Source organism: Tetrao urogallus (assembly GCF_951394365.1).
Source record: "Tetrao urogallus genome assembly, chromosome: 6".
Lineage (NCBI taxonomy): Eukaryota > Metazoa > Chordata > Aves > Galliformes > Phasianidae > Tetrao > Tetrao urogallus.
Window position 1 is genome coordinate 16,117,679 of NC_136819.1, and position 144,179 is coordinate 16,261,857.

General features: G+C 46.0%; 3 protein-coding genes across 3 annotated transcripts in view; 1 reads left to right on the forward strand and 2 right to left on the reverse strand.

Annotated features, from left to right (window-relative positions):
- RASSF7 (Ras association domain family member 7) overlaps positions 1 to 3,482 on the reverse strand; it is a gene marked incomplete at both ends in the record, with an annotated part of 4,634 nt that extends 1,152 nt beyond the window's left edge. The window contains 2 exons of the mRNA XM_079536684.1: positions 1,328 to 2,232; positions 3,380 to 3,482. Of these exons, the coding sequence (XP_079392810.1) occupies positions 1,328 to 2,232; positions 3,380 to 3,482 (1,008 nt within the window). The remainder of the gene's footprint in view (positions 1 to 1,327; positions 2,233 to 3,379) is intronic.
- Positions 3,483 to 40,488: 37,006 nt separating this feature from the next.
- Positions 40,489 to 93,104, reverse strand: LRRC56 (leucine rich repeat containing 56; the record flags this gene model as incomplete). The annotated part of the gene is made up of 13 exons (XM_079537414.1): positions 40,489 to 40,705; positions 41,309 to 41,672; positions 43,816 to 44,009; positions 44,366 to 44,499; positions 44,954 to 45,018; positions 46,612 to 46,803; positions 48,427 to 48,604; positions 52,095 to 52,292; positions 52,434 to 52,530; positions 65,865 to 65,925; positions 72,757 to 72,844; positions 81,776 to 81,940; positions 93,060 to 93,104. The coding sequence occupies 13 exons, from the start codon at positions 93,102 to 93,104 to the stop codon at positions 40,489 to 40,491; spliced, it is 1,998 nt and encodes a 665-aa protein (XP_079393540.1).
- Positions 93,105 to 138,382: 45,278 nt separating this feature from the next.
- Positions 138,383 to 144,179, forward strand: part of HRAS (HRas proto-oncogene, GTPase) — a gene marked incomplete at its 5' end in the record, with an annotated part of 9,883 nt that continues 4,086 nt past the window's right edge. Inside the window, 2 exons of the mRNA XM_079537085.1 lie at positions 138,383 to 138,493; positions 143,110 to 143,288. Of these exons, the coding sequence (XP_079393211.1) occupies positions 138,383 to 138,493; positions 143,110 to 143,288 (290 nt within the window). The remainder of the gene's footprint in view (positions 138,494 to 143,109; positions 143,289 to 144,179) is intronic.

The window sequence follows — 144,179 nt, forward strand, 5'->3', positions numbered from 1 at the left end:
AAAACACAGCAGGGACAGGGTAAGCCACACTCTCCCCATGCTGCTCTGCTCCTTTTCCTGAGGCCTCAGTCTCACTCCCCAGTTCTGAGAATGACATGGGGAACCCCATACGGATAAGGCCATCAGGGGCCACGCTACTGCCCATGGGGACTTTAGCCAGCCAGGCCAACAACAGCCACACACTGCTGAACAACCTGCTGCAAACAGCCCCCCCAGAAAACTCTGGAGCCTGCCATGGCATAAGACAGACTCTTTAGCAGGGTCTCTTGCAACAGAACAAACATTTAGGTTGGATATAAGGAAACATTTCTTTACATTAATGCACTAGCACAGACTGCACAGAGATGTAGGTGGGGATACTCCATCCTTGGAGATATTCAAGCTCAGGCCGGATGGGGCTCTGAGCACCTGATCTGTGCTGAGTGTAGGTGTCCCTGTTCACTGCAGGCAAGTTGCACTAGATGATCTCCCCTCCAGCTCAAATGATTCTGTGATTCTATCATTCTACATATTGAGGGATGCACCCCTCGGCTGCACCCTCCATGGGGATGCTTGGGCAACAAGGACAAGGTAAGCATTTTGAAGACAGGCCCACATCTCTGCAAGAGGGTGTGAGCAGTGACATAGTGGTGGCAGGAGATGGCAGGCACCAGCCATCCCAAAATGAGTCGTGTGAAACGTGGCACTGAAGAAAGACCACAGGAGAAGCTTTTTGTTTCGCTCTGCTGAAAGGGATGGGAAGAGAGCACCTGAACCCCAGAGGGGCTGGAGATGGGTGAGACACAGATCTCAGCCCAACACTGCTGCCACTGCCACTCCAATCTGGGGACTCAGCCCAGAGCATCACCAAAACCCTCATGCCTCAACATCCTGCTCCTTTTTTCCAGGCACAGACATAGAAACACCATCTCTGGTGAGGAGACCAACCACCAACCTCTGCCGTTTGCCTGACCACACCAATCTCATAGTACTGCTCGAGGACTGCTTCCTCTTAGCCCTATCTCATACACAGCACTGTGCTCCTTATTGCAAGACAACAGGAGCCACAGAGCAACCCAAAGCTTGCACAGTAAGCGGATGGGTACAAGCACCTTGGGAGCAGCCTAGGGGACACTGGTCACTGCTGCAGAGCCAACCCCATGCTGGTCAGGCAGGATGCAGCTCTCCTGCCAGTTCCCTTTTGAGTCTTGATGCCATTAAGCAAGTACCAAGATGGATGCAGAGCTGGATGACGGACTCACGCCTGTTTTCTCTTAGCTATACACCCCCTCCACCTCCCTCTGGAGGTGCGTCACCCCATAGAGCAGGATATCCCAACTGTACCTACCTGCAGGCTCCTTTCAGCTTCTTCCAGGGCCTTCTCTACGCTGGCCAGGTTGCTCTCCAGCTGTGTGCCCTGCTTGACCTTGGCCTCCAGATCCCTTTTCATTTTGGCAGCCATGTCTTCCAAGTCCGTGGGGCTCGGCACGGGGATGTCCTTGCCCCTCTTGGCCCTCTCGGCCATCTCCCACTGGATCTCTTTCTGCAGGGCCTCAGTGCGGGCGCTCAGCTCATAGATCCTCTGCGTGTACTCCTCCAGGCTGGCCCGCAGGCTCCTCACCCGCTCCTGCCTCTCCCGCTCGCACTCCTTCTCCAGCCGCAGCTCGCTCTGCCAAAACTCCTCCTCGCCCAGCTCCGTATCATTCCTCCGCACCAGGTGCTCTAAGTAGAGGATCTCATCCTCCTGGCTGGAGGCCCGGCCATGCTCCCAGAGCCGCAGATCTGTCTCCAGTGTATCCCCATGGGCCTCCAAGGAGTGCAGTTGCTCCTGTTGACGCAGCACTGTCTTAAACAGCTCCTCCTTGGAGGGCTGGCTGGCCCCACCATCCTTCAAGTCCATCCCCTCCCAGGCATGCTGCCTCCAGCGGCTCTTTGCGTATGGGTCGACAGAGCCCATGGGGCCCAAGTTGAAGGTCATTGATTTCCTCGGCTCCCGGGGCCGAGGTACGTCCGTGCTCAGGGCCCGGGGTTTGATGGGCAGACTGGCCCGGATGAACGTCCTCTCAGGAGCCTGGGGAGCACCCTCTGAGGATGGCCTCTCGGCCACGCTGGGGCCCGTCCGCCTCAGGATGAACTGCACATCATTGGCATACTGCCCACACTTGGCCAGAGACTCCAAGGGGCACTCGAGCGGGAGGAGCTGCCTCTCCTTTTCCCGGAGCTTCTGTACCAAGACATAGCGGCCTGTCTGACCTGCAGGTGGAACACAAGCACATCATTCGGGGAAAGCCACAGCCCAGGGAGACATCCCCATTGCCCCAGGGCTGGGCCCTGTCACCAGGAACCTCTTTTCCCAGGAAGCACACAGAAATGTCTCCACTTGCAAAGGCTGGACACCAAACTGAGGAAAAATACTGGGGGGCAGAGGGACTACATGACCTTAGTGGTCTTTTCCAATCTTAATGATTCCAAACAGCCCTGCCTGTTAGAGAGGGATTTGGAACTCGATGACCCTTGAGGTCCCTTCCAACCCAAGCTATTCTATGATTCTACAGGGTCAGGGAAGTGAGGCGCACCCTGAAACACTCTCACTTTCCTCCCTTTCCCCTTCCAAACCTTGAAAAGGGTCAGTGTTCCTTACTGAAAGGTTTGGTCTACCCATCAAGGATCATCTGCCCTCCTAGTTGCAGGTAGGAGAGCATCCTGCAGGAGGTGGAAGTTGGTAGAAACCTTGCCTTCAATCTCAGTGTGTTTCCACATGGAACGATGAGGACCGTATGCCCCCAGTGACACCCAAAAGCAAGAGCAGCTCTTGGCAGAGGGGACAGCACAACATCCCTCCAGTAACGTGGAGCCCTGCACTGCCCCCCTCCAGAGGATGCGCATCTGTTTGCAAAGCTCAGCCTCTACAGTGGCACTTCTGCACAGGAAATAGCTGAGGATATCAACCAGTCTTGCTTTGTTGCTGCTGGAAGAAAACATGCCCTCAAGAATGGAGGTGGAAGAAAAAGCACTATGCTGGTTTTTTTTTTTGGTTTTTTTTTTTTTTTTTTTTTTTTAATGAAGGTGGGCAAGAGGAAGGGCTTTGATTTGTAGGGTTAAATCAGGAGGAGAGCATCTCCACTCAAAGCCTGCAAGCTAACAGTATCGGAGCACTTTGAAATTGAGCCACTAGAAGGCAGGATTGACCACAATGAGAGTGCGGCAAGCACCAGCATCCAGACACCCTGGCCACACTGCCTGCATCTATCCAAAGTAAAGCTATTTATTTTGGCTATCTCCCTGGCAAGCCTCTGATGCGGCCGGGGGAGACACAAATCCATGGCAGTGACAAACAGAGCTCAAGGAGTCTAACGTGATCCTGGAAGCTGAGCTGTCTCTGGATTAGCCTGCTGCTCACCTATGGCCCGCGCCAGGGCGATGACCACCTCCTGGCAGGTGGTTTGCTCCGAGACCCCGCAGACGACCCTCTGGATCCCATCTACCCAGACCTTCAGCTCCATCCCCGAGGCTGCCGGGCTTCAGGCACCCTGGGGCATCGCAGGACAGGGTCCCTGCAGGAGAGAAGATACAAGGGCTCAGGCTCCTGTACATGTGGGATTTTGTTATTGTTAACAATACCGATGTTCACCTGCCAAAAGCAAAACAACCCACCAACCTACCTTACCCAAATCCCCATACACAGTTTAGGTCTGGGCCGTAGGATTGAGTCTTCCCTGGGTGAAAAACAGTGGGGTTTGCCCCTGTGCCTAGCGCAGCCTTCTAATGAATTTGTTGGACTCCCACTGCCATTTCTCCAACAATTTGGCAATGTGGCACTCGGGAGTTTCCAAACAATATCTAAAAGACAGAGGAACCTCCCACCGCCCTCCCACCCACGCTCTCCAGCGGCGCAAAGGGAAGTTGAGAGAAGGTGCAGACAGAGCGCATTGTAATCTATCTAACTCCATCTCCAGGTATCTGAGGGGGATTAAGAAATGAAAAAAAATGCCTCCTGGTATGCAAAACTCTTCGCAGAGCCAGGTTGGGATGAGGAAGCACATGAGAAATGCTATTTTACTGAAAATGAGCCTTCAGTAATGCCATTAGGATGTCATTACACTGACGATCACAAACTAAAAGCAGCAAGAGTGCGTTTAGCATTGCTAAATGGGGAGGTAGCTTGGCCACCTCTTTTGACACAGCACCCACCTGGTGCTGACACCTGTTATCATGGGCACAGGCAGCTCCTGCATTTTCCAGCAGCTGAAGAACTGCAGCTCCTAAGGGATGACCTGTCGGACGTGGTAGTTATGGATTACTGGGTGGCCTAGACGACCTTAGAGGTCTTTTCCAACTTCAACGATTCTATGACTAAATAGAATCCACACAAAGAAACTCAAAGAACTCAAAGTTTACCCTCGTTTTAAACACTCTTGAAATGACCTTTTCCCCTCTATGGTGTTTTTTGTAAATCCTTGAAGCACCAAGCCTGAGGACATCATGCAGAGGAAGGTGTACGTGTAATTTCCATGTGCTCTGTCCAAAAGGTCCCAAGCTGCTTTCCAAACCTAACCCAGCTCATCAGTCCCTCTCCTTCCATTCCCAGGGTTAAAACAGGTTTTGGGTTTGTTTTTTTGTTTTGGATACTGGAGAAATCTAAGCAAGAGCTGAAAGGCTCCCACCTTCAGCAACAAGAGATTGTAGATGTAACACAACACGTCCAGGAGAAGCCTGGAGAAAGATGGTTTCACAATGCTGTTCTCAATGACAGATCTGAAGGTGCCAGAACAGAACAACTTATCGAAGAACAAGCCCAGAAGCCAAATCCATGCCCCAGGGAGCACTTAGCTGATCCAACACAAACCTCTCCACCAACCACGGCAGAGTAATCAATCCCTAATTTTCAGATTTTACTCACGGTGTATTGGGACTTGCTGCAAAACCAGCTGGCCCCGTTCGCATTGCCAGTAGCCACAGAATAGCCATGAGAGCAGAGCAGTCGCCTGGGCATGGACACCTCCCTGCTGAGCTCACCTATGTTTGACTTGGCGGTGCCAACGGTGAAACCGGCAGTGACAAAGGACCTTGGGTCCCGCACACAGTGGATCTACAGAGCACCGTGTTTGCCAGGTGGAGCCCAGCCTGGTTTCAGGCAGGGTTTTGTCCTGCTGCGTGCTCTGGGCTGGCTGCGAGCAGCCAGCTAATCCAGCACCCACCCCCGCCACTGAACAAAGTTCGGCCACGCTGCTGAGCTTGGGCACCACCCTAAAACCCACCGCAAGGTCACCACTGTGCTGAGGAACAGCACACCAACACCAATGTGGGGTGGTGGTACGTCCTGGAAAGCCAAGCGCTAACCACAAGAGCTGAACTGCTCATGGAGCCAGGTTACTCCCTAGCAAGGTTCATCCCACGGCAGAGCCCCAGCACCGGCCAGGAGTGGCTAGTTTGAAAATAAATAAGCGAAACCAGCCAGCTGAGGATTGTATCATGTGAAAGGAAGCGGACTCACCTTTCCTCACCCAAAATACCAGCAGTTGGTGAGGCGAGGGGTGATGAACGGTGCTGGGTCCAGTTGTGGGACACCCGGGGGTGCTGCGAGGGTAGAGGCACCTGTTTGGGTGTAAACCGAGCTCTGGCCCCGCCTCGACCGAGTGCCTCCAGCAATCATTTACCAGCATTTGGCCCACAGCACCGAAAAGCAGGGAGCGGCGTGACGCGGCCTTCTGACTCTTGTGGAGGAGTTTCGGCTTTAACCTGACCGAGGTGGTGGGAAAGCGACCCTTTGGATTTCCCACAGTGATAATTCAGAGAGCAGGTTATAGCTAGGAAGAATGCAAAACTCATCCTTGGATTCAGGACAGCAATTCCTCAGCTCTCCCTTGACCACACTCACCCTTTGTTAGCCCTGCATCCTTCCCTGCTTCTCCAAGCCCTGTTAACGAGCTTCCCAACGACCTGCAGCCTGGACCAGCCCCTCAACCTCTGCCCCTCCTGAATGCTGTCTCCAGACTTGGAAAGAACCCAGAGGCAGAAGGGTTTGTTTTCATAGAGGTAGGACTCACCTGACATTATCCGCTCTTCCATGGCAGCATTATTCTGGCTGCTATAAAAGCTTCCACGGCCCAGCAGCTTCCCACCCTCTAAATTTGAAGGTGAGCAACAGCTTTTCTGATAGTCCCTTTGACCACAAACCAAAGAGTGGGGAAGTGCCCCAAAACAGTGCGGAGAAAAGAGCGGGCGGCTGTGGTGCCAGCACAGGGATGCATTACAGCGCTCCCAAAAGCTGCTCTCATTTTTATTTATCTCTACCCCCACCCCCTCTATGGATTTCTAAATAACTTTTATTGGAAGCAGATTAACAAAGTGACTAATTTTCTGCTCCCTTCCCATGTGCTTGGTCCTAAATTGATGGTATGGATGATTCATACAATTTCTTCAACAAATTTCCTAACTGGGAGTTGGAATTTCAAATGCTGACATGAAAAAAATTAAATAAATTAACACTCCCAGATCTTACAGCTTTATTTTTTGCTGCATCTCAGTCTAAGTTGGAAAAAACCAAGCCCAGAAAATGTTCAGTCTAGATTTGAACAAAGCTTCACCCTCACATGGATTGAAGGTGCTTTTAAAGCTTGGGCACTGAAGCCAACTTCAGATTATCAGAGAATCATTAAGGTTGGAAAAGACCTCCAAGATCACCAAGTCCAACACCCAGCCCACCCCCACCATGACCACTGACCACATCCCTCAGTGCCACATCTCCACAGCTCCCAAACACCTCCAGGGATGGTGACTCAGCTACCTCCCTGGGCAGCCTGTGCCACTGCACCACCTCTCTTTCGGATATTTTTTCTAATATCCAAGCTGAACCTCCCCTGGCACAACTAAAGGCCATTCCCTCTTGTCCAATTGGATTACCTTAATTAAAAGAGAAAGCAATTGGTCCTCCTGCTAATCAAGGTATTTTGTGATGTGAGCTGAACACATCTAAGCAGCAGATGGAATGGGCAGATTTCACAAGCACTGCCCCTGTTCTACCAGGTTCTTGGGGACAGCCTCACAGTGGTGAGAAGGGAAGGGCCAGGTGAAGATCCAGCACAGAGCATCTGAGGGCACGCTATCCTGTGCCATCAAGATCTGGACCCCACATAGGCAGTGCTAAACAGAGCACAGAAAACATCATCTTCGAACACAGCAGCAAGCGTGTTTACTAGCAGAACTTCTGTTTGGGGGTCAGGTTTTCTATTTGCTTTACTGACTGGAGAGCTGAAACACCAGCAGTAAGGAGAAGCCCTGCTAGCAAGTTGTGCCAGGGCAAGTGCGCAGCCAGGCTTTGAAATCTGTGTTTACACCACAGGAGTGCCTCTGGATCCAAATTCAAACATGCACAAGTAGTTTTCAGCCTGTAATTAGGGCTGCTGTGCTTGATAAACATAGATGAAATCCTCTTGGGCTTCTCTTTCCTTGTTAACCCCAACAGCGGCCCCGTGCCCAGCTCCTGCCACAAGACTGACAGGGTTTCGCCTGGTTGGTAGTTTTACCCGCTGAGCATCGCAGGATACATGGATGGTGGGATGATCCTGGTGAGAGGCTGTGCCTCAAAGCAACCCCCCAAAAAGGGTCTGCAGACAGGCAGGGATATCCTCAGCACCCTGGGGTGAACAGGGAACTGGGACTGGCCAGGGGAAAGGGAGAAAACAAGGAAATGCCAGAAATGCTGCCATCCTGCAACACTGCTGGGAGCTTCCAGGGGACTGGAAGCACAACGAGGATGTTTCAGAGACCCAGGTGCTGTGCAGGGGCAGTACACCCTGCTGGGATCAGGTGGTTCTGGGGTGACCATGGCTGGAGACAAAGCCCAGCCCCAGGAGACTGAGATGGAAGGAAACGTGCGGTGCTGAGAAAGGCAGGCACGTAGGAAGCAACCCACACGTGTGATCCCACACCACGGGAAACTATTCAAGCAGCAGGAGAAGAAGGAAAAAAAAAAACACCACACAAGTAAACAGCAAGTGGCGACAGGAGCAGCCACGTGCTGCCATCCTGCATGTCTGAGTGCTGGCAGTGACTCACCAACCGTGATCAGCTGCTGCGGTGACACATCCAGGAGCTATGTAACACTTCCCAGGTCCCTCCCTGCCAGAGGTACCAGCCCAACTCCTGAACACTGAAGGGAGGAGATTGTCCTTGCCCATGTACAAATCAGCTGCAAGCTGCTGGGACAGAAATGCCTGCTTGAGCACTGCCACCACTTGCTAAAACCCTCCTGAAGAACTGAAGCCTCCTGTTATAAAGGTGCAGAAAGGACCAACACCAGGGAAAGCACAGTGGCAGGAGAAGGTCTATAGAGGACCAAAGCCTTGTGATGGTGCCCATATTGCAGACCAATCCCAAAGGCCAGGGAAGGATTTGGTCTGGGCTCCCCTTCAGGCCACTGACAGCTTTCTCCTGCCTTGGGTCCTTCTTTTTGAGGAGCATCATCAACTCTTCATACAGTGTTGCAGGAATGGCGCAGCTCTTCTGGGCCTTCCTTGCCACATCTATCACAGGCCAAGTGATAGAGTCACGGTGGTGGACATGGCTCAGTGCTAACTGCAGTTGTCTAGCCAGCAGGTCCCATGGAGGCGGGACAACATCAGCCAGGGCCCTGAACAAGATGTCTGGCCTGGGCTAACCCGAGGAATAGGGCAGCTCTTTGAGCAAAGGCAACCTGCACAAAGATAGAAGTGAGCAGCACTGGAGAAGGACAAATAGAAGGAAAAGGCACTGCAACAGACTGTGGTAACACTCCCACTGCCACAGAGCATGAAGCAAAGCCCTGCCCTAGTTCTGTGACTCCATGAGCTGCTGGCAGAGGTCACAGGAGCTCAAGCAGGGACAAACAGGTCCTACCAGAGCATTGGCTGTGTCACTGATTATGGCAGCCCAAAGGCAGCTTCCATCCTGTCCGTCCTTCGTCATTCTGCAGCCGCAGTGTCCCCTGGGTACCAAAGCTGCAAGCAGCGATTACACAAAGGACCCACATTGCTCCAGGAAAAACCCCAGATGCAGCCCAGCTCTGTCATGCTCCCATAGCAGGTAGCTTTTGCTGTGTGAAAAACAGAACCAGCACTCAGCTTCTGTACAAGTTACAGTCACGTTGCCAGAACTTTTTGCATGCAAAGGAGCTTGAAAAGCCATAACTGGGAAGACTCAATCATTTGGCACTTGTGGCATTCAAGAAGCAAAACATCACTTGAGACCAAAGCCACAGACCCAGCACCTCACAAATACCCTGGAACCCCAAACCAGTCCTGTGCCAGCACTAGGCTCTTAGAGAAGGCACACTTATGGAAAGCCACAAGCAACATCCTGCCTGCCCCATGCAAGCAACCTTCCATTAGGAACAAAACAGAGGCTCTGGGATGCTCTGCTCCACTTTCCCCCTGCAAATTACAGGAAGCTGCAAGACCACGCCAGCAAACCTGGGGCATACCAGCATACCAGGGGCTGCTCATGATGGGGAAATGTCCCCAAGGTCACATACTTGGGTAGTGATTCGAGTGAGGGAGGCTCAAGCCCTGGCAGGCTGGTGATAAGCCCAAAACTGTAGTAGGAGCCTCACTCCATCCCAGCTCCACCTTTGTGGCCTTCAAGCTTTGAAACCCACTCAAATGCTTTGCAAACTGCATCTAAGAGCAAGACCAGAATCTGAGCAGCCACCTCTTATGGAGTTGACCAAGGCAGGAAGTGACAGGGGCACCTGGGCTGGGTCCCCAGTGTCCCATTCTAGAGCTGCAGAGGAATTAATGGCTAACCACATCCTGCCCTGATGCCAGCAGAGCAGTGTTGCAATGTCAATAATCATGGGCAATGATAAGACTGCAGGCATGTCACGTACCTCCCCAGAGCCCCACTGATGAGCAAAGCACAGACCATGGGGCACCAACTGAAAAGTCATAAATTAAAACCTAAAAAGACAAACAAACAAACAAAAACAACACAATTGCTGCAAACCATGAAAGCTGGCCAGATGGATGTGCAACGGATGACTGTGTGCACGCACACAGCCTAGAAGAAGGACTGTCCTTAATGCACCGTATTTCTCCCAAGCAGCACTAATGGTAGCTATTCAGGGGGGAAGAGAACAAGGCTGGCTATTAAAGTCAGCCATAAAGATTAAGGTTTCTGAGGGAAACACGAGCAGCACCTGCTATTGCTGTAATCATTATGATCAACCTCAGACACACAAGTGAAGAGTAATTACATGAAAGCAGACAAGAGTGAATCCGTGGCAGTTTTTTCCCAAGGGAGTGAAGAAAAATTAGCAGCAGCATCTAGATTAGAGGAGAGAGGAAAGGCTCTTACACATAAGTCAGATCTTGTACTTCCACACTCATCTTTAGTTGTGCGATGAGCCTGCCAAAATGTTCAGCCCTTCATAGGAGAGGCTGGGAAAGCACTCAGATGTCCACCTCCCAGCGCAGGATGGGTCTGGAAACTTTTGGATCGAGGCTGGCCCAGATCAGCCTGGATGACTGGACTTCAACACCTTTCCGGGCTGAACTCCCCCCAAAGCTTTGACTTTTAATATAAAAATCCGGTGCTTGCTTTCCAGCTGTCACGAGCAAAGCTCATGCTGCAGATGCTGCCCATTCAACTGGGCACCTCCCACCAATACTGCCCACTAAACCATGTCCCTAAGCATCACCTTTTCTTAAATACCTCCAGGGACGGTGTTTCCACAACTCCTGGGCAGCCTGTCCCAGTGCCCACCACTTTGAGAAGAAATTCTTTCCAATATCCAACCTGAACCTCCCTTCTTCCTTAGGAGCAGGACTACGTGGAGCACTCAGCACAGCTGGTACGTGCCAGCCCTGAGGGCTATCAGACAACACAACTGCAGCATGCACCTGCCAGGAACTTCAGCATCTCCATCTCCCACAGCAGGTGAGATGATGAGCACGATGTAACTCATGAATATTGCCCTGTTATTACATACAGACCATTCTTCAAGATAGAAAAGAGTTTCTGTTTATCATGACATGGGATGCAGGAGGAATGCTGCGAATCTGGAGATGCAGGTACCTGCTTCAGCCTTGGAAATACTCAGAAATACTTCAACTATCTGTTTGCCATGGGCTGACATGGGGAATGTGGGAATCAGTCCCTATAAAAACTTTTAAGGGGATGTTATTTCTGCTCCTCCTTAGACTACTTCTGCTGCTTTCTGGAAATAGCTGTATGATTTAAAAGGCCTTATTAGGCAGCAGAGCTCTGATGGGCGATAGACCACTTCTTCTACTATCTACTCCAAACATTTTGCCTTAATAACTCCACTAAAATGGATTACTTCTCTGTGTGGGTGGTACATCCATCCTGTGACCTGGTGTCCTATGTTGTTTGAAGTGACCGTGTGTGCAAAGTGAAGAGAGGAAGGAGATAACTGAGTGAGCACACTGACAGCATGTCTGGACAGCATTAGGGAGAGGCAGCCATGGCAGAGACATCCATCAAAAGCACTCGCTGTTTTGTCAGAGAAACCTGAGATTTTGGTGTAAATCCACCAAACTCCTGGATTTACAGCTTTGTTTTTTCTCTAAAAAATGTGGCTGTGGTCCTGCGCAGAGATGAGGAGGAGATGCAGCTCGACCAGCTGCAAGGACAGCACTCACAGACTGCCCTGCGGCTCTCTGCGTCTCACCTCACAGAAATGGAGAATTTCATTTCCATGGAGTTATAGGAAAGTTCAGGCTGGTCACATAGCCCAACAGGCACACAAAGCAGCCAGATGACCCCGAAATATTGCTCTCTTCTCTTCTCCCTCCCCAGCCTGCTTTCCAGGCTCCAAAAGGAGAGTTGCCAGCAGCGATCCTCTCATCACTCCAACTCCCTTTACAGGGGAAAAGGCAATTAAACTAACAAATGAAAAGCCATAGATAACCTTCCAGATTATTTTCCATTTCCAGAGTAACTCACAGTTTCCTGCCCTCTTTGGAGCACAGCCACACGCCAAGGACGCACTGCATGGCCCCAGGAGGCAGCGCTGAGGATGCTCTAATGAATATGCAGGTGCACGCTGCCATGGATGTTTATTTATAACTTTGTAGGATTAAAAAGGCCTTTAATGACCATTTGTAGAGAGCTGAAATTACTCCTTTCTTTCTCTCTCCGTCACAGACACTGAGTCAAACAAACAAAAGGCCCAGAAATAATCCAGGTTGAAACCTTTGATAAGACACTTGTGTATTTTAGAGGGCTGCTTTCACAGCAGATTAATCACCTCAACATGTGATTAATTAGACAAAGGTGCCATCAGTCCCAACCTGACCCACCTGGAGATAACAAGCTCTTCAGAGCACTAAAATAAAGGTGCATCTTCACAGGCAACTCCATCCCTTATCTGGCACAAAAACACAGGGCTATCCACAAAACTACATTTGCATTTTGGTTAACACCTCTGCAAAAATAAATGTTGGCAAGGGCCTGGGCATGGAGCAGGGAGCCATCCATCAGGACGTACAAATCAGTCTCTTTCAACAAGACAGCATTGTAAAGTCAAATGGAAGTAGTGAGGATTAAGCTTGCCGGGCCTATTTCAATGTCCTGAACAGTGAGCTGCAACAAAATCTTGGGTTTTCAGAAGTGTTTGGATGTTCAAGCTGCACGCAGTTCAGGCTCTACTCAGGTTGCTGCTGGAAGCTGAGCCTTTTGAACATTTTACCCTAACTTCTGTATGCTCTCAGATCATTAAAACCCTGAACACTGAGGACTGAACTGCATGTTCCAGGAGAAAACTTTGCTGCTGGGTGGAACTAAGCCCAGTCTTCTGCAGGTCTCATAGAATCACAGAACAGCCTAAGTTGGAAGGGACCCACAAGAATCATTGAGTCCAACCCCCAGACAGGGCCACCCAAAATCCCAACCCTATGTCTGAGAGCGATGTCCAAACATTCCCTGAACTCTGTCAGCTTGGATCCGTGCCTGCCACCCTCTGGGGAAGAACCTTTTCCTGACACTCGACCTGACCCCCCTCAATGCAGCTCCGTGCCATCCCCTAGTGGGGAAATGCACCAAGAGTTACAAGGTCACCTCCTTGTGCACCCCAGCCTTCTCCCCACAGACACATTGGGCTCTTCACAGAAAAGAGTGCTGCCACCTCCAAACATTGGCAGAACCTGGAAAAAAATATCAACAAGTGAAAACAGCAACCACAAATCCTCCAAAACCACCTTGTCTTTATTCCTATTTAGAAATACCTCTGGTGTTCATCCAACTCCTGCACATCACCAGAAGCCTTGGGCAAGCATCCAGAAGCAGCAATGAGCTCCCCAACACATGCTCTCACCTGCTGAAGAAGCAAATCCTGGCAGGAACCTTTTAAACCACCAACAACCCTATAAATGCTCTTCCAGGGCCTTCCTCCACCTATCATCCAGGTAGCTACACAATAGGGGAATCTGATCCTGAAGTGCTGTTACGAGTGCCAAGGCACCAAAGACACCTGACCTGCTCCAACTTGCAAACTGTTTCCAGAGCCCTTCCTGTCCTCAGTCCTCTCAAGCACAGAAGGTACCTTAGGGCCACGGGGAGGTTTGGAGAGGAGGCCCTTAACATCAAGAGCAATGGCAGGTTCTATGCTCCAGTGCAGGTTAAGAAGCAGCAGAGGAAACCATCTCAAATTCAGACAGCGTTTGCCTGCTCCAGCATTTCCAGCTCAGGGCTGACCCACCCATGTCTTCAGGTAAGAGGTTTTTTTTTTTTTTGAAGCAACAAGTTATTCTAGATGACTAGCCTGGGGCAGCTGGAAGCACCCCAGCCCTCAAGAAAGTGCTGACTCCAACCAACAACAAGCAAGATAATCAGCTGCTTTTAGAAGCTCATGAGCTTGGCAGCCGAAAAATGGAAGGACATGAAATTGTTAGCAGTCATCTACAATAATAGGGTTTTCTTTAAAACCTTGCATGTAGACACACTTATGACTTAATTTGACTGCACAGGTTTACAAGGGCATAAACAAGTCAGAACAGATAGAGGAACATCCCTTAAAAAGATGCTCTTAAAAAAAAAACCACACACGCAAAGAGCTAATACTGAAGGCATCCCTAACACCTTTAAACCTAGAACAACCCACCCTCAGGAGGGATTCCTTCTAGCTTACCTTGCATGCAGACGTGGCACTGATGGACATGGTTGGTGGGGATGGGCTAGTGGTTGGACTCAGTGATCTTGAAGGTCTTTTCCAACCTTAATGATTCTATGACTCTCTGATGAGTGGTGCCATGCATACAACCTAAACCTGGATGCAATCCCAAAGCATCGTTATCCCTACGTGCAGGGGGACAGTGGGATACTTGGGTCACCTCCCACATCAGAGAGGAGGAAAAGGACAGGATGACAATATTAAAACCTAGAGGTGAGCTAGTGGGGTCTCTGGCAGATGTTCTGGCAGCACTTCTCTGCAGCATAGTACAAGGGGGAAGGCAACCACAACACTAATCCCCACTTTATGGGTGGAAGGCACATTCTACCTGGATGTTCTACACTTTGGCACAGAAGCTCCTGCAAGCAGTAACCCTGGTATCTTCTGTAATTACACCACTACTTCTTTTGGTCAAGCTACCTCTCAAAGAGCAGCAAACGAAGCACCCTCAGATGATTCACTCCAGCCGCTTTCACTAGCCCCAGCCTGCTGCCAAAAGGCTTGGGCAAGGCTGGCAAGTTCCCCAGCACGTTCACTTGGGCCTGCAGGTATCCAAAGCAACCAAAGCATAGCTGTAACTTGCTTCTCTTCTCAAAGAGAAGAAATAATAATGAAAATGGGATTCGAACCCCCTGACAAGGAGACATGGGTTTCAGAGCACAGCCTGCTCCGTCCCAGCCCTTCATCCTCACTTTGTGGGGAAGGTGCTCCTCTGACTCACCCCTGAGCATCCCCCGGGATGCTTTTATCAGAAAGTTACAAAAAGGCTTTAAGCAGATTTATGCTAGCGGGAACTTCTCACCATTTTACCTATTTCAGAGGCACAGGGTAGCAGCAGGGAGATAAAGCAAAAGGGGTCAGGCACGATGCTGGGGCTCTCCCAGCAGATAACGGTGCCAGGGAGGTGGGGGGGATTCCTGGCATTCCAGTCAGCACCAGTGGGATGAGCTTCCCTGCACTGCAAGGAGCTGGCAGCCCTCTCCTCAGCACCACCAGATAAGCAGGGCGAGAATGCTTGGGGACGCTTTGCACTCAGCAACTCCTGATAAAAGGCACACAACCTCTCCCCATGCTAAAAAAGCAAAAAAAAAAAAAAAAAAAAGCAAAAAAAAAAAAAAAGCTGCATTTTTTGTCATACGACGAGCATGACCATGCAGGGCTACACTTAAAGAGGGAAAGCTGGAGGGTGCCTTTAACACCACTGCTCTGCATTTGCAGGCCAGCTGCCTTCTCAGAGCATCCCCTGGAGCCTGACCTGGCTCAGAGCGAGCAGCAGCCAAAGCTCCCTCCCTCCTCTCTGCACCCCTTCTAAGTCCCATCCATGAGAAATCCCCACAGATGATGCCATCGTGATACACCTGTTCTGCTCCAGCAGTGCCATCCCCAAGCTCCCTTTGGGGCTTTTAGCATTCAATGCAAAGCATGGTGACAGGGCAGAGTTGGTTTGCCTGCCCACAGCGTGCTTCAAGTGAAGTTACAAAACAACCTGCTGAGTGCCACTGGAGTTCACAGAAGGCATCAGAAGTATGCAGCAAGGAGCCCAGCGCTTATCTAGCCCCGCGCCTGAGGAATGCAACCCCTCTCCACGCCCTGGGGGATCTGGAGCCATCTCTGCCTTTCTTTCCCTTAGAGGAGAGTGGAGACTTGCACACTTGGTGCACGCACTGACACCCCAAACGTGCACAGCTGAGAGCTCGAAGCCACAGCGGCTGCTTTACCCGACGCTGTTCCTCTGCAGTGCCGCTCCTCGGAGCGGGTTTTTGGCGTGCTGTGCTGGTGGCACAGGGGCTGGGGACAGCAGAAACACCCCGACGCTCCCGTCCCCCAGCTCCCGCTGCTCAGCACACTCTGCCACAACGAGCACAGGTCCTCGGCTCCTTTCCAGATGCCGGTTTCCACGGCCCCAACAGCAGACCGCGGCCTCCCCGCCTCTCTGAGCTGCGAGGCTGACCTCGCCGAGCGCTTATTTCACTCCACAGCCCCAAAATAATAGGATTAGAGCCTTCCCGAGCCAGCCCCTTCAAGCTGAAAAATCAACCAAAATAGCTGCAGTTGCTCTGGAAACTGCTCCCAACTTATTTCGGGGCAGACCGCGGCCAGCACCACCTGCACCGGCGGGCCGGGGAGGCAGCGCGGAAAAAGAGGTGAGGCAGGAGGGCCCCGCTCCCCACTTTACCCCTCCAGTATCGCAGACCCCACGGGGTTGCCGGCGGCCCCGGCGCAGCTGTAGCTGTAACTGCAGCAGAAGGGCCCCGCAGCCCTTCCCGGGGCTCGGCCGGCTGCGGACGCGGGCCGCGCCGCCGGCCGTGCCGCGGGGCAGCCAGCGGCTCCCCGTGAGCTCCCCGGCCGCAGCGGAACGGAGCGACCCCAGCGCGCACTCACCTGCCGCCGCTGCTCCTCCCGCGGCCCCGCTCCGCAGCGCAGAGCCGCCGCAGCCCCGCAGCCCCGCCGCGCCCCGGCCCCGCCTCTCGGGAGGCCCCGCCCTCGCCCCGCCCCTCGCCCAGGTGAGCCCCGCCCCTCCCCCCGCGCACCCTCTGCCTCCGGGTCTCCGACTGTGGCCCTGTCCATCCATCTATTTGTTTATGTGTTTTGAATCGCAATAACATCGCGTCAGGCTCCTGGCTGGAAGGGACCCCTGTGCATCCCCAGGCCAGCACCCTGCTAAAGCAGCTTCCCTACAGCAGGCTGCAAAGGAAAGCATCCAAGCGGGTCTTGAATATGCCCAGAGTAGGACACCCCACAACCTCTGAGGGCAGCCCGTTCCAGTGCTCTCACAGCCACCCTCACAGCGAAGAAGCTATTCCTCATGTCCAAATGGAATGCTTCGTCAAAGCAATGAAACCCTCTTGTGAGGATCGGGCTCTGCCACGGGGCTGCCACCGGCTGCTGGGACCTGAGGAGGGAGCCTGCAACAACTGGGATGAGAGCACTGCAGGACGCTGTTTTGGCTGCTCGGGAGCTTTAAGCACACGCTAAGGAGGAAGCATGCCGGGTGAGAGACGGGTTGGACGGGTTTGGGGAAAGAAAGGTGCCTGCTGACACCCTGGAGGCTTTGGAAGAGCGCAGGGCCCCGCTCAGCCTCTCACCTGCGTGCTCCTCGCCTCACCAAAAGCTGCGAGCGGCTGGGGGAGAAGGGGGGGAGATGGCCTCCTGCAGCATGCTGATGGACACCTTCGGGTGGCTCCCCACTCCTCACAGGGCCTGCGGGGCCATGCAAGCATTTGCTTTGTAGCATCACAGGACTGTTAAGGTTGGAAAAGACCGCTAAGGTCATCTAGTCCGACCGCTGGCCCACCCACACCATGCCCATTGAGCTGTGTCCCTCGGTGCCTTATTTCAACACCTCCAGGGACGAGGACTCCACCACCTCCTCAAGCAGCCTGTGCCAGTTTCTCACCTCCTATTTCAGAGAAGAAATTTTTCCAGATATCCAACTCGAACCTCCCCTGGTGCAACTTAAGGCCATTACCTCCCATCCTGCTGCTGTAATGCAATGAGTGCTACCCTACACTTGCTGGAATAATCCCCACCTCGTGTGGGGCTCACCAGGCTTAGGACATCCTTAACTGCTCAGCTCTCTGCACTGAAGCTGCTGGGACTAGTATGTGATGCAATACATAAGTATGCGGTTGTCACTCGGCAGCTTTAATTGTTTTCCTTTTTTTTTTTTTTAAATGAAGTTTTCTGTTGTTCTGACATATTCCTCATAATTATTATCTCCTACAATCAGATAATGCAGCTGGCACTTTGTAACACGGGCCATGCCCTGGAGAGCTCACGGTGCAGAAGGAACAAGGATTCATATAGGAAAACAGCAAAAGCTGTTCTTGGGAGATACATATCTTATTTATTAGCTTGGATACTCTTCCCAGATCCTTATCAGACACAAGCTGAGCAGAGGTTCCCTTGCCATGAGTTAGGACTGTTGCCTTTCCCTGCCTTGTAATGAAAAGATTCACAGTTTGAAATCTTTTTACCTTCACCACCTTGTAAAGAGATCGAAAATCTCTGGAAAGGTAAAGCTATGGCTGGAAAAAACAAACAGACATCTCATACTGCACTTCCAAGTTGAAATGACACTGCAATCCACCACAGATAAAGGTGCTCAGATCTTCCAGCTCCTTGTGGACCAGAGAGACCCTGGAACCCCTGACATTAAACCCATGCTGATCTATTCTTAAAGCTGAGACGCTGGTGGCACCAGGGCCATAGGCAGAGATGGACCCAGAAATAACAATATTGGGTTCATGTTCATCTCTTCTTCTCTGGGTTTTCTTCTCAGGTAGGAACCTCATAAAAAAAAAAAAAAAAAAAAAAAAGGAAAAAAAAAGAAAGAAGAGAGGAATCTTTCTGAGCAGACATGATTAGAGACCAGCAATGAGATTTCATTGTAAACCTGAGAAAATGGCTTCTCTGAGCTACTTAGCCCCATTGGAAGCCAAAATCTCATGGGTCTTTATGAAACCAGAAGCTATTGCTTTGCAAAACGCTGCTGAGACACGCAGCAGGTTATGTAGAAAAAATGCACCTTAGGGTTTTGGAAAGTTACATACTCATTGTACACTGAACAGCCACGCTGCCTTCAGAAGTGCAGAGCTATCTCAGCATCCTGAGCAGCTGAATTGTAATCAAGCAGTCCTTTGGTTTCTCTGACAGCTTTCCTGTTGCGGAAGAGGTGGTAACTTTACCCGAGTTTCCCCAAAGAAAGTGATGCTGTTGGGCTGATACGCTCAGGAGTGCAGCCACAAGTGTCCTTGTATGAAGGCTTCCTAAAGAACAGAATATGTTTGCACAAAATCAAACCCATAAATACAGATGGATCTGGCCCAGCCTGCAGAAGGGCACGTTTCCCCAGCAAAAGGCCTTCCTTCTCAGGTAAATACACCTCCCCTGAAATCCCAGCAGTTCCAGGGGAGCCCTACAAGGGAACAGCTTTCCCTGCAGGGTGTCAGTGCCACATGGCACACTGACTTGCTCTTTCAGCAGAGCCCCATTAGCTTGAAAGCTGTAACTTAAAGCCGAAGGGAGGACAGTGACCATGGATGTGGCCATAAATAAACCATGGCCTATAATTGTGTGACAGGCTATTCTAAAGGCAGGCAGGGCATGCCTGGGAAATACAGCTTGGGTACTTTGTGCTTTGGGGTCGCTCGTGTTTTGGGCCAGGCTGTGCCCTCCTACGGAAACCTTTGCAGATATCTGTGGCATTCTTACCATCCTGGAAGGCTCTGAGCTCAGGAAACCTGTCTGAAAACCCAGCGATGTCTCAGTGCAAAAGAAAGACAATTCATTTTCTGCTTCCTGCTTTAGGGAGTAAAGGGTGAATGAATAGCAGGATTTACAAGGCTGGGACTGAACACAAACCCCCTCAACCACTTCCCGTTTTCCCTCATGTTGCTCACCCTGTGAATTGCCCATTGGCCCTTTCAGACACGGAGCACTCATAGCATGGACTTCAGGAAAGTTTGGAGTGTGTGAAGTTTCTTCAGGTTTCTTTAGAAGGCTTTGAAACCGCTGTTATTTTTCTCCCAAGGATTTTATTATGTAATGGTGCTTTTTTTTTTTTTGCTGAGAGACAAGATGCTGCCTTGAGCGTAACAAAAGGGCCTGCCTGGAAGAATTTTTTTGCTCTGTTTCTAGGACAACAAGAGGAATGAAAAGTAAAGATACCACAGCATCACAGTGGAGCTGAAATGGGGTTTGGAGCTGCAGAGCTTTGCAGCACACCACAAACAATATCCCACTCTTCCCACCTCAGCCCTGCTTACTTGGCTCAGGACTGCCAGGGCAGCACCTGCCTCCCTCCAGAAGGCTGGCCTTTCTCCCTTAAGAACAAGCCTCCTGCAATGTGATACATCTCCCAGCCTGCTTCATTCAATGAAGTACTCATTCTGCTTTTGCAGCCATCCTGGAAATCTGCTGAGCTCTTGTCTTCTGCAACTGTAATAGGGATGGAGATGCTCAACAGCAGCCTGCAGGATTGCAGCACTCCAGACAGCAGCACTTATGGCTGTGGGGCTATACTGGTTTTCTGACGTATTTGGATTGTACCTTGTAGACATACAGCACTTTTCCAAAAGCAATAACAGCAGCTGCTGTGTCTGTGTGTGCCTATCTGCTTTCCACACCTGCAGCAGTGGGAGCAGTGAAGGGGATGATGTGCAAAGGATCTCACAAAAAGCGGTGCCCAGGAAACCCACAGCACAGGTGAATGGGAGCTGAGTGCAGAGGCAGTGCCGGGAAAAAGCAAGCGGTGGGATAACAGCCAGAGATGTCAGGGTCCCTCCTAGCACCACCCAGCAGAAACATGCTTTGTCTGCTGTCTAGCTCTTAGAAAATCTACTAGTAAAATCTGCATTCAAAGTGGAGGCAAATAGCTCAGAATGTGGATCGGTGCTCTCACAAAAGAAGCAGTAAATGTAGAAAGAAGTGAGGCTGGTAGGCTGCAGCTCCTGATTTACCATCCAGCTGAGGGGTACGGTCCCTGTGTACAGCTGAGGGTGAGCAGTGCCAGCATCTCCTACCCCTGTCCCCACGTATCACTGCATGAGTGAGCTGAGCCGCATGACACTGGGAACAGCAGAAGAGAAGGCCAAGAAAACGGTGAGTAGAAAGGAAGAGACAGAAAACAAGAGGGAGAAATAGAAAGGAGAAAGGGCAGTGGTGTCAGGAGGTAAGGCGGGGGAGAAAGGATGCACACAGCACATCCAATGGGCTTTTATTTCCCGTCCAGGTGCTGGATAGGATTCTCAATATCTGCCTTCGTGTAGGAAATAGCCCCATTAATTATGTCGTTGAGCATGGGAATGCAGCAGCTCTTTGCCTCCCCGCTTCTAGGGGAGCCTGCGACCCAAGCAGTTCGGGTTTCCCAAGCATTTAGCAGTGTGGTCATGCTAATTTAGTGAGGGGCTTTCAAAGCCTTGCCGGGAAACCTTCCCTCCTTCCCAGAGGCATTGAAAGTTTTGACCTTCTGACCCCCTTTTTACTAGGAGGTTCAAAAGCAGCAGTGCAGCTGTTAAAGTTTTTCTTCATGCCTCAGTGATTCTCTGCTGGGGACAGGGCCACTGTTTATCCAGCCTGACCTCCCTTCTCAGCGCCCGCGATGTCTCTTTCTTGCAGTGCTGCAGGCAGCACAGCCCTGGCTGCTTCCCTCTCTGGCCATTCATTCTCATTGGTGCACCGGTGCTCTATTACCCATTACAAATCCATCCCCTGCCGTGAGCTGGGTTTCCCAGCGCTGATCTGATTTGTCCATCAAGCTGCAGATTCATTTACATTTAATACACCGTGACTTGTCTATGAAACGCAACCCTCCTCCTGCTCTGATGCTGGGATCCCTTTGGCTTCCAAAAGTCAACAGTCTGCTCCTGGAAAAAAACTCCCGCTAGGCTGCTGTGGGGCCCCCCACACACAGCAGAGGTTTCACCCCAATTGTGTCTTGTTTCAGGATGGCAGCTCCTGTGTCACGTCCCCGAGGGCTAGTGGGCTCTGGCCTGGCTTGTTACTGCCCTATCTTGGGTATTGCTGTCACAGTGCTGGGCAGGGGACAGTTAAGTTAGGATAGGATGCAAAGTGATACATGAGGAGGCAGAACAGGAACAGTCTGTGAAACTTCTCCTGTTTGTGGGATTAACCACATCCACACTAGCAGATTAGGGTCATTAATTTAGCCATTAAAAAAGGGAGAGTCCCACTGTGAACAGTGACAGGTGCTTCACACAGGCAGGTGCTTGCCCAGTGATGGAGGCTGAGAGATAACTATGGTCACCGCGGTGCAGACAGCTCCAGCACAGGGTGAGCCATCCCCCTCCCTGCTCCTTTCCTGCTGCTGGAAAACCACTCACAGTTTGAATGTGTTCAAGGACGAGAGCCTGGCCCACTGTGCTCCGTGCCCCTGCTCGGTCATTATCTCCTTATGTGAACTCAGCTTCCCGAGCTGCAAAATGGGGGTAATGTTTACTTTGCTTGCAGGGGTGTGGAGGAATTATTAATTAATGTTTATGAAGTGCTTTCAGATCTCTGAATGAGAAGGGTGAGATAGGCAGCAAGGAATCATGAGGCAGCTGCAAGGAGCTGTGATGAATTATTGTGATTAAAAGGTAAATTATTATTATTACTGCATCATAAGCAGATAGAGCCATCAGTCCTGGACAACCTGATATCCAGCTCTGTTAACTTCTTTTTCCTCCTTCTTCCCAAGAGCAGTGCCTGCACAGCATTGCTGCAGCAACCACACAGCCTCTCTGTGATGCAGGACCTCGATCAGCGGAAGGCTGAGCACTGCCTTCAGAAGGGCTATAATAACCCCATAAATAAATCAGATGAGGATGAGCCATCTGGCCCAGCTTCTGGTGAGGAAGAGAAGCGTGCTGCAACCAGCCATCAGCTGCTGCAGAGGGGCAGCTCCAACCTGCATGGCTGCCCAGAGCTCTCCTCTGCAGCAGCTAGGGCAGGCAAGAGGCCATTCCTTTGCACTGAACTATTTCCAGGAGCAGACCCCTGTCCGGAGCAAACACACCGCAAACTGGCTCAGCCAGCTGCTTGAATGCCTGTTTCAGGTAAAGAAGCGTGAGTGCACAGAGGTGATCCTGACCTTTGTGAGTCTCACCTCACAGCTGCACTGGGATAAATACTTGTGTTTGCGCCCCTAGCAAATGTGAAACAAAAAGCGTTTGCTCAGAAAGGCTGAAATCACTGGCCAGACCTTGCACTGGAAATAGGTTAAGGTGCAGGGAGGCAGCTAGAGGCATGCAGGAACTCGAACCTATGCCTGCTTTCCCATGCTTTCTGCCCAGGTCAGACTTGGCCTGAAAGCAGTCTTTAGGTTGTTTAGCCATCTCTGCCTTCCCCAGCCCAGCTGCTTTGAAACCAAAGCAAATGTGACCTGATTTAGATCAGCTTGGGTAATGTGAACCCGGCCTTGCACCGGCAGGTTTTTCCTGTTCTGGCTTTCCTGCCTCTGTTTGCGCAGAGAGGGCACCCAAGCCTGCAGGAGCAGCTGGGGAGGAGCACGACTTCCACCCTTTGGGCCACCTTTTCCTGCTTTTTCCCAGCCCATTTGCTGCACCTCGGTGGCCACCTGTCAGTGTGCATTAACATAAATCCCTGTAAATAGCCACAGCCAGAGCCACATCTATGGGCCCCCCGTATCCTTGCAATGCTGGAAGTAGAAGCACAGAATCATTAAGGTTAGAAAAAACCTCTAAGATCATCAAGTCCAATCACTGACCCATCACCACCACGGTGTGCTGGTGCAAACAACTGCAGCATGCGTGCTGACTTCAGTTCAACAGGACAATCACCGGTGAGCTTGGACTCATCTTCTAATTCAGTCCTGGGCAGTGAGTATTTAACTCTCCCATCTGTGACGTGAGAAGGAGAGTGTTTCCATTCACCTCCTTTGGCCAGTGGCTTGTTTATACTGGAAGGGCTGTCTCTTGTGTAAGTACAATGAAGATAATAACTACCTTTAGCTACTTTAAGTCCTATAAGAGCCTCAGTGCAATTGCGGAATAAAATACGGAAATCCTAATACGTAAGGAGTTAGAAAGGAGCAGAGATATTTTTTTCCCCATTCACTGACAAAGATTTGTGGTTTTTCTTTTAATTTTAAAGATAAATGGCTATCACCCTCACAGGACTGATTTCATATTTGCTATTGATTTTACATGAAGATACTTGTCAGGATACTTTATTGGCTCTCCACGTCCACAGTACTCGAGTAGGCCAGGTAATGTGTCTCAGTCAACAGGAATTCACGTGGAAAGCCAGAGATATAATAGATTTTATCACCTACTATGCTGAGAATAAATGGTACCTGATGCCTACAGAGCATCCCTGTCTCCTTAACCCAAGGTTTTCTAGGAACTACATAAATCAAGCAAACAAAGTCACTTTTCCATTTTGTATGTTACCAGCGTTCCTGAAATAGAAATACCATCCAACAGATGCACATTCAGCATGTATCTTCCTCTCTATTGGAAAGTGAATAAATTGGCTTTCACTTCTCTAATACTGAGCTCTTGGCAGTGTTTGAGCACAGCCACCCCCGGCACACGGCTGTACGGCAGGCAGACCTAACAACAGGCAACCTAAGTGAAAAGGAGGCTTTCGGCTGCCCGTGCTCACCTCAGTTTTCCACCCTGATTCACCTTTAGGATGAGGGTTACCTAAAGAAGTGGCAAGTGCAGACGGGGCTTTGCAAGGCGTCCATAATCTCACGAGCCCCAAAACACATTCAGGGATGTGAACAGGACATGCCGTGACAGCATCTCCCCTTGACATTGGCACCTCCAAACAGCTCCCTGATGGCTCCTGCTCACCTCCCCTTAGCCCACAGGCAGGCAGACGCCTGGGAAATATGGCTGGCATTCAGAGAAAGCTGAAAATAACCCAAACTTCAGCCAGGATGAAGCTGGGAGTGTGCTGCCCTCAATGAGGGACTCTCAGCCAGCTCCACGGGTGATGAAATATGCCTGTACCTAGGGCTAATCCAGCCCTCTGCAGCCATTCCGGGTCTTTCCCTTGCATTCAAGGGGCTCTGGAGCCTCTCCAAAAAGATGAGGGAACAAATGTAGCCCTGGCAACCCCACCGAGAGCAGGGAGGAACAAAGAGGACCCCCAGGGCTGAATTTGTTTCCATTTTAATCCTTATCTATACCAATCCCCACCATGCATGGAAAGAGGCTTCTCAGTTGTATACATTTGAATTGCTACAGGAGTTTTAAGTGATAAAATGCTTGGCCTATGTATTCAGAAGCAATTAGTGATTCAAAGCGGCCCCAGACAACTTGAAGAGGCCTGGTTTTCAAGAGGCTGATGCTGTGTCCTGGCTGCAAAGGAAAATGAAGATTTTTTTTGGGGGGGAAAAAAAAGTATTGGGTGCTTGGAAATGTATTTCAAGTCTTGGTTGGAAAAATAAAATTTTCCATCTTGCCTGTGCCAAAACAGGTGCCTGGCCAAGCAAACCTACTCCAGGTGCTCTTCAGAGTGTGCTGTGCATGCAAGAACTTATTTTAGGACAAGGTCATAAGTGCATGCAAAACACAGGGAGCAGCAGGCAACAGAGAGACTGAGCAAAAGGCTGAAGGCACCTGACAGAGCTGCTCCCAGGAGAGCCCCATCGCCCCACAGGCACAGCTTTGTGGGCATCTTGCTTCTCCTGGCACATACGCGCACCGCCAGGTTTTACCTCCCACTGCTGTGAAGGCGCATCAGAAGTGTGACCCAGAAACACTGCAAAAGCAGAGCACCTGCTATTTACTTCTTAAAACTCGCACTACGCTTTGGGGCTGTGCTTCTTTTGAAGGGTATGGTTGGTTCTCTCCCTCCAGTTAAGGCTTTTAGAGGTCCATTCTAGCTGACAAGTGGGTGTGAGACCACCAGGTCAGCACATGCCAGAGCTTCTACCCCCAGAATCAGGAATCAGAGAGCATCAGTGCAGCCTGCCCTCTGTAGAGCCTTTCTACCCTCAGGCTGATCAATAGTTCCTCCCAACTTGGTTGGATGTTAGGAGAAAATCCTTTGCTCAGAGATTGGTGAGGCATTGGTACAGCTGCCCAGAGAGCAGTGGGTGCCCCATTCCTGGAGGTGCTCAAGGCCAGGCTGGATGGGGCCCTGGGCAGCCTGAGCTCTGCCCATGGAACTGGGTGGGCTGTAAGGTTCCTTCCAACCTAAATCATTCTATGATTCTGTTGCACAGGACCCTCAAGCTCATGGAGAAATCTCTTGGAGAAACTCACCGCACAAGAATCAGGAGGAGATGTGGCAGGTTCAGAGCTGGAGTGGGAGCTTGTGGATAGAAGGCACAGAAAGCTCTGCCAGTGATTGTCAAGAACAACTGGGTCAAAATGGAGGTGCATCTAAAGAGGAGCTACCTACTGCTCCCTTTGCAAATCTCTTCCATGTCCCGAGCCTTGTGCTGCATCACCGAGGCCTGAGGACAAAGCATGTGGCACCTCTGACCCACTGTGGGCACCCACTTCCTCCCAAGGGATATTTCCTGACTCTCCAGCTGACTTGCACAACAGGTTTTTCCTCTGCCCAGGTGTTGGTGTCAGCCATTCTCCAGCCAAGAGGATGCTATGCTGGGATAGGAGCAGTTGATGAGCCTTGTAATTAGGGGTGGGTACCACCCACCACCTCGTCCCCCATTTAGCACACAAGATTTATAGCCAAGTCTATTTAGATTGCCCATACAACTTATCATTTGCACGTACGGCTTTTTGTCTTCAAAGCACTTCAGCAGGTGTTTTGCAAGCTTCTCCCATGCCCTCACGTGACAAAGGTATTGTATCCCTGTACTGTAAAGAGAATGGAAAAAGGGTGAAGAGAAGCTAAATAGTTTTGGACACTTAGCCTTTCAGTCCTGTGTTCAGGCCTTCACCTGCACCTTGCTGCTTCCAAGTCTTGAAAACTTGGAATTTTCCAATTCCAAAGCACTGAGGAGCTTTGTCCTGTCATTTCGAGAACCTTGCTGCAGCTTGGCACTAGTTAACCAGCCCAAAAAATTGGCGTGCAAATACGTACACCATTTTATTTTTCATTAATGTAGAAAGTAGCACACATTCACCTTAACAGCATCATACAGAAGAGAGGAAGGGGTCCATCCATGACCTGGGAGCCATCTTGTGCCAACATAGGTGAGAACAGCTTAAAATGCTCATCCCATCTATAACCATTGTGGTGGAGCAGCTCTGGACGTGTCAATGGAGCCACATGAACCTGTGCCAGCACTTCTGTTTGTATTGATTTAAACTCAGGAGCATCTGTTGCATAAAATCCGTATAACTTTCCGGTTGGCACTCCCAGCTTCTGGGCCGCAAGTTCTCCCCATTGCCAGGACAACCTCGTACTAAAGATTGCTGTGCTATTTTTTGCTGCAGTTTTTCCCTCTCATGAAACAGGGAGAGGAGAGCTCATTAAAAAGGAGAGAAGGACACACTGCACATCTTTGTCTCTTAATAATGAAACCAAATGAAAAGGCCCTAGCAGATGGATAATGAGCCACTTAAGCAGGGCATTCCCAGCCCCGGCAAGGAGGACCAGGGCTGGGTGAGGCCTCCCAAGTCCACGTCCATTCAATGAGCAATGTCCCGCAGAGCCCAAACACGTGTAGAGATGGCTGGCACCTGGGAAATCTTGCTGAAGGGCCACCAGGGCTCCAATAAGTGACCACGCAAACTCCCTCAGATCCCACATTCATTTAAAAGAAAATGAATGCCTGCTTTTAATTACCTCGTTAATGATGACTGCTCTTGTACGAAGCAGGACTGGTGCTGCTGGTGCCCATGAAGAAAGTTGAAGCTTCTACTGAGTGTTTCTGTGGGTGAGCTCTGTCCGAACACCTCCCCTGGGCCCCACTAGTGTCCAGCAGAGCTTGGGTCGTGCTGTCTGGAGGGCACAATGTCAGCCTCTGCTTCCCCTTCCTTCCCTCAGGAACTCTTCTCAGTACACGTGTAGGTGCCCTGGAGCTGAATATATCTTCTTCATTTTGTAAGAGTTTGAAAAGAAGGAAAAGAAGACTATGAGGAGAAGGCACAGGCTGACAGACGCATAGCTCTTACCACAAGTGCATCTCTCCTCTAAGAAGGCAAGAGGAAAACAAACAGATCAAGCGTTATTTTTCTTAGGAAGGAGAAGGGGTAATTTCCTGGCCCTGATTCAGCACCGCCAGGTAGAGACAATGACTCCCCTGTCATCACCTCCCAGCCTTGCCTTTGTAACGCTGCTAATGGCAGCACACCTCTGGGGAAGGTGCAATTACCTGGGAGTTCACTGCCTCATTGCTAGCAATTACCCAGTTGTCCTGTGTCCAATTAACTCACCCTAATCACCACATCATCACCACAGACCTAAAACAGCTACTTTCTGCAGTCACCAGTAAATACCATCATTAAGCACCTGGGAGTGAATTTGCTATTAGCCCCAGAGTGATTACTTGCTGCAAACATGCAAACTGAGCTGGGCTGTTATAAAACATGATCCCAGTCAAATAAAATCCCACGCTGTTAGTGAGCAGCAGGCAGTGCTTATTCCATGTGACACCAGGAAGGCCAAGTTGTTTAAAGGTGAAGTCCTGTCTTGCTGAGGCAGACTTTTAGTCCATCTGCTGGTTCACTAGCACTGCTGGGAGATGTGGAGAGCTGCATTTATTCCTGCTTATAGCAGAGTCTTGCAGGCAAAGCCTGAAAAGCTGTAAGTGCTCTATGGAATTGTAAACTTCAGCAACACTGCACGATGCATGACTTTGGTGTTTGTTTCTTTTTTTAACTGACAACCTGTGCTAGACATTCCCATTTAAAGAGTGAAAAACGATCAATGTAACAGGCATGACCCTTCCCTCACTCTAACCTCCAGCCCATGGAAGGATCACCAGGTCAGAGGGCTGCTGTGATAATCCTACACCTCCAGGTCACCTTTTCAGCACCAGGTCAATACTAACCAGGGCTTTGTTTCCCATCATGAGGCTGCTTGATGTTTGTGACATTGATTTGGGGTCTCTGCATGAGAAATCCTTGTCACAAGGGTGTGACAATAATCAGTGTCATTATCAGTGGGTGTCCTGTTCCTGGAGACACCCAAGGTCAGGCTGGATGGGGCTCTGAGCACCCGATCTAGTGTAGTCGTCCCTGCTCATTCCAGGGGATGTGGACTAGATGATCTCTAAAGGTCCCTTCTGACTCAAATGAGACTGTGATCAAGGCATGGACCTCAGCTGGAGCAGTTGCCCTGAGCTCTTGCCATCAGCCCGATGGCTGCAAGCTTTGGTGCTGCTCGTGTGTCCTCCCCTGCAGAAGTCAGGGGAGGTTTTCCAGCTCCCAGGAGAAGAGCTGAAGCATAGGCTGAGTGCAGTGGAGGGAGGAACCATGGGATCAGCGATGTGTAGGGCAGTGCCTGACTCACCCCTCCATTATACCATCTCCAAGCACTCATTTCACTCCATTAATTAGCTGTGCCAGCATAGCTATTAATGAGATGTTGCTCAGATGTTCCAATGCTCCTCTGCTCTCCGTTGGCATCAGCTTTTACAAGAGCCCCAATGCTGCTGGTAGGACCATGACTGTGATCTCAGACACAGATTTCTCCATTGAGTGAATGGAGGGAAAGAAGGGACATGACATTCATGGAAAGCTGTGGGGTGTTTTCTGTCTCCAGAAAGAAAACATCCAGGCCTCCATAAGGAGCATCATCCCAGTTACAGGGCTGGGGGCAGTTATGAGGCAGAGCCACAGCCCCACAGGAGCATGGGGGGAAGCAGCTCTGCAGCCAGCATTGATCCCTTCTTGCTTTTTCAGGTCTACTCTGCCAGTTTTTGTCAGTGCTGATGTCTCATCCTCAGCCATGCAACACCCCACACATTGACAAGGCTGTGTCTGGATGATTGATTTCTCTTGGTTTCTTCTTTGGGAGCAGCCCCAAATCCCCAGCCAGCCATTACCAGAGGTTGGGAGTCAGAAATAGCCATTCCAAGAGGGCCTGGTCTCCCTCTAGGTCTGGAAGAAGGCCTAGCACGTATTGATTCAATTCCTCATTTAATGCATGTTTATGTGGAGCAATTCAGAGCTGCTTTATCCATTCAAACTTACGTAGTAACATGAGCCACAAAATGCAGGAACTCCTTCAATCCTTCTTAGAAGATCCATTATTCTGAGTCAGCTTCTAAGGAGCAGCAATGAAATCACCTTGGCCTGATGTGCCATGAGTCTGAGGGCAGAAATTGTTGGCATTGTGTTTAATGCCTCCAACAAACTCATGCCCATCCCTGTCCCCACATTACCCACTCCTGGCCAACAGAATCACAGAATCATTAAGGTTGGAAAATACCACTAAGATCAGCAAGCCTACTCCTCAACCCATCACATCCCTCAGTGCCACATCTACCCTATTCTTGGACACCTCCAGGGGAGGTGACTCCACCACCTTCCCAGGTAGTTTGTTTCAATGCATCACCCCTCCTTTGGAGAATAAATTTTTCCTAATATCCAACCTGAACCTCCCCTCGTGCAATTTAAGGCCATTACCTCTCACCCTAGGTCTCTGCCCTTTTTCCACATACTTTTCTTTTCCATAATATTTCTTCCTCAGACACCCAGGCCTAGGTTGAAAGGCCATGTGGTGAGGACCTTGATACCAGATCTCCTCTTGTGCTCACACCTCAGCATCCTGCTGAGAAGAGATCATGTTCCACCGCCTATGCCACCGCCAGGCTTGAATTTGGGTAGAAAACCTCCAGCTTTAGGATGCCTTCAGCTGTGACACCTCAAGTCAGTACATTCTGCTGGAAATGTTGGTCCAGATCTAGTCAAGTTTAAAGGAGGAAAGAAGAGGGAAATCAGGTGGCCCTACGTCTCCTGGAGGAGAGTAGAATTGGCTTTAGGCTTGCTGAAGGGTTGCCAGATGCCAGTGCAGTTATTTATAGTGGAGAATGCGAGATGCTACCTAGAGGGAGTGAAACAGAAGCATTTGGGTGCAATGGATTAGCAAGGCAGAGGGATGATGAAGGGTTAAAGGGTTTTATAGAAGCACAGAAGAGACTAAAGGGATTGGAAGACAAAAATCCAATTAGGAGATCTAACAGGAAGAAGCCCAGCCCTGAAACAATAAAGATAATGGGTTTAGCTGCCAAAGGAAAGATGAGAATGGACTGGGGAGAGCAGATTTGTGGCAGGGCCAAGAGGAAGGGAAAGTTGTTGCAAAATGATTGGTTTTTGAATTAAGAATTATTTGTCAAAGCAGAGTCACATTACAGCCTCACCTGCAGCAAAGTTCATCTCAGGACCCAAACTGTGCCATCAATCCTTGCTATTATGGCAGGCTGAATGTCCTCAAAGAAGTTTGAGCACTTTGGCAAGTATTATCTTGCCAATGCATTTTGCCCAGGATCAAAGCAAAGGAAAGGAGCTGTGGTGTAGATGTGCTCTGAGGCATCCCATGTCCCTAAAGGCCCCTCTCTGCAGCCTCAAAGCCAAATGTAACAGAACAACATAGAGAAGGAGCGAGGAGCTGTCAAAGGTCTGGAACAGATTCCTGGCAAGTGTGGGTTGCGCATGTCAGTATGGAAAAGACATGACTTATGACTCTGAAGTCACACATGGCCTAGAGAAGGCTGGTGGGGATTGGCCTGCTTCTATGACTCTTTTTCCAATGCAAGAAGTGAGGTCAGCTTCAAGAGGACAGAGGGCAGACCTGGGTTGCTCTTTGCTGAAGGATGCTGCTATTTGCAGACATTTAGAGAGGTTCAAGGAAAGCTCATGGGGCAATAGTCATCAGAGTTAATAGAGACACGTTGGGTTTAGGAAGAATTTGGGGCTGTGTTCTTGGCTTGTATGAGTGAGGAGTAGTGGGGAGCACTTGGGGCACACTCTGCCCAGGTGGACCTTCAACCTGGAAGAGATGAGAAATGAGAAGTATGAAGGAGGCAAGGTCCATGGATGAGAAATGTGTGGGAAATTATGGCTGCCAAGCAACGTGCCCTTGGAAGCACCTGCTGTTCTCTGAATGCTCTCCAGGACACTGGTTGGCCAGCCCTATGAGACTTCAGGAACTGCGACTGAAGGAACTGGGGCTGTTTAGTCTGGGGAAAAGGAAGCTGAGGGAAGACCTTATCATTCTCCTCTGATATCTGAAAGGTGCTTACAGCAAGAGTAGGATCGGTCTCTTCTCACTGGTGACAGGTGACAGAATGAAGGGACCTCAAGTTGCCCCAGGGTAAGTTTAGGTTGGATATCAGGAAACACTTCTTTACAGAAAGGGTTGTGAAGCACTGGAATAGGCTCCCCAGGGAGGTGGTTGAGTCACCATTCCTGGATGTGTTTAAAAACCGTTTGGATGTGGTGCTCAGGGACATGATTTAGCAGAGGGTTGTTAGTTAGGGTAGTTTGATTAGGTTGTGGGTTGGACTTGATGATCTTCAAGGTCTTTTCCAACCTGAGCAATTCTTTGATTCTATGCTCTAACCCAGTACTGGAGTTTCTCTGTATGCATCTAGGTCTCCATGTAGATCCCAGTCTATTCCCATTAGGTCCCCCAGGATCTGTCCTGACACCGAGTGATTTCTCCCTGCAGTACACATCCTCAACCACTCATCTACATCAAAGAAATCATGCTGTGATTTCAATGGAGGGATAGCAAGCCAGGTGTGGGCTTTTCAGGCCTTTTGGGACCTCAGACTCCAACAAGAGGTACAGGTGTCTGCTTAGAGCCACGGAGCAGTTAAACCCATGTGTAGTCTGCATTTTGTGCCTGTTGGGAACCATGCACTCTTGGCCAAGAGCAAGCCTAATGGAGAGATCTTTTCAGGCTCTCAAAACCAAAAGCCACCAATACCCCTGGCTTGCATCTGGCTAGCTGACGATCACTTTAGAGAGCACAGCCTCAGCACACAAACCCACACAGAAGGTGGGATACACCCATGACATCACTGCTGGGACAGCCTCTCCCCAGGAACTGCCTGTGGTTTAACAGCCAGCTTGGATGGTCCTGCGACAGCCATGATGCTCTGGGAGCCTCACTGAGATGCATCCTATGTCACAGCTGAGATCCAGGCTCTTCCAGCAAAGGAAAGGTCGTCACCTCAGCTCGAGCCTTGTTAACACTCAGCATTGCACTGATTTAAATCTGTCAGAGTAATTAAAATGGAACAACACCTCTGAAAAATGAAAGCAGTGCCCTTTGCATTGGCATAGCTTATTCTTCCATGAGGAAGAGAATAATGCATATGGGGAGCCTAAAGGATGTGTTTGTATCAAGAGCGCAGCCTGCAGAATAGAAGTATTTCCCTTTCAAAGCACCTGTCACAAGCCTGGCTGATGTTTGCACTAATGAAAGCGCTGTGTGCGCTCTTGAAAAATTAATCCAAAATAATTAAGAGGAAAAATTTAGATTAGATTAGTGGAACCACATGAAATCTTCTTGTACATACTCTCATTTGGAATAAATGCTCCTTTAATTCAGGTTAATTTATAATTCATAAAAAAGAATAATCCTTAATTAAATGGAAGGGAGCATTGTATTCCAAATGAGAACATCAGTGCAGCCCGTGGCTGCTTTTATTGCACTTGATGTGATGGCAGCAGAGCAGAGACATCTGAGAGCTGCACTGCCCACGTCCCTGGGTGACACATCTTCACTGCTCTCGAACACCTCCAGGCAGTGACACCATCACCTCTCTGGGCAGCCTGTGCCAGTGCATCATCACTCTTGAGGAGAAAAAAATTTTCATAATATCCAACCTGAAAAAGAGCTACCATTCAAAACAGCCTCGAGAAAGTGGAGAAATAATTTGCCAAACCACCCAGAACAGAATTGAGCAGAACTGAAGGTGAGGCGTGACGCTCTTGCTGGAAGAGCCGGTTGAATGCATAGAGGATGGTGAGCAGCTGTTGAGCAAAGAAGTCCTATAGAAAAGGTGCTTTTGATCTGTGTGTGATATGAGTCAATCATATCACGTTGGACCAAGTCACAGGAGTTACTTGCAGATGTAACCCCTGAGGTGATCCCTCTCCATATCCCCTTTGCTCACCTCCTCCCACTGACCCATAAAACTTCACCTCCTTGACCAGGGCGAGGAAGCAGCTGGGCTGGCTGCTGGTACCGTGATGTGGCCCCGGTCCCATTGCTTCCTTTTGTCCCTTAGCCTTGTTTCTCTCGTTGGCTGCATTAGGCTTTTCCTGGAGCTCCCAGACTGGATATGAGACTGCAAAATTCTTCCTTCCCTTCACGCCAAAGGCGTAGATGATTACAATTTCATTTCTGACTCCTACTTATCCCGCCTCTGAGGGAATCAGATTAATTGTGGCACACGATCAAAAAGATTGAAACTAGGAAACCAATAAGCAGCTCACTGCAGTCAGCCTGCTGCAAAGCTCAGCTGCAGATAAGCACTGCAATTTTGCTGCACATTATCCAGGGCTCAGCTCGGCAAGGGACCAGGAGCCAACCCATGTGCTTGCAATGCAGCAAGTGCTCTGGCTGCCCTGCCTCAGTGACACCTCTGCTGGGAGAGCTTCATGGAGAGTCAAAGCAAAGTGTGAGACCTGTGAAAGTGAGCAGAGCTGTGAGGAAGCACACCGTATGGTGAAGGGTTGTGGCTGAGCACTTGGATGCAGAAGGTGCAGGGTACCCTCACGTGCCACAGATGGCCTAACGTAAGACCTTGCACCTTCTCCCCCTCCAAGCACCAGCAATGGACTCCCAACCCCACTATGCCTTTTATGATGCTTCAGGGAGGGGCTGGTGCTCTCTGGATCCTGACCTTGCTACTGCAAAGCCTCCCAGGTTCAGCCCAGGTTAGCACAAGACACAACCACCAGCCCAGTTTGCAGCTGTGTTGCTCACCACCAAGTAGCAGCACACAAGCTTCCCAGCCCTGCTTTTCTCAGCTATAAAATAGCGGAACCCAGGGAGCTTTTCCAGTGCAACTCCTTTAGCACTGGTGCTGCTGCATGGATTCACCCTCAGAGTCAGCTCTGAGGGATGGGGAAAGCCCAGCTGTGACGGTGGCATATGCCACACATGCCTGAGGCAGCAAAAGGGCTGGAGGGTGCCATGCATGGCACCCATCTGCTGCTTCAGGTTTGGACAGCTCAGGAGTCGTGCCACCACCGGACACCTCCTTGTCCCCGGGGCAGCTCACAGGGCTCTAACTCAGAGATGCCCGTCCAGAGGCACTGCAGGGCCGCATCCTGCCTGCTCCGTCCCTCTCCATGGTAACAGATGGATGCTGCAGTCCCAGCCCCCTCGGCGCTGGCAGGGCGGGCGGGAGACAGATGGCAATGGAGAGGAATCAGGCCCAGATTCTCTGGAGTCAAAGAAATCGCAGGAATCCCTGATTGCCGGAGCCAAGATGCTGACCTGGCTCCGTGGGAGGGAGGGAAGGCGGAGGCGCGTGGCTCTGCCGAGCCTGGAATAGCAGAGCAGCTGTTGAGTTATCGCTTGTAATTATTACGGCATATGGGAGGTAAAGAATAGCTCCAAAGGGGAGAAAAACAAACAAGGAAAAGGCGGGATGCTGCAGGGCTGAGCTGGGGTCACGGGGCTCTTTTCTCCATCAGATCCAACGGGAACTGGGGTGGGAGGGGTGGCACAGTGCAGGTGAACATCGTGTTCATTTCAAATATTTAATTCAGAAGTTAAATTTAAAGCCTATGAAGTACCAGTTGCTGGAGGCTGGGTGAACATTTAGGGCAAGTTTTGATGGTTGCTCATCCTGCGCAACAGGTACGTATCAGCAGAGATAGTGAGATAAGGAGACGTTATTCATCCTGGCTCACTGTTTCCTGAGCACCTGCTGATGGCTGTAACTGGACACGACACAGGCCTAGGGGTTGGGGTTACGATGACAGGGTTAGGGTGACAGGGTTGTTGTTAGGGTCTGCTCTGCAGGGAGCCAACACAGCGAGCACAGAGCCAGCTCCTGCTCTCCCTGCCCAAAGCAGAATCTGCTCAAAGCAGGCAGTCAACACGAGGCTCCTGTAAGCCTTCTTCAGCCATCTGAGTGTGCTAATTGCTCACCCAGTGACTGTTTCCCTTCCCAGCTTCTGTCCTTAAGAGCAGCAGTGCAGCCAGCATGAAGTCTGCCACAGCCAGCAGCAAGGTACTGCTTGCAGCAGGATGCGGGGTGATGGGAGCAGGACCCAATGCTGCTTGTGCCCATCATGACAGTGGCAGCCCCGTGATTTCTTTTAATGCTAGTTAGATCGGGACATTCTGGGTCTCTTACCCCACATCAACCTGATCCTCACCCTGTGAATCACCCTGCAAATGAGGCACTGGAAATCCGAAAGACCATTCAAGCTCTGTGAACCAGAACATGAATAAATTCTATATGACAGGGAACAGCCCCAGTGCCCATTAAAAGCAACCAAGCAAATCCCACCGGCATCCTGGGATCTCTGCCGAGACATGTGCAGGGCTCAGAGAGCAAAGGAGCAGCTCTGCAGAATTACAGAATATCCCCAAGTAGGAAGGGACCCCACAAGGATCACTGAGTTCGACTCCTGGCTCCACGTAGGACCGCCCAAAATTCAAACCAGGTTTCTGAGAATGTTGGCCAAATGCTGCCTCAACAGGGCATCAACCACTGACACGTGAGAGAAGAGAGAGGCAGGCTGGCTGCAGAGCCAGCTGTGCTAAGAGAGAACTGCAGTGCCTTCAGGAAAGGTGGTTGTAGCATTCAGTGTGAATTAGCTGTAGCTGATCCCAAAGGACAGGTGCCTTCACAGTGTTCTATTCTCCTGTAATTATCTCATTGCAAAAATGTAATAATAGCAAGTGACAGAATGTATTAACCGATGGGATGGTGTTTTCTTAAGAGGTACTATAAGGTGATGCACTGGCACAGGCTGCCCAGGGAGGTGGGGAAGTCACTGTCCTGAGGGTGTTCAAGACCAGCGCAGATGTGACAGTGGGTGACACGGACTAGAGTGGTCACAGCCACAGGTTGATGGCTGGACTAGCTATCTTTCCAACCTTAATTCTATAAGGCCTTTTGTCACAGTTCCTCACTTCCCCACTCGCTCTAATTCCACCTCATTGAAGTTGCAAAAGAAGCCAAGAGTTGCGAGACCTTTGAACACCATCAGCACAAACGGAGGTGGTTTCCATGTAAATAGCTGAGACCTCCCAGAATGTTCCCTCGTTTCCTTATCTTCCTCTGCAAATCACACCAGTTGTCTTGGCTGCCAGCAGCTCCTTGTCCGAGAGCTATCTGCCCTGCTCACCTCCTCTCCCCTCAGGTCTGACACACTGGAAAGCCCTTATCGTCACCCGTGTGTTTATTCTGTTCAAACTGCAAACTGAAAAAAAGACAAGCTAACCATTCTTTGCAAAGTCTGCTTGATCTTAAGGTAAAGTTGTCACTTTTTCCATAGCAACAATGGCCTCTCCTTTGTTTTTCCATTCCACTAATCTAATCCAAAGATCTGTGTTTGGATTCCAGCTCCCCCTGAACCGTGCATAATCCAAAAAAATCAGTATTGTGCAACAGCAGTCGAATGGGGAAAATAACAGCGCTCTTTTTTTCTTCAAAACCACAAAGCTGTCACTAGATACAAGGAAAGAGATAGGGCGGTCTCTGGGCAACCTGTCCCAGGGTTTCACCATCCTGGTGCTGAGCCCATGGCAGATCTGGCAGAGCTTGCATGTGTGACCTACAGCAAAAACAATCTCTTCAGGACGTGCTGGGGTTGTGCATAGCACTGCTGGATGCCATACAGCATGAGCACTGAGGCAGGGTTGGGGTGTTCTCCATGGGGTCTTGTGCAGCACAAGTTTCCTATGAAAACAGCCCCAAAGAAATCAAGGTAGGTGGTGCATGAAGGCACAGACGATGGGGCACTGCATGAGCCAGCACATGGGACACAAAAGGGTGTGACGAAGGACAGGTTGAGCCCGCTGTCTGCTGATTGCCTCCCAAGTGATCCAAACCTGCTTGCATTTGGTTTCCCAGTCATTTCACTTTTAAAACTTAACTTGTGAGACTCTCTTCTTCCCTCTAGTGTCCATTTCAAGATATTCATTCCTCCTGCTCATCAAATTCAGCAAAAGCTGTGGGTTGCCCCAGCACCCAGAGGCATCCATAATTTTCCTCAGACAGAAGAACTGACACTCCGTTTTTTTCTTTACTTTTTTTTTACTTTTCTTTAGATTGAAAACAGATGAACATCAGAAACTGAAGACCAAACTATACCACTTCTCAGACAGACCAAACAGTTTGTTCAAGGGCCCCATTGAAAACCACTGTGGAGCAGAAAACTGTTCCTATTGCCTCTAGGGTGTGACTGAGGCTGTCACCACGAGGTTATCTTCCTTTTGGTGGCACCACGATGTCACTTCCCAACTAGTTGCAGTCCCACTGGCAACTCCCTCTTCTGGGACAGAGAAGTGCCATATCCACACCCTGAGCTCCAGGAAGTTCTTCTGGCCTCCAGCCCTGCTAAGGAAAGCTGAGTGCAAAGCCTCTGGTGGCACAGAAGGCCACCAGCCTTCCAAAATGCCCTCCTATTGCAGCAGCCATCCCTCCAAGGATGCCCAGTGCTCCAAATACTGCTGGGAATAGCAAGCACTAAAAGGAGACTCTCTTCCAGGCTGGCAAGGAGATGTACAAGATGGCATATTCCCTGCTCCTGTCTCCATGCCATGTGGGCTAATCTTGGAATCATGGCACAGATATGGAAGTGACACGAGGCTGGAGATCACCTGTTCCAACCCCCTGATGGGGAAAAATTGCTCGGCTTCCCAGGAGCACCTGCAGTGTGCGTGGCACCGAGGGGCACCAGGGCACTGTGGAGCTGTCTTGATGGCTTCCCCTATCTGCCAAGCTCGTTTGCCATCAGACAGCTCAGTAATTACAGACAACAGCCTCTGCAGCCTTGTACAGCAGCTGAGCAGCCTCTTCTTATCTTGTCTCCAATTAATCACATATGACAACTTGTGCATGGCAGCATCATCCTCTCAAAGTCCCCAGCCTGGGTACCACTTACAACTCAGAAAAAGAACCATTATTCCCTGCATTAACCAAACATCAGTCACTGCCAGGGAACAGACCAGGCTGCACTGTGAGCCACCTCAAATCCCATTACACAGCAGAGATACTGGCACTACCCAAGCATGAGGCACTCAAGCCATCACCCCAGAAGCATCCATGCCTTACCATGGGTGCACTGTGCACAGCACCGAGACCAGACACTCGGGCTCTGAACACAGTGCCTGTCCAAGAAACTACCCTAGAAATTATCCAGGGCTGACCTGTAGTCTGTGTTTAAATGAGATGTGTATGTAAGACTTTCTTCCCTAAATGTCTCCTGGGCTTCTTCCTCCTTGGCAGCCAAAGACAGTATCTCCTCTTCATCTGGCAATGGAGATGAACATGTTCCAAGCACAAAGCAGCACATTTCTACAAAGCCTTCAAATACAAGTAAGCACAGCAGCTATGAGCAACGTGTAAGAGCTGTGCTACGTATAAAGTTGTGGTGAGGACACTGGACAGACTGACATCCCTGTGACATCCCTGGAAGCAGTGACAGACAGCAGTGTGGCAGCCTAGCAGCTGGTGGAAACATCCCTACCCGTGGCAGGGGTTGGAACTGGATGGGCTGTAAGGTCCCTTCCAACCCAAGCCACTCTATGATCAATAGGTAGAGCAGACACCTTGTCCTGATCTATGATTTAGCAATGTAAGGATAAATCCCTTTTTTCTGATGACACCTCCAAGCCCTCCCCCCACTGCAGCGATACTCCTTGCCCCAAACATGCACAGAATCACAAAGGAGCCACTTTAATGACACAAGCATTGGTGTTGGGCAACATCTGCCTCATCCACAGCATTTCATGGATCACACACCAAGTGGTTTTTGATGCTTTTTGATGGATGATTTTCTCTAGTGCCCACCAAAACTAGGCAAACTAGCTACCAGCTGCAGGATATTTTCTAAGTGAAAGCAGTGCACCATAACAAGCTGAAGATTTTGGGCTTTCCCTGCCATTCCGTTCCTTTACTTTTAGCTGACTGGTAGAGAGAAGACATAAAACAATTAATTAACTCATCACATAATTACTGTTTCATCGAGTGATTTTAAAATATATATCTAACACGGTAACTGAAACTGTAAAAAATATGATGATGCTGTTTAAGACTGCAACATCAATAAAGTCATAAGGCACAGCCACTGGGATCAGCACCACAGCCTGCAGCCACTAAAACCAGCTCTTTTGAATCTCAACCAGCTATAAAGCAAATGCCCCATTATAAAACAAGAGAGAGATCATTTTCTTACTTCCCCTGCCTCATCTTTGCCTCTGCATTATTTAAAATGACTCAGTCATACGATACGCAAACATGCTCAGGTCAATGCTGCCTTGAACCCTTGGCTTTGTCCCTGAATGCTGAGTTCTGCAAAAGCCACACACAGCAGGGATGCTTGTAGGCCAGGCTGCTGAGCATGAGGTGGAATGCTGCACGTCTCCTACTTCCTCCAGCCCACCCTGGAACTGGCAGGCACTGAGCCCTGCTGGTTTACTGCCACTGCCTCACCCACAGAGTGGGGCACGAAGCAGGAGAGAGGAAATACATTAAGAGTTGTTCTGCTTTAGTGCATGAAGGCTGTGCAAAAAATAACCACGTTGGCTGTCATAAGAGGTTGATTAGCTCTTCTGTTGATCAGCAGGTGCTCTTTAAAGAAAGTACTTCTGGACCAGCTGTAGCCTTAATTGAGGCAAATCATGGCATTTGTTTGAACTGCTCTACTTGCACAGTTCTGCTTTTATCTCGCAGAGGCTGCTGAAAGATGGCACTGATCCTCCAAGTGTCAGGACTGCACCCAGTGCGTGAAGATGACACGGCGTCAATGGGTCTGATACACACGGGCTATGAACGGGGGACTCCTGCTTTGAGACGTTGATGAGACAGAGGGACTGGCCGGCAGCTTCTGCAGCACTGCCCCAGCAGTTGGAGGGCAAACAGCATTCAGCAGCCCAACTCTCCCCGAGGGGCTTGGGGGTGAGAGGACAACTGGCTGGGGATGGCTGGTCACTCTGCAGGGACTCCTGTCCAAGGTGGGGCTGAGGAAAAGAGAAAAACACCACAGTGGCATTATACTCTGGATCTGGATACCTGCAGTCAAAGAAGCAATTCAATGTCAACTTTACAGCAAGAAGATCTAGAAACAGCCATGTTTTGGTGCATGTGACACTTATCTGATGCCTACATTATTTTTCTAAGCGTTTTCTAACATGGGTTGATAAAAGTCTCAAGGTAAAAAAGCCACAGTGGAATGTCAAGAACTCACACTTTACTCAAGGAGTCTCAAATAAGTACCACTAAAACCCTCTGCAACAGAGGATCTATGTGTCCAGAGAGAGAAACGAAGCCATGAAGGGTCTGGAGCACAGGCCTTACGGAAGAGGAGGCTCAGGGGAGGCCTTATCACTCTCTACACTGATCTGAAAGGAGACTGTTGTGAGGTGGGGGTCAGCCTCTTCTCCTCAGTAACTGCCAGAGGATGAGAGGGAATGGTCTCAAGTTGCACCAGGGGAGATTCAGGTTGGATATCAGGAAAAATGTCTTAGAAAGAACGGTGAGGCATTACAAGAGGAAGGAGGTGGAGTCATCATCCCCACCTCCGGAGGTATAGAAGGAAAGCGTAGTGCCAGCCGTGCACATACCTGATGCCTGCTGATCCAACAGCTGCGGGTCCTGAGATAGGCCTCTGCCTGGCAGTGCTGCCATCAGGCTGGCAATGCCCTTGGGGGCTGAAGGGCAGAGACTTCTGTGCTGCCGGTGCGCTGTGCAAGCTCAGCAGAGCAAGGCCCTTGCCCAGCAGCTGAGCTGAAGTCTCTTGAGTTGCCCTTGCCTGGCATTGCTGGGGCTGCCTGCCTTCCTCTGGGCTGGTTAGCTTCAGGCACCTTGCCCTGTGCTTCCTCAGCTCCCGGGGTCTTGCTGCAAAACCCATCAGAGTTGCAGGTGAAGGACTTTTTGGAGGATACGGAATTAGACAGTGGTTTTGGCTTTCCTGAGCACGTAATGAATCTGAAACATGGGCAGAAGCACAGCAATTTATTGCTTCATTGTACTAAATGTGCTAAATGACTGACCATCTTGTCCAACAGTCAACCCATCACCACTACACCCACTACCAGAAGCTCCCCAACCTCCTGTCCCAAGGCAGGACCAAGCACACCTGTGCCATTCCTGGCCAGTGCTCACCCTGACCTGTTTTAAGCACCTGAGTTCCCCATCCATCTCTCTCAAGTTCAACGCACAAAGATCACAGATGAGTTTTTCTTAGCCCATGTAATCCTCAGGTGCAGCACACACAAGAAAATGCATATTGGTGACTTACAGATATAACAAGCATATGTACATGCTTCAAAACCATCCTATATATAGCAGGGATCCAGTTGCTTGTCTATTAAAAGACCCAACTGCACCTAACTGCCTGATGTGCAGAATCCGTGGCAGGAACACTATCTAAAGAACGTGCCACCCAAACCTAGGCACAGAAAATTCGTGTTTATATCTCCTAATGCATTTTACTGTGCAGATAACCATATAAATTTTCCTACCACAGCATGTGCTTTAAAAATGACTAAATCTGACGTTTGGTTTTTTTTTGTTTGTTTTAAAGATACGCTGAAAGAATGGCATGCCTGACTCCAGAGCCTGAAATATCACTGAAAGACTCCAAAGCATGCAGATTATATAGACGTGATGCTTCATGCACTTTTAAATAGGAGCAGTTTAGTTCCAGTCACTTGTCCTTTCCTGGTAAGGATTATTTCCAGCAACAAGCTCTGATGTGTCCAGAAAATCACATCAAGTAGGACAAACTTCTACAGTTAAGTGGCTCTCCAAATCTTCAAACAAAGTCTCAACTCACAGAAGTCAAGTTCATTTTTAAGTACTTTGTTGAATAAAGTCAGTCAGTTGTCAAACTTCTATCAGGTATTTGCTCTGCAAAACACGTATGTCTGTTAGGGACAGTGACCAAAGGCTCTTGTTTTGTTTGTTCTATATGAACCTTGGTCATGAGGGCCAGTTGTTTATGATCTGGGTCATCCATTCCACCCCTAGGTGACACCAGATTTCAAACCATTCAGTCAACCTTGTTGACTTGTCAACCTCATTGACAGATCTCAGCAACTACACTTATGCCCATCCACTTCTGTGAGGTACAGCATTGGCACGCTGAGATGTTTGGAGATCACAGCAAATCATGCTCAATCTAAAGAAATCATATTAAATGTAAAAATCATTTTAAATCTAAATAGATCATTAGATCATGGTCTAAGTTTTTTGTGGTCACTGGACAATAGGCCATTTCTTTACATTTTTCCTATCTGTTTCTATCCTTGTTAAGGAGATATCATTTACTTTACATTTTATACAGACGAGACTTTGAATTACTCAATTATTTTTTCTAATTAGGATGCTTACATTTTTTGTTACAAATATATTTAGAAAAAAAATATTATATATTTTTCCAAATTTTAATAGCTTCATTTAGTCCTTGAAATAAATGTAAAACCACATCTCACACACTAATACCTACTGAAGCAAAAAATGTGACTATTAACAGTGGAAATAGATTTAAGTCATACTTTTTTAATCTCCTCTACTTGGAATAACCATTATTAATGTTTCTAATAACCTTAAATACGATATTCAACAACTCTGCTCTCATTCATGTAAGTGCAATTCCAGAGAGGTCTTTGGCTTTCTTCCTGAGCAAAAGAGCACATTTCATTTTTAAACACTCTACTGAATGTCTTCCCAGAATTCCCAGCAGCCCACTTGCACCTTAATCATCAGCTCAGACATTACCGGCATCAGTGCCAACTGGGGTAAAACAGCTCGGTTGGAACAACAGTATTTTACACTCACCTGACACCACCACAAATCAGTGACACAAGATGAAAGACAAAGGCACATCCTTCATCTAGCCAGAATGCTCAGATGGTGTAAGAAGAGCTTTATTTCCCTTAATTCTACAGATCTTTGTTGAAATACCCCAACTGATGGCCAACACAATTGGCCACTATGTCCTGAGCAGACACTAGGTGCCAGACCTCATGAAACAACGCAGTTCCTAAAAAATGTATCAGTCAACAGTCAGTAGCACTTGCCCCTACGGAAGGGTGTCAACCCTTCTCTAGAGGTTTAGGTCCAATACCTGAGGAGGACTGGGAGAGACAGGAGTGGCAAGAAGAATCAGGTGAAATCCCTTCAGTGAGATCCTCATCTGAGGCGTCTCTCAGCTCACTCTCACCACCACTGGCTGGGCTGCAGCCTTCATCCTCTTCCTTATCATCTATAGCTAGCTTTGCTGCTGGGATGACACTTTCTTGCTGAGCTGTATGCAGGCACCTGGACAATGGGAAGTGTACCACCATTGAGGATAGTCTTGAGTTGAGAACATGCAGTAAGCGAAGTGCAGGCAAACAGTGAGTCTGCAGATTTAGCCACTTACAGTGCTTTGCCACTTACCTGCTGATATGCAGAATCATCCTAAATGGATCAAACATAATGTCTGACCATCTGAAAGCATTCCTTTCCCTATCCCACTGCCTTCCCAGCAGGGATGAGCCACCCCAATCTGCAGGGCGAGAAGGCAGAAGGCTGTCCCACAGAACAGCCACCAGGTGGCCAAAGAGTTTGTTTTATTTTACACAGAAAACGAATCCCTGCTCCATTGCATAACAAGAATTCTCCCACACTCTCACCGCCGCTGATGCTGCTCTCTCCACGCTCTCGGTGAAGAGAAGACGTCTTCCTGGCTCACATCTCCTCCTCCTGCAGAGATGTCAGGGTTTTCTATCTTCAGACTGCACAGTTTCAAGGAGCTCGCTGCAGGTGGCTGAAAAATGACACAAGTAGCCTTGATGACCTCAGGAACTTCCGCCACGCTGAACCTCAGGGATCATAGAGGGATCATAAGCCAGACTGCACACCCTATGGGTGTTCTCTCACTCAGTTACTGGCCCTGTGACACGAACAAGCTAACCTGTACGGCCACAGTACTGCTCCACCATTGAGAACAACACACTTTGTATTTACTTAACAGCAATCACCTCATAGACCTGACCACGCCAACATCAAACCACTGAAAAATCTTCTGCTAAATAGTTATTGTAGAAACGCCACCAAATATTGTCATTTTGACTTGGGCTTTGATTAGTAGGTTGACAAGAACATGGGGCTTGGGGTCCATAGAAGAGAGTGAGCCACTCAAACCACAGTGGAAACTCAGTTTATCATAAGATTTACGTGGGCGACCAGGCAGGAACATGAAGTATACAGGAAAAACATACACCTAGCTTTAGCCTCCTTGCACGAAGGGCCTTGATGGGGTTACCACATATAACTTGGCTGAGTCCTAAGAGAAAAGAAAAAAAAAAAAAATCATTCCAGCATTTGGCGAATTGTGCTGTCTTTGAAATCAGTCAGCATCATTTCCTGCATACAAAGGGATGTAATATTTTATGGTGTAGGTTCACCGTGTAGCTCACATGGCTGACACTGACGCTAAGAGGCAGTTTCTCTGTTCCTCCCAGAATCTCTTTCTTCCTTCTCCTGCCCTGCCTCCCCCACTTTGCTGGTACACACATTTGTGAGGCTAGGCTAGGTAGTAAGAGCAGAGAACAGATCCTGATTAAAACAGAATATGGATTTTTTTTTTTTTTTTGTCATTTTTCAGCTGATCTTGAGCAGAATTAGGTTCTCCATATGCCTGTGCAGATGCTCTTGTCAAAACAAGAGACAAGGCAGCAAAGGAGAAGAAAGAAGCAGTGAGCATTCGGTAAAATGGTCACTATCAGTAGAGCTAGCACCTAAAAAGTGAAATTATAGTCTCATTCTCTGGCAAGCTGTACTCGGCTTCCGTGCACTTTTCTGAATGTACACCCAGCTGTTACTGCCACACCGCTTCATCCCAATCATCTTCCTAACTCCTACCTACAGTCAGGAACTGAGGTGGGATTGGTGCCTGGGAGAGGCAACCACTGCTTCTTCTTATCTAGTCAGCCCCTTCAGAGATACTGGAATTTCAGAATCTAAGTCTCCTCAGGGAAATGAGGTAAGGATGCTTTGAGAAGTCCTACATTTCCTATGAAAAGTGAATTCTCTTTCTAATCAGCTGTCCCCAGGAGTCCAGTCAGCAGGTTTCAAAGACATCTTTGTTCTCCAGTTTGATTTCCCTGACCTATGTTATGTCCATGCTGTCACCTGCCCCAAGAAGAAGAAGAATGCAGCTGAGGAAGCATGGATGTCATTCATTCTATATGAGCCTGGGCAGCACAGGGCCCTCCATCTTCATCTCTATTTGTGCTAACATGGTGGTGCTCCCATGTAGCAGAGCCAGGCTATCGGGGCACAGCAAGGCACTTGCACAACTGAGGTTTGAGCTTGCCTGCAGATCAGGTATGTGAAACCAAGGAACTGAATCTTTTTATTGATCCAACCCCGGAAACCCAAAAGGACGGAGTCGCTGATCACAGAATAGCTTAGGTTGGAATGGACTCTAAAGATCACTGAGCTCCAACCTCAATGCCACGGGCAGAGCTGCCACCCATCAAAACAGGCCGCTCAGGGCCCCACCCAACCTGGCCTTGAATGCCTCCAGGGACGAGGCACCCGCAGCTTCTCTGGGCAAGTAGAAATGATATATCAAGTGGTTTTTGATGGTAGTTATCCTGCTGCAGTATAAGTCTGCAGAACACATACTGCACCTTCCAGAGCATAATCCACTGGGGAGCAATGTGCATCAGCATGCCTGTCTAGAGAACTTGGCTGTATGGATCGTATTACAAAGATTGAATAAGATGAGTCCAGGTTTCTTCATGTTAGCTGAGCCTGGTGTAGCTGTGGCATAGTTAGGTGTTATTCAAAGCATCCAGGCTTTTGTCAGCAATAATAATATCCAGAAGCAGGTGGAGGTGAGGGAAGGAACAAGATTAAAAAATTACATTACCATGTGTCAAATCACTGGAGTCATCTGGAAACAGGTCTTCAGAAATAGTGGGATCTGGAAGAGGAGAGCTGCTGTACAACAGACGGGAACTGCTACACCCTCCTGCACTAGCAGACCACTGTGCAGTTCCAGGTCTGGAAGTTGTAGGAGGTCTTGGGCTGCATCCAGGCTGCCTTGCCATTGCACATGGACCTAAGAGAGAAGTTTTACCAGCATAAGCACAGTGGCTGTAAACCACACCACCACAATGCTGGTAGTGACAGCCACTTTACCAGTTATCAACTAGGGCAAACCACATACACAAGTTATGGAAAGCTGGGAATTGCAGTAATATTTTTCCAGACAGCCACTTCTCACACCAGAAAGAAAAGTGATAATTGAATTTCATAGTGGTATAGGATAGGATGGATTATACAAAAGCTAGTGGAGGCAGACAGAGCCTTGAACTCCTACCTGCTCAAATGCCTGCTGTCCAGGGAGCAGAGCAAGGCTGTGCCAGTAGCATGTGCAGCTACCAATTTGTAGGAGGGCAAATTTCATTTCAATGCCTAGATGAATAGCTTGCACTTTAAAGTATTGAGCATCTAGCAGCTCTACAATGGAGCTCTACAATTGGCACTGTAATACTATGGTCATTTCATTAAGAGCTGAGTGTTAGAGACCTTCAAGTTATCTTTGTTGTAGTAGTTCCTAAAGAATCGTGAAACACATAGCAGATGCAGAGTATGTATTGCAGTAGGAAAGAAGAAAACATGGGGATGCCTAAACCTGACCATACGAACTTACCAGTTTATAGCCAAAGGCAAAAACATAACTCTAGCTACACTAGACAACAAAACAAACTAGTTCTGTGCTCATTCCACAGGGTTTCCCTCAGTCCACGCTGTTACTAGTCTTCTGAACCACAGTTGATCTTGCCAAATGGGGATCACTGAGGGATCAGATTCTAATGGATTTTTTCACTATCATAGCTACTACTGCATCTAATGATCTGGATCCGCAGGGATTAAATAAATGACAAACGTATGTATTTATTCCAAAACAAACTAAATTTTTAATGGAGTACAGTTGGCAGGCAAATTGCAGTGGTGGGGGTCAGGAAGCCAATGACATTGCCAGCATTAATGGGAAGCAACAGGAGCAGTTATAGGAAATACTTTGTAATGTTTAATGGGATGTGGCAAAGTGCATGTAGCACGATATGTAAGAGTACAGACATTTGAACTATAACCAAGGCTACGAGCAAGGGGACAAAAGATTTATTTTCCACCCATTTACTCTATCCTAATGAATGTAATGGGCTTAATCATGGAGAAAAAGAACGTGGAATGGAGGTATTTCACGATCATGCAGCTCAGTTGCTAGGAACCCGCTGCCACTAGGAAGCGGTGACCAAACTGCCTTTGGTATCATTACACCGGAGTAGAAAATCCTGCTACTTCCATGCAACATGGGATTGATTCCTACCATAGAAAGAAAATGCTGAGAGCAGCTGTTGAAACAGTTTCCAAACTTTGCTTCTTCTAATCACACACAAAGAATACTAAGCACAGGCTCCCAACTACTGCTGGATTTACTCGATGCTTTACAAGTCGTTTGCATTTCTCTGATCTTGGTGGCCAGCACTGAACAGCTTTCATTTAAATTTGCAGCATGCTGAATTCCAGCTTCCCCATTTCCCAGGTGAAGAGGACCAAGTCCTTTGTCACTTCTCTGCAATTAAGCTTTGGCTCTGAAGAAGCCAGCTAGCTCTTTGGCTTTCCTTTTCACACTTCATAACCTGAAAAACGAACCCTAATGGGAAATCTGACGTACCTAACCATGAAATGTCTCTCGGCAAACCACCCTCCTTGATGGATTCCTTGATGATTAGCCAGTCCTCATTCATCTTACTGGAAGGAGAGACGGCAGTCTGGCTTGCTGGCATTCCATCCAAATACTCCAGGTGGGGAATGAGTTTTTTCACTTCAACTCTGTAATTGTAATCTAGTTCCTGGAGAAATTGAGAAAGTGATCATTTGAACAGTTTGCTTAACAGACTGTGGACTTTCATCAGCAGCAAAACAGTGTTCAATTTCTATTACTGCCATACACTTTGAAATGCCTCTATGAAGTAAGTCCATTTGCTTTATCCAACAGAAGTAAATAACATCAGAAGTTACCCTTCACTGTGTTTTCTACTCATATAATTTCTACTGAAATTCTGAATGCAAACAAATTACCCCCCACCCATGGCCCCTCTGCTGTTCATCTGCTGATGACTTAGAATTTTATCTTCATTATACTACACATGCTGTACAGAAGTGAAGGCATCCACCTGACGTCCATAGAAAGCCTGGGCATCCTCAGCATTTGCCCAACCGCTCCCCCTGGTTTTGTGATTCTCTGGTTGCCACATCAACAGTAAGGTGATAGCAAGACTGAAAATACATTACAAGTGCAGCTATACTTGGTGATGGATGAAGGCACAGCTATAAACAAGCTGCAGTGAACGAGCTGCATTGATTTTCTGGGGCAGTCTTCAGGGTATTCGCGTGTGATTTTACACATCGTTAGAAGAGATGACTTATTTCAAACTATGCTATCTTCTGCAGGAGGTTGCATGCCAACAGCAGGTGCACAAGAGACTAAAATTGACTGCTTTGGGATTTCATTTCCATGCGCTGGAACAACACTATCACTTCTGACATACATGGTCTCACTGACAAGCAGTGGGGAAAGCATTGATGCAGCCCCCTTCTGTACATGCGGGTGGAGCTGACCATGAATAAAATCATTTGTGAACCCATGCCAAGGTCTGGGACCTCTAGGCAACAAAACAATCCAGAACAGTTACGACTGTAAACCGTGAATTGGTCCAGTTCTGTGGATGCCAGCAGTAGAAAGACATTTCCATGTAGCACTTTCACCTCTGGGAAAGTTTAGCAATATCTCAGGGCAGTGGGGCATTCAGCTTTGCAATCATAGAATGGCTAGGGTTGGAAAGGACCTCAAGGATCATCAAGCTTCAACCTCCCTGCTGCACGGAGGGCCACCAACTTCCACATCTAACACTAGACCAGGCTGCCCAGGAATGTAACGGAAATAATGCAATGGGAAATAGTCTTGGATAATAAATGGCTGTAAAAGGTGGTGGTGATCTCATATGCTTCAATAAGTATAAAACAAGAGCACATTGCTAGTGGCAGAAAATGCATAGGTGGTTTCCCCGAGACATATCAGCCACCTATAAATGAATTGCTTGATGCAGATTGATGTCGTGCTTTCCAGGATATCACAAGCAGCATTAGAAAACCTCACAGAGCTGTCATGAACAGAAACCTTTTGGAGATAGCTGGATGGCTGTATACTCCCTCCCTCCACACAGCACAGCAGCAAGGCTGGCAGAGGGAGCTCACCAAATAAAGCGTGTAATTGTTGTTAAGGGGCAGACACCACACTCCTCCAACTGAGCCTTTCATCTTAATTTAGAAAGTGAGTCAACCAATCACCATGCTACCACGTACCGCATGTGCTCTGAGCAGAGCCTGGGCTGCAGCCAATCTGCAGCCATGTCCTGCTTAAGCAGAGCATCATGTTACGCTCATGGTACATTACTGCAAGAGAGGCTGCAACATTTATCATTGGGTTGCTGCTGTTGGTTTAGATAACAGAGGAAGATGAGCTCATCTGAAAATCAAATTACAGAGAGCGAGCAGGCAGTATGAACAAAGAGCAGTAAACCTAGCTGGGCCATTCCATATGTTGGAAATAAGTAAATGGGAGAGCTTGTACAGAGCTACAGCAAAGCCACACAAGAAGATTGAGCAATCAGAACCCATGTCTCACTCTTTTCTGTATTTCAGGTGATTGTCCATCAGAAGCAGGCAGTGCTTCCTTACTGTCAGAATATTTGGGTTTTTCTCTCACAATTACATCTTCGACAAGAGAGGAATGTTGATAGAGAAATCACTGTGAATATAAACAGCTGCAAGAGTGGTCTCTGAAGTACACTCCTAACAGCTCAAAACAGAAAATGAGTGTGTAATACTGTGTTTTGGATTCCAGAGAGGAAAATCATGATAACTAAAGCACTACCTTTTGCAGCTGCTTTTATCGAGGGATACAACCAAACCAATAATTCCATCTCAGAAACTCTTGCATCTTAAAAATGTGGAGATGCAAAATATCCCTACATTATTGAGTTTCACTGATAACTCAATTTTCACTGATTCACTGATAACTCAGTTTTCTGGACTAAGTCTAGGACAAGTATCAAATCCATTCTTTCATGAAAATTAGTGGTATGGGTATGACCCCTTTGAAACACACAGGGAAGCTATGGAACATGGCACAGTGGATATGCAGCCCCAGCTCCTGCTTTCTTGCATTATTGACTCCTTATGGCACCACTGTGGGATGTGCCATCCTTAGTGAATACTGTTGATTATGTACCTACATATATGTGGACGAAAGTACATAGCATGGCAGCTGCAAGCTGTGCTTTGGTATGTACTAGACCTCATGTGACCAAAATGAAGAACAGTCTTTTCTGACTAATTTCTTAAACTCCACTTTTCTTCCAGTTACCTCCTGAGCAGATGCCAATATGCTTTTTGTTATACCTCAGGAATGCTAATATTTTCAAGTTAGGTAAAGTGAAAGAGAGCAGTACAGCTTTAAAATCATAAAATAAAATAACATTAACATAAACATAAGATTAGATCTTCCTTACTTTTCTAGCGGACCACCCTGAAACCCAAGGCAGATCATGTATTGCTTTATCATCATCTCTATGACACAAAGAATCTCCTGCACTTACCAGAATACCTTTTTCAGAACCGATTTTATCATTTCAGTATTTAAGAGATGTACCTCCAGCTTTTACAAAGGTCTTTTTGGTCATTGCATTTTAACCCTTTCAGGGAGAGGACGACAAGCAATTCCTATAATACAGCTTTTGCTAGTTACTTCAAGCATCTACTCCAAGTTTTGAGAATGGTGATTCTGAAGAAACTGATGTTGGACAAGTGATCCTCCAAAAGAATACAAAAGCCTAAAGAATGCTATCTAACTGAGAAATTTCAGTTGGCACACCCCATAAGAGAAAGATTAGCTACTTTCTAACTGGCTGTAAAAAACCCTAACAAGCTGGAAGGATCCATGCAGCTGAGGTCCAGGCTCTCATTGGTCCTCCTTTAAGACTTCATATCACACAGTTGAGTCCTAAGATGATTTCTAGTTCAATTCCATTCTCACAAGTAGGAAGTCCCACACTGACAGGGAGCAGGCCTGACTCCTGACCAGAACTCCTTGTATGTCATTTGTGCTTATGTGAGAGACAACATCAACAAGAGGACAAGATCTACACAAACAAAACATGGGAAATGTGTCCCACGTCACCACTCAGATTAATACAATTGAAAGACATATTTCTCATTTGCAACGCACATTTTAAAAGCACTACAAAAAAATAACATAATCTATACAAACCATGCTCTCACCTCTGCAGATTCTGCATTTGGCTTTAAACAAATAAGGTTGCCCTGAACTGTCAGGCTGCTCAGTTTGCAGCAAAGCCCCAGGTATTGCATCTGGTTGATGTCCTCAATATTGTTTCCTTCCAGGTCCAAAACCTCAAGGTGATCCAAAAAGCTCAGTGGGCACAGGTCGGAGATTTTGTTGTAGGCTATGTAGAGTTCCTCAGCAGAAGAAAACGGAAGTATTAACAGGTTCACATTAGTAACACTCAGTATTTGCAAAATGAAGACTACAATTAAAGAGAAAATATCAAGCGAAGACAGATATCAAATCCTTGTTTGGCAGGACACATTGATACTTACTTTTAGAGAGCTGAAGGCAGAGATTCCATCTAAATCTAAGAGCCCACAGCAAACCATCCACAGCATGTGGAGATGGGACAACGTGGTTCCGAGATCCCTTAAGAAAGAAATAATGGAAGCTCCATTTGAATGGGCAAAGGAACTCAGGACTCGCTTTCTTTTCCCTAGAATTAGGTCATTGCTACTTTCTTCAAAACATGTTTTTTACAAGAATTGTCATTAAAAATGTCACCTTCAAAGATGGAAATGCAATTATAATGCAGGCTTTTCCTCCACAGAGATCCTTGCTCGTGTGCCAACATGCCTCTCCAGTTCTGCTTGAAAAAGATTCTTCCAAGAGCTGTGTCATGGTAGTTCTCTCATAAATTGCACCTACGTGCTAAGAACTGAGTGAGGATTATTTATGCTGGCACCATTTACTCTACACATATAAACCCAAACTAACATATTTAGACTGACTCACAGTCATCTTACTCTGTAATTCCATTGAGTTACCTCTTTTGTGTTTTTGCAATTGAAAGGAATGGCACTCTCACCAGATAACATTTTTTTCCAATCCGCAGAAAATTAGAATTTGTTCCATCCACTTTGCAGCTCCAGCAAAATGTAGAAAATGAACGATTTGTATGAACTCCAAACTTTCCAGTCCTAATCCAGAGAATCATACACTGACCTGCTTACCTCCATGTATGTGGAACGTTCACACTGTATCACAACAGTATCACTGTAGAAAAAGGCATCACAAAGTGCAAAAGAAGTGGCAAATCAACATGGGGAACTGGGAGCACCTTCTGTCTTTGGTAAACATTAAGCTGCATGAAGCCATTACTAAATTAAAAAAATAATAATAAAATGCATTGCCTTATTAAACCCCAAGCCAACCCAAAGGAGCCCAGAATTCTTTCCCATAGCTGTGATACCAGACTATCTGTATTATAAAGAACAAATTAATTGAAGTGAGCAACTAGACATAGAGGCAGATAAACTTATCAGAAGAGGCAGAGGTTCAACTGGAGTTCCTACAAGAGAGGCTCTTGGACTTCAAAACTGTGGATTAGTGAACTTTTATAATATATACATTAACACATTTTCTAGGGAAAAATTGCAGAAGATAAAAGAATATGGTAACACGATCTCTTCTCATCTTGAAGTACATGTAACAGCTTGCTTATTTGTGCCTTATCTCTGTGGGCGATGGGGAAAAAGAACAGCTTTGCGCTGCTCTCAGAGAACTTTGTGCAGCTTTGATGCAGATTTGCAGCAAAAGAGATCACAGCAAATTGCATGCTCCAGGGCTGCTGCACACCAGTCTGTCCACTGGCTCAGGAGTGCTTTCACAAGTGGGACTGAGGTATCATTATCTTTGCTTTTTTTGTTATTTTTCCACTGCATGAATTCTTGGGACAAGCCACGGCAAGAGAAAATGGTCAAAGCAAAGCAAGTCAGAAAAATCGCTGTCAAATGACGTATCTCTCTGTCAAAGGCTGTTCCTTGTATGTCATTGCATCTCCGGACCTTGTAAAAGAGCTTTCAGAGACTATCTGCACTGTGCTTATTTCATAAATAGAGCAAACAGTCGTCCCAAGGCTTCCTTAAGGAACAGATGCCTTCCAAAGCAATAGTTACAGAAATTTATCATTAGATTTGTAAGCTGCGTGCCCATAATAAGAAAGAAATCAAATTAAATGTAAAAGCAGAACCTACCATCAGCCAGGGCCAATACACCAGTAGGCTCAAATACAGCAGGCACCAGTAATGCAAAGGAAATATATTGCTCACTTCATGGCCCACTTAGAGAGCTGATCAGTTTTTCAATTTTCAGGCTAATTTTGGTGCAGAATCACCTTTTCTGTAAGCCAATGGACACAAGTCAATGAGAGTGGCCATCCCCACTGTCACACCGCTGAAGTAAGTGCTTCTGATGAACACTGCGGATTGGTCTAGAGGAAGTGAGGACAATCCTAATGCAATTCCCTTAGATGTGGTATGGTATAATCCACGATTTCAACTGTCTTGTATTTCTTACCTAACATGGTGTTTTACCACAAAAGGAATTTCTGATAGTACATTTGTTATTATTGTTTTTTCTTTCCGTCAATACACAGGATGGCAAAACAAAGCCATTTGTTCATTCCCAAGTGGCTTTACACAAAGCCCTGAGAAGAAACAGCCACCCCTTCTCCTGCTAAAATACATTTGGAAGAAGCAGTCCTTGCTCCTACCCAGAGGTCAAATGGTCCCAGAGTTAAATCATATTTTCCCCATGTGTGAATTGGACAGTTATGGTTTTCAATTCCAGAGCTGGCTTCGGCTGAACGAAGTGCACGTGAACATGACCAGCTCCTGCCCACACTGCCTACAGAGTCATGCACAGCTCTGTATTCACTGTGAATTATGAGCTAATGCATCTTCAGGCATTCTCCTGGCTGCTGGAGGGGTGAACTTTTTGGGTAACAGTCAAATATTGGCCCTGCAGCTCTTTACTCCCGCATCCACAGTGAGTGATGTTCAGTCTGAGACATTACTGCAGCAAAGTGCACCTGCAAATATTTTATTTGGTAACTAACAAAAGGCTCATCTGGAAGCTGTGTCAATCTCACTGCAATATCAGAAGAACTCCCTCATTAATTACTGCACAGATGATCCCTCCTGAGAGTACGGCTGCTGTAAGGCTGCAGGGTTAAACAGCAGCGTAGCTCGGAGCGAGCAGCTCCCAACGGACAACTGCGTGCACCTGCACTTCTGAAAACACTTCTGAAATATTCTGGCTGGTGGGAGGAGAACTTCAGAGCATGCAAGAGAAGGGAGTGCCTCCTCTGTGCCTAGCCTTGCTGCATCTGGCATGTACAACTTCCAAGGATCAGGGCAACGTGGGTTTGTAAGCATGCATAGAATCATAAAGGTTGGAAAAGACCTCTAAAATCATCTAGTCCAACCATTAGTCCAACCCCACTGCTCCCACTAGCCACATCCCTCAGTGCCACATCTCCACAGCTCTTCAACACTTCCAGGGTGGTCTTCCACCACTCCCCTGGGCAACCTGTGCCACTGCATCACCTCTCTTTCTGAGAAGAAATGTTTCCCAATAGCCAACCTCCTCTAGCACAACTTCAGGCCATTACCTCACTGTGTGCATGCAAGGGTGCTGTGCAAACAGCTAACGGATAGAAGGAACCAGAGGACACCACAGAGGAAACATAGCTCCATTAATATACACATCAGCTAATTTAGTTCTGGTAGACAAGTGTCCTATCCTGAGTGATGTGGAAGCTGGTAACTTCACAGGAAGGGCAAGGAATTAATGGACAAAGCAGCTATAAATTTTGCAGTGGTTTGTATGGGTCAGGTATGATGCAGAAAGATGGAGCACAGGGTGAGAACGTGCACATCATCACTTTGGTTGTGACAAACAGGATTATAGCCTCTGAGGTCACAAAAAACAAAGTTCTCTGGACTAATTACCCTACAAACATAACTGAACATTTGCCTACAGAACATATGCTGAACACCCAAACACATTTTTAGCACCTAAAAGTGCTAGGAAACCAACGTAGGCTTTCCTAGTTTCATTGTAACGCCACAAACTTACATATACTCATATATAACTTTTTTCTCCCCCCATGAAAATGAATAAACAGAAGGGTTTGAAAGCTCCAGACACTGCTGCAGGGAATGGAACTCACTGAACAGCTTTGTGTTCCGTGAGGGTCTTGGCAGCATCCTCTCACTTGTGCACAACCATTCAAGATTTTTCCCATGAAATGCAATGCTCCCATCTTGTCGTCACTCCCCAAAGCTTGGGGAAGAGCACAGGGGCAAGGAACAGTTTGGCTCACAACACCTAATAATAGTTTGAGAAATAATAACATGTTCTTCCATTAATCCAGCCTCCTTGTTCTTCAGGGATTGACTCATTTGAGCCAAAATTCTGCTGGATGAAAAACAGACCTCCAGAGCCAAATCCTGTTCTTGGTTTCACTACAATAAATCTTGGGTAGCTCCACTGAGCTCAGGCTACCCAGTAAACACAACAGCACAGCCCTAACAGAGCATAGTCCTGCACATCCATCAGCTTCAAGATCATTGTTTCTTTTGGAAATTGCTTTAGAATCATCCATCTATAAATAAAACACTAAATCCACTGAACTTGCAAACAATACTTGAAAGCACACACACATCTGTGAAATAAATCTGCAGTAGCAATATATCTGAAATTGGGCTTGATGCTGGTATTTATTTTTAAAGGTCACTTAAAGTGAACATGCCGGTGACTGGAGGGAATCTGAATTTAAGAGTGACTGAGCTAATGTCTTACAAAGTAAAGAAAGAAAACCACTTATCTACAGAGATCAAGCTGAACTTACCAAGCCATACAGCGACGACAACGATCCAGTCCATATGTCAGTACACAATGATTCTGTTGTACTGATCATTCTGACATCAGAAGCAAAAGCTTTTAAGGCCTGAATATTATTTAAATCAGTAACACATGTTCCAATAGGAAGCTTACAAATAGTTTCATTGTACTCTCAAATAGCTGTAAAGCGTTCAGAATTATAAAACTGATTGTATGCACGTGTTGCCCTTGATCAAATCCATGACACACCCCAACCCTGCAAGCAATGCTAACACAATGTCCTCATGCCCTTGCAGTGTCCTTTTGCTATCAAGTCCAACTTTGCATTTGAATGCAAAGAGCTGGCTGCAGAGAGAGACTTCACAGTTCTGCAGCCTTGCTTGGTTACGAACCTACTCTTCACAATCCAAGTAGCAAGATGCTGCAGCTGTTGGCTTGGATGCTCTGTCTTGCACCTCACAGCCACTGTACTCAGGTAGCAGTAGGGTGTCTCTGTTGTCTCATTTTTGGGGGTGGCCTGGCATCATCTCAGAGTTTTATTTCAATTTTTTGTTTGTTTACTTGCTTATAGAAAAATAATTCAAGCTCTCAGGTGAGAGACAGGAGATGACAACAGAGGGCAACCCAGCTGCTGAGCCACATGGGCGGCCCATTGCCGTCATGCTGCTTGGGACACTTCATACATTATTGCCCTCTTCTCACTGGCTCATTGCATCATCATAGCAACTTGAAAGCCCTTCGTTCTCCTTGTCAGATTGTATCTCATTTTAACCAAAAGTGCTTGTAGAGTCCAAGAGGACAGAGGTCTTTGTAAATGAAATGGAGAACTGATCTGCGCCGTAACTACTCATAAAATGCTACTAGGTAGCTATGCTGACAAGCAATTTTAAAGATCAAAGGGAAATTAAGAAAAAAGTTCACTATCCTTCCCACAAGTATGGTATGTACTTGTGTGTTTGTTTTATGGTCTGGAGCACAGGCCATATGAGGAGAGGCTGAAGGAGCTGGGAATGTTCAGCCTGGAGAAGAGGAGGCTCAGGGGAGACCTTATTGCTCTCTATAACTTCCTGAAGGGAGGTTGTAGTGAGCTGGGGGTCGGCCTCTTCTCTCGTGTCATTAGTGATAGGACCAGGGGGAATGGTTTCAAGCTACGCCAGGGGAAATTCAGGCTGGACATGAGGAAGTATTACTTTTCAGAAAGGGTGGTCAGGCACTGGAATGGACTGCCCAGGGAGGTGGTGGAATCACCGACCCTGGGGGTGTTCAAGGAAAGACTGGATGTTGCGTTGAGGGACATGGTTTAGTAGGAGCTATTGGGAATAGGTGAACGGTTGGACTGGGTGATCTTTTAGGTCTTTTCCAACCTTAGTGATTCTATGATTCTATGATTCTAACTACTTGTTGTTCTGCACAAACTAACCCAGACATTTAATTCTGTTAAAGCTAATGGCATTGCAAAGTGACCTGAAGCTTTAGTTTCAAATGCTCTCATTTTTGGCTGCTATCACAAAAGCTAGAGGAGAATTACGGGCTTGATCAAAGTTGATGTACTTGCAGTCATGCACAGTGATCCTCTAAACACACAAGTACATACCATACTTGTGGGAAGGATAGTGAACTTTTTTCTTAATTTCCCTTTGATCTTTAAAATTGCTTGTCAGCATAGCTACCTAGTAGCATTTTATGAGGTGGTGCAGTGGTAACAATGACCAATCAGTTGTTTTAGCTCAGCTCCTGCAACAGGAAAGTAATAAGGGTTGCCAGTGTGATGCTGCAGGCCAACGCTTGCCCTTGACCTTTTTTACTCACCATGAAGCTGTGCCACCACAGTGATGCTGCAGAACCCTGCACAGTGCTGCAACTTACATACTCCTTGAGAGCAAGGGAATTTTCAAACAAAGAGCAAAGTTCAGGCAATAAAACTGTCACACTCATGTATCAATTGTCCCTCAGTAGAGCTACTGCCATTTCCTATAGATCTGGCAGTCCTTCACTCTCACTGTTGAAAGTTTACATATAAAAAATAATGGATAATGAAACCATGGTTAAAGAATGAGTTATTTACAATGTAGGAGCAAATCCCACAGCACTTTGAATTTCCTGCATGAATACCTACTAAGAGTCCCACATGTTGTGTGCCTGCTTTGCAGGATGTTCCAGGTCTGAGCTTTGGCAGAACGTGACAGATATATTGCAACTTTGATTGAGTGCAGATCTCATCTTTCAAAATCAACGCCCGAAACCTCTAATGCTGCAGATTAAGCAGAGGGAATATTTCATAAAAGTTCCAAATGAGCTGACAAGATTCTCCAGTGTTAAAAATCTTAAAAAAAAAAAAAAAAAAACCCACACACAACCCTTCATAAAATTTCTGTTACTGAAAGTGATGGTAGGTTTCATTATCAAACCTTTATCTCTGGGTTCTCCATACAAAGATCACAGAGGGCAGCTTGATGCAAAGAGCAAAGAATGGGCGCGTGTGATACTCGCTGACTGAATCCCAAAACTCACTTCCTAAAACACCAAGGCATTTTGGTATTTCTTTTTGCAGGTATTGATCCATCCATCCCAGAGAGTAACAACATCCATCCCCAGTCTGTAGCAAACTCAGGGCAGAGGGATAAAACTTCACCAAAGAGCAAATCAGAAATAAATCCACAGAAAAAGAAGTGTGCAAGTGGGAAAATAGCAACATGTCCTCAGTGTACAGTAACACATCCACAGAAAATGAGAACAACTAAATCAACTCCCATATGGAGAATGTTTTATAGAAATTAGATTATTAAAGCTGCTTGTGCAATGAAATCTTATTTTTTCCTTCATTGCATATTCATATTGCTTGCAGTTACCAACCAATTAATAGAATCGAAAAGCTTCATTCCCTTTCCCCATCCTTCCCTTTTCCAAATCAGCACTTACCTTGCACTCCAAGGCAACTTAATTTCCAAGACTTTTGCAAATTTCCAAAACATAAACTCCAAGAAACATAATTTCCCCCACTGAACGTAATGATTTTCCAAAAAAAGCAACAAAACAAGTATACAATAAACCACGAGGCAGACAAACTCTCAGAGGACAGAATCAAAGCAACCTGCAAACACAGCACATGATGCTATCATTACTTTCCTGCCTGTTTCTGCAAGGCCAGTCCCTCCTGATGGCTGCTTGGACCACAGCTGTTGAGGAAATGAAGGTAGGTGGATAACTTCATCAGCAATGGCCTATTGACTGCTGCTTCCCAGCCCAATTCTTTAGGTTTTCTCAGACGACAATTATAACCATCCTGTCTTACCACTGACTAAAGTGTATATTTTCATAAGCAATCTCCAGCTCTGACATCTGAAACACAGCAGCTTCAAACATGAGTATCTAGGTATACAAAGCATTTATTTGCTGCCAGGTATCTGCTAGTTACCACTAACATTGCTATTTATCATATTATAGCAGTATCCACAGTATGTAACTGAGATCATGACCCCACGAAGAAAAGCCTTGCAAGTAACTCATAAAAAGACTCCGCCTGCCCCTGGGTAACGCATAAAGCAAACAACTGAGATTGAAGAGATGGCAAATTTCTGCAGCTATTTTTACTAAGAGACCACAGCTAATCTCAAAACACAGTTGTATTTTTGAAGCCTTGGTCCAGTGGATCAGCCACAAAGCCACTGAATTCCTGTAATCTGTAAATTGCTGCCACTGCATCTCCAGGTGGTACAAAGAGCGAGGATGCCCCCTGTAATCCCACAGATTGGAGTCAGGTGAACACAAGATCCCCCACAAGGCTTCTCAACCACTAAAAGCAGCTGGCAGTAGCTCAGCTAGCTGCTACTTTTAAACAAGCAGTACTTGTAAGACTAAAGCAGAGGCTAATATATTAATATATTAATATATAATTTCAGAGGTGCCCCTTGGAAATGATATGTATTTTGTTGATGAAGGAAAGGGAAACAGTATACAAGGGGTGAGAGCCACAGTTGCAGCTTTTAAAAATGTGGATACACGTATTTGTCTCTGCTTGCTGAACGTGAAAGAATAAGAGCTGCTTTCTGCAGAGGAAAAAGGCAGGATGCCTCTGTCCTCAGACTTTCTCAAGAGAAGGGAAAAGCTGAACAACATCTACTGTCTCCTCTCTAGTCTCCCATTCTCCTGGAACATGCAGTCCTGATAGTACATTCCCCCATATTTTTCCCAAATATTTGAGAAGTGGTGTGTCTGTTTAGATGGTGGGCAGAAAAGAAGCATGACAGTTCATTGAACGGTGAACTTACCTTAGCTTGCAGGCAGTTGCTGACGACTTGTTGCAAATGTTTTCTGTTATTTACCTAATTTGCTATTTCACTAGTCACGTTCATGCTGCAAAAAGTGTTGTGTTATGCTTACTATCTCACCAGAAAGAGAAGTATGTGGGGAAAGAGCCCCCTGCACCTCACTGGGTTGCAAGGGAGCTTCAACTGGGGAAGACAACATAGAATGTAGGCTGCTGGAGATGAGAATCAGGTTTTCCTAAAGTCTAAAGCAGACTGGCTAAAGGTACTTTACTGAAAATAATCCAGTCATCTAAAAATAGCTCTGTTTCTATCCCCAAATCATTACTTTTTTTTTTGTAATCAATAATATGCATGTCCTTAAAACCATCACTGCTAAATAAAACTTGAGGTCACAGCAATTTTGCCAAGGTTTATGATATTCCCAGGGATGTGCAGGCATTAATACAGAGATTAAGTTTCAACTCAGATGCTTTCTTTCCTAGCTCCTGGAAAGCACCCAAAGTCCTCAAAGAATATCTTAAGATAGACTTCACAGCAACCTTATTTGCTGAAAGGCTTTCAGGCTGCCTACACACAAGAAGCAGTAGAAGTGCTTTCTAAAGAAACCAACTTGCATTGGAAAATAAATGCTTTCCCCACGCAGAAAAAACAAGTGTAAAAGCAAGCAGTGTTGCTCTGGGCACTGAAATATGGACACAAAGAGATTCAGATAGACCAAGTGAGAGCAGCAGTTCTCTGTGTGTGTCAGTATAATGTAATGCAACAGGACCCTGATCTCTTATTAAGGGCTGTAAGCACTACTGTAATACAAAGAGATCACCTGTTGACAAACACCTGTGTCTTTAAAACAAGTACCTGACATGAATATACAAAATAGTTTGCAATTTTATCTATTGTAAAAGATCTGCTGCAAAAAGCAGGTTGTATTTATATATCAGACACAGAAATTCTCTAATTGCAAAATAAATAAAAAAAAAAAAAAGAAAAAAAAAAAGAAAAAAGAAATGGCTGAAAGATGAAGAAGCAAACAAAAGAGAACAATAGTGAGGAAAGGAAAAAGGAAAAAGAAACTAATAAAAACAGATTAAGAGGAATGGTGCCCCTCTACATCTTCTGTTTGAAAGGACACTGTCCACCAAACAGTAGGTTCCAGACACTCCATCAGCAGCACTTCCAGTTTTGGGGTCATTTGTGTTATGGCTCAGTCCTATACAGGATGGTGCCACTTGGTCCAGATCCAAGAAAGCACTTGGACTAATGTTCAGTTTTCAGTTTGCAAGCAGTTCCACTGAAGTCAAACTTCTCGCGACTTTAAAAGGTGAGCACTTACCTAACCTCGCTGTTGGATGAGTAGCAGGGAATAATACTGCTAATTACAAATTCCTAAATATCTCCATTCAGGTTGCAAAGGTATTTTTAAACACTTAATTAGGAGCAAGGGCTTTAAACAAGAAAGAATTAGTTTGGATCTGTTTTCTTACAGTAATTAAATCATCAGCAAAACCCCTGCTCAAGCTGCTTTTTTCCTATGTTTTCAGCCATCTTTTCACTGTCAAGAGAGCCTGAAGCCTTTCAGAAGGTGTTAAAAAAAAAAAAAAAGTAATAATAATTATCTATCCTAAGGCTTAAAATAAAAGCATGAGTAGTGTCAAATATTCATGTGCTCTGCACCTTCAGGTCTCTCATTTCCACTCTCCCATGATAACTTTACTGGACTGCCATCCTCTCGTTCTGGAGGACTCTTACTGCAGTAGGGTAAGAGCAATTTGAGAATTGGATGCAATGTGGACTGCAGCAAAGAAATCCAAACTCTGGATGAAGGAAATCTGCTCCCCTTTCACTACATCCCTCATACTTATATTGGCCCCTCACTCTGCAGTCTCTGGTTTTCATCTCTCTTAACATATAAGAACTTCTCCGTATTATAAGCAGTTCCTTAAGTAGTCCTGGGAGCAGATCAGTCTTCTGCTAGCTCAGCTAGAGCTGAATTGGAGGGAATGCACTTCAGCTCACGAAACAGCTTCTGCTATAAGCTTATGGGAACCAATTCCTGAGATTGCATATCTGATACAAAAGCCCTTTCATAAAGATTTTTATCTAACACGTTTAAACAGATCTCTTCATTCATCCTTGAATCAAGAATAAAAGCAATCTGATAAAAAATATATAGGCAATATGCCAAAGCAGAAGCAATAATTCACTGGCCTTGAAATATAGTTCTTTTACTGGAAATATTACCGAGAGAAGGAGCGTGTGTCATCACAAAAGAAAGTCAGGTTTTAAGACACTTTTCAGAACAGGCTCCGTGTTTTGTTCTTTATTATCGATTCATAAATCTAGAATTTCTTGGCTGCCAGGAGATGGGCAAAGATCATTGAATGACGACCTTATAAAATCAGCGTGACTTAGAAAACGAACAAAGATCAGAAATAATTTATTTCCACAGTACCACAGGCATTCCAAGCTGTTCCCCTTTAGCAACAGACGGTAGAAAGCTAAAACTAAAACCCAGAAACAGCCATATATGAAACACCCTCAATCTTTCCGTCCTTGCCTTTGTTTCAATGAACCAACCAACATCCTACAGCCTGTCCTTAATAGACATTTCATCTTATTTGCTGCCCATTTTCAAACTATAGCCACAACGATTCTGACCTTACCCCTGAGAAAGTTTATGGCAGTTACTTTTACCAAGTAAGCAAGCGGTCACCTTTTGGACAGAATTCAAGCATCAAAAATTTTAATTCCAAAAAAAACCAATATAACCATTCATGAATAACTGGAAATAGCCTGGTAGAATGGCAGTATAGCTATATTACATTGGCTGTAGCAAACGTCATTACTGCTCTGAAGACAATTTTGCTTTAAGGGGCATTATGTTGACTTGATGCGGATGTCCAAAGCCAAAGTTTGAGTCCCAGACTGTGCTTGCACTGTGGGCTGTGCCCTCGTGTGATTTATGTTAACCAATGATAGGCTGTAAAAAATTGGAATTCAAAAATGAAAACTGTTCCTGTCCCTCACTGAGTGCTCTGGGAGAGTGGATTCTTGCTCCTCCTTTACCCCTATTACTGCGTTTAATTGGCACATAAAAAACACGCTTACTTAAAGTTGAGAGTGTGGAGTGTCTCATAGGGTCTGTATGCCTGGGAACTGTCACAACAAGATTGGTATCCAAACCAAAACATACTTGCATTACAATTGATGCAATCAAAACTCAACAAGAGACCAAGCATTATCTGCATGAAGGGCAAGAAGGATGTCATATCACAGAGATATATTGCAAAAACTTTTCTTGACAATACAAAAGGAAGTGCAGAACCTTGCTAAAGCCCTAAGTCAAATAAGCTAGACCATGATGTTCAGATGTTTTTCTGAATTTCACTCTGCATAACAGAAATGGCCATGTAACGTTTTTGGAGAATATAGATTTTTAGACCAAACTAAAACACACTTTCGCTTTTTTTTTTTTTTTTTTTTTTTGATAGTAAAATGAGTTCTGAGATTATAAAAAATAGAATTTGTTTTCACTCAATATTTACTCCACAGAAATGGAGAAAACTCCATGACAAGGGTTGGCTGCCATTAAAACATTTGCAGCAATGCAGATTCACTGCTTTCCCATGTTGTGGTTTGTAAAATGAATTAAAAAAAAAAAAAAATCCTAGAGAGCAAATACTACAACTTATCATCAGAACAAGGGAAAATATGATTGAAGTGTAAGAACTGAATGATGAAGTAGCATTTTTAAACACTATTATCTACAGATTTTTTTTTCCCCCTAACTCAAAGTCCCTCTTTACAAGGTCATGTATGATTGAGAAGCAGCTTGTGTTCTGACACAGAACAAATGACAGTCCAGGGAATCCATTCTCACAATGGCTGTCAGATCAAATCTGCACAATTCTCTTTTACATTGTTTATCCTTCTAACAACTAGTATAAGCTCAGTCAAGGGCCTTAATAAAGAGATGGTGTTCAGATCACCGGTCATAAAACTGAAAGTTTGTTAGCTACTTCAGCAACAATGCATGAGAGAGTGAAGAATTTATTGCTGCTGCAATCCATTAGAGAATATCATAGAAACACAGAATCATTTGAGTTGGAAGGGACCCTTAAAGGCCATCTGATCCAACTCCCCTGCAATGAACAGGCACACCTACACTAGGTCAGGTGCTCAGTGTCCCTCCAGCCCGACCTTGAGAGTCACCAGCGATGGGGCACTCACCACCTACCTCACTGGGCAACCTGTGCCAGTGTGTCATTGCCCTTATTGAATAAAACTTCCTCCATAGATCCAGTCCAAATTTCCTCTCTTTTAGTTTGAAACCAAGGAGACGGAGCTTCAGAGCAGCTCTCAGTAAGCGCAACTTACTGACTTCAATCAAGTCAAGGAGATTTTCATCTGCTGAAGAACTGGTCTGACCTGTATAATAAAGACTGCTGGGCACAATAAAAGCTCAAGGGCTGAAGCACTCTGAAATCCAAGCATCTAGATGTACGCATGAGGTAAAATTCTAACCCCAAAATTTCTGCAGATCTCCATGGATGTCAGCATGGCAGGAACTTTCCCAGTGGCAGACTGTAGGATAACCCATTGGCATCACTTGCAGCTACACTGATTTATTCCAGTTTAGGTCCTGTCCTTAAACTTAGGAGGTTGTGGAGTACACATTTGTGACCCAATCCATTATCGTGGCATGTAGAAATGATAGGAATAAAAGCAGCATAAATGAAGATATTATCATTTAAATAAAATGGAGGGTGTTATTCTTTATGTTTGTTTCAGTTATCATTCATTTCTTACCTCACAGATACGAGCAAGCTATTGTTCAACTTCAGCTCTCTCAGATTAGGTAAATAGGCACCTACGGGATCAGAATAAAGAATCATCTTGCACACCTGGTGGTAGGATATAAGAAACTTCTGACAATTACAAGTTGAAGCATCTTATTTTACCTACATTTCTCATTTGTTCCTGTCACATCTGTGCCGGACCCCTTCTAAGAAAATTAATGAAGTTATTTCACTTAGAAAATATTACATCCTTTGCATTTCTGCAACATATACGTAGTGTCTGCTTGACAGACTAATTATACTTTTGAAAACCCCCTCTGACAACTCTGATAGAGCACGTTTCCAAAAAGACAACAAAACCTGGCTTCATGGCGACTGCTTTCTTTGTTCTGATTGATAATCCATATTGACTATCAACTGAGTGATAACTCAAACAGCTGAAGATCAAGACGACGTTAGATCATAGCAGTCCATGGATATAAGCCCCTGGCACAGGAAACATTTGCTACTGACAACAGCAAACTTGCCCATTCCCACCAGCAGATTTTACCCATGGCAAGAATCCTCAAGTATGATGTATCACCATGGAGAGGTAGCATGAATTTTAGGCAGACTGGATCACTAAGGCCAAGACACTAAAACCTGTTCTCAACAGTAATCTCTTTGGCAAAGGATAATTTAGCATGACATTCTAGCTATCCAGCTCTTTGCAAAGGATCAAAAAAGGAATTTGAATTTATTTTAAAAAAAAAAAAAAAAAAAAAAAAAAAAAAAAAAAAAAAAAAAAAAAGGGAGTGGAATCTTACAAGCAAACAAAGAAAACCATGCTGTTTATTCCATTTCCCCAAATAGTGTTTATGGCAAAAACATTTTAATAAATCACGTTTCAGAAGAAGCATTATCTTCATCTAATGCTGTTTGGGAGTGATTATAATCCACATATTGAATTTCATGCTATACTGCAAATCTTTAATGTCATTTGTTTGTAAAGCTCTTTAGAAAATACAAAAAGCTCATTGTGCATTTCTTTTAGTCTTATTTTTAATAATTTTCCATAACACATAAGAATTATAGCACAAATTACAAACACACCATCCTCATCCTGCAAGGCACACATTTTCATGTCAAATTTTATAAAATATAGCAAAAAAACCCCCAAACTTCAGAGTCCCAACAGGGGAGATACCACTATCTCAGTTAATTATTCACAGCAGTCATAAGTGCTACTGAGCAAAGACTTCTGCAGACATAAAATCCATGTGCTAAGAAAGACCCCAAGGGGAAAAAAACAAACAGCAAAATGTAGATGATTAAAAAAAATACTATTTTGTTCCTGATAAGAAACCTGAGGCATTAAGAAGCAAACAGGCTTTAAAAGTCAAAGTCTGAGAAGAAGATGAATTGAAGAGAAATGAGTCTTGTTCAAAAGAAAACTTTCTACTGAACACATTTGGGGTTGGTTCAGGAAAAATATGCTATTAAAGGATTCAAGGAGGCCATGGGGTGTGGCAGCCAGTGTTACAGGCTGAAGACATAATTTTCACATCTGGTTATTTCATTACTGTAACACAATCCCCCATCTCGAACATTTTGTTGTATTTTGGCACCATCGACCCCTGGGCTCTGTAGTAAGTTAAAAAGAAGCGAATGCTACGTGCAGTAGTGTGATAATCTGCCTGGAGGATTTTAATGAAGTATTTCTCTAAAAAGCTTATGATCACAGTTCTGGTCTGATTGAGAACTGAGAGCAGCATGCAGCGTTCTCTCTTCTGTCTTTGACTCCCTTTTACTAAGTAGCCTTTTTGTAGAATCATAGGTTGGAAAAGATCACTAAGATCATCTCGCCCAACCATCAACCCATCCCCACCATGGCCACTGACCCATGAGTCTCAGGGCCATTCCTTGCAACAGTGCATGAGTGTTAAATTCTTCTGCTGTCCTACTCCAGTGGAACAAAAAAGCTAAATTAATAATAGAAAGAAATAAAAACGTAAGGTAGGTGCTTATACCTGATTTTTTTTTACTAAACTTTAAATCAAAATAGGACCCAGGATGAAAATATTTTCATGTAAATGTTAGTTTGGCCCTCCAAAGCAATGTGCATTTGTAGGGAAAAGCCTGACTATGCTATAAAATGAGCATTCCCCTGCAAGCACCTACTTTGGAGCTGCTTGCTTTAAAGAAACAGGCTGCATTTTTCAGATTACTAGCTCCATTTCTGGATAAAAAAAGATACATATACACCAGTACAGGTTGGGGGATGACCTGCTGGAGGGGAGCTCTGCGGAAAGGGACCTGGGTGTCCTGGTGGATGACAGGTTGGCCATGAGCCAGCAGTGTGCCCTTGTAGCCAAAAAGGCCAATGGCTTACTGGGGTGCATTAAAAAGAGCGTGTCCAGCAGGTCGAGGGAGGTGATCCTCCCCCTCTACTCTGCCCTGGTGAGGCCTCATCTGGAGTACTGCGTCCAGTTCTGGGCTCCCCAGTACAAAAAAGACAAGGATCTCTTGGAAAGAGTCCAGCGGAGGGCCACGAAGATGGTGAAGGGCCTGGAGCATCTCTCCTATGAGGAAAGGCTGAGTGAACTGGGTCTGTTCAGCCTTGAGAAGAGAAGACTGAGAGGGGACCTGATCCAGGTCTATAAATATCTGAGGTGTGGGGGGCAGAATGGCGAGGCCGGACTCTTTTCAGTGGTGAGTGGAGACAGGACAAGGGGAAACGGCTGGAAACTGCAGCATAGGAAGTTCCGCACAAACATGCGCAAGAACTTCTTTACAGTGAGGGTGACGGAGCACTGGAACAGGCTGCCCAGGGAGGTGGTGGAGTCTCCTTCTCTGGAGATGTTCAAGACCTGCCTGGATGCCTACCTGTGCGACCTGGTGTAGGGAACCTGCTTTGGCAGGGGGGTTGGACTCGATGATCTCTGGAGGTCCCTTCCAACCCCTACAATTCTGTGATTCTGTGATTCAGCTACATTGCCTTAAGTGCTGAACTTCATGAGCAGAGTAGCAATGCGGGTCTCATTCTGAGCTGCCTTGGTATAGCAGATGACGTTTACATAACTCACTACCACTAAAGAGAAAGCAGGCAAGGTGCTGGCTTTATTATATTCTAAAAGCCACAGTATCTGTATTAATTACATTTGTTGTTTATATAGTAATGCAGTATCTGCAGACAAACCCAAGCTAGCTGTCATCTAGCTACCCGAGGTCATATCTCACAAAAAGACAGAGTTTAACATAAATCCCCTGCTGAAGTATTTCTAATTGCTGGAGAGGTTGCCCAAGACCTGCTGCACTCCTTGCTGCTATATCTTCTCAGTGAAGCTTGTTCATACCAGCTAAATTACCAGGCTGTTCAGAGAGGTGCTGGATGTCCCTGGAGACACGCGAGGTCAGGCCGGAGGGGCTGTGAGCACCTGATCTATCCTAAGTGTCCCTGTTCATTGCATGAAAGTTGGATCAGATGGCCTTCAGAAGTCCCTTCCAACTCAAACCATTCTATGATTCTATGAATTAAAAGCAGGTTAGGAAGGCACGTGTTGGAGAGCAAATGTCTTTTGCCTTTGCTTCTTACAAAGAAATACTGACAAACAGAGCAGAAGCAAACAGATCAACCGGTATGAAAAACAACATATGCCTATTGCTGAACCTTTGGCAGAGCTTTTCCTTGATAAAACGCTTTCTGCCGAGCAGCAGTGCAGTGCTGCAAAGTCCCCATGCAGCAAACAGCTGCCTCACCAAAGAGAAGCAACAGTCTCCAGACACATAATCAACTTAGACTGGCTGCCAGAAGGCAACAATTGAATAAGAACCAGAGAAGAGCATTGTGGGTAACTTGATTTGTAGCTATTAAAATCACTTAGAAATAAGAGAACTATGTAGTGTCTTAAATGACTATATCCAACCATTACTTTCAGCAGGGATTTCTACAAACCGGTCATCAAAATGGTCCCAGATCTGTCAGCAATCAAAACTGAAGGGATAAGCTAATAAAAAGGAAATAGTCCATCTGCTCAAATATAAACTGAAGCCTACACACAGTAATAGAGAACAAAAGTAAATCCAAATTCCGCAGAGCTGGATATAAGACTTGCCAGTGAGGTTCAGTGCTTTGCCTGTCATTCAGCAAGGTTCAGTGAGAACAAACAGCTACAGATTTCAGCAGCTATCCTGCATCCCACAAAGATACTCAAACTCAAGTTCTGGCACGAAGCTTTTCATTATTCTAATACCGATCACAGGAAAACATTTTAACATTGGTCTTTTAGTGTTTAAGCCTCCACCCTGTCCCTAAGAAATACAACTATTCCTTCCCCCTGTATAACACCTCTGTGTAAAGGCTGTCCTGACAAACTGGGAAAGGGTGAAACGCAGTGCTTCCAAGTTCAGCCCAAAGTAGAACATTAATAAAAAAACCCTCAAAGTGTTTAAAACCACTCTGGAAATTTTGCTAAGAAGATGCAGGATCTCAGTGCTTGTGATATACTCACAACCTCTCCAGATATTTCTATTGCTCATCACAGTAGAAAAGCTTTTCCTTCTGTCAGGCTCGAACTTCCCTCATTGCGGTTGGTCTGTTCCTTACTCCACTCACTCCACTTATCTAGCTCCCTGTGAACAGGAACCAGTTTGGCAGTGCACTGATTCAGGGGAGACAGCTGGCACGTAGTCAGCCTTGCTTACACCACTCATACTGAAGGTGCAAACTGTCCTGTCATACCCCTTGATGTTTCATTACTCTCAAAAGCAGTGGGGATCTGCAGCTGCTGGTTTTTTACAGCCCCTAAAGTCCAACTCCTGGTTCAAAGTGGGACATAAGATGGAAATCATTTGCAATGTGGGAACAGAGCTCTGCATTTTGTAAAAGCTGCAAAAGGAAGCAGAAGTAAAGGGATTTATTCCTGTAATGGGAAGGAAAGGGAAGTGCAGAGGAAATGTGAGAAAAGAGAGATTTAAATTAACTTGTAAATTAACTTGTTCTGCTCTAACAACACTTCACAAATCCTACAAGATTAAGTGCAGCATTTCTGTGTGAGCATGTGAGGAATAAAGGACAGTGAGGTAAAGTTCAAAAGAGGAAATGGAAGGGACTACACGTTTAAGATAATACCACAATACAGAAGTTACAGATAAGGTAAGACTTTTTGCTAGCTTGTCATAGCTAATGCATAATGGCATGGGAATGGGAACACTGCTCTGGAGCACTGGTAGAAATGGTGTAATAAGATTTTCTTATCAACCAGAGGAAACAAGACTGAATAGATTATATACTCTGAAAGAAACAGATGCAATTTGACTTAAATTACCAAAATGTCTATCAAAAATAAACCTGTCTGCAAAATAAACTGAATAATCGATACACATCATAGAATCACAGAATCATTCAGGTTGGTAAAGATTTCTAAAATCATCCAACTGCCCACCTACCACCAATGTTGCCCACTAAATCATATTCCTTACTACCACATCTGCATGTTTATTGAGCACCTACAGGGACAGTGACTCCACCACCTCCCTGGGCAGCCTGTGCCAGTGTAATCCTTTGGAGAATTATTTCCTAACACCCAGCCTGAACCTTCCCTAGTGGAACTTGAGGCCATCCATAAAATGGCTGTGAAGTTCAAAACAAAAGCCCCCTTCATGTACTTCCTTTAACTATTCTTGATATCAGAAGGCCCAAAGATATTGGACTGGCTATTACATTATTGTCACTTGCACACCTTGGTGCTCTGCACGGGAACTGCTTGTCTGAAAATACCAGCACCAGCTTTTGGGGGTGCAACTCCCTTTGGTACATAAAATATTGCCCTGCAATAGTTAGCTTCAGTGAAGACAAAGATGGACTTGGCTGTGACAGGAGCACACAGCTTGCTTTCAGAAATGCCTTCCAGCACTGGAAGCAAGGAACGTTGCACACTCTCAGTGTTGACACTGCTATTGAAGAAATTCCTCCACTACTTCCTTACTTCTCTTGAGCAGAGATGATGACACAGAGGTGAATTACAAGCATTCAGAGCCTGCTGGGGCTCATCAAGTGATGCATATCTAGAGGAGCTTCCTCAAGCGCATTCTCTAGCACAGCTTGATGAGGCAGCACAGGAAGCAAACGCAGGAGACTGGCAGCATTGGCAGCCTGATACCACTAGCGATTTCCCAGCCACAGGGGAATCTTTCAGCGGAGACAAACTGAACTTTGGCTACTCTGTCTCACTACAATAGCATCAAATACTCTAGAGGGCAACTTAATCAGTAAATGCTCCTTTAAGTCCTTGAGGCATGTCATGAGGAATCTTTCAAATTAATTTGGCATTAGACAGAAGTCATAGATTGGTTTAGGTTGGGGGGGCCTTAATGATCATCGAGCTGTATCCTTCTGCCATTGGCAGGGCTGCCAGCCACCAGATCAGGCTTCCCAGGGCATCACCCAACCTGGCTTTCAATTCCTCCAGGGATGGGGCATCCACAGCTTCTCTGGGCAATCTGTTCCAGCGCCTCACCAGTACTTCTCTTTGTCCTATCACTTATCATATCATGTAAAAAGTCAGCCACCCTCCTGCTTGTAGCCTCCCTTCAAGTACTGGAAGGCCACAGTGAGGTCTACTTGGAGCCTTCCCTTCCCCGAGCTAAACAAGCCCAGCTCCATCAACCTTTCTTCATAGGAGAGGTGCTCCAGCCCTTTGAGCATCTTTATAGCCCTAAATGGTGTCACCTATCCATTGCTGTAGTGTTCAGTCTTAGAGTCTCACAGAAGAAAACAGTAATCAAGAAATGAGAGATACCAGGAGGAATATGTTTCAAGAGCTCTCAAGCACAGTAGTGCTTTACATTTACATACAACTTCCAATTCCCCAGTCCTGATAAAATACAATGAGGGAAAATTTGAGAAAGAATTGTTTTCTTACCAAAGTTCCCCAAGCTGCTCTCTCTTGTATCTACTCGCATCTCCAGGGCCTTTACTTGCTGCAGATCATCCATCCCTGTCAAAGCTTTCTGTAAAAATAAGCAGGGATATATATATATTCTCACACAATGAGCCAGATGATACAGGAACAAAAAGGTGTAGAAAGGTTTTCAACCAGTGCTATGTCAGCACGTAGTTCAGGTCAAAACAGCTAGACATATGATAACATTAAAATAAATCCAGTATTCAAAGAGCTTTTTTTCTAGCAGCTCTGAATTATTTCAGCTTCACGTAACTTCTACAGTGCTCACAAAGTCAAGGCGGGGCACTACATTCAAGTTGCAAATCAGCAAAAGATTACATGCCAATTAACTTCATTTAAACAACATGCCCACACTGTAAGATTTGTGTGATATTTTACTAATCCTCAGAAGATAAGAAACGGTACCCTTGGTGTCACCAGTGATCAAAAAGGTGCTAGATAGTAAAACTCAATAAAACACAGTGCTTAGCTTTTAAATCCAAAACTACCAAAAAGAAAACAAGATTTCAGCTCAAGACAATCATAATATGATTGCATTTCTCAAGGCACACAACACTAATTGCAAGAATTACAAATTTCTTAGACAAGAACTAATCAATGCCAAAGGAAGCCTCCAAAACCTTTCATTATTTCTGCAAAATCTCTGTAATGGGGTCAACCACTGTATTAAGCAAGGGTGTGTGTGTGTACAAGCAGCTATCACAGGTTCTTTCCTTAAATATCTAGAAATTGGCATTGATACATTCATGCAGATTTTGCTCTGCCTTTCACCACTCTATTTAACATGAAGGAACAAAGTCACTCAATGGCATCTATGTGTAGGAAATAAGCTTTCTTACAACTAGAAACTCAGAACACGCTTTAGTTTGTTTTCCTTTGGATGTTAACAATTATATAGGGGAAATGATTCATTAGAAGGGAATTTGTGTAGGACCACCTCTGTATAGGAGTTTTTGAGGGGAAAAATAACCACAAGAACATCTAGTTCATTTCTGTAGGGAAAAACAGCAGTGGCAACATTCTCACTCATTGAGTAGAATTCATACTGCTCACAATTGATCAGTTTCATTCACTCTAATGGCTCTACATTCTCTAACAAACAAGGGACCAAAACACTCTAAGTGGAACTGAGATGACAACTTACAAGGGCATCGTATCAAGACCAGGGTTGATGAAACAGCTGAGCATCACTCTTTAAAAAAAAAAAAGCCTCACACCCTGCGTAAGGCTTTGAGTTAGATTCCTCAGAAACAGAATTATCCAAAGTCTTCGCCTGCTTTCCAATCACCTTTCAGAAACTGTGCTTAAAATTATTGTTAATCTGATCTTTTAACTGATTTTAAGCTTCTGGCCTTCCTTGCCTTTACAGTAAGGCATGATAAACAAAGATCTAAGGCAAAAATACCCCAGACCTCAGCAGCATCCAGGAGTATGCTTTCTATCCCCAGACACAGACTGCAGAAGAACTGTTTTGCTCCTTCAAAGGCAGCAAGCATGCCTACTATGGACGGCTTTCTTCCCCAAATAAACATAAAGTCCTTTACTACAATCTGTATTTTGCAGTCATCCTTTTCAGCAGACAACACTATTTGTCATGTAGCATGAGAGCACGTGAGAAATGAGAGCTAGCTGACATCCTGGCACACATCCACACACTCAAATTGCTGGGTCTGGATGCAATCTCATTGTTATGAAAGGCAACTCCTTCTTACAAATACCTCCCTCGTCCATGTCAAAATAGCCTCAATAGCCCACTTTATTAAAAGACTGAATAGAAAGTGGTTCCAGAACAATAACCTTTGGGACATGCATTTTATCAGTAAAGCAGCAGAAGGCCCTGGCGCCATGCAGAGCCTTTGCCTTTCTCCATTGCTCCCTTCAAACTATCCTTCCTCTTGCCATATCCCAGACAGCCTCCTTTCACTACTCTGACCACAAGAGATGCACTTCTGCTCCTTGTCCTCCTCTTTCAGAATCAAAGAATAAAAGCCACACAAGGTTATATTTTCCTCTTCTAGATTTCCCTAGTCTTTCTCTTCCCATATGGGGCTACCAGACTTTGTTCTCCTTTTCCTCTTCCAGATCCACCATTTGTTCTTTTCCCCCGGCTGAGAGATGAGCCACTTAATTCACCAACATTTTGTGCTGCAACAAGCAGAGTTGTGGCCCCAGCACTGTATAAGGTTGTTAACTGCCACCTCTGGCTCTTTGAACTATAGATAGCTGCTTGAAGCATGTGTTAAACAAATGCACCAGACCCCATCTGTTCACAGTTCCCACTTCCCTATGCCACTTTTCCAACAATCACCAGGAAAAGCACACTTTTTCCTGCTGATGCTGAGGGAGTTCTTAGAGAGTTTGAAACTGACAGGCTGCGGAATGCAAAAGCCATCATACTATGTGAAAGTAACACAAAATGAGGATATGAGCTCATTACAAAGGCTCTAGAAGCACAAGGAGCCCAGGTGTGGCTGAGAGCTGGTTAGCAAGCAAAGGGTCAGGGCAGAAGAAGGTTCATAGGGAGGACAGCTGGGACACTCCTACTCCCTAGGCACCTTTCCTAGCATAGTGGTGCAGACGGAGGGGGTCTCAGAAGTCACAACCACAATTCTGGCACCAAGAAAGGAGGGAGTAAAGGAAGGACATGGAAGCATTTAAAATAAGAAGATAATAAGGACCTTCCTTTTACGTTGCTGTTTGATATCAATGCACAGGAACCTTCAGCAAGGTTTAAAAGGAGGGATACACAGAAGGAATTTGACTGCTGTTAGGCTGTTAAAAAAATCAAAGCGAAACACTGCCAAGGATGATCAGATTGGACAGAGGGACGTCTGGCGCCGTGTGAGTGACAAGCTGTGCTAAGGCACTATGCAGCCCTTCACTCCAAGGTTGTGCCAGCTCTAGGACAAGCTCCTGCCCTAGTTCAGGAGTGCCACTGTGGTGTCAAGTAATGGCTGGCTGCCCAAAACTCAAAAGGCTGTGCTGGCAGCCAGAGACGGGACTCCTGCCCGTGCCCCAGGAACGCTTACAGCCATGAAGGTGCTGTGCCATCTAGGGTTTCCTTCTGTTGTTTACAGCTGTAAAGCATACAAAAAGAGACCAAGGATCTCTTGGAGACAGAGCTGGATTTACATCAGAAAGATGACCTGAAAAAGCTAATTATAATTCCAGGTTGACTGCTGGTTTCCAGAGAGGATTCTGCCTGCCACCTACCCACTGAGGTGGGTACTGGTTAGATAGAGGAGGCAGATGTTTTCTGAAGAATCAAACAGCAAAATCTTTCTTGCACATGATGTTCAAGAACGTCGTCTGACAATCTTAAACCTTCTTTTTTGGAAGAATAAATTCCTATGGAAAAGCATTGCACAATTCCTTGAAGAATTAGTGATAAGTAAAACAAAGACAGCCGAAGTTCATTTTATGTTTTTACACCTCCTTTGAAAAAGAGTAAAACTATTTTTTCACGAGATCATGCAAAAAAACTATTGGCAGCTAGTTTAGCCAGTAGTTTAAGAAGCAACTCCATAACAGCTCAGAAAGCACTCCCATCATGCAAAACGTCTGGCCAACACCTAACTGAAGAGCATGTGCCCATCTGGAAAGCTTCTTGTCAGTCAGAAGAGAAAAGCCACAAGCATTCTATAAAAAACTGCAAGTGCAATGCTTTTCTGTTCGTAGAGCTTCCCTATCTGGGAATGCTGGGAAAGTCACCTGGGGATACTGGGAAATCCGGTTTGAGTCCCACCTGCAACTCCCCGTGAATTCCTTAATTGGAAATAGTATCTGTGCAATTAAAGCTGGTGCATACAACTGATTTCTAGCTCCTCGCTGGATTTTTCACATGCTCCAAGAAAAGCAGAGCTGTTGCTGAAAAGCATGTTGCACACAGCTGCCTGAGAAGCGTTTCCAGCTGTGCGCTCATTTTGCTGATGCTGGTTAATTTGGCTAGCACAGGAATTCCTGAGCAGTGAGCTTATTTTCTTCTAATACCACACCTGTATGCAAATATCATTTTCATGTCTATTCATGCGTTCATTGCTTTTCACGGGGATTTTATTTCAGATTCCCAACCCAAGAATCATCTCCCCCTGCACAGGAAAATAACGCTGCTGCAAGGTGACAACTCCTATTTTTTCCAAGAAGAAAATTACAAGAACATTAACAAGGTTTGAAGTACTGGGATCTTCTTGGCTGGTATGAAAACAACAGTGAAGAAACGACTGAAGTTTAAATGGAACTGGATACTTCAGCAAAGATGCCTTTTTCCTCATGCTAAAGCTCCAAGTCACACTAACAGTTCTACATGCACAGATCCCAGTTTTGTCTCACCATCGCTGGCTCAGCTCCTCGCTGACCCATCTTGGGGATTCAAAGTACTGACACTTTTCCTTTCTCAATTGCTAACCAGGATCTGATGCTACAGGCTGCTAAGAGCTCTGTCTCGTACTATCATAAGCTTCAAAGGAAATGTGGGGCTTGGAACTATATGGGAGGTTTGGTGATTTCTCAGAAATAGCCTGTATCATTCCTACAGGAAGAAACACAAGCTCAGGTCCAACTGTCCTGAATTAATATGCACAATATCATAGATACACCAAGTTTTGCTTCAGACTTAAAGATTTACATTTCCCACACACAGATATATAAAATATACCACAGTATGAATTCCTGTTCCTAATCTAATAACTAGGTGCATAGTAAGTGGCTGCATTTCAACATTGTGTCACTAAACACAATTCAAGACTATTAAGTTAGTTAAGCAGCTGTTACTATATGCAAATGAAAATCTGTTTTTAATAAAAGGCATACATATGTGTATGAGTATATGCATATAAATATATTCTTGACATGAAAATTTGAACATAAAACATCAGATGTTTATGTAGCAGGATATATATAAGCTTTCACTGGAGTAAAGGTTTTAATATTAGGATAAGAACATACCAAAGGAAAGCTCTGAAAGTAAATGAAGCTTTGTAACTACTTTCCTATTCACAGTATGCTTACTGCTATCTATCATCTCAAGCAATCCGATCTAATGCAGAAGCTAGCTGTGCTTTCAGTAGAAGATTGAACTAGAAGACCTCCAGAGGTCCCTTTGAACTTCTTTGGTTTTAAATCATTATAAACGGTTACCCAATTCTAGGCAAGGAATCAGAAGACCCAAATTAAATCAGTTATGCCCATCTCCTGACTCCACATATCACAAATTATCAAGATTTTGCACCTGCTCCCTTGATCTCCAGTTTCTTCTCAGATTTATACAATTCACAACCGTGAGGAAAACTTTCTGCCAAGCAAAAGAGGAAGCGATTGAGACATTTCAATGTGAATCCAATCTGTTGTTCCAGGACCCTTCAAGATTTTCTTCTCCCCACGAGAACAAGTGCATACCATATGAAACATACCCTACAACAAAACTAAACACCACTTCCGAACACATGTTCCCAAGTTTAGAAAGCATGATTTCTTGGAGCGGGATCAATAAACAGTGCAATGAGATGAACGTTGCCTTTCTTCTCTGAAGACCACATACAAATCATGGTGATAACAAAAGCTGAGGAACTGATTAGTTTTGAGAACATGACAATGTCTGGAAGATCATTTGTAAAATGAGTTTGTTCTGTGAATTTTATTGCTTGTGCAAGTCAGAAAGAGGTTTTGTTTCCAAAATGCAAGCAGGAGGTAGGGGGGGCTCAATGAGTAAGAACTGGATTAAAGAAAGGTGAGACTCTGAATTTCAGGTCCACTTATTTAAAGGTAAATCTGTGTATTCCCCATTAAAATCTAGTTTTCAGAATAAAGGGAGAATGGGGAAGAATTTGTTTATGTTAACACTCTATAGCATATGACAACACATATGCACAACACAAGCAAAGCCAAAGAACAGAGCTGTAAACATTAAACAGGACATGTAAAAATGAAAAAGCAAAGATTATCTATTGATGCAGATGAAGATTAAAGAGCATAACAGAAAATTGCTATCGATACTAGTGGAAAGAATAAAAAGAACAGCGAATGATACCAGCCCTAGCATCAAACACTTTCAACCTGTAGCTTAGATGAAGAGTAATCAAATGCAAAAGGACAAAGTGTGACATTACAGCAGGAGAGATTCTAGAAAGCAAAGAAAAAAACACTGAAGATGATATTCACCTGAGCAGAATATGGAATCACAAAGGATTTCAAAGTGAACATTACGCTGGAATGAGGTCATAGAAAACCACAAAGCCCATAGAGAACAAGCATAAGATTTAAGCAAGGTGATAGTCTGATGTGAAGAGGAAGGGAATAGCAAGGGAGAGTTTCGGAGTAGTTGTCTGTCTCTTGTGCTATGGAGTTCAATAAGGCAAAAAAAAAAAAAAAAAAAAAAAAAAAAAAAGCAGGGAAAAATAATAAGAAAGAGGAAATCGTTTTTAGGCCAAATTCTCCTCTTTTGCAGGAAAAGAATTGTCAGGCAACTGGAGAAAATGTGATGGAATACGAACATTATATCTTTTTGAGAGTCCTTAGTAATGGAGACTGCTAATGGAGAGTGATGATTTCGTTAGTGAATGGAACTGGATCCCTCCGGAAAAAGGGCAAATGCACGGATTCAGACAAGCTTGCAGGCTGCGATGCAAGGCACCCAATCTTTAAAGGTTCTGTACAGCTAGATCTTCAAGGCTTCCCCACACAAAAACAAACAAACAAACAACAAAAAAAAAATAACACAACAAAAAACTGCAAGGGCAAGGATTAAAACTGAATACATATGTTGGAACAAAGAAAAAATGTATCTTGGAAAAATTCTCCTCAGTAATCTTCATCAGGTGTCAGAAATCTGTACAACACTGCAGAACTGGGGCCTATGTCCTTACCTTTATAGCATAACTTTAATAAGCTTGTATTTTAAAAACCTGGTCGTTCCTTCTTAGAGCCCTTCAGTGAATACAATTAATAACTTCTAAAATATTCACAGCTATTAGAAGACAAGCAAGACGACATCGCAAAGTGTGTTGATTCAAGCAGAAGAACCTTTCAGACCACTTGGTTATCAATGGCATGTGGTTCCTATACAAATAGGCACGTGCTTGTTCTTCAGACTGAAGTGGTTGGACAGTATACCTATTTTTGTGTTTCAAAAAGCAGAAGTAAATCCATGGAAGCAGCAATTTCAGTTTGATCAGTGTAAAGGTCAAAGAATAAATAAATTGGATATGTTATTAAAACAAGCCATAAGCACTGTTAATGTTTCCTTGACAATGTCATATAGTTTTTCCTCTCAACAGGAAGTATCTCAGCTATGCCAACACAAATGTCAGCTTCCAGAGCCAGGAGATAACTGCATCCAGAAAAATTAGTAGGACAGCATGCATCCATTTAAAAGAGTGAATTCCTTACAAATGTTAGCGCACATGATCTAAGAGTGGCAAGAGTCAATGAAGATCAAGAATTCATTTATTATATGAATTATAAAGCTTTTCTTCCATTACTAAGAAAAATCTGGAACTGCTGGAGAATTTAACTTCTGATCTGTATAAAAAAAATAAAATACAACAAAACAATGAAATGCAGTTTCTTGGGATATGGGTAGCATTGCCTTTCTGCCTATAACCGATCATGAACTAAAAGGTTCAGAAAGAGAAAAAAAGCCATACCAACTAAAGAGCTTTCTAGGGGTTTCATTCAGAGTTTATTGAATCAAAGGGCAGCTGTTTTGATTGCTCTAATGGGCTTCATTTCATATCCTAAGATAACAGACTAATCCGTGAGCTTCCCATTGGGCTTATAAAGGGTACAGTATGCCACAAACATATTACTCTGGTCAAACTCCATGTCAGGCTTTAAAAAAAGACTAATAAGTTGTCAGCGGTTGATGGGAACCAAAGGAAAGTAAATGGGGTAGATCACAAGGCCACATATCAAACTTTATTTCCAGAAAGTTTAAAATATACCCTCTACAGAAAGTGTTGTTCTTAGGAGAAGACTTGGGTACCACTGGAAGAGACATTCTGAGAACAAGTAGCTACCTAGGCTCCTGTGCATGGTCAAAACAGTGGTTGGCATATATTGAGAAAATCATGTAAACCTGCAGTCCGATGTGAGCTGGAACATGGCCCCTGCAGAACGTGAATGCACAGGGGATTATGGATGTGGAACACTGCCCTGCTCTCTGGGAGCATCTGAAGCACCGCTTTGCCCCCAGCTGTCTTTCACAGACTCCTACCCAGCTCTGTAACACAGAAAGCTGCACCTTCCTCCTCCTAACTTCTGCTCCTAGTTCTCTTTCCTTCCAGCAGGAATAAGTGAGCTTATTTTCCCAGCTCTTAGCTCCCAAGGGATTTTACTCTTAATTAGTATTGAGCAAATATAGCACAATATACAACCAAGATCTCCTTCGCTGGAGATTTCAGCATGTTACTCTAATTCAAGAAGCTGCATGCCAAAAATCACTTCCCTCTGGTCAAAAAGGGACACGGCTTTCAAAAGTGCTTTGAAAACTCACACTTTGATGAATGGAGGAAGTATTTATAACGCTTGCAGAATATTTTAGTTGGCTTCTTAGGAAGACAGAGGATTTCACTAATTCAGAACAAAAGTTAAGCTTTTTAAGTTATACTTTCAATCCGTAGAAAAGGTTCATGTAAAAAGCTTTTTCTAATGCTAAGATTCAAGGTACTTCAGAAAGCTTTAATGAGATCTCTTTTAAATTATAATTACATTACCCCATGCACTTCACGCTGCTTCAAGAAAGTTGACAATAAAGACAGCAGCATTCACGCTGGCCATATTTTTGATATGAAACAAGGTGAAAGGACAAACATTTGATAAATTTCCGTAAGACAGAATTCATTTTATGCAGAAGCCTAGCTGCCAGATATTCAATGCAACAATCTGCAATCATCACAAGGGCTGCTGGAAGGTTAAGCTAATACTGCACTTTATATGCCAGTTTCCTTCTTCTACTTCATTAAAAAGTTGGATATCAACTCACCAGTTTCCTGGGGGAAAGGTATTCATCCATAAGTAGTTCTCCATCATCTTTAATCAGTGGACTGGGATTTAGGTTACCTTGCCAACTCAAGTCAGTCACCCGAACTGCAGCTGAGGCTGGACGAGAAGATCTGCCAGGATTCCACTTCAGGTCCTTCTTCATATGCTTTGGACAAAAGGATAATAAATAGTCTGATTTTTTCCTCTATGTTTATTATTTTCCCTTTAGCAAAAAATAATTTGACTCCTGGTGCAAGCTAGCAAGTAGCTATAAAGACAGAGGTTTTCCTAACCAGAAAAAATAATAATAAAAAAAAATCAGCGCAATGCATCACGTAACATGCATTCTTCCTTTTCTTCATCTTCTAGAGCTAGTCACAGAATCATAATAGTTGGAAAAGACCTCTAAGATCATCTAGTCCAACTGTCCATTAACCACAAAGACTGCACACTAAACCGCATCCTTAAGTACCACATCTCCATGGTTCCTGAACACCTCCAGGGGCAGTGACTCCACTGCCTCCCCATGGAGTCTACTCCAACACTTCACCACTCTTTCTGAGAAGCCTTTCTAATATCCAGCCTGAACATCTGCCAATTCAACTTGAGGCCATTCCCTCTCATTCTCTTGATGCTACCTGGGAGAAGAGGCCAATCTCAACCTCATCACAACCTCCTGTCAGGTTGTTGCAGAGGGCAATTAGGTCTCCCCCGAGCCTCCTCCAGACAGAACAATACCAGTTCCCTCAGCCACTCCTCATGAGGCTTGATGGAATCAAGTGTAAGACTTGACAGCCCTACCTCTATCACCTTACACTCTAAGCTTTTACAGCTGCACACCAATGGCTTTGTACAAGTTACTCAAGTTACTCAAGAACAGTAAACTCAGGACACTAATCCTCTCCAGTCTTCCCATTACACTCCTTGCCCTTCTCTGGTAGCTGAGAACTTCCCATTCAAACCAACCTGCTTTCTGCCTATATAGAAACTATCCTTATAGAAACTCAACTCACAGCAAAACTCTGCTGGGCTTCAGGGTTGAAGCGTGAGCATCAAAAGACATCGCTATTTTTCTCCAGTCTCTGCCCCAAGGCAGCACGTATAGCAGCTGTATACATTTCCTGTCCTAAATTAAACATACTTGCACTGTTACTGACCACCTACTGGATCATTCAGGCCACATACTGACTGTTAGTTCTGACAGAAGTCTTTGGAAAATTAAAATATAATTTAAACAGATCTGCTTGTGAGTTACGTGAGGAATTAAATCCAGATTTTTAAAGACAAAACGCTTCAGAAGTGTGCATTCTTCAATTTCCAAATCTATTCCTTTTACAGAAATATTAACAACTAACTTTGAAATATAAGAATAAGCACACGCCTACCAATTGCAGACAACAAGCAATCAGTTGTACCCAAATGGTACAAGCATCACTATGATTTATATAGCTATTTACTTCTACTTGGCAGCAATGAAGCATCACAGCTGGAAACGTTGCTGTATCAACAATAGGCTAGACTAGAGAAAAGCCTTCTCACTCGGCCATTGAACACCTGCAGCTTTCTCTGGTTCTCCACTGTGAGGCAATACCCATTCTTAGTGCTGGAAAAGTAATTAAATAATCAAGGTAATCATAACTGGCTGATAAAGCTTCACTGGCAGCTCAGACCTACCTTCACCTTCATACTAATAAATAGTTAAACGTGGAAGTAATTTCAGGCAGGAAAAACAGAAGAAACTGACTGCTCAGCTGGCAATTTCTATTCAAGAAGAGAGGCTGGTGAGAGAGGTTTACATCAAAGGAACTCCTCATCTCCTCTTACTGCTCACATACAGTCAAAAGTCTTCATCTCGGCACAGGCAAGGGAAACATGAAAGACTCAGAGCAGCCAAAGAGAACAGCAGCTTCCCATTAAGAAGAAAATGGATCTCCCAGTACCAGACGTCTTAGCTTTTGGGAAAAAAATACCTAGCCTATTCATTTCTAACACCTGCTTCTTTCTCCAAATAATTCCAGAATTTCTAGGGTCCTTTCCTGTACGTTCCTTGGAGCGGGTCTTTATGATTTAGTCATTATATTGAGTTGTAACAATCATCCAAGGAAATTTAAAAACTTACATGATACAGAGGTCTTCTGGTGCTGACTCTGTTTTTCTGATATTGCTTTTGCTCAAGAACTGACTTGGATTAGAGCATCTGCTAAACAAACACTGGAATACTTGCCAATTATAAAAGATTTGTTTGGGATCATGTGTAATACTGTTGATTCCTTCTAATTGAAGCAAGTACCATTCTTACCCAGAGATAATCCTGCATGTTACTGGAGCCAGGTGGATCAATACTCAGAAATTACTGATGTAACACGTGAGTACAAAATGCACGTAACAGCAAGACTGTGTAGATTAGGGCTGTAAAGAGTTAATACACTTGCATAAAACAAATTATTGTTCTCCTTCCTTCAGTCCATTGCTATTACACTTCAGAATGCTCTCCTATCTCTGAAATGTGTGTTGATACAGCACTCATTTATGGTTTGACAAGCAGATCAATTTGTGGCTGAAGACCTGAAGTAACACTTCCAAATCTATATTTCCTGCTATCGATCCAGTGCTTGTAATTATTGTAACAATGGATTAGTAAGAGAAAAGTATTTTCATCAGAAATTTTCTGGGAAGGAATTGAGTTACTGTCAGCAAACAAAGCAAATCTTTTGAACATGCTTCCATGTTCAATGCTTCCATGTTCGTGTAATGCAAAACTTATCCAGAGAATTTCCTCCTGACTATGGATCAAAATAACATCTGCATTCTTTTTCTATAGCCCTCATTTTGAAGGAGTCCTAATAGTGAGGTGCCAATCTTATATAAAAATCCACAAGCCTCCAAGCCTCTGGCATGGTGTAGGAGCCAGAAGGGGTCTGGCACACCACGTGCCCTCCTGCAGATAGAGTCAGGCTGTACACCATTTTCAGTGCTGCCTGAGATGGTTAAAATACTTCCAGTAAAACCATCTCACCCACTCATTTATAATACTAATAAATAAATGAGAAATCTGTGGCTTTGTCAAACACACTGGCTGAAAAACCAGTGACCCAAAGTAGTGTTGGCCACAGGGAACGGTGCACAGGAGACTGGAAAGATTTCATTGTCATTGAAGAGGTCTGAAAAGTAACCTGAACCTGAAGATTCATTCCACAGAATAGATGGCTGCATTGGATAAACTTTGAATATGTATGCAGAATGGTAATGCAGAACATTCCTGCAAGACCGTGGGACTGAGAAGGATGAAAATTGATAGCACCAAAGAAAAACCTTCAAAGAAATCAGTGGGAAAGCAAAGCAACGCCAACAAGCAGTTGGGAGAGTCAGGGAAAGATTCTATAGTTGAAACAGAACGGATTTTGTCCTGCACATGAACACTGATAATAAAAGACTGAAAGAAATCAGCAGATTAATGTTTTCAGGATTTGCACTGGGGCTCTTGATTTAGCAGTCTCCTCCTTGCAGATAACTAGAAGCAGACAATTAGTGAGTGCAGGAGAAATCAATGACTACAGCAGCGAGATGGAAGATCTCAACTTTCTCTCCCCCAAAGTGAGTGCAATAACACTGACCATTACAGTTTACAGGCGTGTTGTGAAGCTTCATTAAAATCTGTACAACGCTTACTTTCAACATGCTTGGATTAACACTGCAACCAACATTCCCAAGGTCGAAGGAATATTAAGCATATTCAGTTTACCACTTGAAAGCCCCCAACAGTGTTGCAAGTTGTCACTCCTCTGGTGCCTTTGCACATTGCACTGAAGCCATCAGACAAGCCACCCGGCCCTTTTGCAATACCAAGCCAACCGTAAACCAAAAACAAATCAGTCTTTTACCATCTCTCAGAGCTCCCAAGAGTACCTCATAGCCCGCATGATTTCAGGCTGTATACTAGAAACCCAGGACAGTGGGTTTCTACCTGTCTTTTCTCTGCTTTGGCTTCCATAATTCCTCTTTCCCAACTCCTAGCAAGATTCTGTTAGTGATTTTAGGTTCTTCTAGCCCCAAACAAAGGAGGATGACATCTCATACAAAAACAAACCTCTACTCCCTTAGGCCAGCTTCTAAGTCAGTATCCTCTCTTGGTCCTTAGCTATTCGTGACGTCCCAATGCTCCTCTGTACAGTGTGTCATCTCAGGTAGGGTACTGCAATAATATCATCAGCCAAAACCTTCTCAGGAAGAAAAACATTTCAGAACCATTTGCCACTCTTTAATGAGAGGAAACTCATAGTGAAGACTTTGCTTTCAGTTGCCTTGTATTATGCAATTTTTGTTTAATCCAGAACCAGAGATAACAGTGGTGCCCATACTGTTACCACAAAGGATTTGTTGTTTATTAAGGATTTGACAAAGGTCTGGCTTATAACGGCCACTCACGGTTCCCTTTGGTCTCATAAGTATAACTCTGTGCAAGTGCACTACAGATAACCTCTTCTGGAAAATAACTACTTGGGCAGCTGGAATTTGCTATGATGTCATCAGGAAACTACTGTTACAATAATCCACTCCTGATGGCAAAAACAGTTCCTACAACTTTTATGCAATATAAAGCGTCCTGCAACACACCACTCTATTTTAGCAGGTGTGACTTTAATAAGTTGAAAAATAAAACATCTGACCTGATATTAACAGGAGTCTTTCATTTTTACATGGGTGATACTGTATTAATCTTCTGTTTTCATTAAACAGGAGGTGGTAAAATGCACTTCAATGCTGCTATAATAACAGTGGATCACAAAAACACTATAAAGAGCATTTATAAACATTCCACTTGTACAGGCCTTTATAAAAAAACTAAAGCTTTTATGAGAATGCTCTTTCATAATAAAAAAACATAATAAGAAATTCAATGACTTCTATGACATTGAATGACTCAAATGTTTACAGTAGCAGTTTTGTTTAACCCATTGAGAAATTTGAGGCTTTGGGTCACAGAATCACAGAATGACCCGGGTTGGAAGAGACCTCAAGGATCATGAACCTCCAAACTCCCACCACAAGCAGGGTCACCAACCTCCTCATTTAATACTAGACCAGGCTGCCCAGGGCCCCATCCAATCTGGCCTTGGACACCTCCAGGGATGGGGATCCACAACCTCTCAGTGTTCCAGCACCTCACCTCTCTCTGTAAAGAATTTCCCCCCGACATCCAACCTAAATCTTCCCTCCCTCAACTTAAAACCATTTCCCCTTGTCCTGCTGTTATCTACCCTTTCAAAGAGTTGATTCCCCTCCTGTTTGTAGGCTCCCTTTAGGTACTGAAAGGCTGCAGTGAGGTCACCCCGCAGCCTTCTTTTCCCCCAGGCTGAACAAGCCCAGCTCCCTCAGCCTGTCTTCATAGGGGAGGTGCTCCAGCCCCTCGATCATCTTTGTGGCCCTCCTCTGGACCCCCTCCAACAGCTGTCTTTCTTGTACTGGGGGCTCCAGAGCTGGACACAAACTCTCACACACTGCAAATGTATAGATTTTCCTCACTGTTTATCTTCTTTATGGAGTCATAGGTTGTAAGAGTGCCCGGTTATCCCTTGGTACTACATGTAAATTCTGCCCTGGATTTTCTATGACCACGGTGGAGAAGCCTTATGATCTATGCCCCTCTCAGTCCCCAGGGAAAGCTCTTAGGTACTTCCTGATATTCATACTATTCCATACACTGAAAGCCGAGTTCAAACTTTGCTGTTCTCCAGAGATGCTGTGGTCCTACAGAAGAAAGCCCACACTGCAAATCCAGCCTAGGCTTGAGACAACAGGCATTTCGTGTTCTTACGAAATAGAGCAGTAATAAATAAAAAAGGCAATGCATTTAAATGCCACCAATTTCTTTTTATACATCTATAAATTGTATGTATTAAAAGAGCAAGCTAGGTAATACTTTCCCACGCCCTGCCAAGGAGGCTGTAAGGTGATGAGAAATGTTTATCATATATGCTGGAAATACTTCTATATTAAATCACTCTGAAACTAGCTTGACAAACGCTGTTCTGATAGCGGGATAAAAAGCAGATTGCTCCTTATTATACAAGCTGTTCTGTGTCAGAGAAACAATAAACTGAAGTCCGTTCAATTGTTTTTATTTTTAGAGCACTGTGGTGGGAAGGGATCAGTGGCAACTTCTACCAAGCTATAAACATTCATTGATACCTTCTGCAGTGCAAGTGCTATGAACTTCAATGAACATGGATTATCTAAATCCTTGGCTGAAATTGCAAGATGCCACAGAGATAGGCTTTTCCTGAGGCAGGCTTCCTGCTGCAAGAAAATGTCTCAGGAGGCTTCCTTCTGATTTCTGCCCTCACCCTTCACCAGCATGAGCATAAGACAAGAAAAACAGGGAGTAGGATGTAACAATACTGTATGAGCAATGGAAGTTACAGGAACACACAGCTCCAGGGTGCCTGTGACTTTGCTGCCCAACAGTCTCCTATGATACTACCTTAAATGTAACAGATATCTCTGGAGCCAAAGATAGGGGAAAATATATTTCTACGCTGTCCTCACCGTTATAGTCTCAGCTTTGTTAAAATAAAAAGTATTCAACTGTAACATTATTCTTTCCGACTATTCCCAAGGCATAGATATTAATTTGAACTATAGCACCAGCTTAATGAAGTCTTCTGTAAGAAAACACTTAATATTCTTCTCTTTGGATCTTACTTCCAATATTGTCTTTACTTCAGAAGACAGAATATGTAGGTAAGTACATCCTCACTGGATGAATTAAGATTTGATCTCACGTTTAATACTCCATTGGTTGTCCTAATATCTACTGCATATCCTGTAATCTTTAAAGGACAATTTAAAGAACCCAAGCAATTATTTTTTCTAAAATGCCAGCCAGGTCATTTACCTTTCTAGCACTGAAAAGGACCAGTATTCTCATTACAAGTAAGTATTCAACAGTTCTTTAAAATGCAGATAGTAGACATGTTATATAGCTATGATGCTCTGAGGACATAAAACCAGCAAGGTTTTGTAAAGACAGTAGTATTTTAAGATCAGTGCATGCAGTTGAGAATCCTAACAAGATAAACTCTCTTCATGTCACAGGCACCCATTCATGTGCTTACATGCTCTGCAAGCTCAGAAAGGAAAATCTAACTCAGCACCATAGTCTTAAGGCTCTAATCCTGAAAAGACTTATTTGCATAAATAACTTTCCATATAGTGAACAGGAGGATTACACGAGTACAAAGCTCATCACTTGGCTAATCCAAGATAGAATCAAAGAATCACTGTGGTTAGAAAAGACCAAGATCCTCTAGTCCAACCATCAACCCATCCCACCATGCTTGCTAAGCATGTCCCTCAGAGCCACATCTGCCTTTTTCGTGAACAGCTTTCTTCGAACAGTAGAAGCATCTACTGACATCATTTAAAATATCCATATAGGCATTTTGAAGAGGACCCCAAAACAAGTATTTCCTCTTCATGACATCTCTGCAAGATATGGTCTACAACGGTGCTAAAGCTTTCTGCTCTTCATCAGCCACATCTCATTTAATAAGTGTTCAGTTCACACCAAGGCCTGTAGGTAAGGGCTCATATCAAAGTACCAGTTGTCCAAGTTGTTTCTTCTTTAGTTCCTGATTTGACTAAGATAACTTAAAAATACAAATCCCAGCATACTCTGTCTGAGCTGGGCTGAAGAAAGGCAGCCAGCCAATTCTCAGAGCCTTAGAGCAGCACTGCACATCCTTCAGCCAGTCTGTATTCAAGTCTGAGTACATTGGAACAAAGATGACCTTCAGGAAGCACTCCTCTTAAGATGTTTATTTACCTGAGGCCAACACTGACTCTGCGTAGCCTGCACCATATATTCAGAAAGTCAGAAGCAGGATGAAACCCTATTTTCAGGGAAGGAATAAAAAAGAATAAACAAAATCTGAGCGTCTCATAAAAAAAAATTCATCACCCAAGGAACAATCTCACTGGGTCAGTGCCAGTGGGTGAGGTCTTCAGACATATTCTTTTACTACTGTAAAGTTTTACCTTCTTAATAAAGTTTTTGTCAGCAATTGAATAAACATTTCTCAAATGATTTGTCTCAATCCTGCCATATTCTGCTGGAAGTCAAGTTGCACAAAGAGTCTGAAATCAGCTCTCAGCAGCTGCAAAAGATTAAAGCATCAATTTTTATGCCCTGTATAGACATAAAATTTCACTGAATTAAAAAAATCATATCCAAGGTGGTGTCAGTTGCTGCAAAGACAGGGGACACTATTAAACAGAAGAACCCCATCATTGCTTAGTTTTTGCTATAGGAGCTGCCCTAATTATCCTTTCCTGTTACACGCATGCAACAAAAACAAAAAAAAAAAAAACCACCAACAACCAACCAATCTTCTCACCTTACATAAATACAGCTCTTAAACTAGCCTTGCTGCCTTTGTCTGGGCCTTAAAGCAAGAGACAGTCACACCAGTCGATCCTCTCCCACTGTTTTTTCGCTAACGCATTCTCCATTTTCCCCTGTATATCCAAAGGCCTTGCAGGCTTTCTCCATTTGTTAGAATAAAAACACCACAGTGCTGCTGTTTTCTGTGACAGAGGTCTCAGAGATGCATCCACTAGTGTCTGCCTGCACAGATTAACGCAGCACCAAGGACCAAGCTTACAACATTGCTGCTCATTCTCAGACTGTTCCAACTCACAGACTCAGAGCTAAAGCTGCAGAAAAGAAATGCTTGGCGTTTTTTATTTAAGCACATTTTTAGCATCCACCATTCAGAAGCGCTCCTAAATTCCATCCAAGAAATGGACTACTGCTGCACTACATTTATGAGCCTTTTGAAATCCGAACTTCTCCGCAGAATGAAAATGCATCACATAAAGCATTTCTGCATTTCAAAGTGCTCTGTTGTCCCCAAACAATTTTCAGTCCATTCTATTAGATAATTAAGCCATTTAAACCAAGAGATTTCATGACCCGCAAAGCCATTTGAAAAGTCATTTTCAGTGCTGGGATGTTCCTAACTTCCAGAGTGGTGCTCACATGGGATATATAAATAAAAATAGACTAGTTCTGGTTTAACTCACAGGAAAATACCAAACAGTGCACAGGAGCTTATTTAATAACAGACACCCCCAAGATTTTAGCAAGGCCTGACAACTTACAGTGAAAAGAACTTTATGAAATCACTTAACACAACCTGTTTGTTAGTGTAGTAACTGTCATGCTGGGTCAAGGCAGAGGGCCAGCTCGCTACTGCAGACAAAAACAGATGCTTTAAAAACAGGATCAGACACAGAATAGTTCAAAGCAATCCTTCCTCTGACACGTTGTCCTCATTTCGGGACATCTGCTACTTAGTTACATCCTGAGAAAAAGGTGTGTTGTATTTGACAACCATGGTTGATAAATAAGGAATCAATTATTTGTCACATCTTAAGACAAGCAGTGATACTACCCAACAGAAAAGGATTATCAGGAAGCAGTTTTTAAAAAGGAGATGTACTTTTGCAAGGTATTGGGTTAAACTGTACAATGCACTGCCATAGGTTGCTGTGAAGGCTAAAACTATAAATGAGGTGAAAATGGTTAGACACAATTATAGATGATCCATCCATCCACAGCATTCATTAATTTAAACTTTTTTTTTTTTTTTCCCCATCATCTCCTTTCCATCTCTTTTTCTAGAGAAAGAATCTCATTTGATTTTGTCTCTTTCCCATGAAATGGAACAAAGATGAGAAATGGAAACAATTTCAGTTCTGACATTTACTTTTCCAGGACGGTCAGAACTGCACATAAGATTCAAGATAGGGGCACAGAGAAAGTAAGTGAATTTATACTGTTTTCAATTTTTATTTATTTATTTTTTAAAGAGTTTTAACATTTTCTGACCAGCTATGAGATGATATTTTTCAGAGAACTGCCACAGCAGCTTGTCTTTCTCAGGAAGAAATAATTCATTTAAAGCCTTTCATTCTATATACTCCCCCCTCCCCCTCCATATTCATTGCTTTGAATTTGGATGGATTCTCTACTAAAATAAAACAAAACCACACCCAAACATTACTTATGCTAGTCACATAAAAAAAGAGAAATCAAAGTCATGTTAGAACTCAATGCTAAGAAAATTAAATGAAAACTCACGATGCAAAAACTGTAGGATAAACAGCATTACATTTCAAATATTTCAGCATGTGAGGTACTGCAACGAAACAAAAAGGCTCTTGGAATTTATTTGTATTGTTTAAATCAGATAATGCTGCTTTGAATGGCCAGCATCAACCATCTTTTACTTCAAATACAGATAAATTAGCCTTCATTACATCCATCATGGCAAATTTGACATTCTGGTTTGTACTACAGCAAGTACTTGTGGCCCAACTGATACAAAGTGGGTTGTGCTGACAGCTTAGGAATCTACAGAAGGGATACAAACACCATTACAGTGGCAAATTAAAGTTACACATTCATTTCTGTGAGAAGCTGATGAGTTTTCCAACTTAAAAATAACTTATTCATAATTCATCCCAAGTAAATGTTACACTATTCACGTTGGTAACGAACCTGGCAATTCCAAATGCGTGATACATTAAATAATGATAGCATTTAGCAGAATTAAATTTTGTACTACTTCAAACTTGGGAAGTAAGCACATTACCATGACCCTGAGGATCTTCAGTTAAATAAGCATGCACAGACACTAATAATAAGATTAAATCAGTTTAGTTTGATGTTAACTCATATTTGGTCTCATACCACATCTGAATCCTGTTTTCACATAGAAACAGGTCCCTAGAGCTGAGGTAAAGCAAGCTGCTGACATCACAGGCCACAGACAAAGCCCGATGTTCTCTCTCCCACTGACAGTAGTATACGACTGAACTAAGAAACTACCACAGATGGATGTATCCATTTATCAAATCTCCTGAGATAAGAGCTCCAAGAACACAGTAGGACAGAACAGACACAAGTTCCCACTTTTAGCCAGCTGAGAAGCCTGGGGCACCCATGGCTCTTGCACCACTTCGCACAAGTAATGGCATACATTGCCCAAAGTTCCAACTCCCTGCCCACGTTCTCAGTATTAAAGCCAAGAGAGAGAACATATAGGCCAGAAAAAGCATAGTAAAAAACCAATTAATGACAGCAACTCTGAGCTCTGACATGTCTGAATGCCACATTTTTTTAACTCAAGTTCTTTATGCAAATTCTTTAAATTGGACCAAACCACATCAAATAGAAATCTGAGACATTTTAGTCACTTGTGCCTTTTCAATTAGTTCACCTTTTCTTCCAGCGATGCTGCTGTTCTGCCCCTTCTTCTTTCCATCCTTCTGCTATATTTTCATTTATTAGTCATTCATCTCCATTTATCTTCAATGCTGCATTTGCCCACAGTGCAATTCCTTGTTTGATTCCTCCATAACCTGCTTAAAAAAACAAAACAAAACAAAAAACAAGAAAAAAAACAAACAGTAAGAACAAAGCCTTCAAATGAAACCTCCACAGGCTCTGAGCATTCCACAATAACAAAGTACTACTTCATCAGCTGTAACAACACACGTTCATGATCAGTAGGTCTTGAAGATGTAACAGTACATGCAGAATCACAGAACTGTTACTGTTGGAAAAGATTCTATGCTTGCCAAGTCCAACCCCACTGTAACCCTCAGTGCCACATCCGCCCTTTCCTTGTACACCTCCAGGGATGGTGACTGCACCATCTCCCTGGGCAGCCTGTGCTGCTGCATCACCACTCTTTTGGAGAAGAAATGTTCCCTAACACCCAACCTGAACCTCCTCTGGCACAGCTTGAGGCCATTCCCTCTCATCCTACCGCTGTTACCTGGGAGAAGAGCCCCCCATCTGGCCACAACCTGTCCTTTCAAGCAGTTGTAGAGTGGCAGTACAGCCTAGCAGAGCTGAACAGTTTCCAGAGGGAAACACGAGTGTGTGAAAGACTGATATAGAAGAATCTACATATATGCAAAAATAAGGTATTTGCTGAACAATTATTTACTCGGTAATCACTTCATGGGCTTTAAGAATTAGCTGAGGCTACATTACAACAGTAAAAGGTTAAAAATGCATTTGATTAATACATTTTCATACTCACCAGAAAATTTTGAACGGGATGGAAAACTCTGAGATGAACAGGAGCGTTCACATGGTGAAATAATGGAGTTTTCCACGAGAACAATGCAGGCCAGGTGCATGACCACGGGCAAGCGGGCTGGTGGGATTGCTCAGGACAGGCAACCGCCCGCTAACGCGGCGCCCGCGGCTCCCACAAACACTCTGGCGCCTCCGGGCTGCCACCAACTGCTCCCTGCGAGGGACCGGGGCACGAAGAAACGCTCCCAGCAACAGAAACCGGCCGCCACAGGGCCCGAACGGCTCCCACCTGCGGCCGAGGAGGCCCCAGTTACCCGGCAACGGCCGCCACCACGGGGCAGCCCCGGCCTCCCTCCGCCGCCCCGCCCCGCCGCGACGCGCCGTGCCCGCCGGCTGGCGACCGGCTGCGGCATGATGGGCACTGAGGGGAGGAGAGCTCCGCGTGTTCCCTGAAGCGAGGGATCCTGGCTGAACGGAGCCCTAGGGATGGTTGCAGGGCAAGGAGAGCTGTGCAGGAAACAGCTTGAGGCAGAGGCGGTACAGCTTTGTTAGCAGCAAGAGCAGAACTTGCACTGTTGGCTCATCACTTGGCTGCACGAGCAGCAACATGCTTGTCCCATTCACCACCTCCTGTTGGGAAGCACTATGGCATCATTCCAGTTCTTCTTCACTGTTCAACCCCTGGTGTGAATCAAGAACACTTAGTGATTTCAGGAGGTTGGGAGCTTCTGGGACATCCCCAAGCAGGCCATCTGGATGTTCCGCTGACCGCCTGTTACAATTGGAAACATTAACTTGGTGGAAGGGCCATACAGGGAGAGTAACATCAAAAGAACTAGCATAGATGAGAAGGTATTTCAAAGGAAAATAAAGGCACTCACCGGTGTCCTAAGAGCTAGGCTTACAGAAAAGACTCCACAAGGAAGAGATCCCCAACCAGAAATGCTTCCCCAGTACTGGTCAGCCTGTAAATGAGGTCTAAGAGGGGTCACGAGATGAATTGCCTTCACCTGTGCTCCCACAGCTGACCGGGTCTTCCTCAGGTGCTCAATCAGTGGTTCAGGCTGTGACCCAACAGTTCCCATACACTTCCTGAAGCAAATCTTCATCCCATCTATGTTAGGCAAGATGGTTTGTTTCCGCTCAACTAAAAGCTTGGGCATGAAGACATGGAGCCATCACTACATCACTACATACACCCCCAGCATAGACAGGCCAGCATACAGGATTCAGTTTCTGGAGCTCAGCAGCTCACTGGGCATCTGCAGAGCCATATAAACTAAGCGCACAACAGCCCTTCCATCTCCAAACCAAACTTGTTTACTTTCCCTTAATGTGATTGATTTTAAAAACTGAAAGACTAAAGCACACTACAGTCAGTTTTCGCAGTTCCACTAAGAGGGAGTAATTAATTAAATCAGGTTAATTCCACCATCAGACTCACACGTTCATCAATTAGATTTACCTATTCAAAGACACGCGTTCCCTGATCTTTCAGACTCATCACAATATATTCATTCAGAACGTTGCTCTTGCCATTTCACTTGCAGTTATGAGGAACCTTTCTATGCTTTAGGTACAGGACTCATAGACCTGGCACGTAGGAAGATGAGGTCACACCCATGGCAGTCTTACACAAAAACTTGATTTTTCAGGAGCTCGCTTTCAGGATGACCGCTACAGTTTTGCTGGGAGCAACCTTTAGCAGTGTTTCTTTTGGGGATAGGAAGATGGGTCTGGAGACCTGGAGGCCTGCCTGCTGTTAAGAAAAATGGGGGTTTTGAATATGCAGCTTGCATATACACATACACCCACAAAATATGTACTGTACCTTTGCAAGGATGCTGGAGCACAGCAGCTGCTGGAAGATTGCATCATCATTTCCTTTGCAACGTGAAATTCACTCCAGAGTCTGGAAAACACTACCTTAAACCACAGATCAGGAAATGTGTTCCCTCCCCTCTTGCAAGGTCTGACAGTCAATTAACGTCAGAGAAGATCACCAGGGGCCTGGGTCTCCCAAGTGGTGAGCATGCTCAGCTTCACCTGGTGTCACTGCCTTCCAGCTGCCCTACCTTTGCAGGAAGGAAGGAGGTGGGCCTCAGCGTGCTCCACAAAGATAGCACAATTCAGTGAAAACAACACCAAGTGAAGTATATTCCCCTTGAATTTCATTTCCAACTCTGCCACTTACTTTCTGGATAACAAGTCACCTTGACTCGCTTTCCCCCCTTTTTAGCTTGCATTTCCTTAATGTTATCTATGCAGCAAGTATATAGTGTATGCACACCTCTTCATAATACCTTATTTCTCCTCTTTTTTTTTTTTTTTTTAATGAAGTAACCTTGTTATAGCCAACCCAGGCTGAACTATTTGAAACTAATCAAAGAAGAAATGCATCTTTCCATCACTGAGCCAGAGAAAACCTGGCACAATTTCAGAGTAAATACAGGAGCTTTATGCCTGCGCTGCTCAGAGTTACTGTAATTGTTCTGGCATGGCTCCCAGAGCTGAGCTAAGGTCAGCGAGAAACCTGTGAATTAATAACTATGGAGCTGAAGTGATCTCTATCCAGGAATCACGTTGTACATACATGAAGCTTTATAGCAGTTATGCTGCAGTTTTGCCACAAGATGTTTAAAACCTTTAAATTGCAGTATTAACAAATGGCGTACCCGGTCAGAGATGTTGGACCTGATTTTGATCTCACCATCGCAGGAGTGCCATGAACTAGAACAGGTTAGACTGGATTAATTATATTGATGCAATGCAAATGAACAGGGATCAGGCAAAACTTTCTCTGAAAACCAAGCCTGGTCAGACATGCTATTCCTTTGGAGTCTTCTGAAGAAGAGATGCAACTGTCTTTGTGGCTCTATCCAGTCAGAGCGTACCCAAAAAGCAACCAGTCACTCCACCTACTAATAAATATTGTTGATTACACCCACTGCTGTTGATACTTGTATAATTGACATTTAGGAATTCCTCCGCACTACACCTTAGAAATACAGGATAAAAAGGGGCTTTCTCATTAGGGGATCCAATTCTACTGCAGGTAACCACATCAAAGTCACTTAGATACCTGCCAGTCTCTTCTTCCTCCTCTTAGTAGCCTCTCTCTGATTGTTACAGGCGTCCTAAATTATAGACTACAATTATTTATTGCTAGTTTATACCTATCTGTTCTTTTGCCAAAATATTTTCCAGCTAAAAATAACTCCTCTCTGATATTTGTTTTCCTGATATATTTATAGGGCCTGCTCTCATCTCGTCTTGACATTTATATTGCTAAGTCATACAAGCCAAACTCAAAATCTTCCATCATTAGAGGCATGTTCACAATTTTTAGTATCACCCTGTTTTTTCTTTTCTAGCTTTTTTTTTCCTTGAAGGTGGGTGACCAGAATAGCAGCCTTTACTCCACGTGTCTTACATGGTGGAATATATACTATCCTATCTTGCTGGAAATGCCATGTCTGGTATATCCTGAGATCGCGTTATCAAGGTCATGCCAAATTGGTCATCTGTAATCATAAGCTATTGAGGTGAGGCTCCTCTTGGTTTTTGTCCTCTCTGGGGGAGTGGGAGTCCCCACTTCATGGAAGTAAGTGTGTGACCTTGCACTTTTTATCGCTACATTTTATTCTATTCTTATTGCTCTGTCCCCTTTTTCCAGCCTCCCTCTGATGATGCAGCTTAATCATTATCAAACATCATTAGCATGCTTCTGTGCTTTTTTCAAAGGGCACTAACAGAAGAGGAGATGAGTATTGCCCAGAAGAATTCTCACTGCAGACTTTCAGATGTTCTCCATTTCAGCACAGCCTTTTCTTCCCACCAGCCCCATTACAAGGGGTGGCTGTAATCCACCCTTGGGAAACTCCTGCCATGTTTTCCATTGTCTTTAATTATGCTTTCAGTTAAATTTTCTTTTAAAACATTACGTGCTATTGAGGTTCAGACTGATGGGTGTGTGTAATCCCTATTCTTATATCATCCCAAATGTGATGATTTTAAGATATTCTTCCTCTTTTTATTCAGCAAGGCAGAAATTACTCAGTGCCAAATTAGTGTATTAAACTCCTGAAATTTTGCTTTATCCCTGGATAACTCCATTTTCTGAGTATCCAGTTTTCATTACCACTGCCACAGTGTTATACATTTGCTCAGGGACATGATTCAGCAGAGGGTTGTTAGTTAGTTAGGTAGTATGTTGAGGTTGTGGTTGGACTCAATGATCTTTAAGATCTTTTCCAACTTGAGCAATTCTATGATTCTATGATGTGGATTGAAAGCAGAGGAACAGGAATTTTGTTGTCATTCCATATTTGGGATACCTTCATGCTTGCCCCATTCTGATTTGATTTTCAAATTTTCATACTTTGTATCAAAAAAAGGTGTCAATGCAGCTAACACTACCAGCTAAAATACACCAGATATGGTAAAAACTGTGCCTCCAAAAGTTTATTATTGCAAGTAGCTAATGCAGAACAAATATATTCACTACCATTTTATGCAAGGCAAAAATCAAATCTAAGGTGAGAGTAATTTACACTGTGGTTCTGACTTCCCCCATTCAGACTGCTGCTCTGCATTCTCTCATTCTTTCATGTTCTTGTACGGCAGAACTCTTTCTATCTGTGGTAATTCTTGTGTTGATCAAGAACTAGAAATTACCACAGCATTTTCAAAAATTCAGCCAAGACACCTGGAAAGGGCCTTGTTTGAGGCCTTGGGTGTGGTATTAACCTCATGATTTCACATGCTTGAAGTCACTGTGTTCGTAAGATGATGTAAGAACAATTTTGCTCACAGCAGGTGCTCAGGATACCATCATCAGAAGCAATGAATGAGACTGGGTGGGAGTTAGAACTGATCCAAAGATCCAGAGGAAGACAGAAATCTGTGAATTGAATTTACTTCGCTGTAGCTGCATCTGGCATGAAAAGAAAGGGCAGTGAGATGATCCAGTTAAAAAACATTTTCTCTGACTCACCAGATCCAAGCATTTGTTTTTGCACCTTTTCACAGGCTTACTCAAATTCATGAAGTACAACCTTACAGGAAAGCTTCATCAGGCAACATATGGCATTTCACACAAAGTTGTATCTTTTCAAGCTGAACTAGACCTAAAAAAAAAAAAAAAAAAAAAAAAAAAAAGAGTAACTAATTTTTTGAGCATTTTAACTCACAGTGAAACGTTGGCAGTCATGATTTTTCTTTGTCCCTACTATTGACTGGAAAGTAATAAAAGGCAGCAAGCTGCACCTTCCAACAGAGCATGGTTTCTTAGAGAAAAGGGAAGCTTACAGCAAGCTTTAAATGTGATGCTGCTGGTTTGTACTGTGGGGATGTCTCTTTAACCTAAGCATTGAGCAGGTTCAGCTCTGCTGCAAGGAAGAAACTCCAATGGAATTCTGCTTACATTCAAGCAATCCCCAGTGCCAATGCCAGGTTAGTGGTTTTTTTTCCCCCTTTGCATTATTGTTTTAGAAAGACAGAATTTGGCTTGTGACAAAATGACTCTACCCAGAAATGGCTGCGTTCATGTATGATTGAGGCAACTGATCAGAGCGAAAGACATGAAGTAACAAAAGTGAAATGGGGCACTGTATTAACACCTAAAATGGCAAGTCGTAACATCCCAATTCCAGCAGGGCTTATCTCCTAATTCTGTCTTAGTTGTAACTGAGATTTGTAAATAAATAAACAAATAAATAAGGAGAGGATTTCTCTCCTGACCCATTTTAGGAAGAGGGAAACATAATTTTCTAAATATGAAAAAAGTGTATATTGAGAGCCTGGAAAGCATGCTTGAATTCCCTTGCTTGTATCATTCATGACTCAAGATGAACCAACGTTAACTTGAAATGTCTGTGTATAAAACAAAGATCGTTGTTTTGTGTTTCTCTTGAAGGACATCTACCTTTCTCCTCTTCTTTTTTGACAAATCATTTCCAGCGTTGAGGAGCCTAGGGTTGTTATCTGCACACATCTGCTCTTCCAGGCTATGTCCCACTGCACAGGACGTAAATAGAGCCATCCTACAGCATACAGACAACCATGTTAGCTAAATAATTGGTAGATACAAAACTTGTTAAAACTTATTACTACTAGAGGGGTTTCATTTAAATTACAGTCTTCACTGTTCACAAATCCCAAGCAAGATGTAGTCTTACTGAGATGGCTTAAAAATGGTTGGCTTACAATAAAAATATAAAAGGAATACTGCTGGCTGTGGAGTTAATGCACTTGGGACACCAAAAGCCTCTTGTTGATGCTATTTATAATTCACACCTGGTCCACATTGTTGGTGGTCTTTGCATTTCTTCTGGGATGAATTCCACGGTCAATGACCGAGTTACAACTTTGTTTCCAACATTATACTAAGAGAAAAATGAACTGGTGTTGGAAAGAAGTTCAGGTCAAGGTCTGTTTTGCCATAGTTTTTCAGGAGCAGCACTTGTTCTCTGCAGTGTGAGGAAAACTTGTGAACTCACTGTGTTAATAGTTCTGTTTTGCCAGGCAGGCATTAGTTGTGAAATTTGTCGGGCTGTCTTCAAGCAGTGAAGCAGCAGCTTTGCAGCATTTGCTTGCTTTTTGTGCTAGTGCAAAGCCACCACAAAATGCCAGCAAATCAGAAAGGTTTATATTCACTTACCATCAGTGTGACAACACACAGTATGAAGCAGTGGAGAAACTGGACCTTTTAAAAAAATTAATCAGTTCAAAGCACCAGTCTGCAGGCAATTTCACTGCTTGTTTGCACTGTTTTGCAAAGTTCTAAGCTTACTCTGCATGCAACTCATGTACACCCAGGCTTTCAGCCATCACTCCCAAAAGCACTGCTAGAAGCCACACTGCAAACAACAGCTTTGACAAAAGTACTTCACAAGTCCCAGGACATAGTGTCCAGCAGCACAGGGAGGAAACCAGCATGTAGATTTGCTGTCAGGCAGTTCTGCAGGCTACGTTTGGGCTGGAAAAAACCCTGCATACCCTTCCTGAACATTTCCATGCACACCTGTGTCATCCTAATGTCTGTGTCTGAGGGGATGTGGCTCTCTATCCTCACATACAAAGGAGCCAAATTGCTTCTTTTGCCTCAAATGCCATTCCGAATGGTCCCTGGGGTATTTCAGCTCCACAGTCTACTCAGCAATTTATGCTTCCTTTTGGCTTGGCTTTGATGAATGAATTGAGCAAAGACAAAAATGGTTGGGCTCGGGCTTCCTATTTGCTTTGTCAAAGAAACCCTTGACTCTATACATCTTCTGCTTTCCATTCTGTAGTGCACAGCCTGAATCTGAGTCCAGCAAAAGCTTCACAGGAATGAAAAATAAGGCAATCCACCACCATCCAATGTTGGGATTTTCCCTAAAATTTAAGGATCTCATGTTCCCTTTCCCATTGGAAGTCTTTTTGGAAAGCCTAGGGATTCTTCTGTATTTGGGTCACTGAATTGCATAACTTCCCCATCAATGTTAGCTAGCAAAAGGAAGCCTATGCTTATAAAGAGGGAAGGATGTTTCCATGTTGTAAAAATGACAGGAGAGGCTTGAATTCCAAATATCCTCCTTACAGCCCTGGCTCTGACTTTGCATAATGTGTGCTTAGAAAAAGGACTGTGTACTTTGTTATTCCAGCAGCTAAGTTAGATTAGTGCTGACAGAAGATGGATTATTGGTATGCTCCTGTACTTTTTATACGCTGTCAGTACAAGTTAACTCTGTTACATATCTCAGCATACCACGTGAAACAAAGACAATTGCTCATGTGGTATTTCAGAGTATTGAACCATAGAAAACATCACAGTTCATGCAAATCTCACACCTACCTCCAGCTCCCCACCTGACAGTCTGCTTTCAAGGATACAGCACGTGGTAGTGGACATGACATGCTGTCTGCTGTGGGGCCTCCAGCATTGCTTGCAGATCAGTTCTTTGGCTGTGAACTCTGCAGTTCATCACTGCATGATTACACTGCTAGCTGAACACTCCATCCCAGCATCCTCTTTACTTGAAACACCGTAAAAGAAACCCTGGGGTAAATCCCTGCAGTGGTTTATCAGAAACTCCTAATTCCTGAGCTGAATTTTCCACCCATGCACATCCCTGCAGCAGAAAACAGAAATAAGAATGGAAGCATCTCATGTCTACAAACTACTGTTGTCTGTAGGACTGTCTTGCAATATTGTGACTCATCTCCACTCACTTCCTACAGCCCAAGCAAAGACCTTGCACTTCCAGACCTGCCCACCCCCGGTAGCAACGGAGACGGGCTTTTGACCATTTCCTTTCCAATTTGGATCTGAACATTTGGAAAATATAAAGGGGGCAAACCTGTGCTGGATTTATATGTGACTGTTTCTGGTACAATGGGATGCTGAGATGTGACTCATGCCATGCACTGAGATGAGCAGAAGTTCATGTGTTTCAGTAGCATTTCACAAAAACCAAGAATAAAATGGATAATTCAAATCCAGCTCCTCTCAGAGATCTACTGATCTGTATACCATGTTTGGCTCAGGTAGTTTTTTTACTGGAGGTCAGCATGGATATACACATCTAAAATACTACCAAGCGGGGATGCAAAATGTGGGCACTCCCTAACATCTCATACCACATCACCACAAACCTGTCCTTCTCTGAGGACCCACAGCAGTCGCTCCTGATGCCATATCGTAGCTGGGCTATCACAGGGACATTCATTAACCATTCACAGACATCTTGCACACCAAACAGTGGCAGCTGGCTAATTTCTAAGTAATCAGTTGATTATTCTCTGCAGGAGCAGGTCAGGGTTAGCTAACAGGGTTAAACTAGTAGAAAGAGCACATTTCCTTAAGTGTCAGTGGAAACACAGGTGTGCAGCATTCAGCTGTGCTCACTGTTTACCAGCTAGCTCCGTGGAAGGCAGATGCTGAAGGTGCACAAGCCACTGGAATGCAGCAGGTAAGGAAAGAGATTAGAGTAGGAAAAGACTCCAACTTGGTCACAGCAATAACTGAGAGCCTTCAGCCAGGAAATTCTTAACCCATCTTATGCAGGAACTTTATAGCATCTTGCCTGCACAATGAACCCTAAAGGTTACAAATACCTGTGGCACATAGACACAGCCAGGTGATGTGGTACATGCAGAGCACCCCTTGGCCCTTTGATAGGTGCCATCATATTGCAGCACAGAGTATGATATCAACAACTGTGGTATGCTTCTGGGAGAAGCATGGCAGCCAGCAGGCAGATCTGCCTGCACAGTCACTGCACCTGGCAGCGCAGCTTATGTTACACTCCAGCCTCCCCATGGATATCAAGCCATCTACGGACTGAGCTGTTAGATGTTCTGGGAACCCTGGGCTCAGGACGGGGCACGCTGCTTGCTGCTATATCAAAGCCATCTGAATAAGGTTTAGTGATGGACTTGAATTTATTTTTCTGCTCTCAGAACAAGAGGGACGTTCTGTCATCAGTGGGTTCATTAATAACAGCGTCAGCAAGCTTCAGATCACATCCCTTTCTCTGAGTGACACAAAGGGAGCAAGGAGCACTGAGAGATTTTTTGCTGAGCTGAAAGCTGAGCTCCTCTGCACTGAATTGCAGCATGCAGGCAGTGGGAGTGGGACGGTGCACACAGGCAGAACTCCCTGCTCTGAGCCTAGCAGGTTGGCATCTTGCCCAAGCCCTACGTTTGCTTAGAATGCAGCCTGGGATTGTCTTGAGACAATTTGATGGATACTGTGTGGGTGCTGGAGGCAAGAGAAGCCAGGAAAATGGGGGATCTATATGCAAGCTGGCTTAGTTCCTCCAATTTTTAATGCAAGCTTTCCATTTTGGTAAATATACTCTGCATGCTATCATGGATAGTATATGGTTATAAGTGTGGTACCGTGAGAAAACGGTGCAATACCTGAAGCAAAAGTTTGTTTTTCATTACACATCACATTACACATGTATGGTAGTAACATCCAAGTAATAAAATCATTTATTTTTGCAAACAAGTAAAACATTATGCTTCAAATAAGTAATCCACATTTATCTTACTCTTTGACCTGCCTTACAATATGGCTATTGCATCTTCTCTATTCAGATTGTTTTTAAGCTTAGAAAGCTCCTTAAGCTCCTGGAATTTTGATCATCAATTGCCAGCAACAGCACTTACTAAACTGAAGCCTGAACTAACTACATTAATAAAACTCAACACTTGCCCTTTCTGCAAACCAGATTTCAACAACACTCTTTTCCTCTTCTCCCTTGTCTGCCTCTGTCTGAAAAATACACGAGGCCATTTGCCAGAGTTAATTTTTAATAGTGTCCTCACTGCTGCAGTGAATGAAGTCATTTATTATCCAGCAAGCTAACACGCTAGGCAATAACAAATGCTGAAGAAGGTGACTCAGGAATGAGCACCCGGCCTGAGCTTTACCTTCCCTCCTGCCTGATGGCTCAGCACGAAGGGCTGAGCACAGCATGTTGGTTTACCATACACTAAGCCTTCATTCTGGGGACTCCCAGTTTCAAGGCACAAGGCCAGCTAGTTTTATTTACTTTGTAGTCATGTGTGCATGTACACAAGTGGAGTTGCAGCAGACTGCGTGGCCCTCCCCTCTGCCTGGGCACTCTAACAAAGGAGGTTAATATTCCCCCTGAGCGGTCATCGCTGCTGTGGGAACGTGGCAGCTCAGGCAGTTTGGCCTTAAACGCGCTTTGTGATCTCTGTCAGACTGGAGCTCAGCCCACCCACCTGTAAAACAGGTTTAATGGCTGCTAGCTTTTCTCTAGAAGTGCTGGAAGGATTACTTCATGTCTGAGATCTTTACACGAGAGCTGCTCGGTGATAGAAAGCATTTTAAAAGTGACTGGAAATCAGTGCATGTGGGAATGACCTCAGATGCAGTGCTCTTCTCATCCCATTACCTAAGAACCTCAAAAAGGCTGAGATGCAGATGATTCAGAAACTGAGGGAGAAAGTGATTTTGAGTCACTTATTAAGTAGGATTCATACTGGCTTTACTGTTCCAGGATGTACAGGTTTGGAATGCAGAATCTCTTTGCCATCTCTTTGGAGTGAAACAGAGTTCTCTCATGCATGTACTTACCAGCCATCGTGCTTCTGTGTCCGCAGGGCAGTCCAAAGGCCACTGAAGAAGTCTATGAATCTTCCTCATTGCCTGCAGTAAGCTTTGGATCAGACCCCAGTGAGCCAGCAAGAATGTGCTGTTCAACGTGCTATAACAAGTCCACCGGCATGTGCTGATAGCTGCAGGAGAGCTGTTAGAAGTACGCCCCTAAAAATGAGGAAGATCTTGGCTAAGGAGGCAGAAGCTTCTGGCCCAGTCCTCACCCCCCACACAGTGCCTGAAACACACTAGAGCCTCTTAAATTAGGGAACAGAGCAGCCCTGAATCCATTCTTTCCTCCATGCGATATCACAGGAAAGCTAGAGAGTATTGTATTACTCTTAATACACTTTGTGATCGCCTAAGTCTCCCAAATCCTACTGCCAGTAAGCTCTGGTGATTAAACAGCTTACTGAAGGGAAACCATAGCTAACACTTTCTACCCTTATCAAAGTGTATTGCTAATGAGGACTGGGAAAACTCTCAGTGTTAATACAACATCTGTAGATTAACATTAGCTTACTTTGCTTTCACAGTCAATGGCTAAAATTCAGTCAATCACTTGGATTCGCGTCACACTTCTAATTGGTGTTGTGGTACATCAGTCTCAGTATTTCCCCAGCAGAAGTACACTGGGAATGGAAAAGGCAAAGTCAAGAGCTGGAGGCCAAAGAAGAAATTAGCAACAAGTTGCTTAGGACATCATAATAGAGAAACCTTACAGTAGGTCTGGGAACCGAGGTTTGGGGCTCCTAAACATAGAATCATGGAATAATTAAGATTGGAAAGACCACTAAGATCATCTAGTCCAACCTTCAGCTCATCCCCACCATGCCCACTGAGCCATGTCATGCAATACAACAGCCATCCTTTTCTTGAAACCTCCAGAGACTGTTACCTCACCACCTCCTTGGGCAGCCCATTCCTTCTTCCTTGTGGAAAATAGAAAAACAGAAATCAATGAAGGACATGGCAGAAAAGAAAAGGATAAGCAGCTTGAATCTGATGATGAGAGGGAGGGAAGCATGGCAGGGCTAGAGACAAAGGGCAGCTGGCACATTAAAAAGCAATCAGAGGAAAAGAAACAAGTAGTTTAACTGAACAAACACCACTGTCTTTAATTCTACTTAGTTTTACTGTGGCTGCATGCTGTGCAACACTGCTTTGAAATCTCTGAGAAACAGATGTAGTTAACAACTGTTCCGCAGTGTAGAGAGGAAGAAATTCTGTACTAATTGACAAAGGAGTAAGAAGATTATTTTTAAAGAAGTGAGAATAGTTTTAGCATGTCCTCCAGGAGAACAGAGGATGGTTTCAGATTCAAGTACAAACTCATCTGCTATAGGGAAGCCTTGAACTCCACAAAGATAAATCTGTCACACATCAGTGAATGCAGAAATGACAGAGAAAGCAAGACATCCCTTAGCAACCCAACTGCTTTCCATGCCTGGAAGACTGGCTCCTGTCAGCACAAGTGACATAGACCCAGAGCATGGTAAGTGATCCGAGCTGTCCCAAAAAGAAACTGTTGGTGTGTGAGTGTTCAAACTTCTCTGAAGAGTTTGAAAAGGAAAATCACAAGGGAACTAAGTATTGTGAGGGCTTGTTAAAAAATACAGCTTTCTACTCTCAGAGACCGGAGCTGTTGTTGTATGAAGGTGAGGGCAAGAGCCTCTCTTTCTATACGGTGATCTGACAATCAGGCTCCAAGACAATGATTGACATTTGACTGAAGCAGAGAGCAAGCAAAAGCTCTTGTGCTCATGCCAGCAAACCACTGCCAGGAAAGTCAGCATGGCCCTTAACTTGTGGATTCCTACCTTACCAGATCTCCTGCCCTATCTGACCCCTGCTGGTCCTGGGGAGGCCTGGGATTAAGTGGAAGTGGACACGGGATACTTATTAATTCTAGTCACCCTCACCTGGGGAGAGCATTTCATGAAGGAATCTGTATCGTTTCTAAGTATCTCAGGCTCCAAACTCATTGTATGATCAGCTGCAGTGCTTGTGAAATAACACAAAACTCAAAAAGATTTGCTAGAAACTTGAGCAAACACCTGCTGGAGCAAAGGGGACACTTTCTGTAGAAGGCAGTGTGCTTCAGACTGGGCCACAACTGTAGAGAGCAATATTACTTCTCATTAGTGTCAAACTTACACGTTGGATTTATATCCCATCCCCCTCCCCACCAGCAGAATGTGAAGTCCAGATACCCCACTGCCCTCACAGATGAGGGTCTCACATTATCAAATACTGCATATCATGTATAAGGGAGATATGATTCTTATTCCTACGAGGAGACTGGCCCATTAGAACTGACCAGACTTTTAATTATGTCCACTTCTGTATGGGAATTGCTGTTGTTTTCTAAATATAAAACAAGAATCTGCAGTTGTTTGTGTTTTCAGACAGCGGAAGACAAGCAGTGATTACAAAGCCTTTGCCTTCTATGACAGCAGAACATCTCATATCTGTGAGTTTCTATATTCAGTTTATAATCAATCAAATCCAACTGGCAGCAAAATCAATTCAGTCAATAGGAATCTTTCTCTAGCTCTGCAGGGCTTGGGTCAGGCACCTGGCAAGGTGCTGTGTGAATTTTTGTGCTTATTGCAAACAAGAAATCCATGAGAAAGATCCTATCATGGACTACAGTACTCTCCAAGACTGATGATTTTGCTATAGCTAACCAGAATTTTCTGCAATGTTTTCAAATGATTCGGTTAAAAGAAACTCGAGCGCTTTACTTAGTAGAATTTAATCCATCCATAATGCTGTAATTTTTAGGTTTAAAAACAAAGTGGGCTCACTCACCGGTTGGGTCATCTGAAGCAATGTCACATTTTTGGAGATAATATGAGTGGAAGGTTTTGTCAGTTGATTGATGGTTAATGAATTAATTCAGGGTTTGGTTAATTGATTACTACAGGAAATCAGTTCTGCTCAGCGTCTGTCTTTAAAAAAATAACAATACCAGGACTCACTGGTCTTTTTTGTCTGTATCATCTCTCAGTTGCACTTCTGTTCCAAGTTTTAGGTATTTCTGTGAGCCCCACACCCTTGGGATGATGGTACGCATTTGATGACATCTGTTGTGCCTGTGCCTCTTTCAGTGAAACATGTAGTAAGGATAAACTGGCATACCTTTCCCATTCTCTAAAAGACAGTGTAGAAATTACAAATTATAGTAAATTATAGTGAAGAGTAGACTCTGATTTCCCCCATCGTGTTGCTCTAGACAGTCACTCACGGTGTAACAATTCATTGTCAGGAGTAAGCTATAGCCTTGCATGCCTGTATAGATTTATCTAATACATTAAGAGCTTCTCTCAGGGGCTGCTTTCCAAGCCATAATATTGCTGGGGCTTGTGAGCTAGCAGTATTTTCTCTACACCTCACTGAGAAGTTAGACAAAGATGGTCCAGGAGCCACAGCAGTCTTACCTGTAAATTCAGCCCAGAAGGTTGCCATTCCTCACTGTTCACCACTTTTCAACCATTATATCAACTGTGCTATTCCAAAATACTTTATATATCTATATATGTTGATATACTATATCAACAAGCTAAACATTAACTGGGATAGATTTTTCTTAAAGCAAAAAGGGAAAGCACCTATTTATGCCATTGCACAATGGGAGCAATGTTACTTATAGCTCATGTCAGTAGCCTAGGGATTAAGAAACTTTCTGTTTTTCTTTCACTTTTTGAAGACTCTCCTCCAGAAGGTATCCTTTCCAGTTTAGGTGTAAAGCTAACATTTTCTATTTATCCTAATCCTGCTAATTTTTAACAAATGAGCCTACCTTAAGCACATTGGCTTCTAGGAACTCTTGCACATATAGCAGCTTTCACAGTCATCCTCTTCTGAGCTAACAGAGACGAGTCTTGTTCTCCTTGCATAGTGACACCAAGGAGGGTTTCCCCTCACTGTCCTTAACCACTTCACTTTGCCTTTTCTCAGTTCTCTCACTAATACAAGTAAGCTGCCAGGAAGTCTGCCCTTCCCAGAAGCATCTCTGTAAAGAGAACGGATGTGAACACAGACTCCACTAGCCTATGCCATCTTCTGTCCCAGATAACTTCAGAATACTTCCAGATCTGCAGAGCTGAGTTTTCTTGAAAGAAATTGGGAAAAGAACCGAGACTGCCAGAGAGTGGAAGCCAAATTAATTTCTGTAGAAAAAGGTTTGTCACTTACTGGCATCTGCAGAGTTGCGTCAGCTTGTTGCGGATATGGATTAGGCCTTGTGCTTCTGAGAATCCAGCTTTGTTTCAATTCTTCTGAGCACTTCCTTCTTTCTTTCTGACCGCACTTCAGTTTTGATCCAAGTATCAAAGAGGCTCACACATCAGCCAGCTTGCATCAAATACAACATGAACTTCTGCTGACAACTTACTAGATGGTGTGCAGCTCATTAGTGACCAAAAACGATAGGGTCTCTGCCTCTTCCCTTGCTACAGTAACAAAGCACCTGGTGGTTCTCACCTTTTTCTGTCTGGTAAGCAGGCTGCCATGGCAAGTTACTTGTGTTGCACTATCCGGCTCTAAAAGGAAACAATTTGCACCCTCTAGAAAACTCAAAATTTTCAAATTCTGTCATGTATCAGTTTTCTTTCTGCCTTGACACAACTTATCCCTGAAGCTCCGGAAGAGATGAGCAAGAACTACATCCCAGCACAGAAGTACCTGAAGGCTTATCGAGCCTGGTGTGTCTGCAGAAGGAATAAATTAAATAATCATGAAGAATATGGTGCTGTGGGAAAGCACGTCAGAATCTCTGCTTTTCTCAGCACGCTCTCAGAGATAATGATATGGAGAGCACACTGATACAATCTTCCTTCTGAACACTTCAAGAAAGTTTCAATTACAGAGAAAAAGAAAATGCATCCAGAAAAACAGACCAACAGACTATGTGAACGTAGAGACAACACAAAAGGCACAGAAGGAACCAGGAAGTACTCTACGTAATTAGGACAAAGCTAGGTGAGATTGTGGATATGGCAAAGGAACAAAAGATGCAGGAAAACAACCAAAGGAACCTGACACCACTCATCTGCCCTCTGCCTACTGAGAACTTATACCCTTCAGCTGGCCTTCGTGTAGATATTTTTGCTGAGAGCAAAATTTGGATGTATTCAGATATCCCTGTGAAGCTACGAAAGTGCAGTTGTTTGCTTTGCTGGTGATATTGATGATCACAAGAAGTTTTCATGATTTTTTTTTTATTATTATTATTTTATTTTGTTTTATTTTTTTTTAAAGGGCAAAAGAGAGTTGAGTTCAAGCTGGCAATAACCTGGGTGGTCTTACTAGAGAAACCTCTAAAAAAGATTAACATCTCAAAACTCTTGGGGATAGCCTTGACCTGATGAGTGAGTTCAGTTGTTTAAGTTTGTGGCATAAGTTTCAATTTTACAAACTTGTGTTTGTATGTTTTCATGTCACATTAGCCTCCTTCTTGCAGAGATTGAAGAGGAAAGAAGACAACATCAAGGAATTATTTTTGGGGGGGGGTCACAGCACTTACAGAAATCAGTAACATAACTTTTACAGGGCTGAATTTAGACTGCTGTTTTAAAACGTCACATGATTATTGATGGGAGAAGGAAGTCCGTGAGTTATGGCCTCCTACATGCATGCTACAGTTTGGTGAAGATGATGAGTTAAAACTGAGGCACTGGAATGACAGAGCAGCTCTTCAACCCCACTGCAGGTTTGGTTTTGACAACACTAGTGTGGCAGTAAGGATCTTGTGATGCTCTTCCCATTTCCTTTTTATTGCACTGTGTGTCAGTGGGCTCAAAGTTAGACTAGTCTTCCTTTCCTGACAAGAAAGGCTTGCAATAGTTAGTACCACTGCAGCATTTCTAGAGAGGTACATATTTCTCTGCACCTCCCTAGAGGTTTGCCATAGAGCACAGGAGCTGCACTGGGCAGCTGTGGGTGGGCAGAGGAGTTTGCTGGAGATATCAAACTGAGGGAGTTTTGTTAGCAGAATTAACAACCTTGCCAGCTTATCTGTGGTACAATTTGCACTGCTGTTGCTGCGGCATTGCTCCTGTGCTTAAATAAGAGGATTCTCTCTTCTAGAAGCATTCCCCTGTAGAAAAAAAAAAAGAAAAAAAAAAAAAGAAAAAAGTATGTAACCAGGAAGAATTATTCGTTATGCACAGAATGAGCTATATCCTCAGCAAGTGTAAATTCATCTAGCTCTGCCAAAAGCAATGGAGCTATGCTGTCTGCAGCAACTTTGCTGAGATGCAAAGATGCATAAGATGCAGCAACTTATACCAGAACTTTGTCTTTTTTATCAAAAAAGAGATGGGTGGGGGGGTGGGGGGGGTGGTGGTAGTGTCAGGCATACTTAAGATATATCACTCTCAGTATCCTCACAAGTTTATGTCATCAACCCTATGTGTGGTTATGAGTCACCAATAGACGATTCTGCTACTGTCTTTCAGCAGCCTGCCAACAACAAGTAGTCCTCAGGTATCTTATGTCCTAATGTGATCACAGCACTGAAGAATGAGCAAGAGGCAGCTTCAGTCCCTTCTTCTGATGTGTCCTGCTACATGTAGGCTAGTGAGAAGTCCAAGAAGCACGAGGTTCGCCCATAGCTTTCATAGAGTCATAGAATGCATGAGGTTGTAAAGGACCTTACAGCCCACCCAGTTCCAATCCCCGTGCTACAGGCAGGGCTGTCACTCAGATCAGGTGCCATCCATCCTGCCCTTGACGCCTCCAGGAACGGGGCATCCACAGCTGCTCTGGGCAGCCTATGACAGTGCATCGCTGCTCTCTGAGAGCTTTGTCTACTACACTCATCTATTATCCTGCCTATTTGGGTCTTTTGCTCCCTGATCAGTCCTGGGCCACTTAGGTACTGAGAAACAACTTACTTGCAGGGTGCAAAATGCAAGATCCCTGTATGTTCCAGTACCTGCATGCTCACCAGAAGGGCGAAGACAAGATGAGACAGGCAGTGCAGAGAGGCGGTGCGCCGTGTGTACGTGTGCCTGCCTGTGAAGAGACCCATCACCTTTGTGCGTGCCGCTGCTGCTGGCTTGCATGGGAGAGATGCCGTGCTTCTGCAAGCTGCTCTTCTTGGCTTTGTGGAGAACAGAGAGGTTGTTCCGAAGCAGGAGGTCTTGTTAGAAGCCTGCAAATATTCTCAAGGTAAGCTGAAGCTTCGTCCTCTTTGTTCGGACCTGTCTGTTTGTGTTCCGGCTTATAGAAAGTGCTCCAGCAGGTTCGTTTGTGCTGCTGCAACAGTATGTGAGACCTGAAAAAACCTGTACGGCTTCTCAGCAGGTGTCCTCACAGCTTGCTTCATCTGTTCCAGCCCTGAGCTCTGCAGGGCATGAGCTTTCTTTTTACTGTGTCAACGGCAGTATCTAGAACAATGGCTTCTAGATCCATTTTCAGATTAGCAGATACCTTTCTAATGGAAACAATCAGTAGTGGTGATGTGGTTGAGAATTGCATCAGAGCGAACAGCATTTCTGCAGTACCAGGAGCACAGACTTTATTTGGAGCCATATTCTGCAGTCCTGCCTCAAAGCTTGGGCACGTATTAGCAACAGTGCAGTCAGCAGGAGCACTGTGGTGATCAGCACTGGTGGGGCCGCACCTGGAGCCCCGCGTTCAGTCTGGGGCCCCTCGCTACAAGAAAGACATCGAGGCGCTGGAGCGCGTCCAGAGAAGGGCAACGAAACCGAGAAGGATCAGGAGCACAAGTCTGACGGGGAGCGGCTGAGGGAACCGGGAGCGTTCAGTCAGGAGAAGAGGAGGCTCAGGGGAGCCCCGCGGCAGTCGGAGCGCCCCACCCGCGGGGCCGCCCGCAGAGCCCCCCACAGGCGGCGCGTCGGCGACAGGCCCCAAGCGCCACAGGCCGGCCGGCCGCAGCGCCACCGCCCCACAGCCAGGCCGCGGGTGGGCGGGCCGCGGTGGATGATTGACGGGCGGTGCAGCCCACCCGGAGGGCGGCGGCGGCGGGGGCCGCCTATCAGGGCCGGCGGGCGGCCGTGAGTGGCGGCGGGGCGGGGCCGGCAGCCTGGGCGTGTGCCGCGGCCGCCGGCGGGGCGCGCTCCCGCTCCGCTGCGCTCCCCCCGCACGCACATTGTCCGGGCGGCGGCGGCGGCACGGAGCGCCCCGGCGCCCGGTGCCAATGCGGGGCGGGCGCGGCACGCCGGGGGAGCCTCCGCCACCGCGGTGGAAACTTCACCTCGCCGCCGGTCCGACGCACGGCTGAGCGCGGCGGGAAGCCCCGGGCGGTGGAGGGGCGGGGGGGGGGAATCGCTCGATTCGGTGGTCGAGTTTGTTTTTTTTCCCCCCGGAGAGGAGGGGGAAAGAAAAAAACAACAACCCAAACCCAAACCAAACGCAAAACAGCGCTATTCCACCGCAAACTTCCGCCGCCCTCCGCAGGACGCGCATCCCGCCCGGGTGAGTGACCGGGGACGGGACGGGACGGGACGGGGCGGGGGGCACACGGCGGCCGCAGCCGCACGCCCACCTGTTCGCGGGGCACCGGGCGGCTCCGCCTGCTCGCCCCTCCGCGCCGCCGCTCTGCGGGTGGGCCCGGCCCCGGGCAGCGCGCTGCGGAGAGCGGGGGCACCTGCGCGGCTCTGCCGCCGCCTCCCTCCGCCCCGCGCTGCCCCCCCCACCCCCACCGCGGGGCCGTCCCCGCCTTCGCGGCGCGCTGCGGGCGGTGCCCGGGCCGGGGGCGGCCCGCAGGTGGCGGAGCGCGGGGCGTGCGGCTGCGGGGCCGGCGGCGCCTCCCTTCGCTTGCCTTCCTCCGAGGGACGCTGCGGCGCGGCTGCACCCGCGCGGGGAGGAGCCCGCGGGCGGCCCGGTGGGAAGGAGGCTCTGCGGGACGGGAGGGAGGCTCGGCCCGCCCGCATCCGCGCGGGATGGGCTTCGGTCGGCCGTAGACAAAAGAGCCGGTGAGGAATCGAGGGGGGCTGCGAGCTCCGGGGTGCCTGGAGAAGGGCGGATGGAGGCTGGAGCATTGGCAAGAGCTGTGCCGTTCTACCTGAAGTTGTCTCCGTCGCTCCGTGCAGTTACTCCCGGCAGTGCCCGATAGGCACGAGCTCCCATAGGCTGCGCTCCTCTGCAGAGCCTGACACAAGCATGCACAGAACTGTGCACCTCGGACACTGGCACTGTGCAGGAGAGCAGGGAGGGATGCGCTCACCCTGACTGCTTGTGCCAGCACGGGGCCGTGCTGAGGCTGCTCTTCCTCCTGCTGCCCGGACCATCAGGGATAAGGGGATATGGGTGCTGCTTTGGTTAGAATTGCTGGTATATTTATCCTGAAGTGCTCTGGTTTTGCAGCTGGAGAATGAAAGCTTGTGTGGTTTTTGCGGCGCTTGTAACAGAGCTGTGGCTGTGAAGCCATCTGTCCCCCCTTCATGCAGCCAGGCATTGCAGCCCACTCCTCCGGTGCAGTCCTGGTCTGATTAACAACACAAACTGTGTTGTTTCAGCAGCAGGGTGAAACAGAGCTGAGGGAATTCCCAGGTCGGCCTGCTGGTGGGCCTGCAGGCTGGCGGCTCTCACTGCTGGGCTGTGCCAGGTGGGTGCTGTCAGCACAGCCTCCAGATCTCCACGTGAACATCGGTGTGGTCATACCTTCTGTGTTTGTGCTAAGTGATTTAGTAATTAGCAATCATGACCTCCATTTGGGGTCACACATGCCATGATGTTGAAACAAGACCAAAGGCCTCAGGGAGGCTCTTCTGCGGGCTCTGTGAGTCGCTTGAAAGGGGATGCTGTGAGGCTCTGAAGGAGGTTCTGTGCACAAACCATCACGAGGGAACTCTTACAATGCTGTTGGACCAGAGAGGAAGAAGCAGGCTGACAACTGCAGCTTGATTTCTTTTCTTGGCTCTCCTGAGAAGCGGTGAAAAGCGGGCTGCTGGCACTCAGGAAGCATTCCTTGGGAGAGCAGCAGTACTAAAGCACCGTTTGCCACATCGCTGTCTTCCACCAAACTTCCCCAACCTTTTGGGGAGGTGAAGAGCAGCTTCCAAACATCTAATTCCCAAGATGACAGCCCAACAGCATGGATGTCCTCTAACCTTCCCACTCATCCAGGTTGGGCTGTCCACAGCATTTGTCATCGGGATCCAAAACTTCACGCTTCTGAGTGAAAAGAGCCTTCTGAAGTTGAATATGAGGGGAAAAAAAAACACTACAGTAAAAACTGAGGCAAAGGCTGCCCTGCGTAGAGTTCCTGATGAAGAAGGGAATGGGCAGGAATGCTAGCCAAGCCCCTGCTTGCCATCTTTCAAGGTGTGTTGTGCTGCTCTGCTTTGAGCAGCCCAGTTGCACCCCAAGCACTTGTACTTAATTGTAATTTATTACCAGCTTTGTTTTTAACTTTTTTTTTTTTTTAAAAAAGTGTAAACTTAGAGCCAGCAGATAGATGTATTATTAGATTAATATCAGTAAGAGCCGAATGTATTCAATGCTTTTAATTGTACAAAATGGTATTTCATCAGCTTTATGGCTCATTGGAAGCCAAAAAGAAATATTAAGCAAGTCAATTATTTGACAAATATGATGAGATTAAACAAATGACATTTGCTAAGTGCTGGTCAGCTGCTCTGTCCAGTCCCATTCCTCTTTTCTCTCACTGTCTTTCTACTTTTCATTCTAATTTTTCATGGTTTCTCTTTTCCTGAGCTGTTCTCGGTATCTGTTTCACTTATTTTTTTCCTTCCCATACTGTTATCTCTCAGTATATCACGGTTTTTCTTACATTCTTTCATCTGCCTCATTTTTTAAGCCTCTCTTTTTGAGTCTAATGTAGCCATTTTCCCCTTTTACTCCACCTTGGTGGAGATTTTGACTGAACTCTTTATCACCAGCTGAACTAAACCCAGTGACTGTATGAAGACGTTTGCTCAGTGGCAGAGCTGCTCTGCCTCTCCCTGGCATTCTGGCTGTTGTGAGAAGGGTGTTTCCACAATTCTGGAGTGTTTTTCCAGCACTTATTTTTTGCTTGTGCTCTCCCTGTGCCTTTTTAATGTGATTTTGACTGAATTATCTACTGTCTTTATATTCTATAAGAATGACCAGGATCAAATGGCAGACCTGTTTTTACATCTTCATGCAACTGATACACCTTCTAAGTGAAATATGCTGTACTTTTCTGCTGTAAGTACAGGAGTTACATGATGACACCCCCTTGTACTGGGAAGGAAAAGTCTCCACTGAAATAATGAAGTCACACCATTCCTCTGTCATGTGAAACGCTTTGAGTGCGCTGCTATAGTGAGCAGTCCTGGCAGCATGTAGTCCTGAAGCCAGATTGATTGGGGAGGATGGGGCTGAGAGGAGTATGCTTTCGCAGTTAATTATTTACTGGCAATAGAGCAAAGCTGATAATAGTTGGTTTATAGTTACAGATATCTGAAGGAAAATGCCTCTAGATGATCTGTTCTGTATTGCCACCTGCTTGTTGGTCTCTCCTTAACATGGAACCAGCACTATTCAACAACTAGCTCAGTAAAAAATAATTTAAAAATCAGTTATCAACTTCGTGCTGCCAGAATACAATTCTGCAGCGCGTGCAGCTAGAGATCTTGGTATTTCCATGCTGGCTGAGGAGTACCTGCATTAATATACAACCCACCTGGGCATCCAAGGTCAAAGTGGGGTTCTTTGAACAGCTTATCCAGCTCTCCAAGTCTGATGCTGACAGATGACTTTGCGGGACCCAGGAATCTGACTCCGTCTCTGCTGTTGGCTGGACGGTTGCTTCAGCTCACTAAAACTCTTCTTTACTGGGAGCAATGCTGACCCTCCTGCTGGGTGGATTGATGCAGTACAGCTGCTATAAGGGGAGAGCGTGCTGGGTGATGGTGCTCTGGCAATGCAATACATAGCACTGGGCAGAACTGTAAGTGGAATTTTCTTCTTGCATTGCTAAAGCCAAATCAAGCTGCTCACATTGAAGTTAAATTTGAGAGCTGATGGAGCTGAATTTAGATGTGTGTAGGAGCAGTAACATGACAAATGCAGAGAAGGGACATAGCTGCATCTACAGTTCTCTGGGAAGAGGCCTGCACATCTTATTATTTAGCATCCTTAGAGATCAGCAGACACTGGGAGGAGCTACAACCTGTGAAAAGAAGAGGAAGATGTCCTGTTCATGGGAGAAGGCTGTGAGATGTAAAAAGCTAGAGAGCAGGAGTGAAATGAGAGAAACTAACACACACCAGGGGGTTGTGCTCTGCTCCCATTCTGCAGGAAGAGAAGCGAGGAGTGAAAGAAGAGATCTGTGAGAGAAGGCATTGCTGGTGCAGCACGGGATGGATGGGGTGCATGCTGTTCTGCCAGCCTGGCCTAAATCAGAGCCAACACTTCCCTTGAGAAAGCCAGACTCTGGTGAACAGTCTCTGAAGGAAAGTCATCCCATTGCAAGCACTTTTGTCCAAAGCAAGTAGAGGTCTTGCTTGGAGGCTTGTTAAGAAGTGAGTTTATTTCATCAGCGGTCTGTTTGCTCAGCAGACTGCCATCACATAAGCAGACAGGGCTTGCTCCAGTGCTGATGCTGTTTTGATGCTTTGCATCGTCTTCAGCAATTCTGTGGTTTGTGTACAGCTCCATTCACAGTCTGCTCCAAGAGAAAGAGGAATGCGTATAAAATAGGTTTGAATATATGAAATTAGTCCGCATGTGATCCATTTAGTCACTTGTCCTTTTTGCTACCCAAGTGGCTGCTGCAGCAGCTGCCTGGCATGATTCTAGCTCTGTATTTCTGCAGTTGCAGTAGTAGCCATGTCCTGTTCCTGCAGCAGGCTTTATTACTGTAGGGATGAGAGGTCAGAGTGCTTGGTATTCATAACATGGTAGAAAGCACATAACAGCAGAGTAGCAAGGCCCTAGGCTGCAGCAAGGGAGGGTTTGCTCAAATGCAATGGCTGCGGGTACAAAAATAAAGGAAATAAACTGCTTACCTTCAGAAGGCTTTAGGTACACAGGGATCTCCAGGAAGATACCCCTCACCTTCACTGCCAACCTTTAAATGAGGTCTGGGAAGGGGTGGATCCTGGCTCTACCCCTTCTGATCACTCAGGTACATTGCATACACCTGAGCTCCCCTGGGTTGGCCCTGCCTTCCCACCAGGTGCTTAATCACTGCTTCAGGCTGTGACTTAGCATTTCCACTACACTAGTACTTGAGGTACTAGAGTTCATCCTGTAGAAGAGTGGGCTTGAGAAGCCAACCTTGTCAATATGATAGTAGATGAAACATCACTGTTGCTTGAAGGTTAATGGGACGGAGTCCAGCATCTGTGTGTGCTAATTCTGTAGCTGACTTTCCTGTTGTCTCTCCTTGTATCCGTGTATGATATCATAGCTGCCCTGATGTGGAATAGCTGCCTGAGGGGCTAGGCAGGGGGAGGATATCACTGTACTGCCATGTGCTGTGACCTCCATCTGGCAGCCAGTCTGCCTGCTGATGGACAAGGAAGCACACACAAGTCCCTGCTTTGCTTTCTACCTCCTCCTGCTGCTGGGGGGGATGTGGTGGATGGGGCTGGTACTTGAGCCTCTGAGGGTGGTCCTGTGTGGAGCAGGAGTTGGAGTTGATGATCAGGTCGGCCAGGATGGGGCTCTGAGCTCTTGATCTAATGTAGGTTTCCCTGTTCACTGCAGGGGAGCTGGACCAGATGGTCTTTATGGGTCCCTTCCAGCTCAAACGATTCTATGATCCTTGTGGATCCCTTCCAACCAAGGATATTCTGTGATTCTCAAAAGATCCATGCTTGAAAGAAACACCCGTGTGACCATCCTGAACACATCTAAAGAAAGGCTTAAGAGAATGAGACCCAGGTCTGGAGAAATGCTGCTGCCTTCCCACAGGAGAAAGGAGGCCATAGAGTGGTGTGGCTGACGGTCGTAGAGGAATGTGCAGGCCCTCACCAGCCCACTGGCTGAGCAGCCAGTTGTGTGGTCTTCAGATAGATGTGAATGTCCTTTCCGTGCAAATCCTTTGTGTTTGCGTCGTATCTTCAGGAATGAATTGATACCCTGTAGTAAAACGGAGCATCTTGGTCTGTTGTGGATTGGAAAAATAATAAGAGAACTCGAGCAACTGACAAGAAATGATGTAGCCCTCTGGATGGGGAAGGGAGGAGGGCTTGATTAAAAGAAACAAACAACAGAGCTTTTGAATCTTGCTATGTGCTCGTAGCAGGTAATTCTAATATGAGCCATCTCTCTTTGTCAGCTGTTCAGAGGCATTTCTCATGGAAAGAACAGTCAATCTAAAAGTTCAGTTACTTGACTAAGTATTCTTGGATAAAAAACTTCTTGGGAGGGAGCAGGTAGATTTCTTCAAGAAGCAAAATCTTTCCTTTTTTTCAACTTGTTTCCCAGGCACCTAATCTAATCTATCCAAAACAATTCTCTGGCAGCTGGGGCTCACATATTTAAAAAAAAAAGAAAAACAAACACAAAAAAAACACCACACACCACTGTGGAGAGGAATGTATTGTGACAGTTTAATTTGCCACTGAAATATGGTCACCTCCGGGGTAGTTCAGAGAAACCATAGGAGAGCAGATGATAAAGCTGTTCAGAATGGGAGGTGAGTAACGGGAGGCTGCAGAGGAAAGATGCCTACATAGAAATGTAACTCCTGGAGTTCTGGTTTATCTTCTTGTTCCTTTGGCTCTACAACGGGGCTGTAACCTTGGCTCTGCATCACGCTGGTGGTGACTGGCTCTAGAGATCAAGTGGAGTCAGAAGGAAAGGTGGAGTCACAACACGGCACAGGTCAGACTGTCTTTTTTTGAAAGTTATGTTGCTGAATGTGTACATAAAGGATGAGTCTTTTGGTGTGCTTGCAGATAGAAAATGAAGAATGGCTCCTGCCTGTGGAGATGAGGAAAGGGACGGAGACTGCTCTGTGCTCCAAGGGCTGCTGAGAAGATGCATGAAGCAGGTCCCTGCCTGCAGAGCCAGCAGTGCAGTGAGCTCCTTGTTGGCAGAGGGCAGGTGTGGAGATGGGATTTCAGAAAGCCAGCTTGGTGGTTCTGCGGTGTGTGACATGAGCCAGTGCTTTAAATACACACGTTGCTGCTGCTGTCAGGAAACCCTTCAGGTCCCAATCTCCCATAGTGTAGATCCATGTGAAAGCCAATTGGTTCATCTTATGCTTTGTAGGAATTAACAGTTGTTGATTTCAGCAATAAATAGTGGCACTGTGGGTGAGGTCTGCAGGGTCTAAAGACCGTGGGAGTGCCTGCACCCAGTCCCTGGTTGGGGACTAGCAGAGGTGCAGGACAGTTGACTGGGAATTACAGCTGCCAGCACGTTTGTGCAAATTCTCTACCTGCAGTCCCTACATTTTTTAAGAAAAAACAAGGCATCTGTAAGATGCTTTTAAGAAGACAAACGAAATCCAGCATGAATTTTAGGGGAGAAGTTATACAATTTTAAATAAAGAAGTATAGAGTTGCTTCTGTAGTCCCGTTTAGGGGCCTCAAAACCAGCGCTGTCGGAAGAGTGTGCTCCTTGTGAAGAGAGCAAAAGCTGAATAGAGGGTTGGGTTTTTTCAGAGCATGCTAATAAACACGTGTTTTTTGGCAGGGCTTGTGATTGCATTGCATCAGGGTTACAAGGTCTCGTTCCAATTCTGCTGAAGTCAGTTGAAAAATGATGTTGACTGCAGTGAGCATGGGCTGGCAATCAGGACAGCATCTCTTAAGACGCTTCAGGTTTACCTCTCCTTTATTCCAAAGTCTGCACCTAGAACAAGTTTATTCAATTTGCAGTTTAGTGCACCTTCAGTTTATATTCCTGAGGAGGGGAAAAAGAAGGAAGAAAAAATAACCCAACCAACAAATCAGAATAGTCCCACAGCTCCTCCAGCTGGTCCTCCAGCTGGAGGACCACTGGTTGCTCCTTCTCAGCTTGGCTGGCTCTGTGGGTGCCTATTGGGATTCAGGCACAGGGGGAATAATGGTTAAAATCTAAGGTAGGAGCCCACAAACCCAGCAGTGATTGTACACTGGGATGGATGCAGAAGAAAAAGCTCTGCCACCAGGAAGTCATCCTTTCAGAGAGCTAATTCAAACTTCTCTTCGTCCTTTGAACCTTTTGGTAGGTAAATGTCATGTAGTTCCTTCTATGCTTTTTTGTCTATTCGATTTGAGGGCTTTATGCAGCAACTTATTCCTCATTCATCCTATTCTCAGGGACGTAATTCTGCCTGCAGTTCCCGTTTGAGCTTAGTTTTCTTATTTTCTGTAGCACTGGGGCTGATGGCTTTGCAGATCTTACGATACCTCCTCTATCTGGCCAGCCTAGCAGTACGACAGCTCCACTTAATGTGTGCTCTCTGATTTGGCTTCCTGCCCCCAGACTCATTATTTTGCGTTCGTCTGTATTGAGCTCCAGTGCTGCCAGCCCCAAAGGATCATATATCTCAGAAGTCACGAAAAAGAGATGGGTCTGAAAATCCCAAGTCTCTTCCTGGTGTGTGCAGATTGCACGTTTCTGCAGCCATCCCCCAACCCTGCTGTGCGTGTGCATCCCTCTCTGCCCATCCCAGCAGTAAAGCCAAACCTGCAGGGCCCTGCAGTTCTCACTGCACAGAGTGCTTGGCCCCTGAGACTATTCCCACTCCTTTTTTGCTGACGTAGAGGCGAGTTGGGACCTGCACTGGGCTAGCTGCCCCCAAAATGACTTGGATCCATTTGGAATATTGTTCCAGGGAAAATACTGCAGAGTTCTCTCGGCGGTAGGTATTTCAGAGTATCAGCCCCTTTTTTACCATCTGAAGTGTGGTATTACCTTTTGGCCCTGGAGACTGGGAGTGCTTTCATGTTGGGTGCAGCGTGAAACACGAGATGATCCCTCTCTGAAAAGTGCTTGAGCAAAGTGCATGGTAAGAAACATCAGGGTGCAGTTCACCTCTTTAGATGTTGACGCCTAACATCTCCGCTGCTTCCCCTTCGCCTCCATATGTACGCAGCAGGGGAAATGAGAGCTTTCATCTCGTCCTAATGCAGATGTCTGAAACCAGCCAGACAGATTGCACCTGTCTCTTCTCATTGATTGCAAAGAGGCTCCAGATGATGGGCTCTCATGTAGGTGTCTCTCTTGTAGGTGAGGTGAATCCCACTGGCTGCATGAGGCTGGTTGCAGTAGCACAAAGAGAGAGCACAGCTGCTGAATGTAGTCTGTCCTTGTCTTTGCTGCGAGTTGTCTTATCTGGTAAACCTATCCCTCCTCTTTGCTCAAGAGGCTACATTTCATTTCATAGGATCGTTAAGGTTGGAAAGACCACTAACATCACCAAGTCCATCCCCACCATGCTCACTGACCATGTTCCTCAGTGCCACATCTCCACAGTTCTTGAACACCTCCGGGGACAGTGACTCCACCACCTCCCTGGGCAGCCTGTGCCTCTGCCTCACCGCTCTTCCTGAGATTTTTCCTGATATCCAACCTGATTCAACCAGTTTCTTGTTGGCCAGGAGCTGGAAGGACATCGTTCAGACAGCAACCACAGGGTGCAGTTACACACAGATGTGGGTGCTCCAGGGTTTAGTGGGTGAAACCAACGCCTCCTAACACTGGAGTACTGTTAGGTACCCTAATGGTGATGGGGATGCGAGGAAGGTGGAGCCAGTTTCTGTAGTTTTGTTTTCCATGTAGTCCACTGGGAGCAGCTGGAGGTGACTGAGAGCTGTTCATAAAAGAACTGAGAAATGAGGCTGAGCCAACTGGGAGAAATAAAGCCTGGTCGCCTGGGGAGGATTTTCTTGACTGGCTGAGTTTCCTCTTTGATTGGAGCACTTGTTCCATCATGCCTTCTCCTATGGAAGAATTAGCCAGTGGCAGAAACATGATGCATCGGGTGTTTTAGGAGTGAGAACCTGTCTGCAGCGAGAGCCTGCAGAGCTCAGCCTGCAGAGCTCATCCTGAGTCCCTCTGCAGCGAGCCTGGAGCCTGCTGTGTGCACAGCGGGGCAGGGTGCTGTGCCAGGCTCCTTACCCTGTATCATGCCTGTGTGCTTAGCATCAAATCCTACAAACTCTTAGAAAACCATTGTTTTGTACCCCACATGATGACTGAAACACTAATTCCAGCAGGTTCAGGCACCCAGAAGTCAGCATTCAGTTCCAGAGAGCCTCAGGAAGCATACTGTGTGCATCATAGTTGCTTCAAACCCTTTGACTGTGGTTCTCAACCAGTGTGTGAGGAGCCCTGGCTGACTTCTGAAGAGCCTGCAAGAGCCATACAGTAATAATGAGAACTGTTGTCAGGCAGTTAAAATGTATTGTTGAGGAATCTGCACAGGAGTTCTTCTAGGACTTGGCAACTGATATGGATAGAAAAGCATTGCTCTACAGTAAGCGTAACCTGTGCAGTAAAAAACCAAATGTCACAGCCATAACGAGCCCAGTAAGAGCTAGAAATGTCAAAAGGATTGCCGTGCCTTTGCAATCACAGAAAATTCGTTAGGGGAAAGATTTTTGGCTGACCCGATCTTGAAAGCACACATTGCATGCTGCAGAGAAAAGCAGAGTACCTTACATTCTGTTATATGGTATATTCTGTCTTTGCAAGGCACCTGACTTCTCCCTGCCCTACCCAGCTACACGTGTGCAGGACAAGCTCTTCTGCTCTACAGCCCTGGCTTCTAGGGGGCAGAGGTGGTTGCATAGCCAAGAGGGAGGTTGTGTGAAAACCTTCCAAAGGCTTTGGTTCAGGAAGGAAGGTGCATCAGAGCCTCGTAGTTGAGACCCACAGTGTGTGTTTAGCTCCCATATTTTTACTGCTATCCCTCTCCTCTTGAACTTTGGTACAATAAATAGTGGCCGTGTTTGAGGAGTGTCCTGGCAGAGAGGCATCTGGCACAGTATCCAGCATTTGCTGCTTCCCTGCAGTTGCTGCACATGGGCTTTCTGCCTGCTGTTTGCAGATCCTGCAGGTCAGCAGGTGCATCATCTGTAACACTGAGCGGCATGTGCCTGCCCCTTTTCCTTGCTCATCTACAGTAGATGCTTCTTGGTTTTGCCACATGGGGGAAATAACAGCGAGGGCTCGAAGAGATATTACCTCTGGGTTTTGGTTTCCAAAAGGAGAGCCTGGAGCTAGCAGCTTGCTGCACAGCCTGTTGGGATTGCCTGCAGAGTGCTGCTGTGCAGTCATTGCTGAGAGCAAAACCTGGGTTCTATCCTGGGAGCATTTCTGTGCTAGTTGCAGCTGCAGCCTCTCTGCTGCAGGATGTACTGCTTCAGAACCGTGCTCTCTGCTTGTTGTTTTTTGCCACTGGTAGCACACTTACTGCCTTGCCTGAAGCAGATTTGTAGGTCTCTAGGTGATGTGTAGCAGCTTCCCTTGGCTCTCTCAGCCAATAGGCATATGTGCTGGCATTGGAAAGCTGATGGGAGAAACCAGGATCTGTAAGTCTTTCCCAACGGTATGACCTTCCTAACTAATTTATCTTGTATAGTTCCCAAATAGCATGTGCATGTACCTAAATCTAGGCAGGTGATCCTCAGAAGGCCTCTGCACATAGCAGGGGGGTTGAAACTAGATGATCATTATGGTCCTTTTCAACCCAGGCCATTCTATGATTCTATAGTTCTATGAAATAAGTTGTTGCATGTTGGTGTTCAGAGCAGAGCTAACTTGGTTGCAAAAAAGAATGTTCTCAAGGTTTTAAAGCCTTTAGTGTGACAACAAGAGAGGAAGGCTCCCAGCGCAGAGAAGCCATATTCCCTCCCATCCTCTACCAAAGGCTACTTTGGTTTCTGATTCAGCTCTGCAAATACTGTCTGGTGGCTTCAAACTGCATAAGCAGTAGGCTGGTATTATTTCCCCTGCGAAGGCTGGAGGGAGGGAGTGAAAATTAAAGCAACTTGTCTCAGCCAAAGTCAGCTTCGTGGAGTTACAAGTGTGTCTCTGTGGAGCCCAGCGAGAGGTCTTTGCCTTATCTGGCTCAGTACCGTGCTGGTTGCACAACGCTCACAGCCCCTAGATGCACATATTTTCGCAGGGATGGCCCCAGTTGCCCAAGTAGAGCATTTGCTCAGATTCTCATGCTTTGCAATTACTATAAGCTTCTCATGAGAGAGAGAAGGAGGAGTGGTGCCAGGTGTTTTTTTTTCCCCTCTCCCTGTTGTTGTTCCTCATCAGCTGGTTGCTTTGAAACGAGCACGTTGTGGTTTTCCTTCAGAAGCAACATGTCGCTGCAAATGCGGCTTCAGAGAGCTTCCAGGAGTGCTGCGTGCCGGTGGCTGCGGGCAGGGAGCAGACAGGTCGTGGCACTGGGGATGTGCACCAGTGAGCTCAGCGTGGTGCAAGCCTGTGCCCATTGGGCCTGGCAGCGCCGGCACGTCGGCATTCCTTCCGGCACTCAGCAGCAGCATGGAGCCACCTCGCTTTTTAGACCGTCGCAGCGGGATGTCGTTGAGGGAATCGGAACCTGGTGCTTTGCAAATAAGGACCTGCAGTATTGTTTCCTTGCCTCGTTCAGCTAAGACGTTGTGATAAGAATAGACACAGACCTCTTGTTGCAGCTGTGCGTGACGCTAACACGGCCCTTGGTTTGGGGTATTTGTGCGAATTCTGTCCTGAGCTCATGGGAGAAAAGGGTAATTCTCACCACATTAGTACAGGTACAAAGCCAGAAGATGTCTATACCTGGACAGCTTTCTTGTATGGCACACTTTGTTTTAGGTACAGCAGCAAAACCATGAGTAATCTCCATGTAGCCTGAGGTCTGCTGTTTTTTTCTAGAATATACTGAGCTTGTGCTGGTTGCTTTTCTTCAAGTATCGTGTGATACTGAAGGTGAACAGAGTATGGCTTGTGACAGGCCAGCAGAACCTCACCCTTCTGCGGGCTGTAAATAGGCATCTACCTTATGGATGGATGGTGGTGTCCCAAGATATTCTCACCCTGTCCTAGGGCACCAAGAGCCCAGGTCCAGCCAACCAGCTCTGGCTTGGCACGTGAGTCTTATCAGAGGTGGGACAGGAGAGGTGCATCCATGGCCTCTTTTCCCAGGTAACCAGTAATAGGGTAAGAGGTAACAGCCTGAGGATGCTCCAGGGGAGGTTCAAGTTGGATATTAGTGAAATTTTCTTCTCAGAAAGAGTGGTGATGTGTTGGCACAGGGAGGTGGTAGGGTCACCATCCCCAGAGGTGTTTGAGAACCATGGAGATGGCACTGAGGGACATGGTCAGTGGGCATGTTGGGGGTGGGTTGAGGATTGGACTTGGTGATCTTGGTGGTCATTTTGAGCCTCTATGATTTTATGATTTTACAAAAGATAGTCGATTGATGGGGGTTTATTGAGTCCAGGGTCTAGATCCTAATCAGCCCCTGACAGAGGGTGTTGAGTCAGAGCAGAACAATGTTTAGCCCAAATTTTTGAGGATGGATTTTGAGGATCAGTTGACAAGCTCCAGCTTTCAGAGCTCAATGCTTTCCCTGCTGTTACAGGATGAATTTTCCTCCTCCATTAATATATTCACTCTGCAGAACAGTGCAGCATCTATTTTTGCTCAAGTAGCTTTTCAAGTTAAAGTTAGCTTGTTTGACATGCAAGCTGGTGGCTTTCTGTGGGCTTCTTCTATTTAAAAAAAGCTTTTAGCAAACATGCAATTCTTTTTTTCTTTTTTTTTTAATGTTTGAGTTGAAGTTCCTGTGTGGGAACAATGAGAGCTATGTAGAAACTGTACTCCCTATACCACACCATGGCTTTGAAGGTTCTTTGTATGGACAGACTTGGTCCTCAGGGAGATGCTTTCTGAAAATATGAGAGGATTTAAAGGGGAAATAAGAAGCAGTTTAATTCCAGTTAGGTGTGAATAATGTCTATGCACGACAAACTGCTGTACTTTCTTTCAAGAGCCCTGAGGAGTCCTACTGGTGAAGTCTGCTGCTGCCAGATGAAGCAGGGAGTCTTCATCAGGACATCATTGCTTCCCTGACCTTGCTGGTGACTCGTGTCTCCCCTAATGATACTGGCAAGACCATAAAGAATCACAGTTCAGTCCTAATCTCTGAAGTTATTCTTATTTTCCAAGGAAGGAGCACTGTGTCCTTCTAACAAACATTTGAAGAGAAGTGGATCCGTAAAGTAGAGCCCCCGGCTGGAGATAGTTTGGTTGTTCTCCATTCACTTTAAAACGAGCAAAGCACGTCCCCAAACCCAAACTCTTTCTGTTTGTTCAAAAGCAAAGACTTTGTGACTGTTCTCACTGACTGGCTCCTCAGAGGGCTCATTTCCATATCTGATGAGTAATTTCTGAGCCCAACGTGAGGCTCACAAGATGGATCGTGTCGTGACAGGAGCAAGGAAGCATGCCTCATCGGATGAGTTCGGGTTGTGTTTTCAGCAGCCCCAGTTCACATCAGCTCATTTTCTTGTTTTTCTTACCTGCGGGAGAACAACCCAGTTCTCCCCGTTGTTTGCTGTTAACTCTAGAAGTGCCCTCATGGTCTTGGAAGGTCAGCAAAGGCACCATGGACAACTTTTTGAGGGCAGTGGTGAGGATATTTGGAGAGGAAACTCAGGCCACACACAGCACCAGCTTGTTGGTGCTGCCATGGGCTGTAGCCCAAGGTACTCATAGGAGTTTCTGCTGCCATGAGCTTTCAAAACCCCTTCCAGAAAGCAGGGTGAAGCTTCAGCCCCTGCATCTTTGCTGGTGTTTGTGAGGGCAGGTACTGAACGCAATGGTAAGCAGTGCAGTGAAAGATCAGGGCTGGTTGGCAGACTGATGGGGACTGATAGGAAAGGGTAACAGTATTAGATGCTCCCATTGGTTGCTTGCAGAGCGATTTAGGTCATATAACAGGTCTTCCCAACCCATACTTGAATAGCATATATCCAATGTGGTAGATTTTACTTACAGTGATGAAGCATTATTATCTTGTGGGGGATTGAGGGGAGCTGCTTGGATTTTTCCCACTGGACTGAAGGGATGGTCATTTTATTTGTTTATTTACAATTGTTTTTAAAATTATATTTTAAACCAAAGCCACACTGTTACGAGTCAGCATGATTGTTACTGCAGCAATTCCTCCATTTGTGTTGCCTACGCATTACCTAACAGACTCCCTCACCTCCAATAGGGTGGGCAAACCTAGAGACTCCCTTATAACACTTACAGGCTTATTTCTGTCACTCTTCTTGCAGAAATTCCTCGGGGAGGCTCTGCACATCCTTGGGAGTGCTAAGGAAAAAAAGGGGACGCTTAGGTAGAGTTTGGAGTAATTAGGAGATTTCAAAACTTGTTTTAAGTCTAGCATTGAAATGCGGTTCATTTCTTTGAATGTTACCATTTCTGCAGCTCCTTCCTGGTGGCTCTGCTGGCTTTCCTTGTGCCTCCAGGCTGAATGAAGGTGTCTTTCTAGTCCTTCATTTCCCAGGAGATGTGAGGGTCTACCTTGCTTCTGTATGGAGATTCTGAGAGGCTTAAGTGCACCAAGTGTAGAAAATTAAAACCAGTGAGATCAGGTGGCTTCGCTGAGGAGATGATGCTTTTTACCATGGCTTCAAAAGATGAGGATTTGACTGCTGACTGGATGGCAGGGATACCAGAGCTAAAGAAGGACAAAATATAAGTTGAAACTTTGGTATAAGAACCCTTTTTCTTGTTTGGAAAACAGCCAACAGGATGAGATCTTGCTCCAGTGCTGGCTTTGGTTTCCACTGCAGAGAGAAAAAGATCATTTGGGGATCCATAAGAATCCTGCGACACCTTCCATATTTTGACATTGCTTATACTGTCCTAAGGAACTTCATGTGCTGGGAGCTGAGCCAGGCTGAATGCAGTTTTTTAACCGTGTTTATAATGGGAAGTGTGTTACAGTTCAAAGTTCAAAAGTCCTTCTCTTCTCTCTTCTCTTCCGTTTTTTTTTTTTGTTTTTTTTTTTTAAGTATGATTGTCTATGCTGATAATTAACAATACAGTGAAAGAAAGCATGCTGGTCCTTGTGCATGTGAAATCTGACCGTGCCAGTTAAGATCAGTACGTTAGCCCTCTTGCTTCCTACTTCATTTTGCTAATGTGAATAACATCACGCTTGTACCAAGCATGTTATGCTGTGTGCTAATTTTGCCAGACAACTTACCTATCTTTTTGTTCAGCAGATTGCTCTCCCCAAGCCTGCTGGTTCTGTTCTGGCAGAAACAGAATCCAGCTGTGTGTCTCAGCTCAGTCTCTGGGCACAAGGCATGTCACCTTTTCCTGCTGTTTTTGTGCTCATCCCTCAAAGCCACCTGTTGCCTTTTTCTTCCTGATTGGTTGCTCTATGTAGAGCAACAAGAAAGCTGAGTCCAAGAGGTAGGGACTTGCAGGGTCTCTGGGGTGTGATGGCCTCAGACAGCACATTGGAGATGCCAGCTCTGGACCTACTCGTGGCCTCTACTGGGGTGAGGTGGAGCCACATCTCTTGTTGGTTTGGTGTCTCACTTTTTGTGGGTTTCTTCCCAACCTTCATGTGCCTTTGGATGCTGGCTGTGAGCCTGTTGCTGCAGGCTTTCAAGGAGATTCTGGAAGGAAATCTCCTGCTTTTGCCCATGGTGCCATTCTAGAGACTGTGAATGATCCTACTTCTGTCCTCTGCATGGTCAACCCCAGCCATTGACAGGAAGCACCGTCTCATGGCAAAAGCAAGAACTTAGGGGTACAGAAATGCACAGCTTCAACCAAAGCTTCCCATGTGACAGTGACACTTCATTGCTGTGGGTTCTTCACTGCAGAATGGAGTTATTTCCTTGGTCCGCTGCACTGAGAGTTCTCAGGGGCTGGGAGAGCTGCAAGACCAAACCCTGCCGAAGATGGAGGAGTGTGTTCCATCATGTCCATGCTGTGATGCCTGCAAGGCATATCAGAGAATCATAGAATGGCCTGGGTTGAGAAGGACCACAATGACCATCTAGTTTCAACCTGCAATGTGCAGGGTTGCCAATCACCAGACCAGGCTGCCCAAAGCCACATCCAGCCTGGCCTTGAATGCCTCCAGGCATCCACAGCCTCCTTGGGCAACCTGTTCCAGTGCTGGATGGAGACCCTGCGTCTCTTTATCCCTCACTCCACAGCCAAAAGAGGGAGACTCCTCCCTTCCCAGCAGGGAGATGTCCTAATCCAAACATAGATCTCATGCCTTAACCTTCAGACCTCTTTGTCTCTCTGTCAAAATGCTGTTGTGCGATAGTTGCTTGGTACTGCATGCACAACACCGGTGGGCTCTGCCTGCCTGCAGCCCCATCCACCTCGGCTGTCAGATGGCTGCATGCACAGCTGCCTGAGATCTCTGCTCAGCACCCACCTCGCAGCTCTGTAGTGCAGTGTTATCGCTGCAGAGCGTGGTGGCTGTGTGCTGGGTGGGAGGGGGTTTGTTTAGCTGTCCTATAAATCAGCAGCATGCGCCAGACTCTGCTGCATAATGTCTGATGCATATTCATGCTTGCCAGCAGTGCGGCCGGGACAGCATTGTGTCACCGTGTTAATAGTGTGCCCCAGAGGGAAGGGAAGGAGGAGGGGGGCTCAGCAGCAGCTGCCTGCTTGCTTCCCTTTATCTCCTCCCAGCTGCCCGCTTGGCCCCCCAGCATGCACCCTCACTTGCTTTTCTGTTGCATTTTTCCTGCCTCTTTCTCCCAGATTTGCCAAAGCAGATTTGATTTTGCTGCGGTACCTCCTTTATTCTCCCAGCTCTGCTGCTAAACAAGGGTATGTGCCTGTAAAAGCTCTGCAAGGGCTAAATGAATGCAGAAGGATGATCGTTATATTTGATCACATAAATTAAGTGGCTTACTAATCAAGGAGACACTCTGGAAATATCTGATTTTGTCTGTTCAGGGTCGCTCGAGCTGTTCCGTTGGGCTCTGTGTTTGAATGAACTGTGAGAGCAGCTTTTATCGATGTCCCCATGGGAATGGAAAGGCAAGAAGGGAACTCACTCTTGTTCCTTCATGCCACAGGAGATGATCCCTTTGCTCCCATACATGCAACAAAGAGGAGACTATTGCAGCTGTGCTGCTCTGCCCTGTCTTAAAAAATGGGGGGAGAAAAAGCTGTGAGCCACAATTCTCTAGGAAAGATAGAACTTTGGAGGATGTGATTAGCAGCCTGTGGTATTGTGTGAGAGAAGGCGGGTGGGGATTGAGTGCTTGGTGGAGTCAGGTTGTGCTCTAAAAAGAGGGATGGTTTCTTGCTCCTTGGGGAGGAGACCTGTGGGATCCTTGCCAAAGTATGATGAGGGTTTGGAGCTTTTGTGGGTTCAAGGGGAGGCTGGACAAGCCCTTGGAAAAGAGTTCTTTTGAGGGTTGCTAAGCAGACAAGCTGTGCCAGGCCCAGGAAATCCCCTGAGCCAAAAATAATCGGCTGCTGGGTGAGTGGCAGGGGAAGCAGCGCGTGGGTATTGGTAGGGAAGGGTGGGTCGTCAGCCGCACCAAAGCGTGGATGCTGAGCCGTTACTCTTACTCCAGAATAGGCTCCATATAAGAATATTCTCCTTTGCACAGCCAGGGCATTGTCATTGCTCACTCCTCTCTGTTTCCTCTCCTTCCAGGGGGACTTGAGCCATCCCCAGAGCTGAGGACCCTATTTCTCTGCAGGGCCAGTTAGCCATCCAAAGGGTGAGTGAATCTGGGGGTGTGCGGTCTCCCACCATCTCATTCCTTCCTCTCATTTCCTGCTGCTGACCAGCAGGCTCCAGCCCTTCTCACCTGCTCCCTGTCCCCCCATCTCCCTGTCTGGAGCGTTCTGCTGCAATATTTCTAGCAAGGTGGGGCGTGTGCTTCATGTACCACTTTGTTCCTGGAGGCCAAAGCATTCTGATACTCTTCTAATACTATCTTGCTCAAAAACTGGCCTTTTTAAAAGGTTCTTTTCCGTGATTTTTTTTTTAATAGAAAAGTAATAGCAAAACAATTCCTGCAACTTCCTAGTTCCAACTACCTCATTTCCTTGTCCATTTGCTCTGAAAATTCATATGCGTTAGGCTTTAAAGCAAGCAGAAAGCTGAACAACCAGACACATTCTGCTGCAAGTTTTTCTAAAGGATTACAACTTAGAAGTGTTTGTTTCCTGAAACTGGCTTCTTAGTTTTTCCCTGTCAGCAGTTGTTTGGGAGGAATGGGGAAGGGTGGGGTGAGAGAGGAGGGGGAATGCAATTCTTGAGCGTATGGTACAGTCTGTTTGCATGGAAGTGATGGGGCCAGTGAACAGTCTTGATGTAAACCTGCACCAAACCTGTGCCAAAACACAGAGTAGGCCCCTCCTGGGCAGCAAGCAGAATGTTGTCTGTGACCTCCCCAAGCACACCGAGCGCTGCCCTTGGATTTTCAGTGCTGCTGTGTCACAGCCATTCCTCTGGCAGCAGCTCTCTTCCTCTCTTGTTCCACTGGGTCTGTGCTTTGGAGCATCTCTGCGCCCTCCCTGCGCTTGTGACACAGTTGTGATTTCATTAGGATAATTGGAGAGCAGTTTGGGCTTTCCCACTTGATTTACTCTGCCTCTCCAAACATCTCTGCACATGGAAGCTCAGCTCGGCGGGGGAGCTGTCAGCTCTGACAGCCAAACACAAAGACCCGGCGGGGAACCAACGGCTTTCCCATCCAAAACCTACACATGGAGCTTTTTGTCTCCTGTTAAGACCCTGGATTGGAAGTCACTTGTCTGAATTTAGTTCCTGGCTTTGCCACTGATGATTGGGCCTGTTCCTTTGCATGGCTATGCCAGTCTGCAGGACTAGGAGGATGGTGTTTCTGCACATCAACACTGACCCCTGCTCTAGCAGTGACTGGCTTGGTGGTTAGGGGTAAATACCTACATTTGTCCCTTGCATCACTGCAGCAGCAATCCCCTGCACAGGCAGCAAGGAGCCAGGCTGCTGCTTCAGGGAGATGGGGACACTGGTGGGTGCTGGAAGGGGCTGCGCCCCAGCGCTGCCGCTTTCTGTTCACCAGCAAGTAGAGGTTGCATTGAAACTTCCACAAGTCACCAAGTGGACCAGGCTACTGTGGAACAACAGCATGGAGGCGTTTGAGAATCTTGGAGATGAGGCACTGAGGGACATGGTCAGCGGGCATGGGGGGAATGGGCTGAGGGTTGGACCTGGTGACCTTACTGGCCTTCTGCAGCCTTAATGATTCTGCTGTCCTTTGTAATCCCACCCTGTTATCAGGCAGCATTGATGGAAAGTGAGATCCCACCACAAATTGCAAGCACATTGCGTCACCTGACAGCATGCTGCATGGATGTGAGCAGCCCAAGTGCACTTGGCTTCATCTGCTGCTGAAAATTCCTCCTTGCCAGCGTACGCAGGTGTAATCAGAAATTAAGGAAATCTGTTCTCACGCTCAGACCAAGATCAGAAATGCTGGCTATCAGCTGCAAGTGCTGATGGCAAGTGCTACTTTCTGCATTGAGCATTCCTTGGGGATAGGCTGCAGTGCTGTATTACAGATTGGTGATGTTTATAAGCTCCTGAGATAAGGGGCCTGCTAATCCTTCTGTTGAACGTTATCATTTTGATGGCCCACGATAGCTAGGACATGATTTCTTCATAGAGAATTGAGTCAGAGAGAAAGCTCTTGGACAGCTGGTGTGTTATTGATATTTATGCAGGTTGTTACTGTTTCTGGTAGCTTAATAAAGCAGTTAGGCAGAGTTGTGATTCCCCAATGTTTTTCTTACAAAGCAAGTTGGCAACAAAGTACTTCACTGAACTTGCGGTTCAAGAGGGCCAGGGAGATCTGCACAGTCAGAGCAGCGTACCACCAACAGCAGGTGATGTGCTGCTGCTACTTTTATTAAATAAAGCCATCAGGCAGGGTGCGGCGTGAGCCGCTGAAGTGCAAACCAGGGAATAGAAAACTGGCAGCGGTTTTGGTGGGGAAGGCATCATCTCGTTTCCTTTGTCTTCCTGTCTGCTCTGGCCTGTGTGACGGTACACCTGGGCACTGCCTGCTGCCATCTGCCCCTCTCCTGGCAAAGCACCGATGGCTGAAGGCACAGCATTGCCTGTGGGATGTTGTCAGCGTGATGGCGAGGGAAGAGGAGCAGGGACTTCAGAGGTTCTTTGTGGTCCCTGGTTAGAGGGGTTGTACTGCCAGATGTGTTCTGACATGAAACACTGCTGGGCACCATGTGGGGACATATCTGCGTCTGCTCAAGCCCTTGTGCAAAGCTATTTCGTGCATGCTGATGAACATCTAATGGAGGACATTTGTTGCTTCTCCAAAGCAGGGTCACCGCTTGCAACTGTTGTGACATCTTTGGCATCCCTCTCTCTTTTTATCTGGGGGCCGCATTATCTGAGCTTGTGAGTATGCAGCCAGCAAGCCGACAGCCAAACACACTGTTAGATTTGCAGCCCACTTCTTTGTTAATTTAAAAAGCAGCAAGTAAATGAAAACAAAACACTGTGGATAGGCTGTGATTCATACCAGAGCATCAGCTTGCCAGCCTCATTTTCCTACTGTCTTCCAGGCTGGGCAGGTCGCTGAGAATGTCAGTGTTTTGACCCTTGAAAGGAAACATGACATGTCATTTTAAACTGCTGGAGAAGTTCATACAGCCCCTTCAGAGGCTGTGTTTTGCAACACTGGTGACAGTGTTGCATACGAGCAAATGGAGGAATCCGGGTAGTCACAAGAGTGAGCCAGCAAGGTTTGCCTTGTCAAAGCAGAGTTTCTGAATTGCATTTTGGGTCTAATCATTCCTCAGTTCTTGTGGACAGGGCTTTTAGAAGAAAGGACGTGAAGTGTGAGTGCTATTCAAAGATATTTGCAGCGGTGGAACTGATAACTTATGTCATTAAATGAACCCCCTGTTGACAGGTAGAGTGTAATAGTTCAGTAATAAACAATATTTCTGAAATCTCCACCATGGTTGGCTTCTGTGGCAGTGCTGTGCAAAAGTCTGTCTCTTGGTTTGTTTACTTGGATGGTGTCCATTTAAGGTATACAACAAAGCAATGGGATGAAAGGAAGGAAGCAGAGAAAGCTCCTCCAGCAAGATCCTGTTTGAAGGATGTGAGAGCCTCCTTATCAATGAATGCATTGAAAATCCACTTCATATCCCTTTTGCTTGACACCTGACATGATGAGATGTCAGAAGTGGGCCAAGCCTCTTGAGTTCCTCATCTCTGCTTGTGCCAGATGATTTTCTGGAGATTTCTCTATGCTGTCCCAGCTTTGCACTGAATTCAGCTGTGATCATCAGAGAGTCAGGTCCCCAGAACTACCTCTCCTTCTGCTAATGCAGCTCCCTGCTTAAGAGGAGAGGGTTTACAGGACATCAGGTCATTCTCTGCAGAAAAGCAGAGACTTAACTGGGGTCCTGAGGAGCATCCGTAGCCTCCAGGCTTTAGGTCCAAAAGTGCTGTTCAGTCTCTTTACTGGGAGAGCTTGCACCAAGCACCTCGCTCATTGCTCCTGCAGCCAAAGCCTGGGTGCTGCCCGGCACACACAGCACAGGATTTACAGGGCTGTGCCATCTGCCTGCAGCACAGTCTCCATCCCCTCCATACACGCAGAGATGGGATGCGAGTGCCTGTTGGGGCTGGGGCGAGGCGCTTGCTCTCCCTGCTTCCCCAGTGAGGCTGGCAGATGGTTCTTGTTTCCTGAAGCTGTGTGGCTCCTGCTGCCTGGGAAATCCACAGCGTCGGGGGAGGACTCATGGGCTACTGGGCTGGGAGCAGCTGCGCTGCCAGGCGGAAGCACTCAGCTTTCCTAGACAGCTTTGAATGGGAGCCAGGAGCCCTCTCTCTACGAGAGAAAATCCACGAGGTCAGGAAATACAGCAGCAGCTCCAGCTCCATGCTAGGGCTGTTGGCTTGGCACTCAGACTCCAGCCCTCCTCTTCCCAGATGGTGCTCCTGAACAGCTCCCAGCCGTGGGATCCTGCTGAGCTTTTTGTTGGACTGCCTGGCACAACTTCCTGGGGATCCGGCTGCTGGGAACAATGCTGGGCACCGCAGAGGTGGTACATTTGGGTAGGAGTGGAAAACACCAGGGAGCAACTTGGTTAGTCCTGCAGACTGCTGTTCTTGCTTAGCGTGGGACTGGGAAGCTGTGCTTTTGTGTTTTCCTCTGTTATTTTTTGGTCAGTTCTGTTTGGGCTCCACTTCAGCTGCTGAGAAATGCAAACTTGTTTTTCCTCCTCTGCAAATTCTCACATCAGAAAAAGCTTTCACAGCAATCGCCAGGCTGCACGTCTCCATCCGGTGCATCCAACACTGGTGTGGGCTAACAGAGAATGTCTGCTATCATCTCTCATCACTGCCAGCATCCTCCGGGTGTTGTGGGAGTCAGCGAATACTGAAGCTGCAGAGTTCTTGTATGTAAACTTTCTTTTGTAGGAGGAGCACTTTTGCATTGCATGCGCACTCTTCAGCTTGTTCAGTGCTGCCTTGACCTCTAACTCATTAGAAAATTTCCCTGCAGATAAGTTGAAACCAGGCACTTCCCGAAGGACAGAACTTTCCACTGCAGTTAAAGATCACTCCAGTTACATCTGCAGTTTCAGTTGTCCCGTCCACTTGTGCTACACACAAAGCAGGCTGTGACTGTCGGGTGGCGAGCTGACTTTCAGTCTTGCTCTTCAGCGAAACTATCTGGGAATTGCTCCCAAAAAAAAAAAGGGATTGGAGAACTCTTAAGCTGAAAACCTCCCTTGGCTTTTAGAGCCTGACTCTCTGCCACATGGTGCTGTACGGCTCCTGACCAATCTCTTCCCCAGCCTCAAGAACAGAGATCCATCAGACTTCTCTGGGAAGGCGTGGACCTGGGGTATCTCTTCATTTGCACCTTATTTTCTCCCTAGCTTCTCTAGCAGTAGAGAAGGGCATCGGTATGGGACCAGAAGTCTCACCTGCTTGAGCTCTGGTTGCTCTTTTGCGGCCATTTCCTTGCTTTACCCTGAGATCCTGAGTGCAGGGAAGGACATGATCTTTGTCTTCCTGCCACTGAGATAGCAACTGAGAAAAGGGCTTTGGCAGGCAGTGGCTGTGTCTGACTGCCCCAGCCCTGGTGGGTGATTGAACTGTCTGAGTGGTTTAAGGTTGCAGTCAGATGGGGATTGAAGTCAGAAAGTTCTGCCCTACTTTAGATTGGATCCTTGCTGTGTTAGCAAATTCAGTAGCTGCAGACATGGGCTGGATGCAGTGCCCATTGCAGGAACACCGTGTACCAACCGCCTGAACAAAGCTCATCTTCCAGGGGACGCAGCAGCTCCTGCCAGCATTATCACACTGCTAGGCATCATCTGATGTGAAATACTGTGCTCCCAGAGCTCTGAGCTGAGCAAGTGGCCTCTTTCTGAGTGCTTGTGTGCTGCTCAAAGGGCCGTGCCCCTTCCTGGTTACCAGCAATTTGACTAGAGATGGCCAGGAACCACCCCTCAGCCTTAATGTTTTTAAATGTGCTTTCTTCAAATTTCCCTGCTGGGTTTTGAGCTGCTAAGATCCCTGCTCTTCACAGCCTTTCCCAGAGCACTTAAAAAGCTCTTTGTTTCTCTCTCCATTTGAACTTGCATGATAGATCTCTTTGTAATGGTTGGTAAGTTCAGGGGGATTTCTGTTCAAGCCTTCAGGGTTTTGTAATAGTCCTCTGGTAAGCTCCACGTTGAAGTTCCTCTTTCTCAGTAGAAGAGGAGCTGAAATTCTCATTTGTCATTTACACAACTTTTTCTTTGGTCTCCTTACCTACAACTTATCTCTCTCATCTCCCATGCATTGTGTCACACGCAGGATGCATCGACTGTCAGCCTGAAGGACTGCAGAGTGTCAGAGTTACACGTTGGGCAGTTCTGTATAGAGTTTGATTGATTTCTTTCGCTGTTTTGAAGTAACCTTTGCTGCTGGTAGAGGGTATTAGGTGAAATAGCTCTGGATGCTGCAGTTCTTTGCTGTAATTTTAGAGCAAGCTTCATGGTTTAGGTGAGGTCATCTCACATTTGAGACCCCAGAGAATGGGATCATAGAAGGCAGTGCATTCTGGAGGCACAGCACAGGGCAACAGAGTGAAATAAATATCATTTTCTCTGCTTTCCAGGGTAGTCAGTGTACTGGAGGAGGAGCACACAAAAAATCCTCGACCCTTGGGTCATCCCATCATCTCTGTCACTGACTACATTTTACAAGAGGGTACATCTGTGAGCTTGGGCTGGGAGGCCAGAGCAGTACTGGAGCAGAATACCTCACAGGAAGAATTTAATAGCTAGAGCAAACTCGTGTTTCAAGTACATGGATGCCCACTTTTCTGCCTTTCCCAGCCACTGGTTTGTGCTCCTCACTCTCCTAACGTGGTGGCTGTATTTCTCCCTGCAGGTGGTGGTGCTCCTGGAGGCCCTGAGCTGGGGTCAGCTGGAAGATGACCGAGTACAAGCTGGTAGTAGTGGGAGCTGGAGGCGTCGGGAAGAGCGCTTTGACAATACAGCTCATTCAGAACCATTTTGTTGATGAGTACGACCCCACAATAGAGGTAAGCAGCTCTGTCTAGTTGTTTTGATACTGCTTTTTTGCACTTCGCTGCAAACCTGAAGCGTGCTCGGCTTGGACTCAAGACTGAACCCGGTCGGGGATCTTCCTTTGCTTCATAAAGCCGCTCCAAGTTGCTGCATGTGAATTCGGAGGTCACGGTGTCCTACTTGTGTCTCCTGAGGAAGGACAGTATTGTCTGCTGGAGAGAGATAGCACAGCATGCACGGAAGCAGGCACAGCCTCGAGGGGCCAATGGGCAGCACAGAGCTCCTCCTGTCTGAGGAGGCGGTTGCATAGAGAGCAGGTAAAGATTTGAGACTGAACAGCCATTTTATGCCTGTGCTTCCATTTCTCCTCTTGTGCAAAGTAAGGATGCTGACCTCCTGTGCGTGATGTTTTGAGATTTACTGATGAAATTGGTTCTGATGACTTCTGTATGTCCTGTATGATGAGATAGGTCAGGAGTCCAAACAGAGGTAAAGACTGCTGAATTTCTTTTAAGAGACACTCCCTTGTCTCTGCAAAGCAGGGAGCTCATGAATTTTCTTCAGGCCACCTAACACTTAGTTGTGGATGAGCTCTGCAGTTGGAAGACCAATGCTGTGGTTCTTCCCTAGGGCTTGCAGACCTCACGAAATAGCTCTGGGAAAGGAAAACAGGGAGTGCTTTTCTGTGGTTTGCCTTGAGTTCCAGGTCTCTGTCCTCCTCTAAAGCATGGTGAGTTCCTTCTCCAGCAGGAAGCAGAGAAGAGAGATTGTGCTGGCAAGGTCAGTTCTGCACACCCTCCATTGCAAGGAGTGAGAAATGGATCTCTTGAGACAGCATGGATCTGCCATGTCCTGTACTTACCTGGAGAATCAGCCAAGTGCCTCTGTAACATGATGGGAAGCACAGCAATAACAGCAGAGTTGCATGGCCCTAGGCTGCAGCAAGTGAGCACTTGTTCAAATGCAACAGCTGCTGACACAGAAATAAAGGAAAGAAGCTACTTACCTTCAAGAAAGCCTCAGATATATAGGGATGTCCAGCAAGATCCCCTTGCCTCTACTGCTAACCCTTAAAAGAGGTCTGGGAAGGGATGGATCCTGGCTTCCCCCCCCTTTTGATCACTCAGGTATATTGCATACGCCTGAGCTCCCCTGGTTGGCCCTGCCTTCCCCTAGGTGCTCCATCACTGGTTCAAGCTGTGACTTAGCATTTCTGTTACAGCTTGTGCTTCTATTGGTTGTGCAGAAGGGGTTCAGTGCTCAGAATCCAGTTTTCTACATTAGAAACATAAGCAACAAAGATTTTTTTTCTCTTTACCTTTTAAAAACGTAGTCAATTATCAAGCTGATTTCACTGTTCCATCACTGCTGGAGTGATGCTAATTACCCACTGCGTGACTCACGCGTCGTTCTGGGAGAGATCTGCATGGTGCTGTGCTCTCATTTTGGCTCCTGGCTGCTCCTGCCCTGCTCTGTGTGAGGAGTAGGTTCCCCTGGGAATGCAACTCGCAGCTCTGTCACGCCTCTCAGACAATAACCTCCCTGCCTGCAGTCCTGGAGGAGTCTCTACCAGATGTGTATAAATACAGCTGTGGTTACTGCAGTTGTTATTATTATCATAATGCCTAAAAGGTCCCCGCTGGGGTCAGAAATCTATTCTGGTAAGTGTTGTATGTGCAGTCCCCACCCTGAAGAGCTCAGCACTTAAATAAACAAGAGAGGCAAGGCTCGGTAGAAGGGCTGAAGTGGTCTTATTATCCTACAGATTGGAAGGAGGAAAGCACTTAAAGGCACATGCTATTACGTCATTTGGCAAGGTCACCTAGAGAGTCCATAGCGGAGCCTGGAATTTATTTTAAGGCTCCTGAGTCTCAGTGTCGCACCTTGCTTAAGGAGCCAGCTGCCTCCTTCCCCTCTCCTCTCCCCTCCTGTGTTCTTCACCTGTAGTCGTGTCAGTCCATTCCGTTCCATTTCGGTGTCCCCCCTGCCTCCTCCTGCTGCAGATTTGCAGACCTGGACCCCATCCCCCCCCCCAGAGGTGGCTGGGACGTGACCAGCTCTGCCTTCCTGTGCGGCTTCTGCTCAGTGAGAGCTACACACCCATCTGCTGGGGTGGGATGGCTGTTTGGGTGGCTCTGCTGCTTTCTTAGAGAGCTGTGCCAAGTGGCTGTGGGCAGAAGAGCTGCTAGTGGAGGGGCACCTCCCTGGGAGCCATCAGTGCTGGGTTCTGGGGAGCAGTGGGAGAGGTGTGAAGGTCCCTCTGCTACCTCAGACCTGGAGTGGGCAGGTGCAGCTCTGACCCAGTAATGTGCTGGGATTCAGCCTCCTTTGTGTGTCTCCAGCTGTACGTACCCTGCAGGGAATTTAGTCCATGTAAACATGCCACGGGAATGTAAACCTTGTGTAGTGTTTCACAGCCTGCCCTGCCCACTCATGCCATGAGTGCTGGGGACAAGTGGCTCTTTTCATGTTTCTCACACTGCTGTGGGGGGACTGCAGCTCCAAGCTGGTACCTAACCATGCCTTCCTCTCTCACTTGTTATCAGACAGAGGATGTCCTCTCCTCTCCTCTCCTCTCCTCTCCTCTCCTCTCCTCTCCTCTCCTCTCCTCTCCTCTCCTCTCCTCTCCTCTCCTCTCCTCTCCTCTCCTCTCCTCTCCTCTCCTCTCCTCTCCTCTCCTCTCCTCTCCTCTCCTCTCCTCTCCTCTCCTCTCCTCTCCTCTCCTCTCCTCTCCTCTCCTCTCCTCTCCTCTCCTCTCCTCTCCTCTCCTCTCCTCTCCTCTCCTCTCCTCTCCTCTCCTCTCCTCTCCTCTCCTCTCCTCTCCTCTCCTCTCCTCTCCTCTCCTCTCCTCTCCTCTCCTCTCCTCTCCTCTCCTCTCCTCTCCTCTCCTCTCCTCTCCTCTCCTCTCCTCTCCTCTCCTCTCCTCTCCTCTCCTCTCCTCTCCTCTCCTCTCCTCTCCTCTCCTCTCCTCTCCTCTCCTCTCCTCTCCTCTCCTCTCCTCTCCTCTCATCAGTGCAAGCATCCAACTGTGCACACAGGGCCCTAAAGAGGAGTAGTATGCATAAAAGAAGAGGAGTGATAGGAGAAGCAGAGGGCAGGACTGGGCTGCAGGGGAAGGAGGTGTTGCAGATGGGATGTGGGAAGGAGGCATGCAGACCCAGATGAAGTGAGGCAGCTGCAGGGAAGGCTGTGGGGACACTGGGGATATGCCTGCATGGCCTCCTGCCGTCATGATGTAGCGCTGATGTCCTGACTGTCCCCTGCTCCCATGAGCAGCCCCAGTGTGCTGTCTTAACACCTGCAATCCCTGGCTCGCATTTTAACACTGTGTCCATTCAAATCAATTTGCTGGAAAAGAATCTGCAGGATCTCCAGCCCAGCAAGGGGAATGGGGTGCCAGCATCCTCAGGACAGTGTGGGGTCCCTTCTCATCGTGTGCTGTCTGGCTGTGAGACCTCCTGTAAGCAGGGACTTGGCGATAACACGTGAACGTGTGCGCTGGGACACTCGTCCTCTGGATGTGAGCCGGGATGTAGGGCGGGGAAGGAGTAGTGGCAGATGTGTGTGGCAGACAGACACGCACGGTCTGCCCTGTGCAGCACTGCCCTGCACCCGGGAGGCGGCTGCAAGTGGTGGTGGAGGGAACACTTAATTACAGACAGGTTAATGAGAACTGCATGGCGTGCTGCCCAATCCCAGAGCTGCTAGGGCTTCCTATGTAGATAGAAGCGCGGTGGCAAAGGATGGGGTAATTGCCTGCTGAGAAGGTCAGAGTGGAGCAGATCCCATCTTGGCTGATCTCAGGGTGCTCTTTGCAAGGAGAAAGGCTTTAATGAGTCCCAGAGGCTGGTGTTTATGTCGCAGTAAATAAAGGGCAGAATCCGTGCTCTCTTCCTGCACTGCTGCCAGTTTGTTAGTGACCTTTGCCGTGCCTGTTGTCATCTTTGGGGCTATTTGTCAAAGCTCATCTGAGTAGTGACATTGTCACTATTCTGTCACCATCACACCAGTGCATTTTTCACACCTTTGGTTTCAGCTTCATCCTCTGGCTGGGAGTTGGAGTCACCACGTTGTACCCAATGTACGGCTGCTGGGAGCTGCGTTTGGGAGACCTTTGGGGGAGAGCCTGGGAAAGCACTCTTGGTGCTTTCTGGGCCTCCTCGCATGTGCGATAAGTTGTAATCATCTCACCGCAGAGAAAAGCACAGCTTCAAAGACCTGCCATGGTGCTCCTCACCCTTCCCAGATCCCCTCTGGGCACAGACTGGCTGTGGGAAACACCCTCCTTGCAGCCTGCTTTGTTATTTTCGTGTTCAAACGACAAGAGGTTCACTATCACACCCAGTTTGCTCCCTCTCTGGTTGTGAGTGCCCTCAGTGCCCACTCCATGTCAAGGATGCTGCAATTCCAGGTGGTGTTAAGCACCTGCTGGCCCCAGAGATCACACTCGTGACTGCCAGCAGCCTCCCTTTGTGTGTGCCCTCTTCCAGCCCCTCAGAATGGCATGCAGTGCCCAGAGCTGCAGGATTAGGTGCCAGAAGCCTTCCCAGCACCCAGCAGCACTTCTTACATGTAGCAGGATTGCCCTCCATGAGGCCACCTGGCTGACTTTCTCTCTGTCCCTTGGCAGGATTCCTACAGAAAGCAAGTCGTCATCGATGGAGAGACCTGTTTGCTGGACATCCTGGATACGGCAGGACAAGAGGAGTACAGTGCCATGCGAGACCAGTACATGAGAACAGGGGAAGGATTCTTGTGCGTCTTTGCCATTAACAACACCAAGTCCTTTGAGGACATCCACCAGTACAGGTGAGCATCTCTGCTGCTCCCACCCTGCCTTTCCTCTTCGATCAGTGCTGCCCACACAGACAATTAGTGTGAGCAGCAGCCCTCCAGGGAAGAGGCCCAGCAGACGGCTGATGTCAGTGACTCCGATAAAACCCATCCAAAGGGATTGCTTGTGGCCCCTGGGGACTCGGTAATGTAATGTTTAAGTGTTTATGGTGACTAAAGGGAGAGATGATCCCTTACGACCCCCTCCCTTCCCTCTCTGATTAATGGAATTGCTTTGCTACTGAAATTGATCTCAGCAACTTCTGCTCTGCAAAGGATGCATGGGATGGCTTGCAGGCATCAACCCGCCTGCTTTGAGGAGTTGTATGAAAACGTGCCTCTGGGCTACTGCTTCCTCTGCCTTCTGAGGGACTGCGTGCCCCATCAGTAAAGCTTGCCAGTGACTCCACCAGCATGTGGTATCCCATTTCACCCCACCGATCACCCCAAGCCCTGCCCAGATTGCAGCAGCCCCCGCTATTCCAGTCCTGCCTTGACAGATGCCTGGAGCCAGCCCCAGGGGCTGAGAGCAGTGTAGGAAATGACTCACTGCAGCTTCCGCCCGTGCCTGCTTCCCTGCCACCTGAGCCAGCCCTGCCCGGTGCCTGGAGCTGAATGGCAGAGGTGGGGAACAAGGATCTCATCCGGAGGTTGACAGGCAGGAGTGGTGCTGCAAGCACAGCTCCCAAGGCATCCTGCAGCTCCCAGCACAGACACAGCCCTGCCTTACTCAGAGCTGACAGGCGTGTTCGGCACGGTAACTGCGTGCGTTGGGCTCATTTGGCTTGTTCGAGCTGAACTGTAGGACAAAGGATGGGATTTTCCTGAAGCACCTGAGGGATTTGGTAGCATTCATCCCACTGCCTT